At 37.7% G+C, this 112,491-nt stretch overlaps 8 protein-coding genes and 1 long non-coding RNA gene across 13 annotated transcripts; 6 read left to right on the forward strand and 3 right to left on the reverse strand.

The window, feature by feature from the left end:
* Positions 1-1,191: 1,191 nt before the first annotated feature.
* LOC121974452 lies at positions 1,192-4,217 on the forward strand. Of its 3 annotated transcripts, none has more exons than XR_006110010.1 (6): positions 1,192-1,301; positions 1,440-1,489; positions 2,412-2,582; positions 3,572-3,746; positions 3,813-3,920; positions 4,157-4,217. It is a non-coding gene; the product is annotated as an uncharacterized LOC121974452 (long non-coding RNA). The 3 variants fall into 3 exon arrangements; XR_006110008.1 differs by having other exon boundaries at positions 4,003-4,187; XR_006110009.1 differs by having other exon boundaries at positions 1,215-1,339; positions 4,003-4,187.
* An 18,516-nt stretch (positions 4,218-22,733) lies between these two features.
* Positions 22,734-24,839, forward strand: LOC121974449 (flavonoid 3',5'-hydroxylase 1-like). The gene is made up of 3 exons (XM_042525514.1): positions 22,734-23,495; positions 23,574-23,765; positions 24,002-24,839. Exons 1-3 carry the CDS (start codon positions 22,782-22,784, stop codon positions 24,638-24,640), a joined length of 1,545 nt encoding a protein of 514 aa, XP_042381448.1. The 5' UTR covers positions 22,734-22,781; the 3' UTR covers positions 24,641-24,839.
* A 10,909-nt stretch (positions 24,840-35,748) lies between these two features.
* Positions 35,749-38,070, forward strand: LOC121974453 (flavonoid 3',5'-hydroxylase 1-like). The gene is made up of 3 exons (XM_042525516.1): positions 35,749-36,472; positions 36,561-36,749; positions 37,155-38,070. The coding sequence occupies exons 1-3, from the start codon at positions 35,759-35,761 to the stop codon at positions 37,791-37,793; spliced, it is 1,542 nt and encodes a 513-aa protein (XP_042381450.1). The 5' UTR covers positions 35,749-35,758; the 3' UTR covers positions 37,794-38,070.
* Positions 38,071-38,559: 489 nt separating this feature from the next.
* Positions 38,560-39,462, forward strand: LOC121974454 (50S ribosomal protein 5 alpha, chloroplastic-like). Its single transcript, XM_042525517.1, has 2 exons — positions 38,560-38,656; positions 38,992-39,462. Exons 1-2 carry the CDS (start codon positions 38,578-38,580, stop codon positions 39,348-39,350), a joined length of 438 nt encoding a protein of 145 aa, XP_042381451.1. The 5' UTR covers positions 38,560-38,577; the 3' UTR covers positions 39,351-39,462.
* Positions 39,463-41,943: 2,481 nt separating this feature from the next.
* LOC121977324 (calmodulin-binding protein 25-like) lies at positions 41,944-42,550 on the reverse strand. The gene has a single exon (XM_042529907.1). It carries the CDS (start codon positions 42,540-42,542, stop codon positions 42,108-42,110), a length of 435 nt encoding a protein of 144 aa, XP_042385841.1. The 5' UTR covers positions 42,543-42,550; the 3' UTR covers positions 41,944-42,107.
* Positions 42,551-58,016: 15,466 nt separating this feature from the next.
* Positions 58,017-62,455, forward strand: LOC121974456 (SUN domain-containing protein 1-like). Its single transcript, XM_042525518.1, has 3 exons — positions 58,017-58,154; positions 58,571-59,686; positions 61,860-62,455. The coding sequence occupies exons 2-3, from the start codon at positions 58,598-58,600 to the stop codon at positions 62,142-62,144; spliced, it is 1,374 nt and encodes a 457-aa protein (XP_042381452.1). The 5' UTR covers positions 58,017-58,154; positions 58,571-58,597; the 3' UTR covers positions 62,145-62,455.
* A 568-nt stretch (positions 62,456-63,023) lies between these two features.
* On the reverse strand, positions 63,024-91,349 carry LOC121974457 (cleavage stimulation factor subunit 77-like). Of its 3 annotated transcripts, none has more exons than XM_042525519.1 (23): positions 91,166-91,347; positions 90,969-91,040; positions 90,735-90,797; positions 88,874-88,983; positions 87,658-87,758; positions 85,297-85,358; positions 85,070-85,210; positions 84,686-84,814; positions 83,706-83,752; positions 82,522-82,585; positions 81,882-82,002; positions 78,286-78,344; positions 78,146-78,214; positions 77,898-78,038; positions 75,414-75,478; positions 72,650-72,746; positions 71,185-71,244; positions 70,783-70,935; positions 69,667-69,733; positions 69,444-69,560; positions 67,100-67,243; positions 64,330-64,548; positions 63,024-63,416 (listed from the first exon to the last, which is right to left on the reverse strand). In XM_042525519.1, the coding sequence occupies exons 1-23, from the start codon at positions 91,181-91,183 to the stop codon at positions 63,244-63,246; spliced, it is 2,292 nt and encodes a 763-aa protein (XP_042381453.1). In that variant the 5' UTR covers positions 91,184-91,347; the 3' UTR covers positions 63,024-63,243. The 3 variants fall into 3 exon arrangements, with proteins under 3 accessions (XP_042381453.1, XP_042381456.1, XP_042381454.1); XM_042525520.1 differs by lacking the exon at positions 63,024-63,416 and adding an exon at positions 64,619-64,662 and having other exon boundaries at positions 64,329-64,548; positions 91,166-91,349; XM_042525522.1 differs by lacking the exons at positions 88,874-88,983; positions 90,735-90,797; positions 90,969-91,040; positions 91,166-91,347 and having other exon boundaries at positions 87,662-87,725.
* Positions 91,350-92,464: 1,115 nt separating this feature from the next.
* LOC121974459 (ribosomal RNA small subunit methyltransferase nep-1-like) lies at positions 92,465-95,715 on the forward strand. Its single transcript, XM_042525524.1, has 7 exons — positions 92,465-92,822; positions 94,117-94,209; positions 94,532-94,676; positions 94,775-94,885; positions 94,966-95,048; positions 95,129-95,186; positions 95,479-95,715. Exons 1-7 carry the CDS (start codon positions 92,547-92,549, stop codon positions 95,556-95,558), a joined length of 846 nt encoding a protein of 281 aa, XP_042381458.1. The 5' UTR covers positions 92,465-92,546; the 3' UTR covers positions 95,559-95,715.
* A 270-nt stretch (positions 95,716-95,985) lies between these two features.
* LOC121974458 (phospholipid-transporting ATPase 1-like) lies at positions 95,986-108,887 on the reverse strand. The gene is made up of 7 exons (XM_042525523.1): positions 107,227-108,887; positions 106,827-107,136; positions 105,107-105,818; positions 104,900-105,023; positions 104,573-104,792; positions 96,603-97,061; positions 95,986-96,480 (listed from the first exon to the last, which is right to left on the reverse strand). Exons 1-7 carry the CDS (start codon positions 108,746-108,748, stop codon positions 96,267-96,269), a joined length of 3,561 nt encoding a protein of 1,186 aa, XP_042381457.1. The 5' UTR covers positions 108,749-108,887; the 3' UTR covers positions 95,986-96,266.
* Positions 108,888-112,491: the final 3,604 nt, after the last annotated feature.

Raw genomic sequence — 112,491 nt, forward strand, 5'->3', positions numbered from 1 at the left:
GCACATAAGGTTAGGGAATAGATTGGTCAATCGATTCAACCCAAGCCAATCGATTAGGGCAATCGATTGGCCAGTGCCGTGAAGGAACAAAAGCTTAGGGAATCGATTAGGAAAATCGATTAGAAGCTTCTAAGTTAAAAAATAACTATTTTGCCAGTGTTCGAACTATTGGATGACGCGACAATCGATTAAAGGTGAGCCTAATCGAGTGGGAGGCATCAAAGAATCCTAGAAAAGGGGTTTGACTATGTTTTTTTACTGTCGCTTCTTAGACGATTCAGAGTGAAGTGCTACTGCATTTTTGAGTCAACAAGAGGTTAAATCAAAGCAAGAAAAAAGCAAGCAAAGCAAGATTCCTCGCTGTAATCATTTTCAATTTCTTTTGTAATCTAGTTTGTATTTTTATTGTATTTCTTGTATTTGAGCTTATGTGAGGCTTCTCCGCCTCCGAATTATTTCCGAGAAGGAGTGTGTTCATAGTAGAGTTGTGTGTATGGTGTGGCTCCTTAGATTAATCACTTTAAGGAGGTAGAGACCATGTAAAACGAAAATGTTAGTATTGCTTCGAGTTTTCCGCTGTAACATCAACAAGAAGAAGCAAAAGAAACTATTTACCCTCTCTCTCTCTCCCCCCCCCCCCCGGCCTCTAGCTCCCTAAGTATCCTAACATCAATGACATAGAAAAATCTATATAGACAATCTCACCTAGTTAGATAAGACTTAATTATTATTATTATTAGGGTTTAAGGTTTAAGATATAATATTTAGCATTTAGGAAGTGAAAAAAAAATACACTAAATATATGCACGGAATATACAACATAAGGTAAGCAATGTATGATTCCTATAAATATATATGTGAAAATAGACAATAGACTTCGCCACTATTTACTTCGATAATTAGTAATTACGAAGTAAGAAATGATAATCAACTTCGGTAATAAAGTTGATGTAGTAAATACGATTTTAAACTTCATAGGTTTAAAAATGTGAGTCTCACTTCTAATTTTGTTTAACATTTTATTTCATAATATATATTTGATGAAGTAATAAATTATAAAATAAAATTTATATATATAAATACTGAAGTAATAAGTTTAAATGGGTTTAAAATTTTAGTATGACTTGAACCGATTAATTATTCATATAAAATCTTGACTGTGAGTTGTTCTTTACTAAAACCTAAGTTTTGACGCGAAGCAATGGCAGCGGAGATATACGAACCCAGCAATGGCACCATCACCGTCAAAGTATCCAACTTTGGCGCCACCATCACATCGCTCCTCGTCCATGATGCCAACGGTGATTGCTCCGTACCCTAGTTGATTCCCCCTTCCTCTGTAATCGATCTTTTGCCGGTCTTTCGAGTTTTTTTTCTTCTTATGGTTTCACCTAATATTAGGTTTGTTTTCTTTTCCGCTCTGTCGCTATGGGGTTCAGGGAATGTCGCCGATGTAGTACTCGGTTTCGATACCATCGAGCCGTATCAAGTAAGATTCTCTATGGGTTTGATCATTGTTTAAAGTCGTAATTTTTGTTGGGCAATATTAGTAATAACAAAAGATCTGATTTTTTTTTTTTGTTCTACGTGTCTGAATTTTTTCCTTCATGAGTTATAATTTTTTACTTCTAGTTATAAATACTACGAACCTGTTGTTTTTCGCTAGCAAGATACTCTTTGTGGTTAGACTTCTATTTGAGAAGCTAATTTCATAATGAATAGCGTCCTGCTTTCTTGATTTTATAGACTATGCCTAGATGGAAGAAAATTCAGTAAAAAATGTATTTCTTGTTCCCTGACCTTAGTTATTATCACCATTGAATCATTAACAAACATTTGAATCATCAAGTCGGTAATATCACTGAGTACAAATTCAAGCTTGTCTGGTCAGGTGGTTTGTGCTTGAACTGTAGAAATCATTGGCTTGTTTCCATTTGGTACGAGAGTAGTAGTCTCTTTCAGAACCAGATTTTGTCTACCGAATTATGAAGAGGTAAGATCTAGAGAAGACAACAGGTATCCTTGTTTAATTGGTGAACTGTATGCTGTGATGACTGACGATAAATCTAGAATTTTGCTTTTGTTTCTTAAAATTTTATGTTGCTGTCTAATTTTGATATAAAGATGCCCCATGTCCCTCATAAGCATTGACCCAAAATACGTTATATGCATATGTTGCAGAATTGTCGATTAATCTTGATTTTGAATCATAAATATCCATATTGATCTAATCTCTTCTTGTTATCTTGTTTCCTTTTACTATGTTATTGAGTGTTCTGAAATATCCTGGATTGCGAATGAATTTTCATATTTTCATTTGGTGGTGCATTCTTGATAATCTTTTCTTTTCCTTTGCCGGTGCATGCTCTTTATCTATTTTGTGTCTGTTGTTTTCATATGTTCCTAATCAGAAAGGTGCTTCTCCTTACTATGGATGCATTGTTGGGCGGGTAGCAAACAGAATTAAAGAAGGAAAGTTTACTCTCAACGGCGTTGAACATTCCTTGTTTATCTGCAATGGACCGAACAACCTTCATGGTGGGAAATGAAGTCAATTTCAATTTGAATCATCTGGCTACCTTGTAAGAGCTCAGCATTCTAAACTCAACTTAGACACTGATTATTCACTAGATTTCATATCATTGCTCACATTTTTTAATATCCTTGGATGCTTTAACTGATTACCTTTAAATGTGCTTAACAGTAGTTGAATGCCCTTGCTCAATCTAGGTTCTTTATTTTGATGATGAGCTATAAAGTATTTAGCTTTGGTTAATAATGTAAATTGCTTTTTGGTTGAAGTTATGTTATGAAGCAGTAAAGATTGTATACCTCTTTCACTCAAGACTATTATTCTCAAGTTGGAATAAGTTAATTTTGTTAATCTATGTGATGCTTTGAATCTGGTCCTGATGATTGGCATGAGAACATTTGTCTTTTTTTAATTGTGTGTGTAAGTAATTGATTCTTTCTTAATTTTTTTAATCTCTTCTTCTGTCTACTTTTTTATCATGTTTGCATCATCCTATAGCATGTGTCATATTATGTTCACATAAGACATTAACATGGAGAAACAAACATAAATATGTAGTCAAGTTACAAAATTTTCAAACTCAGATGATTGACATGAGAGCCATGCATAGAAGTGTATGGAAATGCTTACCTCTGGGAGATAGATGGTCACTACACCAATCATTATGTATAGGATTTTGAATGTGTATACTGATCATAAGTTTATATTGATCACAAGTTAATTATCGGTATATTTTAAATTTGCATTATTCCTTGCAATTCTATGTCATGTTTACGCTTGTGTTGTTATTTATTTATATGTTTGGACATCCTAAAAGTGTATGATTGCTAAGAGAAGATATCTTATGCATTATGGAGATGAAAAAGATAGGTGTTAGACACATTTTGATTTACATGGGGTATATTATGTGTTAAATACAATATTTGTTCATATGGTTTGCTTTGTTGACAATATTAGTTCAAATGCTTTTGCTTTGGTTTACATGGGGTATATTTATGTTTTTCATTACTTTGTCATTACCATGCAATTACCTTGTAGTTACCTTTACAAATACTTGAAGAAAGAAAAAAGAGCTGAGTATGTGTCATTTGTGGATCCTAGTCACATACCTACATGCAGTGTGGGTGAAGAAGACAGTAAATTGTCACAACATTGCTGCTCAGTTGAGAGCATCGAATAGAGATAGCATCTGCTTCATCCCATATAACGCTGGGTAAGATTTTAATTATTTATCAATTCCTACTACAAGCTAGTCAATGTTATATTTTCATTTGTACAGGTACCATTGGATCTTGACTATAATTAATGAAGATAAGAATATGATATATTTATTGGACTCTTTGAGTAACAGGAACCGAGACTATGCTTGGCAAACTATTGTGACCAAGTAAGTAGTAGATTATACTAATTTTGAATGCATTCAATTCATTATAGGTTGTAAAAATAATTTTCTATTGTTTACAATGTAGTGGGGTCAAGATATACAATGCATCAAGGGGTATTTCAAAAGGACTAGGTTTTAAACAATTGACAATATGTATTATGACTATGTATTGAGACAACAATTAATAATTTTTATTATTTGGATTGTGACTTCTTGTATGACATTTTCAATTTCATTAGGGTATTTTTAAATAAAATGGTGGTGTTGAATGTGGATATTGTATGATGCGGTACATGAAAGAGATAGTCTTGGATGAAGATCTACAATTGGAGAGAAAGGTGAATTTCTTCTTTATGAAATATTTTCTTTATAAAATATTGAGTCATTTTTTATTGATCCTCAAACTTCTGTTAATGTTTCAGTTTATAACATCAAAAAATAAACAGTATTACAATCAATCTCAGTATGATGAAGTCAGAAGTGAATGGAGCGAATTCGTCTACTTCTATGTGGGTGCCTAAGTGTAGGCTATAATATAAATTTTAGACATGTATTTAGAGATTTATGGATACAAAAGTTTTTGAATTATGATTAAACATGTCTTTTATGAATACACTTTTGGATTGTATTTGATACATATTTATGATATATTTGTTTAATTTTGATGGTAAAAAATATTGTGTTGTAGTAAAATATTATAATATAAATTTTGACAATTAAAATTGTATTGCAGTAAAATATGACAATTACTTTGATACTATAAATAAATGATGAAGTAATACAACAAAAAAAGACTTCGCTACATTTAAATAGTGGTTTAGTTAAAGAAACTATTTACTTCACTACTGATCAAATTTATGAAGTAGTTCGTATAAATTACTTCGCTACATTGATTTTTTTGTGTAGTAAAATATACTCTATTGCTTCTATACTACGATGAAATAATACAATAAGAAATACTTCAACCAAAACAAATTATGCAGAAGTAAAATTAAACATTTACTGCACCAAAATTAAAAAATTATGAAGTTGTATACCTATTTTACTTCGTCAAACAACGAAACCTATGAAGTAATATATCATCAACTATTTCGGACATTTTACTAGTCTCGATGAAGTAATAGAGTTTTTTTACTTCGAAAACGGTCCGATTTTGAACCGGTTTTGGACCGATGATAGACTTCGATAAACATGTGGTGAAGTAAAAAATTGACCTTTTTACTTTACGTGTGTCTACTTCAGTAATTATCTACCTATTACTTCGGATAATATCCTAAGACTATTATCGATTTTCACATAGTGTCACCTAGTTAGATAAGACTTAATTATTATTATTATTAGGGTTTAAGGTTTAAGATATAATATTTAGCATTTAGGAAGTGAAAAAAAAATACACTAAATATATGCACGGAATATACAACATAAGGTAAGCAATGTATGATTCCTATAAATATATATATAGGAACTCTCATGGCGGGCTTTGGTTTCAACTCTCTAGGCTACATCAGACGCCAATTGCATAAACAAGACAAATCTACGCACCATTTCTAAGTAGTTCGAAAGCTACACTTCAACCACCGCAAATGCTAGCATTATACATACCCTTCCATCGATTACTAGCATAAATACTTGGCGGTGTGAAAGAGAAAAGGATTAAACTCGATCTTCACTTGAAATAATGGTTTCAATGTATCTCAACAACTTTTATCACCTCCTTTTCTATTGAATTGATCTTAAAAAACTCATTGACTTTAATTTTCTTTGACTTTTGAATCATGAAAGTGCTCTGCCTCTAATCGTACTCTCTCTATCTCTATCTATCACTTAAACTAATTGTTTCAATATATCTCAACGACTTTTATCTCCTCCTTTTCTATCGAATTATCTAAAACACCTCATTCCATATATATATATATATATGCACACACATAAATAACACATACATAGAAATGTTATCTCGCCCAACACCTCTTATGTATCCGTAAGCGAAATCTGACATGATTAAAATCTATTTTTTTTTTATTTCTCTCTATCTACATATAATAATTTTTCTATCTTTCCTCTTGAATTGAAATAAAATTCTCTCTTCTATGATTACATGTAACAATCACTATGGTATTGATTTCTAAAGATGGTGTAGCTACTGCTACCGTGTAGCGGTTATTGTATAACTACTGCTATAACATTGTAGCAGTAGCAATTATTGTGTAGTAGTTATTATAATGTTGTATCAGTTACTATACAATAATTGCGACAACTTTATAACAACTACTGTATAGTTGCAGCAGCTATTGTGTAGTAACAACTACTGTATAATTATAGCAGTTACTACACAATAATAACTACAACTTTATAACTATTATTACGTTGTAATAGTTACTGTGTAATTGTAGCAACTATTATGTAGTTGTAACAATTGTTGTATAATTGTAACAATTACTACACACTAATTGTTACAACGGTGTAGCAGTTACTATACAATAATTATTATAATGTTGTAATAGTTACTTTGTTGTAGTAGCTATACTATTATCAATAAGATTTTATCTTTAAAATTTAGGGGTTGAATTATAATATTAAGTAAAAAAGAAAAATTGTAATTGAAAAAAAATGGATGGGGAAAGGATGTGTGGATCCGATCACCAAATCCTAGTTCTTGAGACGGCTAAATAAAATCTTGATAAATAATTTAAATTTACTGAGTCATGAAAGTTACTCGAATCAATAAAAATTTGGAACCGTGCTGATCGACACAATATAAATCCGCACGATAAGGACAAATAAGACTTTCTTTGCAATTTGTTCTACACGCCGTAAATACGAACTATGAAAATTTAGACTTTCTTTGCAACTATATACAAAGACTTTCTTGCATCTTAATTAAAGTCAATTGTTGTTTATGATACGATCTCTGTTTGATTAATTCCTTAGATATCATTATCTACTTAATATCGTCCATTATGGCTTTGAATTATGAATCATCGTCCCCTCGGATGAATCTAGTGGCTAGTGTATGAGGTGTTATCATCATGAACTATGAGGTTCGAATCTAGACAAAAATCGAGGTAAATGTCTCCTTTATGTGCTAGTCATTATTCTAAAAGTTAATAACCGCTCATGATTTACCTCCTCCGTATTAACTTTGAGACGGATTGACGAACATATTAGGATGAACGTATTCACTTTTTTACCATCGTGGTTACATGGTCATCGAGCAAACGTCTCGTGGCTAGCTCGGCCGCCCAGCCTTCTCGACCGCCTGTTCGAGCAACTGACAATTGTACACGGCGCCACAATTGCACCGATTCAATTACTTCGTTTGTTCTACTGCGACGCCGCCTCTTGCCAAACTGGTTGCCATCGACGCCGCTTCATTTTAAATTTTAAACCTCGAAATATATGTAATCAAGGAATGAATATTCTTCCACTTTTTACCTAATTCCATAGACAAATTTCCAAAATATCTGACTCGTGTATCATTATTTCAAAATTACTAAATTGTATACTCACTTTTTATTTTATTCTTACCCTCAAATGAATTCGATTGGGAATCAGTCGATTGATTTTTTTCAGTCGAAACAATTTCATTCTGTTTAAAAAATTTATCAATTGATTTTGATCAAAATTAGCTGATAGACCTAGAGATCTCGAAATGATATGATATCAGTTCTTATATGCTCTTCTAGTTCTTCTGATTATTAAAATACTATCCAACATTATTTTAACACAATATATTAAGAGTAGTAATTTTTTGAACATGAATTAGACTTTTTGATATATTCATGTTAAAAAATAACTGCTATGAATATATTAAGTCAAATTGATATTTGATAGTATTTTGTAAGTCTTTTGCGACCAACTAAAGGGGATGAATAGCCTGCACAATAAATTCAAACAAAATACCTTCATCGAAACTTATAGCTTGATTAAAATAAATATTTGCATAAAGAATTAAGAATCTAATTAAAAGGAAGAGACACGGAAAGAGTTACTTAGTTTGCAATCAACGAATTGCTAATCCAAAGAAATTAAAGCTCACTAAAAATCTCCTTTATGCAGAGTAACCTCTTACAGCAGTCAAAGCGCACAATTACAAAGCTAAATTCAAATGGAATCGTTTTCAAGTGTTGTATGTGTCGAGGTGCTCCGAGCGCCCGGACCAGATCCGGGCACTCGAAGTTCGGGCGCCTGGAATTGCTTAAGGCACCCGGACCATAGTCAACATCCTGTTGATTCTCGTTCAGGTCTTCCACTCCAGTTTCGCTCGCTTGGGTGATTTCGGTCATCCAAAAAGGGCTCACCCGAATCCATTTTTCGACCTTTTCGAGCAACCTTCCGCTCTGGCTTTTCATCCCTCGGAACCGCCACGCGCTTCCTTCTCGTTAGTCAGCGTATTCTTCCGCAGCACCTTGGTCCTCGGATGCATCGAGCCCAGCGACTCTCTCCCATGTCGTCCTTCTAGCTAGCTGCGTCTTTCGCTCGACCTTTTGTTCTCCTAAGTTCATGCACACTTAGACACAAGGACATCAAAATATAACAGGATCTAACTTGACTTGGTTGATCACATCAAAACTACTACGAGATATTTATAGTCTCCCTCTTTTTTATGTGAACAACCCCAAGTTAAGTTAGGGTGAACCACAAACAAATAACAGTTATAAAATTGCAAGTACATGTTTTAAAAAGTGTACCCTCTCCCTAAACTTAATCTTTAATTCTCCCCTGTGAGAACATTAAAAATAGGGTATTCCATGAAAATAACTTTAAAATAAATATAAATCAGAGTCTAAGAGTAAAAAAAACTAATTATCATCTAGAAAACATCAAGACGTTTAAATTTTAAACATCTGAATAAATTATTTTTTGAAAAAATTAATCAAAAAAATTTAGACTTGGAAAAACTTTGAAAATTTTATAATAGTTGAACAACATATATAAAGCCGATATAAAAATTTTATATTATTGAGTTTTTAATATTAAAAAATTTTATTTGGATAAATAATTTATAAAAAATTCATCGATAGTCAAAAAATTAAAAAAAAATCTCTTAGATAGAGAAAATTATAAAGTTCCACAGAAAAAATAAATTTTACAAAAATAACTCTATGAGATATTTTTAAATAGACAAATATAATTTCTTTTAACAATTCAAAATAATTTAATGGTCATAAAAATTTAAAAATTTTCCTATTGATAAGTAATGAAATTCTCTTTCTCAAAAAAATTAAATTCTAATTAATTTTTAATGGAAATCATGCAAAGTAATTTATTTGTAAGCAAAAAAAAATTTAAAAATAATGCACGCATAACAATTTAACCTAAACATGATCTTGAAATCCAAAATAGATTCCTTCCTATCTGATTAATAAGAAATTTTTTTGAAATATTTTTTTGTGATAGTTTTCTGATTTGGTTCTTATGATATCTATAATATCAATTAAGTCCTGAGTAATTTCGAGCTGATTGAACATGTGAGCATGTAAAATTTTTCAAATTTTTTATTTCTATTTTCAGCTTTTCATTTTCAATTTTTATCTTGTCAAAATCTTCTAATCGACTGAATGCTGCGAAGGTTAGTTTTAATTCATCAATTTCCTTTTTATGTGTTTCTATTTTCAAATTCTAATTTACAGGCATTTTTGATAATATTTTTATGAATTTAAATAACTGGTCAAGAGGTAGAGACCGTACCTGACTTACCTTGCCAGTTTCTGATGCTCCCTCTTAGAACTACTTTCTTCTGATGTTGCTCCCCCTTCATCGATGATCTCGTTGCTTATTGCAGAAGAGCTTGCTTCGTCGTCTTCTTGGTGACTTGCCATCAATGCAAGTCTAGCTTAGACTTCGATCTCCGACTCTAACGACGTTTCGTCCCACGTCGCTTTTAGATTTTTATATTTTGACTGGATCAACTTCTTGTTCTTCTCCTTGTTCTTCAATTTGAGAGCAGTTGTCTTTGACATGCCCTTCTTCATGATAGTGATAACATCTTATCTTTCTTCTTCGTCTTTTATCTTGCACTTGACTAAACTTATTAGTTTTAAACAATTTTTTGAATTTTCTTATCATGAATGTCGTTTCTTCATCGTCGAGGGACGTTTCGGATTCTGGTTCATCCATTTTTACCTTAAGGTAATATTGTGCTTGGGCTCCTTTTTCCATATCTGCACATCTAGTTTCATGAACTTTAAATATAGAAAATAATTCTTCTAAAGTGCTTACCTCTAGATCCTTGGAGATGTAATATGTATCTACTAAGGATATTCATTCAGAAGTCCTAGGAAAGGCGTTAAGCTCATACCTTAGCGATTCTCGGTTGGTTACCTTTTCTCTAAAATTCGTAAGTCCAGTGATGAGTTCCTTGATCCTTGTGTTGAAAATAATCTAAACGCATGATAGACGAATTAATTAAATGCAGTAAAAACTTACAACGATCTCCCACAGATCCGCAATCGGCAGTGGCGAAGACTCGCTGTCGGAAGAGCGATCACAATGTCGGAAAGCCCTCCGCAATTCCACAAACCAAATCCCGCCGCCTTGGATGTTTTCCTTTGACTCTCGTCGCACGCTTGCGATTTCCACACCCTGAGCCTTGGACGTACCCCCTTTATATAGGGAAATCCACTAGGGGTATAATGGTCCTTTTCCATTATGAGTAGTGGGGAACATGGGCCACGTTCCCCACTATCCCCATTTCCAACATCTCCCACTCGTCCAAGGTAAGTCACTAAGACTAGTTCATTCAGGTAAGTCACAAAGACTTAATAAGTCACATAGACTATTAGAGAGTTTGGTCACATAGACCATATGAGAACATCCAATCCATACTTAGAGAAAATGGTTCGTGCGACAGCAAGCACACTGAGCGATAGTTGCTAAGAAGATTGTTACACCTTGACTTAGCCGCTCTTTGAGTAATCAATGCTAATAAAGTTGTTACACTTTACTTAGCTACTCAAATAAATTAGAGACACACTCTTTATGACACTTAGCCACTTTCCTGGTGGCACATAGTCTTCATCCAGGATTCATCCAATCTTCAAATGACACACAGCCATTATCTTGAAGATATCCATGTCTTGCTATTTACCCAGATTAAATAATTTTCATTTACATCGATATGAACATCTCTAATCCCTTATAATGACCATTTTGTCATGAGCATGTTCCATATCCAATATTCACATTCATTTCCGTACATAACAGAAATGGGTCGACCAGTGAATAACAACAAAAGATGTAAATATATTTAATCTTCCTTTTTAGCTAGAATCAATTCATTTTAATCAGTCGCTTTCCTAGTTATGCTCCATAGACCGAATCATCCATAGCCATAGGATACACGCTAAAGTAGCAGACACTGATTAAAACTTCAAGTAGACAGCTAAATAGTCACTAAGGCAAAAATTGAGATTAACATATAATCTCAAAGGTCTCACATAGTAGAGAAACAGGGATTCATTCTCCTACTACCTTTATTGTCGCAATAGCACATGCGGTATGAATCACATGCTACGATGTTATTCTCTTTACTAAAAAGAGCGCATGTTGTCTTCAAATTTAACATCGTACAGATTTCGATCTAGACATACCTAACGTCTAATCCTGAATTCAACATATGAATTCTAATCTGGCTTTCAACAGGTTTAGTAAATGGTGGGTTCATTTACTTCGATCATTATTTACACATAAATGATCTCATCTTGACACAATTATCAAGGCAACCTCAACTTATGAATCTGTCTCTAATTTCATAATTTCAGCTACGTAAGATGTTTCATAAGTAACGGTCTTACCCCTATTTGTACTTAACAAACAGAGATGATTGTCCATGTGAGTGGATCAATCTCCACCTGCCAACATGCTCACCGAGATCTTACATGAATGTAACAAATACAACATATGCACTGAATAAATTATGGCAAATGACATAATCATAACACAAAGTCTGATTGTTATTTCAATATTGTTACATTCTACGAAGTCCCAAAGACTTTACATGTTTTTTAAATGACTCTTTAGTCATTGGCTTAGTAAAAGGATCTGCAAGCATAACACGTGTAGGGACATACTCAAGAATGACTTTTCTTTTAGCCACAATATCCCTTACAAAATTATATTTAATTTCTATATGCTTGCCTTTGTTGTGATATTTGAGATCCTTGGAAAAAAGCTATTGCAGCTTGACTGTCACAGTAGACAGATACTGGACTCCCACTATCCTCAGCAATTTTCGATGCTTCAGAACCTTCTCAACCAGACTGCTTCTTGCACAGCTGAACATGCCACATATTCAGCTTCCATAGTCGACAAAGCTACACAAGCTTGTTTCTTGCTCTTCCATGAGATGGCGCCACCATTCAGCAAGAATGCATAGCCCGATGCGGATTTTCTATCATCCGTTCCCACTCAATCTGCATCTGAATAACCTTTCAGACTCATATCTGATCCTTAAAAGAGACAATAATCATTGTCGCCTTGATATCTCGAATATCCTTTTCGCCTTCCAGTGTCTCGGTCCTGGGTTTGACTGGAAGCGACTGACCAAAACATAGTCGATATCGGGACATGTACACAACATAGTGTACATTAAACTACCAATAACGGCATATGGTTTTTATTCATCTCACTATTTCCTCCGGAGTTTTAGGACACATACTCTTGCTCAACACAGTACCTTTCACAATAGGTGTATGTTCTATGTTGCAATTAGACATGCTGAAATGATGTAACATCTTATTTATATAAGACTCTTGTGACAGACCCAAAAGTCTTTTAGGACGATCTCTTATGATCTTCACCCCTAAAATGTATTCAGCTTCTCCCATATCTGTTGTATCAAATTGTGATGACAGCCACTTCTTGACTTCATTCACATATCCTATGTCATTTCCAGCTATCAGCATATCATCAACATATAATGATAAAATGACATATTTTCCTTTTTCCCTTTTCAGGAAAACACAATGATCCTCATTGATCATCTCGAAACCATAAGATAAAACGGCTTCGTTAAATCTTATGTTCTATTGTCTTGACGCTTGCTTTAGCCCATATATAGACTTTCTAAGTCTACATACTTTTTGCTCTTGGCCTTCAACAATGAAACCTTCTGGTTGAACCATATAGATTTCTTCGTCAAGATCACCGTTAAGGAAAGCGGTTTTTACATCCATTTGATGTAATTCTAAGTCATAATGTGCCACAAAGGCCAAAAATAACTCTTATTGATACAAATTTCACTACGGGAGAAAATGTCTCTTCAAAGTCAATACCCTCCATTTGGGTATATCCTTTTGCAACTAAACTAGCTTTATATCTGTTAATCGATCCATCTGCTTTCCTCTTTATTTTGAGAATCCATTTATTCCCAATAGCCCTTCGGCCCGGAGGAAGATCGACTAAGTCCCAAACACGATTTTGAATCATGGACTCCATCTCTTCAACCATTGCAGCTTTCCATTTTTCTCTAACTCTACATCCCAATGCATCCTCAATGGATTGAGGCTCGTCGTCGTCAATTGGAAGTGTAACCAATGCCTCATTCTCAATATCAAACCTCTTCTTAGGTTTGATCTTACGAACACTTCTCCGTAAGTTGGGCTATTGAGAAGTCAACTCATGACTCGGCATATCACTCCCACTCGGTTGACTAGACTCAGGTATCCCTTTTGACACCTCTCTCGTTGATAATATCTCATCCTCCTCAAATAGAGGAATATATTTATCAACATCACCTCTGATTGGGAACTCTGTTTCGAGAAAAGTCGCATCTCTCGAGTCTATTTCGGAGATAGTTCCATCTAGTTGCTCACCTATGAAAACATAACCTTTGGAGGTCTCATGATATCTTATAAAGATACATTTCTTACCTCTAGGCCCTAGTTTTCCATACTTGTGAGAACTATCATGAACATAAGCAGCTGACCCCCAGGGTCTCAGATTACTCAAATCTGGTTTTCTGCCTGTCCAACGTTCATATGGGGTAGATGGAACTGACTTTGAAGGCACTTTGTTAAGTATATAGGCTGCAGTTAATAATGCATCTCCCCAATAGGAGATTGGCAAATTAGCTTGCGCCATCATAGACCTAACCATTTCAAGAAGAGTCCTGCTACCCCATTTTCTGTGGAGTTCGAGGGATTGTCAACTGTCTAATAATCCCTCTATCATTACATATTGTCTTGAACATATCAGACAAATACTCCCCACCACGGTCAGTGCGTAAAGTCTTAACTTTACATTCCGTTTGATTTTCAACTTCGTTCATATAACGAATGAAGCAATCTAATGCTTCGGATTTGTGAGAAATCAAATACACATGACCGAACCTAGAGAAATCATCAATAAATGTAATGAAATAGGAAGCTCCATGTCTAGCCTTCATATTCATTGGACCACAAATATCCGAATGAATTAACTGCAATGTTGATTCAGATCTAATAGCCTTACCAAATGGTTTCCTAGTTACTTTTCCAGCAAGACAATGCTCACATATAGACAATTGAATCTTAGCTCGAGTGCCCAATAGACCCTCTTTAGCTAATCGATTCATACGTTCTTGTCCTATGTGTCCTAATCTAGCATGTCAAACCTCATCAGTTATATCTGCATCACTAGTTAAAGCAATGTTTGAAAAACAACCATCAATAGCATAATTGACATCTGGTTCTACATCAAGAACCATAAAACCATTTGTTAAATAACCATATCCGATTGACACTGAGTCAATCTTAAGTTCAACAGACCGACTGATAAATTAATACAATACCCTAAATCAAGAAGGCACGTAACGGAAACAAGATTCCGTCGAATTTCAGGAGCATACAGGACATCATGTAGAAATAAAACTCTACCACCACGTAGGTTGAGTTTGCAAGTGCCGACTCCTTTGACTTCAACTCTTGCATTATTTCCCACATAGATCCACTTGTTGCCAGCTGGTACCCGACGGTACTCAACAAATGTAACTCGTTCCCGAGCTACATGGTTGGTTGCTCCCGAATCTATAATCCACAAAGGATAAGAATCAGCTAACAACACTGAACTAGCAACAAAATGCTCTTGAAAAGAAGACACACTTGGATTTACCTTTTTCGGCTTAGTGCACTCCCAAGCAAAGTGGCCCTTTTTGCCACAATTAAAACAAGTCAACTTGTTTTTAGGTTTCTTTCCAGTCTTCTTGACTATCTTCTTGATTGGGCCTTGTCCCACAACAGCAGCTTCCCTCTTCTTTCCCTTCCCTTTCTTGAACCATTTCTTCTTGGATCCATATGATCCTACAGAACCTACAGCCACATAGGCTTGTCCAGAAATCCTTGCGGATTCAACTCTCTCCGCCTCCAATTCTACATGGCGTGAGACATCAGTGAAAGTCTTGATACTCTCACTGTGAGTTAAGGTCTGCTTCATGGTCTCCCAAGAATCTGGAAGTGAACGAATAACTGCTTGAACCTGTTGTTCATCAGTCAACTCATGACCAACAGTTTTAAGCTCCCGAATCATGTTCGACATCTCCCTGAGGTGTTGAACCATTGATATATTCGGACGCTTTTTGTAGCTGTCAAATTTAATTGTCAGCTGTCGAAGCTTGCTCAGACTTACTCCACTGTATTTTTCTTTAAGGGCAACCCAGACTTCATGAGCCGTAAGATATGACTCATATTCGAAAACTAGGTCGTCTACCATTGAACTAATCAATATACCCTTTGCAGTGGAGTCCTTTTTCTTCCATGCCTTATAGGCATCAAGATCTCGTCTGTGTTGTGCAGTGGGACCATCTACAGGTACTTCCATAACCTGATTTACAGCCTCTAGAACTTCTTGTTCCTCAAGTACATATTGTATCTTGAGGTGCCATATCTTGTAATTATCCCCATTAAGTTTCTCACCTTTGTTGAGTTCAGCTATTATGTTTTTGGTTGCCATAATCTATCATAAATAAATAAATTATTTAGTATTCAGTGTATATCATATGTATGCAATTTATGATTGACTTAATATTACTTTGAGTTGGTTTACAAAATCAAGTGACAACTATGTTTTCACTCATCATCCGTATGACCAATCAAATTAATATTAATCAATTCTATTACATACATCCCAACAAATAAACTAATCATTTATAATATCATGATTTCATTAATTAAATGAACTAATCATTTAATATATCATGTTTTTTTTTTAAAATTAAATGAACTAATCATTTAATGCATCATGAACCAATCATGCATCATGTCAAGTAAATAGCATAACTAAATGAACATATCATTAATATAAAATTATGCTGCAAATTGTTAACAAATAACCAACTGACATGAATGAAATGGACTTACTATTGTTCATATAAAACGACAATAAAAATAACAGAACTCTAATAAACTAGATAGGCAACTACCACTCCCACTAGGACAGACACTAGTGCAGTGGCTAATATAATCCCTCTCAGCCTGGACTCATTTGGGATAATCCCAGGCAAGACAGCTTCAAGAGTTTCAATAGAATTCTCAATTGGATCCTCTTCCGGTTCCTCCTCGATCATTTCCGGGTCCTCTTCGAACTCTTCCGGATCCTCTTCAGTCATCTGATAAAGCAGTTCCTCACATAATATAGAATATGTGACGCGTCCTTGATGACGCCCCCAAATATAGTCTGCTATCATCCTAGGATTTGTTGGCAATGAACGCATCAAAGCCCAAATCCTATAACTGTCCAGGACTGGAAACTCTTCTCGCTCAAGTTTCCAAAACAGATCATCAAGCCGTTCAATGTGTCCGTCGATTCCATAAGTAGAGTTATACTCTATCTCCTGAATCTGCTCCCTGAGCTGATTTCGTCACACTTCGCGACGAGTCAATGTGGTAATCGTCCGTGCCATCTGGAAAAATTGAAAATAAATATGTCAGTACAAAACCGACTAACCAGTACAAAACCGGCTTATTTCAATTTATACAGGCATAGTACCAACATAATAAATCAAGAAAAACAAATCTTCTCGATTTTTAGGAGTTAAGTCGACAATTAGAACTAATCTAATTTGTCAGACACATTGGATCGGTTGATTAGGAATCCAGATCCTAAGCTTGGTCCATTGTCCTTAATTAGAACTAATCTAATTGGACAGAGATTTTGTGCCTATGTTCTGTTACTTTTTCTCTAAGTCCATTTCTACCAATTTCAGACTTATTGATCAAACTCAGATCCGTTTGATCAAACCAATGTCTATTGGTTTAAGTTCAACCAATTAGAACAAATCTAATTGTTTTGATCAAATCTAACCCATTAGAACAAATCTGGTCATTTGATCATATTTGGTCCAAGTCCAATTAATTAACCCAAATTAATTTTGGGTTTGGATCAAGTTGGTTTAATTAAACCCAATGGTTTAATCTAAACCGGGTCTAATTAGACCAACCAGTTTAAACCCATCTAATTAATTAAAATTAGACTAACAATCATAATTTTAATTAATTTTAACATGCATAATTTTATTTATTTTTTAAACACATAAGCTTAAAAAAAAAATTACAAGAAGAGTCATTGGAAACCAAAAGTTTCCGTTTTTTTTTTTTTTTTTTTTTTTAATTGCATGCAACACTCTCTTTTATATATATATATATATATATATATATATATAAATTTGATTTATTTAAATCAAACTTTTCCTCATGAAATTTTTTTTTCACGAAGCACGTTCTTCTGTTTTCTTCGCTGCATGTTTTCTCCGCCTCACGCTGCCCACGCTCGCACGCAGCGCATGCCAAGTAACCGCGACAGACACGGTCGCCGGCAGGCCACTGATGCATCGTCGACCGGCCAGAATACCTCCGACGGCTCTAGTGAAAATTACGAAATTGTCGCAATTTTCAATCCTGGGCAACAGCGCTAACATTGGCAAAAACAACTCGATCACCGAACTGCAACCCAGTCGCAAGTCTCTCTGTGACCTTATTGTCGGCAACCATCGGAGACAAACTCCGTTCCCTCAAAGCCTATGGTGTCGGCCATTGGGGAAAATCGCGACATAAATGCGATCTAGCCATGTGTTGGCAGCAAGCAACAAAACTCCATCGGAGCAGCAGCAATGTGTCCTCCGGCGAGCGACTTTGTCGCTGACTACATCCCTTTTTCGAGACGTTGTCACCGGCAAACCTTTGTCGCGACACAGAGTCATCGGCCTTGGCTTTTCTTGTAACACATTGGTCGTGAATTCAACGTAAGGTTTTATCATGCATTTAGAAACAACTACGCGCTCTGATACCATTGTTGAAAATAATCTAAACGCATGATAGACGAATTAATTAAATGCAGTAAAAACTTACAACGATCTCCCACAGATCCGCAATCGGCAGTGGCGAAGACTCGCTGTCGGAAGAGCGATCACAATGTCGGAAAGCCCTCCGCAATTCCACAAACCAAATCCCGCCGCCTTGGATGTTTTCCTTTGACTCTCGTCGCACGCTTGCGATTTCCACACCCTGAGCCTTGGACGTACCCCCTTTATATAGGGAAATCCACTAGGGGTATAATGGTCCTTTTCCATTATGAGTAGTGGGGAACATGGGCCACGTTCCCCACTATCCCCATTTCCAACACCTTGAGTGGAGGTGTGCAACGTTTTCACCTTCTTCTCATTTGTTTGATGTCAGACTTCATTTCATTCTGATTAGCTAGTATTTGCTCAAGAAGTTTCTCAAATCGGCTTTGTAGTGGATTTGACCGTTGTCCCTATTGTTGTCCAAAGTCTTGATTGTTCTTGTATGAGAAGTTGGATTGATTTTTCCACCCTGGGTCATAAGTATTAGAGTAAGGGTCGTTTTGCCTTTGGTTGAAGTTACCGATATCATCACACTGTTCTACTTGAGATAATTGCATACTGATAGCTCCAAGAGGACAAGAATCCTTCAGGTGTTCTAAAGCTCCACATACTTCATATTATAGAGAAATTGCATTTACAGGTATATATTCATATTCTCAAATTGCTTTGAAAGAGAATTAAGCTTTGCAATAATCAAGTAATGGCATCCATATTATATTTTTTTGGGTATTTTTATTGCTCCTGAACTTCTTTCTGAAGCCCATTAATGATGGTTCTGTGCCACACTTTCGATAATATCTTCTGCTTCATCAAGATCCTTGTTCATTAATGCGCCTCCCACAGCAGAATCCAAGGAAACCTTTGTCTTATAATTAATTCCGTTGTAAAAAGTGTGAATCACAAGCCACTTTTCCAATCCATGATGTGGGCAGTCGGTCTCTCAGTATTCCCTTAAATCTATCCCAAGTTTTATAAAGAGATTCAGAGTCTGTTTGCTTAAAGCTTGCAATAATATTGCGGAGGTGTGTTGTCTTACTTGGCGAAAATAACTTATCCAGGAAAACCTGCTCACATTGATACCAGGATGTGATACTATTTGGAGGCAAGGAATTTAACCAAGTTTTTGCTCGGTCTCTCGAAGAAAACTCAAATAATATTAATCTAATGACCTTTGGAGGAACTCTATTGATATGCATCGTGCTACATAATTCATTGAAGTTGTCAAGATGATGATTTGGATCCTCTATCAGACCACCTCCATACTAGTGCTATTGAACCATGGAAATAAAAGTTGGCTTTAATTTAAAGTGATTGGCCTCAATTGTTGGTCTAGAGATGCTTAATCTTGGCCCTTTTTTGTAAGACGCAACATAATCCTTCAGAGGTTTGTTTGTCATGATTCTCTATTCTTGCTCTTGTTGGTTCTTTCACAGATTCAGTCTTCGATGGAATTTCTGGTCGATCTCAAGATCATCGAGTAAAAGTTCTACAGTGTTTCGTCGTATACACAAACAAGAAGCAAACTAGAATTTGTTGTTTTTGAGTTTTTAAGAAAGCAAATTGTAAAATTTAAATTGCAGAATTAAAATGCAGTAATAAAAAGATAAAGAATAAAGGATAAGAATTAAAGAATTAAAGAACTAAAGCATTAAAGAATTGAAGTAATTGTCTAAACAAACTCTAATGCAAACAACTAGATTTAAAATACTTAGTCCCCGGTAATGGAACCAAAACCTGATGTACAAAAACCATAAGTGCACGGTCGTCGTCAAGTAATAAAATTTATAAGTCGATCCCATAAGAACTGAAGATTAAATACTAGTTGGTTTTACATTTCCAATTTAGATAGACAAAATCGATAAGTGTTTGTTTTTGAGATTTTCAACTAACATGTGAAAATAAAAGAAAGTAAATTGAGGTCCTTAGTTCAGTGAATCTTCTAGGCCATTAGTTTCATTGTAATGGTGAATGTTGTGCTATGAATTTGCCCTTCCCTAGTTCTCTACTTATATGATTGCAGGACAATCTAAATTACTATAGAATACCACCCCGCGGCGGTGTATCCGAGTACTTCTCCTACCAATAATCAAGTATGTCATCAAGTGAAAAAGTAACTTAGAGAGTCTGAGTTTATAGTAGAGTACCTCCTATCACAAGGTCTCCCCCGGGTTTACGTCTCTAGATTACGTAGGTCACTTGCTTAGCATATGATTATGGAAAGTCTATGAGGTCTAGTGATAGATTTATCCATACATAGAATTGTTCTCCCTTAGGAGGTTATATTCCATATAGAATGATAGTTGTCTTAGATACTCAACGTTAAACAAGTATCCTAAGGTCATACCGAGCTATATCGGAATGTACACTCAAAAGACGCAACAATTCATGCATCTACTCAATGAAAATTCAGATTCATGTTCAGATTTAGACACACATCAATGTATTTATTACAGAAATGAGATCAACGCATATAGAAATGCAATCTAGTTAGATAAATTCATGTCTATAAAGAAAGTCTTCTAACAAGCATTTCATCAAATAGAACATATGCACACAAGCTTCATCAAACAAGGGAATTGACAATTCAATAGAGTTTACAACATCCACACATTATAATTACTTCCTACGTCCTAGAACAGTTTAAATCTACTCGATAATAACTAGAAATACAATCCGAAGACTCATAATAACAGAAATCCAAGAGAATGAGGAGGGACTCTTATCCTTTGATGTCGAGTGAAACCTTTGGATGCAAATCTTGGCGTGCCGACAAGGATAGAGTAGTAGAATGGCCTCGGATCGCCCAGATGACGTCTCTGAATGTAAGGATTTAACCTAGATGGTCTCCTCCTGTCCACCAAACTTCCCCCCTTTGGAGGAGATGAAGTGCCCCTCTTATAGAAAAAAAAAATGATAATTCCAGTTAGTCTCATTGACTATCTCTGGGGTGACCAACTCGAACCCACGGAAAGATATACGTTAAATGATATAAAATAACATATATAATCTATGCACATCAATCATTGCTCTCAATATATTCGGTCAAATTGATTTTTGATAGTATTTTTACAATCAGGAGAACTAGATGAACATATATGAACTAGTTTCGTGTCATTTCGAGGTCTCTAGGTCGATCAGCAAATTTCAGTCGAAATTGGCTAATGAATTTAGAGATATCGAAATGACATAAAACCAGTTTCTACGTCTAGTTCTTCTGATTGTAAAAATACTATCAAACATCAATTTGATTAAATATATTGAGAGCAATGATTTTTTAAATATAAATTAATTTTTTGAACATATTATGTTTAAAAAAATTCCGTTCTCAAGATATATTGGATTAAATTAATTTTTGATAGTATTTTTACAATCAAGAAAATTAGAAAAACTTATATGATATGGTTTTATGTTATTCCGAACTCTTTAAATTTATCAATCGATTTTATTCGAAATTGATTGATAAATTTTTTTAAATACAGAGAAATAAATTAATTTGATGGAAAAAAAATCAGATTTTTTTTTAATCAATTTGATTTGAGGATGGGAATAAAATTAGAAGTCGGTATATAATTTAATAATTTTAAAATTATATTAGGGGATTTGAATATTTGGAAAACTTATATAACGGGTTAAAGGCTGAACATTCTTTCGTCTATTTCCTTTTCGTGCGAATATTCAACGGCACGGCACTTTGAATTTTCGAAATATCTAACAAACCCGCGAATCTTCTCTTCGTTCGAATTCCAAGTCCCGAGGGAAGAAAATGAGCAGTTTTGTGAAAATGACAATAAGTAGTAATTATAATAATAAATTAAAGATGACTAATTTGAGGATAAGACTACTGCCGATTCTTTGCTAACGTTGACATTTACCCACCTTTTTGTTTTTTTCTCTAGAAAAAGTTTAATGACGAAATCGTGATTTAGAAATTAAACTAACCCAACTCAAAATTCCTTTTTAGATAATATAATGCATTAAAATCATATTAATCTTTATAATAAAATTATATTAATTAAAATATTTTAATATTAAAATAGAGTTATTAGTAGAGTCATTAGGACTTTTAAAAATCTAAATTATTTGAATTTTTAAAAATTCGAATCGAAAAATATATTTTTTAACATGATTAGCGTAAAATATTTATAGAAGCTTCTTTGATTTTAATATTGTCAATTCTAAGATGTGAGACTAGAGAATATGCTGCAGCTGAGTCTTGAACTCTAGATCATTGATTGTTTCGTTTATGAAATTATTAATAAATTTTAGAATTATTTTTAATATGAATAAAAAAAAAGATATTAATATAAATTTATTTTAAAAAGGGAAAATTTTTAATAAAATAATAAGATATATATATATATTTCTCTTCTCGATTACATATTCTATATTATATTATAATTAACATCCGGATGTGAATGCTCTTAACGTCCACTCGCAATTCAATTAGTCAACATTTGCATTAATCGGATTTGTTTTTATTAATTATCTTTATGGGCGTCTATTTATGTGGCTTTAGCTGTTGGCCACACAACGGCACCGATTTAGCAATGGCTGCCGGCCGCATCGACTCTTACCTTTTGGGCGGCGGCGCCCTCTTGCTCGCCCTCCACTTCCTACTCAGCCGGTGGCTCCTCCGCAAGACTCGGTCGCGCCTCCCTCTGCCGCCGGGGCCTCGCGGCGTGCCCGTGCTCGGCGCCCTCCCCCTCGTCGGCGCAAGCGCGCACTCGAACCTCGCCCGGCTCGCCGCCCGCTACGGCCCCATCATGTCGCTCCGCCTCGGCTTCCACCTCTGCGTCGTCGCCTCCGACGCCTCCTCCGCCCGCGCCTTCCTCAAGACCGCCGACGCGCAGTTCGCCCACCGCCCCGACCCCATCAGCGCCCGCGACGTCAGCTACCAGCGCCAGAACCTGGTCATGTCCGACGCCACCCCGACGTGGAAGCACATGCGCAAGCTGTGCAGCCTCCACCTGCTCGGAGGCAAGGCCCTCGCCGACTGGGCCCCCACGCGCCGCGCCGAGTTCCGCCGCCTCGTCGACTCCCTCCGCCGCCTCCACGACGCCGGCCAGCCCGTCCCCATCTTCGACCTGCTCATCTGCACCCTCGCCAACGTGGTGGGGACCATCTCCGTCGGCGGAAGGGTCTTCGACGACCACGGCGACGAGTCCAACAAGTTCAAGGACGTGCTCTCCGACATGCTCACCGGCGGCGCGCAGTTCAACGTCGGCGACTTTTTCCCCTCGATTGCTTGGATGGACCTTCAGGTACCGATCTACCGATCCATAACAATCCGTGGGATCGCACTAAATCAAATCAAAAATCCACTCCACGATCATCCGTAGGGTATTCAAGCGAAGATGCTCAGCGTGCACAAGAGATTTGATGCCCTGGTGACGGGGTTGTTCGAGGAGCACCAAAGAACAAGGGAGAGTCGCCGTGGCGCCCCGGACTTCATCGACAAAGTGATGGCTAACAAGGTGTCGGAGGACGACGGCGCCACCATTTCCGACGTCAACGTCAGAGCCCTCATTTTCGTAAGTTTTCTTCTTGGCGATTTATGAGCCTGTTTAAGATCTCTCGTCATCGTCATTTACTCAGCACAAAATTAAAGATTAAAAAAATATAGATAGATAATGCAGATGAAAATTGACATGACGACGGCCATTTTCATCTATTGACTTTGTTGTTCGATGGGAATCTCACTTGGATCTCCCAATTAATTTAAAAGTAAACGCCGTAATCGAATGAATCTATAAACAAAATGGTGCAGGACCTGTTCACTGCGGGCACTGACACGTCATCGGTCGTTGTGGAATGGACCCTCGCGGAGTTGCTGAGGAACCCGGCGATCCTCCGCCGCCTGCAGGCCGAGACGGAGGCGGTGGTGGGGCGCGACCGCCTGCTCGAGGAGTCCGACATCCCCAATCTGCCGTACCTTCAGGCGGTGTGCAAGGAGGCGCTGCGCCTGCACCCGTCGACGCCGCTGATGCTGCCCCACTTCAGCCACGAGGATTGCGAAGTGGGCGGGTTTTTCATCCCCAAGCACACGCGGCTGCTGGTCAACGTGTGGGCCATCGGCCGCGACCCCGCCGTGTGGGAGAACCCGCTGACCTTCGACCCCGACCGGTTTCTCCCCGGCGGGAAAGGCGCGCGGTACGACCCTCTGGGCAGCGACGGCAACTTCGGGTTCATCCCCTTCGGGGCGGGCAGGCGGTCGTGCGCAGGCAAGCTGGTGGGGATGCTGTTCGTGCAGTACCTGGTGGGCACGCTGGCGCACGCCTTCGACTGGGAGCTGCCGGAGGGGGAGGAGGAGATCGACATGGAGGCAAAGCCGGGGCTGGCGCTCCCCAAGGCCGTGCCCCTCAAGCCCTATGCCCGCCCGCGCTTGTCGCCGGCGGCGTATGTTTGAACACGGAACAGAATTCCGGTGACCGTTAATTCCTCGGCATAATAGCGACAAATAATAAAAAAAAATATTATAATATATCGACAAGTTTGGGATTCGATAGATATTTTTATTGATCCTTTTGTATTAAAATATAATATTAGAAAATTGTGGTCGGTCTGTTAAAAATTATCTTTAAAGAGGGGAATTCTGTTGTTGGATAGACAGTAGATTTGTTATATAAATTTAAAGTCCGCATATCCATCAGATATGATCCGTGTTATATGTGGTTCAACAATATAAATGGATTCGGGTTATATGCAAAGGGCTGCTAGATTAGGATGAATGTCTCCTATAATTTATGTTTTGTTGGAGCCAGACGGCTTGATGTTTTGCTCTAATAATATAAATGGATTCGGGTTATTCGGATGAAAATGTTTTGTAAGCTTTAGTTGTGAAAGTGAAAGATGGATATGTCTATTCTGATAGATTTTTGTAACTTTTTTTATTGATCTCGTCCGGAAGCTGAGTCGGATGAAGGCGGGTCTTGTTATGCGGAAAGTTGACGGAGAATCGTTGAAGTGTTGAATCTGCCTAGTACCCCTTAGAAAGGTTCACACGGGCTGTTGACAGCTAGAGATGATCAGGACGATGACGTTGTTGCCCTGCGTACACTCAGACGAATCCACCGGTCATTAGAGACCAGAAACCAGGGAAAAAGTCCCCCGGTCAGGCCCTCCGATGCTCAAGTCAGGTACTTTTTCCCCAGAAATCGCAGAGAAAAGACGAAAAGTAGAGACTAGTGAGAAATGACGAGTGAGCGTACCTGCATAAGGGACAAGGCATCCCTTTTTATACTGCAACGGAAGTTTCTGGGCCTGACGGGTGTCAGGGAATGTCGGCTGTCAGGCTTTGTTTGACGGTGATTGACACGTGACTTTTCTTGATAGACTGGTGGTAAAACCAAAGGTGTATTGAGCCCCGACTGTTGGCATATTCCTTGACACATTGATTATTCTCTCTGACAAGCAGTTACGATTCCTTGACTGATTTGTCTTGTAATGTCTGACCAACGAGCCTGCGTTCCGAGATCTGGGATCGCCCTGCTTTTATATACTATTACCCTTGACTTCTATGCCCCGATCTGTGTTAAACTTGTGTTCAGATCTGTCTTTGTCATCTACTATCTCTGGTCTACACATCTCGATCTGCACCCTGGGTCTGTATCCAGACTTCTGATCCTTGGCTTGGATGTCTCGACCTGCACGTCAGGTCTGTAAGCAAACCTATGATCCTTGGCTTGGATGTCCCGACCTGCACGTTGAGTCTATGCCAGACCTCTGATCCTTGGCTTGAATGTCTCGACCTGCACGCTGGGTCTGTGTCAAACCTTTGATCCTTGGCTTAGACGTCCCGACCTGCACGCCAGGTCTGTAAGCAGCCTGTGATCCTTGGCTTGGATGTCCCGACCTGCACGACAGGTCTGTAAACAGACCTGTGATCCTTGGCTTGGATGTCCCGACCTGCACGACAGGTCTGTAAACAGACCTATGATCCTTGGCTTGGATGTCTCGACCTGCATGCTGGGTCTGTGCCAGACCTTTGATCCTTGGTTTAGACGTCCCGACCTGCACGCCAGGTCTGTAAGCAGACCTGTGATCCTTGGCTTGGATGTCCCGACCTGTACGACAGGTCTGTACCAGACCTCTGATCCTTGGCTCGGATGTCCCGACTTGCACGTTGGGTCTGTAAGCAGACCTCTAATCTCCGTCCTTAGCTATACCTGGCCTGCGGGCCCGTTTATTACTCACTGTCAGGGTTAGCTATACCTGGCCCACAGGCCCGTTTATTACGCACTGTCAGGGCTGGTCTTATAATCCCCTCCTTTGACCACCCTGTCCGCTGAGACTTTGACTTTGACCACGTAAGCTGGACTTTTGACCTCCCTGCTATCCATGTCAGCCTGACTGCTGACCGACCACGGCGGCCTGACTTCTGACCCTCCTGACCTCCACATCAGCTTGACTGCTGACCGGCCACGGAGGCTTGACTTTTGACCCTCCTGACCTCCATGTCAGCTTGACTTCTGACCCACTTGTGACCTTGACTCATGACAACATCATCCGATTGACCCCACAAAACATGCACCGTATCACCCATGTTTTCTTTTTTAAAAAAAAGATGTTCTTCTGATTCTTGTATAACTTGTATATATCTATACTTTGGTGAAAGATCTGTTTTATTGAAAAAGAATTTATACAAAAGATCTGTTTTAATTGTAGTAACAGGTGATAATCCCGCAGCCAATATCCTTCAATGGAGTAAGAGTCTCCTCAGTCCTCACCTTCTTCTTTGGTGGAGAAGAACACCAAAGAAGAAGGTTTTAATTGTTCGTGCTTCATTGGAGACAGATGAGAATGAGGGTGGTGAATCTGGTACGTGATACTGTTGAATAAGTGAATGGAGAAGAAATGAAATAAAAAAGAGGTTCATTATGAATGAGACTTTAGTTTCACATTGAAAGTTTCAAGATAATTTTGTTGGTTTATATTAATGATCATTAAGATCATTAACTCTGGCCATTGATCTGAGCTCCTATATAAGGAGGCTCCGATTATGGACAGACTCTATTTTTTCTCTCCTCCTCTATCGTGCAACTCCTGTTCGATGGAGTACCCGTGATAGCAATCGGGTGTCACTCAGTTCGCCGTGACCACCAGTGCTTGGTCGGATTCACGGTCAGTCGTTATATGCTGGGAAATAAACGACCCTTGTAAGCCTCGAAGCTTGGTCGGCCGGAGGTGGGCGAATCTGTTTCAAGTAAACTATGACTCGCAGGTCTCGGTCAGCTCGCCCGGTCGGTCTCTTCATCCGATCGTTAGACTTCTCTGCTCGCTCGGGATCTTCGCCCGGTCTGTCAGCTAGCCCGGTCGGCCAATCTCTCTCTGACAGCCCGACTTGTCTGCTCGACTCAGCCGACCTGTTTGCTTCGACCGACCTGTTTGCACTGCTCGGCCAGTCTGCCTTGTCCGACCGACCTCTCCTGCTCGGCTTGTCTGCCTTGTCCGACCGGTCACTCCTGCTCGACCTGTCTGCCTCGTCCGACCGGCCTCTCCTGCTCAGCCTGTTTGTCTTGTCCGACCGGCCTCACTACTCGGACGTTATGCTCACTCAGTCACTCTGAGGTTGGAACCTGTATAAAAATCAACCCATGCTGGCAGCCTGAGATCATCTGCCCAGGTCAACTCAACTGTAAATTAAATTAAAATTCTATGTAATTTTAAATTCAGCTAAGTCCTTAAAATCTCCGACAACAGATTATTTGTGTCCCACGGATACTCCACCAGAACAATCACAAGAGGCTGTGTCGATGGAGAATCTTCCATTGGAGTCGAAGCTGCAACTGAAAACATAAGTTGAAGTTGAAGCTCGCTAAAGGCTTCTAAGGAAGAGGCTTTTGCGGAAGGGAAGAATGAGGAAGAAGGGGCGATGGCCGCCATCGAAGATGAAGAAGCTCACGAATGTATAATCAATGATGATGTAGATTTCAGGTTGGAGTTCTTTAGAAATTCTCCACTTCATTTTCTTTGACTGCTTAATGATATATACGTGCTTCACCTATCTTCATTATCTTTTCTTCCTTCTTTACTTCGCTTGTTTGTTTGTCTTTGCATTTTGCTGACAAAAGTTCCAGCATATCTATGACAAGGAATTGTAGAGCCGAAGCTAAGACAATTTCCAGCATCTCTATGTCAAGGATTTGTAGAGCCAAAACTAAGACAAATTTCCAGCATGTATGTTCACAAATTTGTTGGATAGATGAGGGAGAAGAGGTGGAAGAGACGTGAAATTTCATTATGAATGAGATTTTAGTCTCATATTGGGAGCTTTAAGGTAAATTGATTGGTTTATATTGATTTACATATGTTTTGATAATGTGAATAAGTGCATGGAGAGAGGTTTTCTTACATATGTTCAGGGTCCGGATTACAATTTATGACTTTTATTAATATTGCACGAAGTGCATGAAAAATTAGACAAAATATCCGTAGAAAACGAAAGACCTAAGGATAACAAAAAAATATTGCAAAACATCTAATGACGGATGACCTAAACGACTATGCCATAAGGAAATAGATAATGAGACAGACACAGAAAAGGTGGAAGGAGATGATAGCGGAGACGCAAATTTTGGCCAGTAATAGACATCATCTCTATGGACCCCGCTGACCAGTGTCGCTCCCGTACGATGATCCAACACCTGAAAATAGGAATCAAAGAAAAAAATGTAACAGGATTAATAACATAAAGTGCAGCGACAGAAATCAAACTTTTTGACATAGATGACATAAATTAAACATTAGAGAAAATTAAAGAAAAAGATGGAGTGGAGAAAGAGAAAGAACCAGTGTGTGTAATAGGTAGTCTAGAACTATCACCAATGACGACACTATCATTCCCAGAGTAAGGCTCATACATCGAGAGAGTGGTGAGACGCTCATTCCCAAGAATTAGACAGAGGTGTAAAATGAACAATAGTGTGCGCAAACAGTGCACTATACACTGGACGTGGACCACACGGAGGAGTCGGCAGAAGCAAAGCAAGCATCGAGAACAGTCATATGACCACACTGGCGAGCAAAGTGACCTTGAACACCACAGATCTAACAGTGCCCATGATAACGATTGGGACTGGACATAGCTAGATGTACAGGAGGAGCGCAGACAGGCCAGAAGTAGATAGGCATGGCTAATAGGACATCGATGGAACCTGCTGGTAACCACCATGATAGTTTGAATACCGATTACGAGAATTTCCTACTGGAGCCACAAGATCAGTCATTGGCGTCAAAGATGGAGATGGTGTCAAGACTTTTAATTGCGCTCCATAGCTGATAAGCTGCTTGAATAGCTCATCAAAGGTAATAGGGGCGTCATGAACTTGCAGAGCATGTGAGATATTGCAATAATGTTGGCTAAGATCATTCAGGACACAAATGGAGATCTCATCAAAATCAACTTTGACATTCATAAGCGCAAGAGCGTCAATATTGAAGGCGCTGGAATTCCGTTCTGTTTAAATTTTCCTGTACAAAAATTGTACAAGTACAGAACTTTTCCTAACAACCCGCATGTTCGATCAGACATATGTTTGATCAATCAAGCAAGGTCTTGACGGATCAAAGCACAGCTTGATCGAAGTACAAGATCGCTGGCCTCTTGTGTTGGTATTCAAAATCGATACAAAAAAAACTAAACTAATTACGCAATGGAATTAAAGAACTAGTTGTACCTTTCCTTTGTAGCTAAAGATCACTTGATCTTCTGTTATATTCCTTTGCTCTTCTTGGACGTCGTGTGAGCGACGATCTACCATGACAAAAACCACCCTTCTTCTCTTCTTCCTCTTCTCCAATCCGCTGGCCACCAAGAGATCCTAGCAAGGAGAGGCGCCGACCCTAGCAAGGAGGGGCGGCGGCCCTAGCAAGGAGGAGGGAGCGCCCGCCCTTGGCAATGAGGAGGGGGCCGCCGACCCAAAGCAAGTAGGAGGAGAGAATTATGGTAATTAGGTTTTAGGGGGCACCATCTACTCCCTTTAAATCCTTGTCGGCGGCCCTAGGAAAGTAAGAGAAAAACCAAACCAAAACCCTAGTTGTGGATGAGTGGATGCGAGGCTTTATATAGATGCTACAACAAGGGCCTAGAGGAGGAATTGGTTTAGGCCTCCTGATGGACTTGGGCTCCCTGTGTTCGGCCCGAACACCCAACTCAAGTTCATCAATAATAACTCATACCATTAAAGGGTTATTATTGAACTACCGCACCAATTCCATATTACAATATGGGTTCCTTCTTATCATGAGTGCCTTAATCTCCCTGTGTTTAAGATATCGTATATCAGTTAATTAAATGAGTTACTGACAACTCAATTAATTAACATCTGAATCCAAGAGTAGTATCACTCAACTTTATTATCATGCCAGACTAAGTCCACCTGCATGGTTTACATAATAATCCTTATGAGCTCCTCAAGGGGACATCATCAGCCTAAATAATTAGGACACAGATTCCTTCTATAATCAACAACACACCATATAAACAGTATTATTTCTCAACTCATCGGGCCTATTGATTTAACGAATAAATCTCACCCATTGATAAGTTAAAGAAATAAATACTAAGTATACGTGTTTGTTATTATATAGGGATTAAGAGAACACACATCCATAATAACAGAGGTTCTATTCTTTTATGTAGTCAGTACAAATCAAACAACCTCAAAATAGCACCACGCATAGCAAAGATATAAGCCGCAAGAAAAAGAAATAAAATTTATAAATATCGATCCTATATTCCACAAAGGAATTTACATGTAATCTAGATCGAAAAAAATGTAAAAATAATAATAATACAGTGACCGGCTGCATTTAATTATTACAATCATGCACACAAAACAACCTCGACATGCCTGAGGGTTCAAATCATGCACAAACACAAAAGCCATAATAGTTGGATCTAGGATTCCTGCAACCATAGAGTTAATTTTTCTTGCACATCCTACTATTATCCTGCCTAAACTTATATGCGAGCAGTGCATAATTTAACCTAAAACCAATCACACAGAACCAGAAAACTTGCTTTGATATCACTTGAAGGCGCTGGAGTTCCGTTATGTTTAAATTTCCCTGTACAAAAATTGTACAAGTACAGAACTTTTCCTAGCAACCCGCATGTTCGATCAAACATGTGTTTGATCAATCAAGCAAGTTCTTAATGGATCAAAACACACCTTGATCGAAGTACAAGATCGCTAGCCTCTTGTGTTGGTATTCAAAATCGATACAAATAAAACTAAACTAATTACGCAACGGAATTAAAGAACTAGTTGTACCTTTCCTTTGTAGCTAAAGACCTCTTGATCTTTTGCTGTATTCCTCTCCTCTTCTTGGACGTCATGTGGGCGACGATCTACCAAGACAAAACCACCCTTCTTCTCTTCTTCCTCTTCTCCAATCCGCCGGCCACCAAGAGATCCTAGCAAGGAGGGGCGCCGACCCTAGCAAGGAGGAGGGGGTGCCGACCCTTGGCAATGAGGAGGGGGGTGTCTACCTAAGTAAGGAGGAGGGAAGAATTATGGAAATTAAGTTTTAGGGGGCATCATCTACTCCCTTTAAATCCTTGCCGCTGGCCCTAGGAAGGTAAGAGAAAAAATAAACCAGAATCCTAGTTGTGGATGGGTGGATGTAAGACTTTATATAAAGGCTACAACAGGGACCTAGAGGAGGAATTGGTTTAGGCCTCTTGATGGGCTTGGGCTTCCTGTGTTCGGCCCGAACACTCAACTCAAGTCCATCAATAATAACTCATACCATTAAAGGGTTATTATTGAACTACCGCACCAATCCCATATTACAATATGAGCTTCTTCTTATCATGAGTGTGTTAATCTCCCTGTGCTTAAGATATCGTATGCCCATTAATTAAATGAGTTACTGACAACTCACTTAATTCACATCTGATTCCAAGAGTAGTACCACTTAACTTTATTATCATGTCGGACTAAGTCCACCTGCATAGTTTACATAATAATCCTTATGAGCTTCTCAAGGGGACATCATCAGCCTAAATAATTAGAACACAGATTCCTTCTATAATCAATAACATACTATATAAACAGTATTATTTTCCAACTTATCGAACCTATTGATTTAACGAATAAATCTCACTCATTGATAAGTTAAAGAAATAAATACTAAGCATACGTGCTTGTTATTATATAGGGATTAAGAGAACGCACATCCATAATAACAGAGGTTCTATTCTTTTATGTAGTCAGTACAAATCAAACAACCTCAAACGGTCCTGGTCAATACACACATAGTGTACTAGTGTAATTTTATAGTCAAGACAGACTAATATCAAATTACACTACAACCGTTCCAATGGTTTATCCCAATCCATCTTGGTTGTGAGCTACAATTTATAATTTATAAGGAACCGATAACATGATCTTTTGTATGACACCACACACTATGTTATCTACAATATAAATTAAATAGATAACTGCATTGACATATATATAAATATAAAATGTAAACATTTGACCAAACTGATTTTCCTTTCAAAATATTTCAAAACATATGTTCATACAGAAAACTAGGCTTATAGTATACATTCTAATAAATTTTTTTTTTTGATGTCCTGTATATAATCAGTGATAGATCTGTTACCCTGTTGACGGCTGACAAGATTTTGACGATGAGTCATAATCCTGCTACGTGAGGGAGCAACGTAGGTTCTCTCCAGCGTCTGTCATGCGTCTCTAGATGAAGTTGATGAAAAAATAAACTGCACAAGAGTAAGAGACATCGAACCTATAATAGCGTTGAGGAGAAGTTGATCCTGATGGAGCCAGAGAATATGATCAGGATTTGCTTGAGGGAGCGTGGCGTCTGTAGGCGTTATCTGCGCAGGGGGTAGTGACGTGAGCCATCAACAAAACCTAGTAAATTATATCCGAATAGAAGAGATGTGAACTGCAAGCGCTAGACAGAGTAATTGGAGGTGGTGAGTTTCAACGGTGCTTGAGCATTGACATTGAGAACCACAAGGGCGGAAGGTGAATCAGGAGTATTTGTGAGAGATAGCCGACGAGTGATGTCGTCGGCGACAACCATTGTAGAAGACGGTTGGTGGATATTGTGGAAAAAAGAAAAAAAAATTCTGTTAAGCTTAGCGCTCTGATACCATGTTTATGATAGAATTCATACACTTTATTAATGATAATATGTGGTATATAAATATCATTACAAAATGAAAAATAGGAAAACACATAAAATAGGAAAATATATAAAATACTATAAAATAAATAAGTATTTCCTAATAATAATTATTTTCTAATTAGGAAGCAAATAAGTATTTTCTAATAATAATTATTTCCTAATAACTAGGAAACAAATAATTAATAATAATTATTTCCTAATAAAAACTTGGGATGGATATAGAGGTAATGTAATCGTCTTATTAATGCATCCATTTTACCCAGAAGATCAATGACCACATGCATCCTGAGAGATGCAGACGACGAAAGTAAATATTTCGGAACATGTGGAAATGGAAGTGCATATCTCGGGAAATGGGTACATTTATAGCACTTTAAAAGGTCGCCCCCTCTCACAGGTGCAGGTATGCACACACAAAATTCAACTTTTCCTTACACCTTTCTTTTATTTCAAACAAACTCTAACTTAAGGGTCAAAGTGACTTACCGTGACTCCTCTCTAGTGTCGTTCTAACCTTCTTTTGGAGTGCTCTCCAGGTCCTTTCATCCTCCTCATCGGCGATCTCAAGAGAATGTGCATATTAGGTTGTTTGTTGACTAATGACTTAATTATTCACGGTATTTAACTACAACACCAAGTAACTAGGGTTCAATTTTCATGTAGGACACATTACTACTAATGAAGCTGAAACGCCACTTCAAAAGTTATCCTATTTTTTGAATTTACTTGGTGTATATAATGTGGGACCGGTTATTATTTATATATATATATATATTCTCGATCTACTGTTCGTAATTTATTGAACCGGCATCATCCACGTCGAGGTCGATCTTCATCCAAAAAATTTATATAAAATTCATCCAAACAAGTAATCCAAATACTTGTCAATTGTCTGACTTATTACTTGATTAATTAAAAATATCTTAAGAACAAGTAGTGTGGTCATATAGTTTTTATACCTACCTAACCTCCTAAATTAAATAATTTTGTTTTTTAGTACAATTAGAGGGAGAACCCTTTCGTGTTTCCAAAGTCAAGGCGAAAAAAAAGGAAAAAAAAATCAAAGTAAATGAGTTTTAGATCAATCCTATAGAAAAGGACGACATAAATTATTTCAAGTCAAAAGGTTCTTGTAGATCGAGTTTAATTCTTTTTTTCTCACACCGAGAAGTATTTATGCTAATCGAAAGCTATGAATAATGCTAGCTAGCTAGCACGAGAGTGTTATTTTAAGAAAAGTGCTTGGGGTCATTAATTATAGAATAAAAGCACTTTAAATTTTAATTCATACTGAATTTACTAATTAAAACGAGAATTTTAACACAACGATAAATTTATCATTGCATGACTTTGAGATCACGAATTTAAATCACGGAAACAACCTCTTGTAAAATATAAAATTCAATAATTCCAAATCTCGAATTGACAGGAGTTTTCTGCACCGAATTATTCTTTTTTTATCATTGAATTTACTAATAAATCATGGTGAGACCATCAATTGACTGGCTCAGTTACAATTTAACGATAAGTGGCCTTGCTATGAACTATGAAACCGCGGTTACATGGTTGTCGGGCAAACGTCCCGTGGCCAGCTTGGCCGGCTGCCACCTCGATCGCCTGTTCGAGCAACCGACAACCAGACACATGGGGGTCGTAAAACCGATTTGTGGTCCAGTACTTGAAGGCTTCATTTGTCTTCCCATAAGTTCTCTACTATGGCGATGCCAGGACTTTGTATCCTTGTCTTTCTTCATACTCCTCCAAAACGGATGGCCGACGCTGCTTCATTTTACATTTTAAACCTTAAAATATATGTAATCAGGAAAGCAGGCTATTGTAGAATGAAGCACGCAAATTAAAAGATGTTACTTTCAATTTCACAAACCCGCAAATCGTCTCTTCATTCAAATTCCCAGTGGAAGAAAACGAGGAGGTTTTTGCAAAAGAAGACGATGAATAGTATGAATAATAATTGTTTTCTTAATACATATTTGAGGATAAACGTGAAAGATGATTAATAATTTGACGATAATTAAGACACTAAACTTACATGTCACTCATCTACCTTTTTTTACTATAGAAAAAGTTCGATGACGATACCATGATTTAGAAATTAAACTAACCCAACTCAAAAAACCATTTTCATATATTTTATTTTATTTAGAATATTAGAAGGAGCTATTCCATTAACGTCCACTCAAATTCGACTAGTCAATGTTTGCATTAATTGATGAATTGGTAAAGGGTCAATTTGCAACGGACTATTGTCTGTGATGAATTAATTTTTTTTTTAATTATCATTTTGGGCGTCTATTTATGCGGCTTTAGCTGATGCCTTAACAACGGCAGTGATTGAGTAATGGCTGCCGCCCGCATGGACTCCTACCTTTTGGGCGGCGCCGCCCTCTTGCTCGCCCTCCACCTCCTCCTCAGCCGGTGGCTTCTCAGCAAGCCCCGGTCGCGCCTCCCGCTGCCGCCGGGGCCTCGGGGCGTGCCCGTGCTCGGGGCCCTCCCCCTCGTCGGCGCAAGCGCGCACTCGAACCTCGCCCGGCTCGCCGACCGCTACGGCCCCATCATGTCGCTCCGCCTCGGCTCCCACCTCTGCGTCGTCGCCTCCGACGCCTCCTCTGCCCGCGCCTTCCTCAAGACCGCCGACGCGCAGTTCGCCCACCGCCCCGACCCCATCAGCGCCCGCGACACCAGCTACCAGCGCCAGAACCTGGTCATGTCCGACGCCACCCCGACGTGGAAGCACATGCGCAAGCTGTGCAGCCTCCACCTGCTCGGAGGCAAGGCCCTCGCCGACTGGGCCCCCACGCGCCGCGCCGAGTTCCGCCGCCTCGTCGACGCCCTCCGCCGCCTCCACGACGCCGGCCAGCCCGTCCCCATCTTCGACCTGCTCATCTGCACCCTCGCCAACGTGGTGGGGACCATCGCCGTCGGCGGAAGGGTCTTCGACGACCACGGCGACGAGTCCAACAAGTTCAAGGACGTGCTCTCCGACATGCTCACCGGCGGCGCGCAGTTCAACGTCGGCGACTTTTTCCCCTCCATTGCGTGGATGGACCTTCAGGTACCGATCGATAACAATCCGTGGGATCGCACTAAATATCATTGAAATTGTATTCCCGATCAAAAATCCACTCCACGATCATCCGTAGGGTATTCAAGCGAAGATGCTCAGCGTGCACAAGAGATTTGACGCCCTGGTGTCGAGGTTGTTCGAGGAGCACCAAAGAACAAGGGAGAGTCGCCGTGGCGCCCCCGACTTCGTCGACAAAGTGATGGCCAACAAGGTGTCGGAGGACGGCGCCACCATCTCCAAGGTCAACGTCAGAGCCCTCATTTTCGTAAGTCTTCTTTGCACGAACGTCAGAGCCCTCAAGGAAAAAAAATTTAAGAAAAAATTAAAAGATAGATATATAAAATCATAATCCATCATTTTATTTTTTTTCCATTACAAATGTTTATTTTTAAATTTTTTTTTCAATTTTTTTCTTGGATATATCATTTTTCTCATTTTATTATCCTGTTTAATATCTCTCGTCATCGTTATGTCATCGCCATGTCATCTCCGTCGTTTTCTTTACTCAGCATAAAATATTGTTAAAGATTAAAAATTAGGAAGAGAGATAATTGACATGCCGACGGCCATTTTCATCTATTGACTCTGTTGTCCGATGGGAATCTCAGTTGGATCTCCCAATTAAAAGTAAACGCCGTAATCGAATGAATCTATAAACAAAATGGTGCAGGACCTGCTCACTGCTGGCACTGACACGTCATCGGTCGTTGTGGAATGGACCCTCGCGGAGTTGCTGAGGAACCCGGCGATCCTCCGCCGCCTGCAGGCCGAGACGGAGGCGGTGGTGGGGCGCGACCGCCTGCTCGAGGAGTCCGACATCCCCAATCTGCCGTACCTTCAGGCGGTGTGCAAGGAGGCGCTGCGCCTGCACCCGTCGACGCCGCTGATGCTGCCCCACTTCAGCCACGAGGACTGCGAGGTGGCCGGCTTCTTCATCCCCAAGCACACGCGGCTGCTGGTCAACGTGTGGGCCATCGGCCGCGACCCCGCCGTGTGGGAGAACCCGCTGGCCTTCGACCCCGACCGATTCCTCCCCGGCGGGAAGGGAGAGCGGTACGACCCTCTGGGCAGCGACGGCAACTTCGCGTTCATCCCCTTCGGGGCGGGCCGGCGGTCGTGCGCAGGCAAGCTGGTGGGGATGCTGTTCGTGCAGTACCTGGTGGGCACGCTGGCGCACGCCTTCGACTGGGAGCTGCCGGAGGGGGAGGAGGAGATCGACATGGAGGCAAAGCCGGGGCTGGCGCTCCCCAAGGCCGTGCCGCTCAAGGCCTTCGCCCGCCCGCGCTTGTCGCCGGCGGCGTATGTTTGAACACGGAACAGAATTCCGGCGAACGTTAATTCCTCGATCGGCATAATGTGTTATAGCGAATAATAGTAAAAAATATAATAATAGATCAGCCGATCATTTAGATTCAAGAAAAAGAAGTTTGTGATTCTATAGATATTTTTATTGTTCCCTAAGTTTTAAGATATGTACCGTGTTATATTGTTGCCACAACAATATAAACGGATTCGGGTGATTTGGAAGAAAAAAATTTGTAAACTTTAGTTGTGAAAATGAAAGATGGATATGCCTAATTCTGCTATTCTATTAGACTTTTGTAGCTTTCCCATGTTTTTCATTTTCATAAAAGGTGCTCTTCTGAATTCTGATTCTTAAAGATCTGTTTTACGTTCTTTCAAGATGATCTAATAACTAGTACATAAGATATTGATATCATTAGATCCAGGTTTGAATCTCGATATAGTTAAGATAAATGTTTCCCTTATATGCTAGTCACTATTCTCAAGATTAATAATCGTTTGTGATTTATTTCTTTCGTATTGGTCCTGAGACGAATTAGTACTTTCTTCCATATTGATCCTGAGACGGATTAACAGGGATACTGAAGATGAACATATTATCTTTTGTCACCTTGATTCAAGATCTGTTTTATTGAATAAACGGACCACTAAGCTACGATTTCATTTTAAGCAAATGGATCCGGATCGCACTGCTAAATGGACCCGGATGAAGCCCTTTAGCCCGATAAAGACTCCTTAAATATCGGTCTTATCCTCGCGGGTGCGGCCCATCCACTTGGGAGGCGGATATGGCTCGTCTTCTCCCTTGCCTCTCCTTCGGTCCTTCGTCTCCCTCTGCTTCAACGCATTCCATTTCGCCAGTTCCAAGTAAGTAATCTCTCGGCGCCTTTCTTCGATCTATCAGCCGCATGGTTTCTCTGGTGAAATCTTGAATCGATCTGTTTCTTTGGCTGCTGGAACTTATTCTTATTTGGGGAATTTCTGCAAACATTTGGTGCGTCTTTTTTTTTTTTTTCTCTGGTTCCTTGTTTTCGCACCAGATCTTCTGTTCTTTCTTCTCGGTTACTTCATATTTGATTAGGTATAAATTTCGGCCGATGATTTTTTCCATTTGCTTAAATCTCTCCGTGTTCTAGTTCTTGTTATTGGAATGTTCGGATCTTTTCTTTTTCTGATTTGATTTACACAATTTTTGGCTGCAGTTTTAGTTCTGAGGTTGCAAAGGCACATCATCCCGCAGCCAAGATCCTTCAATGGAGTAAGAGTCTCCTCGCCTTCTTCTTTGGTGGATAGGAGGGTTTTAATTGCTCGCGCTTCATCGGAGACGGATGGGAATGAGGGTGGTGAACCTGGTGATACTCCACCAGAGCAATCCCAAGAGGCTGTGTCGGTGGAGAATCTTCCATTGGAGTCGAAGCTGCAACTGAAACTCGAACAGAAGTTGAAGATGAAGCTCGCTAAAAAGATTAGGCTTCGAAGGAAGAGGCTTTTGCGGAAGCGAAGAATGAGGAAGAAGGGGCGATGGCCGCCGTCGAAGATGAAGAAGCTCAAGAATGTATAATCAGTGATGGTGTAGATTTCAGGTTGGAGTTCTTTAGCAGTTCTCCACTTCATTTTCTTGTATTTTGTAATGGTAAAAGTTTGCCTGAATCTTATTGCGTTTTGTTTCTCAACTTTCTTTGACTGCTTAATCATATAGCATTTTATTGATGAAATAGCCATAAACCATAAGTAGAATCTTAATGATTGTATAACAAAAGAGTCACAGTGACTGAAATTCTTTGTGATTGTAGAATGTATATATAACTGGCTTTAACCTCTCTTATTAGGAAACTGAATACATTGTTCTATTAGATTCATAATCACGAAGAGGTACCGACAATTCATGTTGTATATTCATTAGGAACTATATGTGGAACTATATGTTGAGAAGTGAAGATCTTTCATATTTATAGATTTTGGTGACAAAAGTTCCAGCATGTTTATGTCAAGGATTTGCAAAGCCAAAGTTTAGACAAAAGAAATACATATAGGAATGAGGAGTCTGTATTGTTAGCAAATTTTCATTTTAGATTTCTCTAATAGTTCTACAAGACATTGAGACAGAGAGTAATAACATTTGAACTACAAAATAGTAAGTTTAGCAGAGATATAACCTCATCATGAATGATCTACTAAAGAACAAACTGTTTATCTTTATTTCACAAGTAAATTCTGCCTTTTGCTGCTATCAAACTGTTGTTTGTCCCTTATTTGATTGCCTGGAGTCACCATTTGTATCTTATGAGCATAAAGCAAAAGGATTGCCGTTCATTAGATCTTAATACAACTTCGAAGCAGGATATATTGCTTGTTTTCTCATGATGTCAGTCATTGAACAATTTACCATGATTAGATCTTTGTTTCCCATTTTTCACATATTAGCATCCTGTCTGAAATTAATAGAGATGGTACAGTGAGTAGATGGATTTAGTGTTGACTGTGCGAAGACTCTAAGTTAGAAAAGATGATTCTGAATGGTTCTATGTGTCCAAAGGAGTGTTAGCAATCGGGCCGGGGAGAAGGTCTCTGATATAAGCACTCCTACATTCAAGTCAGTGATCCAGTTGAAGGCGATGAACAGTAAATGAACAATAGGATGAACAATAGCTACAAGTATGTAAAATTATATAGTGTCGCATAGCGTACCTGTGTTTATAGATGAAGAACTCTTTTATTGTGTTACTGTTTGTCTATGCTTGAATCTCAAAATATTTTTAAAAAAGGGCAAACTATAAAGATGCTTTGACACCTTTCCTAAAATGGATCAACAATCCCTATGTTTGGCAGGGTGGAAGTTTCTAATGTTCAACTTGTATATAGAATATTCTCTTTCATACGTAGCACAAAACGCAAAAAAAGAATGTGAGGTCGTTGGGTTAAGAGGGCCTTAATATGCGTAACTAGCCAACTGACCAAGCCTCTCATGTACTCTGATCAACTGTCGCTTACAAGAGTGACCCGGTCGGATTTGAGGAGTGTTGTTGGAGACTCGTCCTTCGCTCGGCCTCTCCGTTTTGCATTAGAGTTTGGTCGGACCAAGTGTCCAATTTGTCCAATCAGATCATAGGTCCGGTCTACTAGATCACCCGATCAAAATAGTTAACTGTGCTAGCCCCGAGTGATCAAGTGGACATTGCTCTGGATGGCGCTGACTCGGCTTAGAGTCTTATCAATACTGAAGGGCTCGGCATCCGATCGGACCAAGAGACCAATCGAGTGATCTCTTTGTCGGTACGATCGTCTGAGTTGTCCCCAAATGGACTCACAAAAAAGGGTAAACTATAAATATGTTGTGACACCTTTTCTAAAATGAACTCACAATCTCAATGTGAGGTCGTTGGGTTGAGGGGCCTTAATATGTGTAACTGGCCAACCTACTAAGCCTCTCATGTAGTCCGATCGGCTGTTGCTTACAAGAGCGACCCGATTGGATTTGAGCAATGTTGCCAAGGACCGTCCTTCACTCGGCCTCTCTGTTTGGCATTAGAGTTTGGTCGGACCAAGTGTCCAATTTGTCCGATCAAATCATTGGTCTGGTTTGCTAGATTACTTAGCCAAAATAGTTAACCGTGTTAGCCCAAGTAATGAAGTGGACATTACTCTGGATGGCGCTGACTCGATTTAAGAGTCTTATCAATACTGAAAGGTTTGGCATTCAACCGGACCAAGAGACCAATCGGATTACCTCTCTGTCGGTACGATCATCTGAGCTATCCCCGAATGTTAATCCTTTTTTATTTTTGACGGTCATATCAGTCGACCTTCTAAATTTTAACCCGTAGTCACCACATCATACTACTGCATGCATTTATACACAATATCGTTTCCCTGGTTTTTTCACATACTACATTTGTATGCATTTATACACAATGTTATTTCCCTGGTTAGTTCCACTGTTCTAAGACTTCTGTGGTTAAAGGTCTCGTTGAGGACTTAATAGTTCAGAGGAAGCTTAAAAAGAGAATTACAGGACATTCTTCCGTGGGGGTACCTTAAATCAATACAATCCGGTTTAAACAGTGGCAGTGCGTCAGAATCAAATTCGACCAGGTTGCTTTCTCGCCTCTTTAACTCGAGTATAACAATTATGGGAGGAGTCACCGATCACCGAGTAAAGCAAAGAGAAACTGTTACATACCATGATAACGGAACGAGAAAAAAAAACACGTGATAAAGGAAGAAGACGGATTTAACACGTCCGATCCCCATCGGACGCCTTGGAAAGGTGCCCTAATGAAACAGCCGTAATCTGTTTTATTATACAAGCCGTTACGTATCACATAACGTCCTCGAGCGATGGGAAAATCGTCGGCAGCGGGACGAAGTCCGTCACCGGCTGCCGTCCAGCGATTTGGTCCAGGAACAGCGCCGACGTGTCGAGGGTTGGCAGGCGTATCTGCTGCGGCGCCGCCATGGGCGGCGGCGACGGCGGCGAGTCTGATGGCTCGAGCCCCGCCACGCCGGTAGCCTGCTGCACCATCTCCCGGAAGTTTGCGGGGTCGGCGCTGATGTAGGTGATCGGAGACCGGTTCGCCACGGCGCCTCCGCGCGGCTTCCGCTTGGGCTTGAAGATTTTCCCGGAGGTCGGCGCGCGGGGGTTCCGCCGGAGGGTGGCCGCAGGGGGAGGGGAGGAATCAGAGGAGAGGGAGACGCGGAGCGCGTGGGTGATCGCCTCGGCGTCGCCGGCGTAGGCGTCGGTGACCCACGCCATGGCGGGGGGCGGCAGCAACACTGGCGATTGAGTTGACTGTGAGGTTGATTAAATAGGCAAATGAGGGGGTGACGATGGGAGGCAGGGCCATCGGGTTCAACGGGCCACGTGGCGCCACTCTAGTGGAAATTGATAACCGGGGTTTATGTCGCTGGGTTTGGTTTAAATTAATTATTTTTAAGTAGATTTAAATATGTAAAATGTTATTTAATATTATTAATTAATTAGGAGGATCAATCAGTGGTGCCGCATTTGGTGAAGGTATGAAGATTTTTGTTGCCAATTAATTAGTTAACACAAGCAAGTATATTATTTTATCTCATTCTTCATTTTTAAAATTATACATATTGACTTCTGAATGTAACGATAAAGAAGGACATCACAGATTTCTAGAATATGTGCATGCCCATTAATATGCTTATTTATTAGCAACAACGTGACAATATTTCAGGTATACTGACTTCAATTGTTTCAACCCTTTGAATTCTATTGTCGGCTTATTTAACTGCAAGTGGGCAGAGAAGGGGGTGGAGAGGGAGCAGAGACTCTTTGCGGTGGAAAGAAAATATCCATACTGCCCCTAGAGATAGAGACACCGCCCCTTCCCCTCACTTCAACCCGGATTATATTTTTAGGATTTGAGATTTAGAGTTTTAGAATTTAAGGTTTGGATTTTTTTTACATTAATTATCAATTTTTTACACCCTCTTGGTATTAAAAAATATCTATATATACTAAATTTTAAACTCTAGACCCTAAAAATATAATCAGAGTCGTTGAAGTGAGAGGAGAGAGTAGTGCTTGTAGGGGCAAGGAAAAAAAAAATCAAAATTTTGATATATTATAAATATCGTATCAAATTATATCGAATCATATCGATTTAATGGTATATCAATAATTTTAATATGATATTATATCATACTAAATTTTTAAATATCAATATCTATATGAGATTTATATTAAAAATCTTAATAATATACCGATACTAAAATTTTACTATAAATAAATTTATATAATATAAAAAATTTGGTATATCAAAATTTTAGTATGATATACGATATGCAATTTAGAATTCGGTATACCGTATTAAATTACCTTTAGAGATTATAGTATCTCACAAGTCTAGATTTCGATCTCTCCCTGTGTTTCTATTGTGGTAAATAAACAAAAGTTTTTCCAAAATCCAAGCTTTACTTGATGAGGAATTATTTTTCTAACCTTATGAATTCTAAAATATAAAAACTAAAGTAAAAGACCTAATAACAACGATAATGATATAGAAAATAAATGCATGAAATAGAGATGAAAAATTGGAATACAATGGAATTATCATTGTGCTCCTACTAATCCAATGATCTTGAGAAGAAGAAGAGAAGATTGATCTTTCAAAGGAATTAGGTTAACAATGCAGTAATCTTTACACTAATGAGAACGTAAAAATTTGCTAAATACTTAATCTAACGGAGATCAAATCAAATATGTGGTGGATTTGCATCCGTTATTAGCACATCAGTAATAATCATGTGAGTTAATTAATAAGTTTTACACGTGTTATAATTTAAACCCTCAATAAATTTAAATTAGATCTACATGACATAATTTCAAATGTCACAAATCGCATATGAAACAGAATAAAATTCAACATTCCTCTCTCTCCCTGAGAATTCCCGGATGGTAAACAAGGCCAAGGGTGAAGACCTCCACTTTGTCTCATATAGGCAAAAAGGTGGAATCGTCATCCTAGCGGTCTCCTGACCCCGGTCCCACAAAATCCCAGAGGAAGTAAATCATAATTAATACTGGGCAGAATAGATGACTTGCAGTGATTGTCCCCTATAGATATTTGCAGTGGTTGTGTTGATTTGGGTGCACGTCAACTTTAATTATGATGAATAATTTCACTGCGTTGCCCATCAGCATTGACTTTTGCATATAATCATAAAAATATTTTTGATAATTTACTCAACTGCTTAGTCAAATTTTCATAATTAAAATACTGTCCAACTTTCATATTTATCAAGATATGACTTATTAATCGACTAATATGGGCCAATTAACTATTTAATTTTCTATGCTCTCTTACTTAACAATCTAATGAATTCGTGATAAAATAATTTAAGGTTATGTCAATTTTAGAAATTCATAATTCTGTATTTATACTATGAAATTTATACATGCTTGAGAGCATGATTACACTTAGGAATCTACAAGTAATACAATGAGTTAATTTGAAATGTCTAAAATGCCTAAGGTTATTAATGTGTTAGTACAACATAAGTGATGTCAAATCTAGTAATGTTGATATATACTAGACTGTCAATTAGAGTGCGATATAAAGATTGATCTGGAAAGGGAACACCATCAATAGAAGAGTACCGAGCATTAATCTCAAGAGGAGTATCAACAGTGCGAGTATCAGATAGATGAACTTGCTCTATAACGTCATCAATATATTTGAATTGCGACAAAAGATAACCACGAGGAGAATAAGCTACTTCAAGTCCCAAAAAATAACATAGAGGATCCAAATCTTTCATATCAAACTCATGAGCCAAATGCAATTTCAACTCTTCTATTCCACTTAAATCATCCCCTGTAATAATCATGTCATCAACATAAAGAGAGTAATGTGTGAAGTACAACGAACAAAAAGAACAGAGTCATACTGGCTAGGAAGAAAGCCAAGAGATCCAATCACAATGGAGAACTTGTCAAACCAAGCTTGAGGAGCTTTGTTTAAGGCCATAAAAGACCTTTAATCTGTAAACTTCACTAGGGTTGTGAGTGACACCTAGTGAACTTCTTCTTGAAGATTTCCATTTAAAAGAGTATTTTTAACATCTACCTGAAAAATAAACCAATGATGAATTAATGCAACTGCAATAAGAGTATAAATAGTAACAAGCTTGGAAACTGGAGCAAAGGTTTCCTCATAATCCATATCATACTGTTGAGAAAATCCTTGAGCAACTAAACGAGCTTTATGTTGCTCAACTGACCCATCAAATTTAATTTTGATCTTATACACCTATCAAAAACCAATCGCACACTTCCCGAAAGGAAGAGGAACAAGATCCCAGGTACCTGTTTGATACAAAGCAGAAAGTTCTTCTGTCATAACCTACTGCCAAAGAGGATCAAGAACAACCTCTCTATAAGAGGAGGGCTCAAACAATTGGTGAATAAAAAGGAAGAAAAAGAACCATAATAAGTAGAATACACAAAATTAGGTAATTGAGTAGACTTACGAGATCATTGAAGGTAACGAGGAGGATTCACTATTACAGGAGCATAATGGGAAGCAATAAGAGCAAAGGAATCATCGGGGAGCTGATGACCATAATCTGTATGAGTGTCAATCCTGCAAGTAGCATCATTAGAAGAAGAGATACTAGGATGATCTAACTGTGGGGAAACATGAGATGACATATCATCACAATCAGAGCAAAAAGGATCAATATGGGTGAGATCATATTTTTGAAGATTAGGAGTCTCAAAAGGAATGGAATAGAATGGGATGTGTTCAAGAAAAATAACAAGACGTGAGACATAGAGTTTTTGACTAACTGGACCATAACATCTACATCCCTTTGACTCTCGCCGTAGCCAAGAAAAACACAAAGAGCAGACCAAGAACTAAGCTTACTACGTTCAACATGAGGACGGAGGACAAAACATGTGGAACCAAAAACTCTAAAGATAGAATAATCAAGTACATAACCATATAGTTTCTCAAAAGGAGACAAATTGGATGTAATAGAAGATGGAATTCTATTGATAGAATAGACTACAGTAAAAATAGTTTTGCCCCAGAACTCACTAGGAATATAAGCAGATAACAAGAGAGAACGTGCAATTTCAATAATATATCTATGTTTTCTTTCAGTAACATCATTTTGTTCAATAGTGTCAGTATAAGAACTTTGACGAAGTGTACCATTTGAGATATGTAGTTCAGAAAAAAGATTGGATGTATATTCACCATCCAAATCACATCAAAAGCATTTAATAACAACATTATGTTGAGTTTTTACCATGATACAAAACATTTGATAGATACCAAGGAAATCAGAATAATGTTTCATAAGATAAACTCAAGTGTAACGAGTGCAATCATCAATAAAAGAAACATAGTAACGAGATCTACCAGGTGTACGAATAGGAGATGAACCCCATACATCAGAATGAACTAACTCAAATGGTGCAAGAGAAATAGAGATACTTCTATAGAAAGGTAAATCAGAGAATTTTATCAATTTGCAGCCACAACAATCTGAAATATCATGAGTTTACAATTTTCCTAAATGTCCTTGTAACGCCCGAAAATTCTCAAAACTGTTTTAGAAATATAATATGATTTTTCTGGAATTTTTAGATATTTTTCCGAAATTTTCCGAGTAGCGGAAGTAGTAAAAATAAATATAAACGAAAACGGCCTAAGCGGGAATCGAACCCGAGACCTATGATTTAAGGGATAATGTTAGTAACCAGTGAACCCAGCAGGGCCGTGCTGAGAGAAAGGAGAAACATCTCCCGACCGATCAGGGCCTGGTTGTGTCACTGGATCGGTCAGCCGACCGATCCAGCCAGATACAGTATGCTACTGTATCCTCCTGGATCGGTCAGCCGACCGATCCAGTGCAATACAGTAGCGAGTCCCCGGATTTCCAGGTACCTGGATCGGTCAGCCGACCGATCCAGTACAACACAGTAGCGAGTCCCCGATTTCCAGGTGCCTGGATCGGTCAGCCGACCGATCCAGACAAACCTGGATCGGTCGTGCCGACCGATCAGGACACTCCTGGATCGGTCGGTAGACCGATCCAGCTGGGGACAGAAGCGATGTAGCTTCGGGATCGGACAGCCGACCGACCCAAGGTCTTGTGACCGTACCAGTATCAGTAGACCGGTCTGTGGATCGATCCGGAGGGTGTTACCAGTTGTAAATACCTCCCCTAGCACGTGTACAACTTCAAGGTACACCCGGAATGTTAGTGTCAGAGTTAACATTAATCAGATAATTAGCAAAAACTCAAATTAGATCAGTTTTCCGCGCAGCTTAGCACAGTAAAACCGTAGCGATTCGCCTTACAGCCTAGTAGTAGAAGGAGGGTCGTTACAGAGTGGTATCAGAGCGAAGCGCCCAGTGAACCAGATGACATGGGCTGACTTTGAGAAGGAATTCTTTGAGGAGTTCTTTCATATGCGGGTTACCAACCGCCACTATGACGAGTTCACTGAGTTTCGTCAGGGCAACCTCTCAGTTGAGGAAGCCGTGAAGAAATTCAACAGGTTGGCTCGTCTATGCCCAGAGCTAGTCAGCACGTTAAAGGAACGGATCAGGTTGATGCTCAAGATGCTGAGGCCAGAGATAGCAGTGAACGTGGCTGGTGGCATACATAGGCCACAAACCACAGAGGAGTTAGTGAGCAGTGCCTTGACCACAGAGCATTACTAGAATAGCATGAAGCAGCAGAAGCAAGTCTCCTCAGAGTCCAAGGGCCAAGGAAACTCTCACACTCAAAAACAGCAAGGTCACAGCTCTAACTAGAAAGGGAACTCCAACAGCAAGCGCAAATCAGGGAGTGACTCAAAAGGAGGACCATCTAGCAAGCGACCAAGTTATCCAAAGTGTGCCACTTGTGGGAAATTCCACCCAGGGGTTTGTCGCAAGGGCACACGAGGGTGCTTTGAATGTGGACAAGAATGGCACATGGCCAAGCAGTGCCCGAACAAGACCGGTCTTCCTCAGCCACAGCAGATCCAGTATGCAGGCCAGCCAGCTCAGTTACATCATATGCAGGCCGCTCTAGAAGGTCCACTTATCAGCCAGGGCCGATTAGAAGCCCCTCCAGCTATGGCGAACGCGAGGATCTACTCACTCACCAGAGAGGACGTAGCAAATGCCTCGACAGTAGTCACAGGTCAGATTAGCATTTTTCAGTATAGTGCTACTGTTCTATTTGATACTGGGGCAACCCATTCATATATAGCCAGGGTGTTCTCCGAGAAATTAGAAATACCCCGGAGGTACTCAGTGGTCGGTTTTGACTACCTTCAGGAGAGGTCATGGCATCCACGCCGGCTCGAGCGGTGCGGTCCATTATAGCACAGGAACTCTTCATTATCGATCCGCCGAATGATCGACTACGTCATCCTTGGGATGGACTTTCGATCAAATACGGTGCTTCCATAGAGTGCCGTAAACAGAAAGTCCAACCGAACCAGAAGCATAATTCGAGTACATCGGAGAACCAAAGAGAAAAGCCGAAAATTTCTCTCGGCTATGAAGGCACGAAGTTGATGGATTGGGATGTACGGGGTACCTAGCACATGTAGTCAATACCACCCATGACGAGGAGCAACAGCTAGCAGAGGTCCGAGTTGTATGTGACTACCAGTAGTCCTGAAGAGTTACCAGCCTAGCACCACCGGGAGATTGAATTTGAGATAGAGCTCTTCCGGACCAATCCTATTTCCAAAGCGCCCTACCGCATGGCTCCAGCAGAACTGAAGGAACTTCATGACTCCAGGAGCTACTTGACAAGGGCTTCATCGCCCTAGTCACTCACCATGGGAGCGCCTGTGCTATTCGTGAAGAAGAAGGATGGAAGCATGCGGCTATGTATAGACTACGAGACTGAATCAGTCACGATCAAGAACAGTATCCTCTCCCGAATAGATGACTGCTCGACCGCTTAAAGGGAGCGGTGTTCTCAAAATTGACCTCGATCGGGATATCACCAACTCGAGTCAAGGAGGGTGATATACCGAAGACAGTTCAGGACCGGATACGGACATTACGAGTTCGTAGTCATGCCTTTGGCGTGACAAATGCTCCACTACATTCATGGATCTCATGAGCAGGTATTCAGGAGTATTTAGATAAGTTTGTTATTGTGTTTATCGATGACATTCTTATCTACTCAGAACTCAGGAAGAACACGAGCACCGAAACTAGTATTACAGACCCTTCAGCAATCAACTATACGCCAAGTTCACGAAATGTGAGTTTTGGCTAAATCATGTCCTTCCTGGGTCACGTCATCTCAAAGGATGGTATTATGGTAGATCCCAACAAGAGAGAAGTAGTAACTGGAGGAGACCTAAGAACGCCAGTGAGATCGGGAGCTTTCTGGAGGAAGTTTGTAGAGGACTTCTCCAGGATAGCCTCCCCACCGACAGCTCTCACCAGGAAGAACAAGAAATTTCAGTGGACAGAGGACTGCGAGAACAGCTTCAGCGAACTCAAGAGGAGATTGACTAGTGCACCTATTCTAACTTTGCCGAAAATACAGACAGCTCGATATATATAGTGACGCCTCTAAATTGGGATTAGGAGCAGTCTGATGCAAGATGGCAAGGTAATCGCCTATGCCTCCAGACAACTCAAGGATTATGAGAAGAACTACCCTACTCATGATCTTGAGCTTGCAGCAGTGGTGTTCGCTCTCAAAATTTGGAGACATTACTTGTATGGAGCTCAGTCAGAGTGTATACAGATCATGAGTCTGAAGTACTTCTTCACTCAGAAGGATATGCGACAGCGCAGTGGCTAGAGCTAGTCAAAGATTATGACATAGACATCCTCTACCACCCAGGGAAAGCCAATAGGGTAGCAGATGCACTTAGCAGAAAATCCAGACCTTATTATCTCTACAACCATGTCACCGCCCCTACTGAAGGAGATCAGATTTCGGTCTCGAGCTCATCGTGGGACAGCCTCTACTATGACCTTAGAGTCCACCTTGCTTGGTGATATTCAGTCGGCTCAGGAGGACCCTGAAATTCGAAAATCAAGCAAGGGCTAGCGGAATCAGGAAGTGGAGAATTCAGAGTGTCAGATGGCGGGGTCTTATATTTTGGTGACAGACTGTGTTTTCCAGGAGGAGCTACGGAGATTTTAGATGAGGCTCACAGGACTCCTTATGCGATGCATCCAGGTTCCACCAAAATGTATCAAGACCTGAAAAACCATTTTTGGTGGCCCGGGATGAAGCGAGACATCGCCAGATATGTTAGCATCTGCCTCACCTGTCAGAGGGTCAAGGCAGAACATCAGCGACCAGGAGGAGTTCTGCAGCCTATACAGATCCCAGAATGGAAGTGGGAGGATATCTCTATGGACTTCATAGTGGGACTACCCAGAACCACGAATGGTTTTGATGCCATCTGGGTAATAGTCGACAGGTTGACTAAATCAGCCCACTTCTTAGCTATTAGAATATCCTACTCCATGGAGCAGCTAGCTCAGTTGTATCTCAAGGAGATTGTCAGGCTGCATGGAGTCCCACGGACCATTATATCAGACAGAGACAGCAAATTTACATCACACTTCTGGAAGTGTGTGCAGTCAGCTATGGGCACCCAGTTAAAATTCAGCACAACCTTCCATCCTCAGACAGATGGTCAGACGGAGCGAGTAAACCAGGTACTCGAAGATATGCTCTGAGCTTGTGCCCTAGATTTCAAGGGGAGTTGGTGCAAATATCTGAGTCTAGCAGAATTTGCATACAACAACAGTTATCAGGCCACTATCGGCATGGCTCCTTATGAGGCACTCTATGGGCGGAGGTGCAGATCACCAATCTGCTGGTATGAGAGTGGTGAACATAAGGAACTAGAGCTTCAGACAGATCTAGTAGCAGATACCACAGCAGTCATACAGCAGATTCGCCAGAGGATAGAGCCGTCAGAAGAGCTATGCCGATACACGACGCAGACCCCTAGAGTTTTCAGTTGGGGATACAGTTTTCCTCAGAGTAGCTCCCATGAAGGGAGTCATGCGTTTTGGGAAGAAAGGCAAGCTAGCTCCCAGATATGTGGGACCCTACCTTATCACGAAGAGAGTGGGCAAGGTAGCATATGAGCTAGAGCTACCTCAGGAGATGTCAGCTGTCCACAACGTATTTCATGTCTCCATGCTGAAGAAGCATATTCCAGACGCCACCCAGGTGATTGAGCCCCAGTTGGTACAGGTCCGTGATGATCTCAGCTATGACAGTCGGCCTATTCAGATAATAGACCGAGCAGTAAAGAAATTACGGAACAAGGAGGTACCACTAGTCAAAGTCAGCTGACAAAATCACACAGCAGCAGAGGCGACTTGGGAGACAGAGGCCAGCATGAGACAGAAGTATCCAGAATTGTTCTAAGTTCGAGGACGAACTTTTTATAAGGTATGGGGGATTGTAACGCCCGAAAATTCTCAAAACTGTTTTAGAAATATAGTATGATTTTTCTGGAATTTTTAGATATTTTTCCGGAATTTTCCGAGTAGCGGAAGTAGCAAAAATAAATATAAACGAAAACGGCCTAAGCGGGAATCGAACCCGAGACCTATGGTTTAAGGGATAATGTTAGTAACCAGTGAACCCAGCAGGGCCGTGCTGAGAGAAAGGAGAAACATCTATATTTATATTAGAGTTGACCGGAATTACCACTTAATATAAGTAGAAGGGTTAAGTGGGTTTGGTTTATTTTGCTTGGTTCGGCAAACTCCTCCCTCTCCAAACCCTCAACGCCGACGCCACCTCCTCCTCCTCCTCTCTCGGCGCCCAAACCCAAGGACTCTCGGCTCATCTTCCGGCAATGACTCCAACACGAAAGAGGTTCTTCTCCGCGAGAGGAACGCGAAGACGTGAGCGGGTCGTCGAGAAGGTCTTCTCCACCGGAATTCTAGCGAATAGAATTGTAAGGAATTTAGCGTACGAGGTAAGAAACCCCTCACCTGCGGTATAATAGCTCCGTTTGGTTTCCTACGCATTAGTTTTAGCTATATGCAATTTTTTTCGGCACATAGGGTGTGTTTAAACCCTCCTCGAGGATTAGGGATCTAGTTGAGCACCTCTAGACGGGCCGGACACGTTGTTCTCCTTTAGTTAGAGATTCTAGACGTTGTCGGGTGCCTAGAGGTGATCTCCCTATTAGAGGAGAGAGTTGGAGCACACCAAGTGTTCGGTAAAATGTTAGTGTAGCTAAATACCACCTCAGTTATGTATAAAAGCTCAGTTAAATGCATTAGAAGTATTTAAAACAGCACATTAGTTTAGTTCAGTTTTATGGGACTACGGTCCAATGGGTGGGCTCCCACAGTCGCCTCTAGGTTCAGATAACCTAGCTCTAGGTTCAGATAACCTAGAAACAGCAAGTTAAGAAAAATTTAAGTGGCACTGTACTGGATCAGATATCCATTGGGTTGGACTCCCACAGTCATCCCTAGGTTTAGATAACCTAGTTAACCCTACTAAATTCGGGACTTGCAAACCCGGGTCTAGTTAGGGATGCGCGCACAGCAAGTACAGCTGCCGGGCCCAAACAGCATGATTATGTATTTTCACTTACTATGTATTAGTTTTCAAAACTAAAAAAAAAAAAAAAAAATCAGTTATGTTAGTTGAGTTTGAATTAAGTACCAGTTTAGCTTCAGTTTAGCTCTTCCTTGCTTATACATTATGATAGCTCATGTTCAGTTCTTGATTTCTATGCTTGTATGATCATATGCCATGTTTATATCTTTAGCCTAGTCAGTTTATTTCAAATAGCATGCTTTAAAAATCATATTACATCGTCGCATGTTTTTGTGAGGTAGATGGTTTCTTACTAAGCTTGTTAGCTTACAGATACTACTTTTCTTATACTGCAGATAAAGGTAAAGGAAAAGTGGACTAGCAGTGGAGGCTGGAGGTCAATGCAGATGAGGAAGTGTGTGTATGGAACTGGAATCAAAGGTCCTTAGGGGACGTAGCAAATTGAGCATTAGACTCTTTAGCATTTACTTTAGCATTTTATTTATTGGTTTTGGTTTTCATGTTCTAGGCACTTTTAGTTGTGTGTTGCCATGAATTCCTAAACTATGCCCTATGTTAAGTTAGATTACTAGTTTATGTCGTTAAAATGTTATTACATGTTGTTAGAATGGTTTAAGATGCATTAGTTAGATGTTATGTGGGGTTTTGGCACGCCAAAGTGTTGGAAATCGAGTTCCCGGGTGAAATCAGACTCGATCGGTCTCCCGACCGATCGGGGTCATCGATCGGCCACCGACCGATCCACCAGATCTGATATGCTATCAGATCCTCTGGATCGGCCACCGACCGATCCAAAGGCAATGAGCGAGTCCCGGTTTAGTACGGATCGGTCACCGACCGATCCAAAGACCGATCAGGACCTATTTCACTGGATCGGTCACCGACCGATCCAGACATACCTGGATCGGTCGTGCCGACCGATCAGGACACTCCTGGATCGGTCGGTAGACCGATCCAGCTGGGGACAGAAGCGATGTAGCTTCGGAATCGGACAGCCGACCGACCCAGGGTCTTGTGACCGTACCAGTATCAGCAGACCGGTCTGTGGATCGATCCGGAGGGTGTTACCAGTTGTAAATACCTCCCCTAGCACGTGTACAACTTCAAGGTACACCCGGAATGTTAGTGTCAGAGTTAACATTAATCAGATAATTAGCAAAAACTCAAATTAGATCAGTTTTCCGCGCAGCTTAGCACAGCAAAACCGTAGTGATTCGCCTTACAGCCTAGTAGTAGAAGGAGGGTCGTTACAGTCCTTTAGAAGCTAATTATTTCAAACAAGAAGAAAAAACATGTCCAAGACGAGAATGTCACAAATAAAAAATAGAAGAAGTAGAGCTTAACCGAAAGGATGATAAATCAACACTGGAAGCTACAACATCTAGAACTTTCAGCTCTTTTAATACATATAGTACCCCCTGCCTACGGTCTATCCCAATCAGCTTCTGAGATCGCAGATTCTGCACATAACAAGAAGATGAAGTAAAAGAAACTGAGAAACCAGAATCACATAATTGACCGACTGAGACAAGATTCAAAGTAAGATTAAGAGGGGTGTATTCAATGTTGGACTTTTAATTACTTTGAATGACTTTTGTGGATTTTAAAAGTTTAGGTGTATTCAATTTAGACTTTTATAAACTTTATAGGAATCTAGTGGTATCCAAATTAGATTTTTATAGAGTTTTAAAAAGTCATGTGGTATTCAAACTTAACTTTTTAAAACTCTATGAAAATCTGTTGGTATCCAAAGTTTCAATAGATTTTCATGGATTCTTTTAGAAATCCTTGGATAAAAATTTTAACCAATAAGAGCTCTCCAAAACACTTGGTATAATTTTAAAAATAAAATAAAAAGTCTTCTCCTCATCCTTGAGATTTCTATAGACTTCAAATCACTTTAATTTTTTACAAATAAGTTCTTTCTCTTTCCGCTACTCGATTTTGATTATTTCTTTGATCTTAAAGGCTATGTCCTTGTTCAACCTCTCGGCGGTCTGCATCAAACTCTCAACATACATTTCATGCGAAGCTGAGAGTCCTTTGAAATGTCGTTCTCTAACATTATAACGGCAAAAGAATGGATCGGAACAGTTGGAACGGAACAACAACAGCTTGCAACCTTTTCTCTGACGGCGACTCACGACGGCGAGTTGTAGGCAGAGATTTTTCTTTGGTTGCTCGTGATGGGAGACAATGAGTGTCATCCGATGAAGCATGCGATGTGCCGGAATGGAGGAAACAAATAGAAAAATTATTTAAGACGACCGGTGATGCTTCCGTCGACTACTTGCGAGCAGGTCAAAGTCGAAGTCGATTTGGACGACGGCACTATACGTAGAGGGAAGAGAAATTTGAGACAATAGATTTTAATATAAAATACATATTAATAAATCAAATTAATTCTCAACTTAATTAATAGATAATTTAATAAAGTCTAATAAAATTCTACCTAAAAATATTCTATAAAATTTATTAAATTTTAAAAATTCCTAAATAAATTTTATATATTTATATTTATTTATTTTAATAATATTATTACTAATCAAATTAATAATAATAATATTAATTTTATTACTAATCAAATTTATCAATTTAACATTTTATTAAAAGTTTGACCAAATTAAAGGGTTGACCAACATTTCAGGTTAATTTAGATCAAAATTAAAAATAAAAATATTGAAAATTATTATAATATTGTTGAATTTTAAATTATATTATTAAAGTTTTTTTTTAAGTGAGACGTTATCTTATCTTTATTTTTAGCCAAAACAAGATAAAAGTATAAAAAGTTGAAAAAGTTTTTTATGGACGAGTTTGCTATTTATTATTTGTTTGAAAATAAATATCGTGCGAGACCATGACCACCTAAGCTTTTCCAAGATTGAATGCACCTCCTTAAATCACAAGTTTTCGTGAAATTTACAAATATCTAAAAAAGTCTTGCAAAAAAATCTATATAACTCCATGGAATTTTTTTCACAACTATATAAGATTCTATAAAAGTCAATAAAAATCTATCAACTCCACAAAATCTATCATTAAAAAAAAAGTCAATGAAAGTCATTCAATCTCTTGATTGAATACACCCCGTAAGAATATGATATATATTAGACAAAGATATAAATTACATGTACAAATAGAGTCAATACCGGCTAATGACATGGGAGAACAATCAGCGGTCATGATCGACAAAGAAGGTGATGAATTTATAGATATAAAAGAATTACATTAGGCGACATATAATGCTAAGCTCCAGAATCAATGATCCGAATATAGGAATGCATACCTGAGATACTACTAGAGGACAAACCTATGTGAGAAGAGGTAAACATGACATGTGGTTGAGATGCAAGAAACTTTTGAAACTGTTCGGTAAGAACAGCGATTATGGCATTGGATGATTGAGTCACTCCAGAGTCTGTAAGAGAAAATGCTGCTGTCATGTTGGGTTCTCCGTATTTAAGGAATCGTTGTTATGGTTGACTACCGAATTTCCATGGAGATGGCAAAATCAATTGTCATGTTTTTTAGTCGTCAGGTGAACTTAAAAAACTCAAAATCTGATCTCCACAATTCAAATGTAGCTCTAGATATGAGGAAAGTTCTCTCAAAGTTTCAAGATGATCCAACGGTTGAAACTCAAGAAAATACAATTCTTCTATAGTCACATCAAGAATTTCAAAAATAAAATTATTTTTACGGTTCACCAAAAGAGGAGATGAGGAGATGGATTGAGTCTAATACCATGTGAGCAAAACAAATAATGCAAATAGAGTGTGAAAAACAACACAAAGTTAAGGAGAGAAAGAGATAACTGCAAAAGGAGGCTAGGAAATTGTATTACCAAGAAACTTAAGTTTACAAAAGAAAAGGAAATATAAATAGACAATAAAATAATAATAAAAGACTAATCTACCCTTATATAATAATAATTTATCATATATTAACAAATTTGTCATTGTTACTCACCAACACTATTAATATTTAAAAATTTTAGATATTGCAGGCTCATAAGCAAAACTCACTAATAACCTTAAACTTGAGTTTTACTTCAAATTAGAATCATTATACTTCTATGAGATTGTAACAACGCTTGCAGACTTGGATTTCACATTCTAATTTTGTGAAATGCAAGTTTAAAATTTTTTACAACCTTGAGACAATCTCATTAAAAGGTTTAGACCTATTATACTTACTCATCAACATCACCAAAAGATTCCTAGAACTCCTCTAGTTTAGAACATGTCAATATTAAAATTCTGAACATTATAGTGTCATCAATGACTTTTGGTCATAAATTTGTTGATGGCTTTAGAAAGCTCAGAATGATCATCAGACTCCTAATAACCTTCTGAATGTAATTATGCCCTTAGATTTGAATTCTAAGCTTAGATTAAGAGTTGTGGGGTTTAGAAATTTTAACAACATTAAGACAATTTGACACAAGCTAATTAAAGAGCCTAGAACTATCATACTCACTTATCAACATCATTAAAAATTTCTTAGGACTCTCTAGTTTAGACCATATCAAAAATTTAACATTCTAGACATTATAGGATTATAATAAAGTTTGGTCAAAATTCACGAATTACCTTAGGGTTCTCAGAAACATTTCAAATCAAGTTCTTGAAATATGAATTTCACAAATTAAATAGAAAGATATAAGTTTGGTCAGTGGATGCTCGTGTCTTTGAATATTGCACTGGATCCTAAACAGGTCAACGGAGAATCTTGATGTTGCATGGATCAAACTGCTTTTAGAGATTTAACTAGTTCACTCGGACGCTTACATGAAGTTTTAGGTCGAAATTTAAAATGTTGAGTATATCTTTCCTCATATTTTGACCATTTATATTAATAATTGATAATCTATTTATCTCATTCATATCATACTAAACAATATCAATTTTCTTACTTATTTTTCTTTTTAATGCGATAAACATTTTCTGTAAAATTGTTTCGTGGGCAACTATTCCTCTTCTTAATGACTCGCATTAGGTCCACTGGTCGTCCAACCAAAAGACGGGTTACTTCAGGGTCAATTCCTGTGCCCAGCGATAAAGCAGTTATTTTTTTCTTGGACTGTAGCGAACCCATTATGTGGGACACATCGCCGTATCGAACCACGAAACGGGTAATTATAGGGTATGGGAATAAATATGCGATTTTTTTTTTTAAAATCGACGTTGCTCTCTGACTTTTGTCGCTCCGCCGCTGGACCACGAACCGCCTAGTTGCTGCGGAAGACGGCGGCCGCCGATTGCCTGAGCGGGCGTCTCGGTAATCTCTGATACCCTAGGTAATCCCTGTTACTGATCATGTTCTTGCCGCTCTTTCCTCGATTTTGCTCCGCTAGATCTGCGGAAAAGCATATTTCTTTCGTTAGGTTTTCGGGTTGCGGAAGATTAGATTTTGGAACTGGTGCTTTTCGTGACAACTTTTGTTTGATTTGCTAGTATATTTGATTTCTGTTAAAGATCGCGTTTTGATGTGGGTTTTTATCGATTTCAGGCTGAACTATATCTTTACCCCTGAATTTTGCGTCATTGGTTATCGGTGCTTGTGTGAGATTCTTAGCTTTTGTATATCATCTTCTCATCTTTCTTGCTAACTTCCCGGGGATTACAAGCCCAATGGGGTTTTGTCGATGGATTCTCTTGTATTGAATTTTTGGGTTGTGCTTCTGAGATTCTGTTTGTTTGTTTCTTTTTTGAGTGATTGAACGAGTACCAAAAAGAAGCCATGTCTGCTTCCACTGCCGGAGCGGCTGCAGCATCGCCAGTTTCTAACGACAGTACCTCTCTGAGTTTAGACACAAATAGCAAACCAAATACACGGAGGAGAACAATGGCAGTTGTGGAGAAGAGATTAACCACTGATGGTCTTACCGAAGGAGTAAATAGAGCTTTGAGTGGGAAGGATTTGAGCCATACAATAAAAGGAGAATCTGTGATTGAGAGAACGAAAGACTATTCCAAGTTGAAGAAAGGGCTGATTGCTTCAGCCACAATTTCTCCACGACACAGAAGAGTTGTACAGAAGCCTGAAAAGGCCAAGTGGCAGACTGTTCTGAGTGTTCTTACCAAGAATTGTTTGCTTCTTGCTTCACTTTTGTGGTTGGGACAGACTATTTGGAGATGGGCTTACAACACTAGCGATAATGCTAACTCTCCTTTTGTTGCTTTGGAGTTTGAAAGAAAAATTTCAGAAGTGGAGACATCTTTAAAGAAGACTGCCAAGATGTTACAAGTCCAGTTAGATGTAGTCGACAAGAAAATTGGGAGTGAGATTGGCATGGTGACCAAAGAACTTGTTAAGCAAATTGAAATCAAAGGAGCATTCCTTGGTGAGGAACTCAAAAAGTTGGAATCTAAAACTGATTCTTTGGACAAGTCTTTGGGTGAGTTGAAAGAAATGGGTCTCATTTCAAGAGAAGAATTCGAGAAACTCATCAATGATTTAAAGAACAGTGAGAATGTAGATGATGGAAGTAAAATCCTTGATTTGGATCAAATTAGGGCTATCGCAAGGGACATTGTTCAGAAAGAGATAGAAAAGCATGCAGCTGATGGGCTCGGAAGAGTTGATTATGCTTTGGCGTCTGGTGGGGCTAAGGTGGTTAGGCACTCAACACCCTACAGTAAAGGTACCAATTGGCGTTCTAGTGTTATGGGGCATAATGGAGATCATGCTAATTCACATAAGATGTTGGCTCCAAGCTTTGGAGAACCTGGACAGTGTTTTTCTTTGCTAGGAAGCAGTGGATTTGTTGAGATTAAGCTAAGAACAGAGATAATTCCTGAGGCAGTCACTTTGGAGCATGTTGCAAAGGTGTTTTCTCTGTTTCTTTTATTTGCTCCTGCTTCAATCTTTTGTCTTTATGCTCATGGTGGCTTTTCTATTCCCACAACTAGTCAACATGATGCTCCTATATCTCTCTCCAAGTTTTGTATGCCACTAGGTTTTAATTTTGTGCTATTATTAAGATTGACATGATAAGATCACATTGATAAGATTGATGTAGGTGTAAACGATTGATATGCTATCCTACATATTTTAGAACTTTATGAAATTAAGACACATCTGCATTCATTTATCAATGCTGACATTGTTCAATTTTCACAAATTAAACATTTTTCAACAATTTCCGGGTACAATTGGCTCTCATACACACTTGAGATTCTACTATGTTATTTTATGACAATGACACTACGTCAGGCTTTCCAAAGAGAGTAGGCAGCTTCCCAGTCAATTATTAAATTTTCTTGGCATTCCAAGGCTCCAAGTTCCACAGTGGATGAGACATCAGGTCATCATCTGACAGTAGCAAGGCAGTCTATATTTACAATTAAATATTCTCAATAAACAGAAAATGTTAAATAACACTAGCAATAGATAGAAAATTGATTACAGTAACACAATTCTAGATTTACTAGCAGAGAAACTTAACTTCCTATCAATTTACTATATATTATTATATTATTAGACCTAGTAATGATGAAGTTAGCTAGCCTACCAAGTGTGCTCACAATTTTTAGAGTCAAAGCTTATTGATTGAAGAACTAGTTGTATGTCCTTCAACAAGCAGGAGATGCTGTGTTTATAGGTGAAGACTGTTGGGGAAGTTGGAACCTAATTGATACGCTAAGCAAATTTGAGAGAAGAAATGTGGGTGCATTTTCTTAGACTCCTTTTGCTATGGAAAAGGGTAATTTTTGAGAACTAGGCAAAATGGTTGGCAAATTTAGGGCCTACTCAATCCACACCTCAACCCATGCAATTTGGCATTCTTTGAATAAGCAGTGCCTACGCAAAGGTAGCTGAGCTTGGTCTTTGCCTCATTTCACCTGGACCAAGCAGGTGAATAATTGCTCAAGTACCTTTAATCTCATTGTATGTGTTATCTTGCATGCTTCACACCTTTTTTTTTTTTTTGGCTAAATTGAGCAAAAGCATATGCTAGATTGAATTATATGAAAATCTTCTGTCATCTGTTTGCCCAACTTAATAAATTGAAATAACTTAAGATAATATATGTATCATGATTTTATTTTAATTTTCCTTTTTTTATGCAATATCCAAGTCCAGTATTTGCTCTTGCTGATCAGAAATATAATATCAAGCCTTTCTGTTAAATTGAAAAAGCTACAATGTCTGAAACAATTTCTTATTGTCAACAACTCTCTTTCTCCAACAAAATTGTTACTAGGGTATTTGACTAGGGCCTGTTTAGGAATTTCTTATAAGGTGAGGAAATAAGAAGGGAAGAACAGGTGGGGGAGAGGTGGGGAAATCAGGGAATGGATGGGGAAGGAAAGAAATTTTCTTGATGCAAGGGATGCATAACAGGGCAAGCAGATGGATAAATTGCTGATAAATTTCAGTTTACATTTATAATGAGCTTTCTAATTAAAAGAAAGAAGGTTTCTTGATATTCTCATTTTCCTCTTTTTGAAAAATGTCTTACCTGTATTTGAATTCAAATGAGACATTAGGTCGGAGAGTATGCTCATAAAACGTGCAATTAGCTTTGATAGTTATGTCAAGATTACTAGTAACCACAAATACTTAGCCGACTTCTTGATCTTTTTTCTAATGTGGTACCAATTTTTTTCTCTTGAGTTTGACTTTTGATCTTGACAGGAAAATGATTGGACTGCATGTTTTCATATTGACTATTCTCGTACCTTGTTAAGGGTGTTTTTTTTTTAGTTGTCAGTTCAAATGTTCACCTTTATAATAAATTATTGTTGAGCATTTAGCTCTCATGTTTTCCTAGAATTATTAGGGGGAAATTTTCTGCTTTTATTTGGTAAATTATTCAAATGTTCACCTTTTATTCTTCTCAAATAAATTAGAAAATACTAGGATTTTTCTTGGCCTCTGAAGATTGTAAATTCCATTATTCATCATACAATTCTTTTGTTCATTTAAACTCATTGATGTGTGCAGCGATTTTTTTCACTGAGACATTGACATATCTCCTTAAATGTATGATATGCAGAGTGTGGCCTACGACAGGTCAAGTGCCCCAAAAGATTGTCGAATATCTACCTGGTTTGAATCGTCCGATGTTGGACTATCTAGTAACGCCAGGCACGTTGTCACCTTAACTGAGTTCTCCTATGACCTAGAGAAGAGCAATGCACAAACCTTCAACATCGAGGCAACCAACTCGGGCGTGATTAACATGGTTCGATTTGACTTCACCTCCAACCATGGGAACACGAGTCATACATGCATCTACCGGTTGAGAGTGCACGGTCATGAGCCCATCTTCACCTCTTAGCTTCTTCCAGAGGTGGATGCAGTCACCCTGAACGATGTCATACACAATCGATGGAATTGTTGCAGTGGCATTTAGAGAGGGTGAGCTTTTTGCCCTTTTGTCATTTAAGTCTGGTCTTTGGTTTTGCCAGACTGACTAACTGTAGTTTATCTGTACATCTTGGTGCACATTGTGTGCGATAACAAATTGTTTTATTTTGCATTTAGGTTATCTACTGTTTTGATTGTCCAATTTGGATAGAAATTGAGTGCACCAAAATTTGAACCTAATATTTCTAATGATTTGTCGTTATAAAAGCTGTTCCTTATTTATGCTTGTTGGTACGATATATTGTTTTCTTTTTATATGTCAAAATCAAGGATATGTTCTTAGACAACTATTGAAATAAATTGATCAAGAGATTAGAACAATTCCATGCACATTCAATACAAACAAGTACAACGTATTAAATGGAAAGAGTTTTGGAAACAAACAATAGGTCCAAAGAACATGTTTTGAAGTAAAATCTTTCCCTGTTTTGTGTTCTTATAAAATCTACCTCAGTTGAAAATTAAATCTTATAAATCAATTCTGCAAAAAAAAAAAAATGAGTTAATACATTTATGGAAATTAAAAATTCCACGAACTGTTGATGCAAAATCCATCATAACTATTTTTTCATAAAGCAGTGTACCAACCAATTTTAGAAACACTGCACTAGCCAATCTAAAATTTATGGAATTTGATTAGCCAACCATGCCGAAGCAGTGCAAGATACATACCACAAAAACTCATGCAAGGAGGATTCAAATTTCTCGTAGAACCCAACCCCTCTAGGATTAGTCGGGTCGAAAAGTCAAATAGGATTTAAAAAAAAGAAGAAATTTTACAATTTCTAGGTGAGAGTAAAAACAAAATTATATTTAAATATGTTGATTTACAACAACCATCTTTGGTTTTCCATCCAAAGTGACCTTTAGAATCATCCGGCCACCCGTACATTAGAAAGATAAATAGACAGATATACAACATCAATGCGAGTCATACATCATCTTATACTGCCTTTAAGTTATCTAGTGGAGTGCAAGTATGACAATGTTTAGTAAGGGACTGAAAATGATCAATCATTACTAATGCTAACAGATGGCTCGCCGGAGAACGCGCTACCACCAGAAGCTGCCGATCCTGTCTGCGAAGTGCTCAGACCTCGACTTCGATGCATTTGCCGCAGTCTAAACACATCCTTTGGAAGTGGACGGCTCTGTTCAGTTGTGCTCTCATCATCTTCTTGCCCTAGAGAAATAGCATGTCAATAGGTATTATAAAAGAGTGGTAAAAAAAACTTAAGCAGACTTTGTTCAAAATACACAGGATTTGTTCGCCAAATAAGATTTTTCAACACCAACATAAAGCTTAGTCCAAGTTGAAGCATTGAGGATGAATGTGTTGGATGGATGACTAAAATAACCAATATGCCTTTTTTTTTACATGCCACCCCACTCTATTGATTTAGTTACAATTACAGCAAAGATATGCCTTTAAATCAACAAGAAGCTAGTTTTGAAACTGTACAAGCAGCTTTCTCAACAGTTTAGATCCTCTGTCCCCATTTCTCTCTGTCCCCGTGTCCTATTGTCGATCAGACGGATCAAATTAAATCTCAAGGATGCTTTGCACTTCACGAGGATACTGCACATATTTTAAAAATGTCATGATGCCTTGAGATTTAATCTGATCCGTCCGATCGGTAATAGGACACCGGGATAGAGAGAAATGGGGACAGAGGATCTGAACTACTTTCTCAGTGCACTTCCTGCACCAGAAAAATAGCTTTGGAAAGACGTGCAATGGAAGGGAACAAAGTATGCCACAACATATCTTAAAAAAACATAATTTGAATCCCAGAGTGCTTCGGCCTTAAAGAACTCTGGGAAATCCCTCACATAATTTTTAAAATTTTATTTATTTAAATATAAAAAACAATAATGAAAATAGATTTACATTGATAAATTTTTTCCAGTGCATGTAGAGGATATCTGGGAAAAAAATCCTGTCATTTCCTTTACTCTATTTTTGACAAAATAAACTAAGAAAAAATACCCATGAAAAAATTTACCTTGTTTCCTCCTCATAGGAAAAGCACCACCCTATATTAAACTATGAAACAAAAGGAAAAAATATCTAGGGCAAGGTCAAAAAGACGTACTATCAAGATATTTTCGTTTGCCTGACTGTTCATCTCTGGGAAGCTTGTGGGATGGCCCATTGTTCATCCGTGTCTTGGTGGAGCCTGAAAGATCACTTGTGCTAGGACCTGGACCTGCCTGCATTTGCTGAAGAGAAACTGCTGGTTTTCCAATCCGTGTTGTTGGTGTAGGACTTTGTAGTAAAATAGATAAAACAACGTCTATATCTGGAAGTGGGCCTGCCAATAGTTGAAGTCCCATATAAAATAGTTATAATTAGGAAATATGGAAGTTTATTTAGAGTATTACCCTGACAAATGCAGTTTTAAGCTGGGATGAAACAGGCAGCACTTCTATAACCAACAAAAGGACACAAATCACTATCCCTAAACAAAGTTTCCATTGTCCTAAGAAATAAAATTTCGTAGGATAGCAGCATAAAATCAAAATATAAGGAAACTCGAGAACGGATGCTGTGACATGAGTCCAAGGTGAGGAGGATATCCAACACTTGTGAAATTAAACTTATAAATATTGATCTGTAAGTTGCTAATTTGCAAACTTAAGCAGATATTGCATTTCTTTGTTGATGACCAGACTGCGACACACACCAGCAAGTATGAAGAAATGATTGATTGCAGATTGACTCAATAAGAGCTACGATGAACAAATTCACAAACAATGAGGTTCAGTAAAATGATTATTTTAAAGTGAATTGCTAAAAAGTGAGATGTTTCTATATGCAAAATTGATTGCGGTTCAGTTTAGTCTTGCAGGTTTATTTGGTTGATGTTGGTTTTTGATTAGGTGATGCAAGAGTTATAACAGGTTCAATTGATGTTTGGTTGTTTATAGTATCACAGATGGCTACAGATGATCTGGTAGCAGCTAAACCAACAGAAGACACATTACAACTAGATTCTTTACAATTAGATTCCAAAACAGAAAACTGAGACATCCCTTGATGAGGAATATTCTATAAAAAAAATTGTTTGCATTGAAGACATAGCTGGTCATGCCACCAAACTGACAAATTCAAATCCATGAAATACCTGAACAGAACAGATGTTGGAAGCCAGAAGAAACCGAGATGCTTTTAATTGAATTGACACAAAGATCTTCCAGAATTTTCCACCAGAGTTATTTGTTCTTGAAAGATCTTTATCCCGTCTCTCACACAATGGCAAGAAAAATAAAGGATGATTTTATTGATGCATGAATACACAAGGAAGAAACAGCAGAGCTGGGAGGAGATCAAAAGAATCAAATTTTGGAAAAGCTCTGTGCTTCAATTGAGTTGGCAAAAGGCCCCCGCCAACCTGTGCCATGGCCAACACGGAGGTAAATCACAGGTGACTACTAGCCTTTGGAATAGTGGCTGGCGCATGTGGATCCATAGAGGGCTGTCCAGAAAATTCTTAGGTTTGTGTCATGGGTTGTGATGTATAGGTTTAATAAATTATCTGATAATTAAACTAGTGACGCAGACTTATAACCGGATGTTTATATCTTATTGAGTTGATTCATTCTGTTTTTGGTTTCCTGATAATTTCCTTAATCAATGATATATCATGTATAATTTAGTTGCAATCCCAGAGAATGTGTTGATTATTCAAGAATATATTTTTACATGCTTTTTTTTAAGTTGTTATGTTTACTAATTGATACTGAAAATTTTACCCTCTTCAACAAAATACATGATAGTTTTGTTAAGCATTAATGATGTTGATATAGTAGGCCATGTTAGTAGGGCTTATATACTAATTTGATTGCGGAGTGTTGGATATGCTATTTCAGCCCTAGTTTGATTGTCATAGAAGTTTATGACAAACAATTAGCTTGGAAATTCAATAAATGGCATCAAACAAAAAATAATCTAAACAGGCCTATGAGGTTTAGGATAAAGGCAAGTGATGAGAATTAGGCGATAATTCAGATTTTAGAACTCCAGATTTGGTTGATGAGCTAGGGATGGATGGCAATAGTGGAGGTTAAGAAAGAATGGCAAACCATTAGCTAGACTGCTAGAAGATAGTTCTCTCTCTTACATCTCCTAATATGTCAGAACTTTCTTTCTCTCTTTGCTTATATATTTTTCATCTTTTTCTTTCTTTTCTCTGATAAATGTAGGTGTTGAATCTCCAATGTCTTTCATCTGCAGTTTATTATTTCTTTTTTTTTTTCTTTCTTTTAAAAATTTAAATTTTCATAGTATCTCTGGTATGAGGTGGGAGTTTTTTTAGGAATGCATCCTTTTCTAAAAATAATAATAAAGTACCCAAATACAATTATTTTCTCAAATTGTTCCAAAGTGTTTTGGGCCACCAATCAGATATTGTATGACAACAATCCCGTTTTACAAGTACATGTGCAACAAAAGCACAAAGATTGTGAGCATGGGTACCCCCTGACATATAAATGGTATATATTTCAAGATCATGTGCAACGAAAGCAGAAAGTATGTTGACAGCATCTCAAGTCTGAAAAAAAAAAAGAGAGGAGGTTGAATTGTCGAGAAACATTTGCACGCACGCACGCGCACGCGCGCGCGCACACACACATGTTTCAATTGGACATCAAGATAAATTAAATTTTCTGCATTGACTATTTTTCAATTTTGATCCAGAACTTGCGTCTAAAAGAAATTTTTATATACCTATTGCAATAAGCACTGTTACATGACAAACATGGACAAGCAAGCACACATCAACCAAGGAGGAAACATGTAACAAACAAAAGTTGAGAATGTCACGATATGCTAGTTAAATGACAAACAAAAGACTAAGGTACCTTCAACAACAGGCAAATTTGTGATAAAAGTGGCCAGCACTGGTGAGATTAGTTTAAGAATGTCACTGACTGCAGTTGTACTATTACCAGCAGGAGGTAAACCAGAGGTATGTGTTGAATTGGAAGATGCAGGAACCTCAGATCCTGTAACAATTGAAAGAGTCAGGAAAGTTTTTTTTTAAAAAAAAAAATGACAGCCATCCAAGAATTCCCAGGTTTCTATCTTGTAAATCAAGTAAATTTAATGTGCAGTTATGAATTTAGGATAGGCAATTCTGAAGTTCATAATAAACAAAACCAGGAAATTAATTGTTTATTGCATGCCAAGTGCAATCAGCTTCTATATGGTCCAAGGGATATCTGAATATCAGAAAGGTTCCAGAAGTAGTCTCATCCGTAGTCAATTGAATGCCCTTACAAACTTCAAGTTCCTCAGGTATCCGAGTTTAAGAGGAGATAAGGAAGAACATTTTACTCTTCTTAAGAGACAAATCAAGCCATCAGCTTTAATCTAGTGTGTCACACAACTTAAGTCTCTTAACAGCTGCATTAATGTTGTCCCTTCTTCAAGCTTGGCTCGAATGATTTCTTCATTAAATATCTCTATTCTATTTTGTGCAACAAGATGTACGTGACATATAACTATGTTCCAGCTTGAGAATGTTATAATAATAATTAAGTCACACATCGTTTAGTCATTAATTATTATATTGGGACATTATATACATACACACTTGCACGAGAGTAATAGCATTCTTTTCTAATCATAATTTAAAGTTTTCATGTCATCTCACCCATGCCGTGCAATATGGTACCTTTCATTTCCCACGCCAAGATGTAGCAGAATGTGACACCACTGCAGAGCCTTTCTTTAGGTTAGCAGTGGCTACCTGATGATGAAATTAACAGGAGAGGGAAGAAAATAAAAAGGATGGTGACCTTCTAAAACAAGAAATTCACTCCTCTTATACCACATCTTCCTTTCTGTAAATGGTGCCAGTTGGACGCAGACATGTGCAGCGCCTGTACCATGTGTTAACACAACTCAACAAAGGAAAGTGACAGCTCAGATCTAGGACCAAACTGGTTCAAGCACTAACACTTGAGGACCCAAATTACTGTATACCTCATTCCTTCAAAGCTTAGAATATGCTCAAGCAAGAGTGTATAACTCACAAAGAAATGATGCAATCAATGCAGATACGACAATTAGTGAAACTAACAGTGACGGAGTTCCAACTCAATAGAAATGCTAAATTGAGAGTTAGTGTTTGATTTAATTCCATCAGAAATAGACCTAGCATCCCCATCCTAGCCTCGAGGATGGTTTGATGCTTCTTTGATTCCACTCTGATCAAAGCAAATGAAGACATCCCACACCAATTTAGTTGGCACAACCCATACCATGTGACAACAGAATCACTAGGATAATCATGTTATGCTGGTGTAGAATTATGCCAAAATTTTGATCTTGAAGGGGGCAGCAGCCCTCAAAATTTTCAAGATCAAGATCAAACCTAGAAACAACAAGAGGTCCACAAATTTGGATCCTAACACTGTAACACACAACCCAATGAAACATAGGTTTTGATAAGTTATTAACTAGAGAAAAGTAGGATTTCTAGCCTCTGCTCTTTAAATTAAACATATTGCTAAATTGACAATTTAAAAGGATTAATATGTGTTTGTACTACCACTAAGATTTTATTAAAAGACAAAGAAATTATGCTTCGACTGGAATAACATAGGAACTAGATTTATTCACAGCCAAATCAGATTAGAAATCCTAACTTAGCTCAAATGCAATAATCAGGATAGATCTTCTCTAAATAAATTAATTAAACAAAGTTATAATAGAAAACATGCAGAATTGCAAGGTTAAGTCTCATTCCAGGTAGGGGTTTCAATGCCTAGACTAGACAAGATGGATATGGTGCCAACTGATTTACTATGTTGGTATGAGATGGTATAGGGGCATCACTTGGGAGGAGGAACCAAGGAGGAAGGAACCTGAAATAGAAGAGTCAAAGAGTGCCGTATTTTTCCAGAATGCTTAATGTCACTCAAATTTCTAAAATCATGCTCAATTACATTAAAATCATTGTAAAGTAATATCATATCAAGTGAAATATGTTGGTTCTATGGTGAATGAAATTGTTATTTATGAGGTGAGATTAGACTGTTAAATTGTAATCAATGCTCCATTCTAACGAATATCTCGACTGATCTGACCCAAGGTGTAGCAGAAACCACTGATCCTACCCGAGGTGTAGGAAACCATGAAGCCCAATTCAGTTATATGGAAATGTTTTTGTCCAAAATACAGTACATCGACAACTTTTACCTAGAGTTTGTCTTGGATCATATATAACCATTCGAGAGGTATCTGGATAAACAACCTTTGAAGACGGTGGCAGCGACTTCGAATTTGTTGTCAGTCCAGCAGAAACCTTGTCTCCACCTATGACATACAGTGACAATGACTTCCACTTCATCCAAATGTTATGAATATAAAGCTTCCTAAGGCAAATTATAAGTGCTAATGTTTAGAGCAAAAAAATGTGTACCAGTGATATTAACACAATTAAGTAAACTTGACTTGTCAACTCTCTTGTTGATGTTTTTCATGAGCCACTGGAAATATCATAAGAATTTCCATGAAATATCATTCTCTTTTTTTATATAAAAAAGGACAAATAGAGGAAAACATTAATTGAAGAAGACATAATTTCACAGGAAACAGCAAACAAACATATACATAAAATTAAAGAAATTAATAAACTCACAGTGATTGTTCTAACTCAAGGATAAAATAAGCAATAAGATTAAAAAGACTCCATCGAAAATCTAACCAAGGTCTAGGATCCTTAGATATTGTTCTTTCAAGCAGCCATATATACTAATCATCGTGGATGAATATCACTTTTGTTTTCTTCGAAGTAAGCATCAAGTTTTAGTTTTTTTTTTCAGACAGGCAAGCTCCTAATCTCACCAAAAATATTGATCTGTAAAGCAAAACCCAAGACTCGCAGACCGATACCAATAGAGATGATGTTCATTCCAATGATGCTTGAACTAATATGTCAGACCTGGGGGACAATCATGCTCGGACCAATTTTGTCGGACCTGAGGAACGACCATTAATGTCAGATTTAATTCCACTACCACATTACGGTCTTGCTTCATCTGAAAACAAGCATCACTTTTGCATCATTTCAGTATGAATTTGTTGGATGTCGAATAAATCATAATTAGGGGCAGATTTGTTGCACAAAAATCACATTCAACTCCTACTTCAACCAATGCTCTTGAACTTGCAGTAAGGGTGATCAACCCTTGAGGTTTGTATTATGACATGTTAAATGTGAAAGGGAACAATTAACATGCATCTAGACATGTAACCCTCATTGTGAAATTGGTTGGACACCTAGACCTAACCCTTCTATAATACCTCATGTTCATTAGGAGTAAAGGACTTCAACAGGCACAATTCTGGTGTCCTTTTCTGTATCTTCTCTACAGATTCCCCTTTTCCTTGAGCGTCTGTGACTTTAACGGGCATGATTCTGGTTTCCTTTTGTCTCTCTCTAAAGATTCAAGGATTCTAGCATCTTTTCTTTAATGAGTAGAACCAGACAACCCTCGATTCTACAATTGAAGGAAACTCAATGAAAATCATTTACCTCTTGTCTTGATAGATGATCAAGATCTTTTGATGAGCAGGGCCATAGATCCATAAAACTGTAACGTGAAATGACATCATACAGAGTGTTCTCCAGTGCTGGCGAACCTTCTTCAACCATTTGTGATAAGGCTTCCTTCCTTCTTTGTTCAACCTGTATTCATGGAGTCCAAACCCTTATTATACTTAAAAATACAAAATCTAATACAACACAAACAAAAAGTAGATATAATGTTGACCAGATTGCTTTGTTAGTATAAACTGATTTATGTAAAAGCTGCAGATGCTCAGATGGATCAAGTTTACAGGGGAAAAAGAACCCAGGTTACAACAACCAAACAAAAAGTATTTCTGAAGCCCTGAATACATCAACACCTTATAAAAATAATGAATCAGCTCATACCTTCAACATGCTCACCAAATCTCCATATGTCTGCTCAAACTTGGAAAATCCTTTCCAGACCTGAATATCAGTGTCCATGAGAGATATAGTCTAGCACAGGCATAACTAATTTAACACAAACTATATTAAATGAACGATGGAGAAGGCAACCAATGAAACAAAGTCAACTAAAGGTCAGTAGATAGGAAATATATCAGACAAGTCACATGAACAGTAACCTTATTTAGGAATTATCTTATTGGTCAGTGTTATGATGTTCTACAACTAAATAATAATTTAGTGAAATATTTGTTATTCAACTTTATTTCACCTATTGTGCTATCAATCAAGGTTCGAAATCTCGAGCCATGCCGATATTTCAGTCTTTGATTGGAATGATACTATTTTGGAATCGTGTCGACATTTCAATGTATGGTGCTAGTGATAAATTGGAGATGAAAAGAGAAACATCCACTTGAGAACCCAAGAAATGGATGGAGGATCAAGAACAATACTTGGCATTGTTGCAACACTTCCAATGCTAAGTAGGATGTAGATCATACAACACATCTAAGCACATATCAAAAGACCAAAAGTAGAAAGTGGGGATGGGGGAGGCTCACTGCATATCAACTTAGCTAGAAACTCATCATGATTATAACTGGAGTAAGACTACAGTCCTGAAGCGAGATCCTGAAAGTTGGTGATCAGTAACATAGAGGCCATATAGCATCAATTCAGCCAATGCATATCCATTTTCACAGTCTGTGGCATAATCAATAGAGATAAATAGTATTGATCTAAGCCATAAAATGGTATAATGATGTCTGATTCATTAAATGGGAATATTTTAGGAAATGGATATAGATATAGCATCAAGGGTTCAACTAAAATTTTACAACATGAAGACTTTGATTATGATACATGAGCCTTCTAATAAAGAAACAGTGGCAAGGCTCCTAACAAGGTAACCTCTATGTCAACTTGGTTACAATAAATTTGGTATGAATTATCCATAGGCTAACATATCTCAGACATTCTATGAAACATGTATTATCAGAAAAGGCAAAGGTGATTGAGGTAGATCCAGAATGGATCTGAACCTGTATTGGCGGTGCTACATTTTAGCGTTCAAACTTTAACTCACATATGATAAAGTTAGTTTTAACAAGTTGATGTGCCCCATTCCCCACAGGCATGTGTAAAGAAATATGTGCAATCACAATCAATTAATCGGAAGGCTGGAAGTATGACTAAACAAATATATAAAAATGCAGTTGGGAAAACATAACCAATTATACTGTTAATGCCTAGATGCGCAATAATAGCAAAACATAACCACATTATACTGTTAATGCCTAGGTGCAAAATAGTGGCATCCTCATATTTCTTACAGTTTGTTCCTCAGCTAGTCATTATCAGCAAATGCAACGAGTCATAAAACTTTTCATGGAATTAACAAATTGCAAAACGATGATCTCAATACCTCCACAGATTTTTCAGGGGGAAGTGAACTCAAAGCACGCTCAAACAAAGCCCGAACATTTCTATCATCATTTAAGCGACACAAAAAATCTGCATATCTGTAATAAAATACCAAATAAGGATAATTTTTCAAAATATACAATTTCAACAGAAGTATAATTTAACAGCGGTAGTGTACCATTGCATGCAAACAGTGGAGGTATTTTGGTCTATAAAAAGTGAAATGCACCAGATTTGGGCATTTTGGAACTCAGAAGGCCAATTGGGCATATTTGCCAATATCAAGAGCTTTATATGGGTAATTTCTCATTTTTAAATCCACATTATTCAAACAATCAGCAAGCCAGTGAGGTACTACTACACCTAGCAGAGTATTAAGTTGGTTGGTGTCTCTAAATTTCAACATCAACAAGCCTTGGGTCTTAGGTGTTTATGTTTAACTACACGAATAGTACTTTGCCATTATACCCCAAGTAAAGCTATGTTGCTAAAATCCAGGTCACACCTAAGCTCATGGTTGTTAATACTGATGTGAATTGCTCAAGTTGGATCAGTGTCAACGGAGGCTGACCCCTTTGTGACAAATCATACAAGCCCCAATCTAAGGTGCTTAGGTTTCGCCATAATGGTATTATTCTATCATTGGATTCCTTGTAAAGCTATGTTGCTAATATTCAGATCATTTAGCCCACCTTTAATCATGGTTACCAAAAATCATTGAAGTTTGATTGATGTCCAAAAAGGTTGATTAGATCCTTCCTAAGAAATTGGACATCTCATGAATTCAAAGAAGTTCAGAAATATAGAGTTCTAAGATAACAGCTAGAAATGAATTAGACTGCACCAGAAAATAGATAGCATGAATTGATGTTGGTCAAATTGGGAGTAAAAATAGATGAAATAGGTTGAAATTTGGCAAATGTTTCATCAATTTCGATTTAAAATTTATTGTGTGCTTGAATATAATCCAATTTGGATGTAATTGAGGACCCAATTGAACACCAAACATGGTTTATTTAATAATAATATGATTTTATTATAAAACTTATTAATAGCAATATCATGATCATCGATTTTTATTGATATCTTTCCGCCTTATGGATAATCTATACACAAACATGAAGTGACACTCGCATGACCTGGAACCATGAGTATCTTTACCAAGGTCCGTCACCAGAATGAAATGTACAGAACGTGCCAGATGCCAGTGGTGTGCTAAGCCACAAAAGAGGAGAAACGGAGACAGCGGAAGAGAAGGGGGCAAGAGGTCAAATGTGCACAAAGGGGGTGGGGGGACAGCGTGTGACATAGATGCTAGAAGATGGCATGAAGACTGAAATCGAAGCTAGAAATAAGATGCAATCACATGTGGAGATGGTGTAGGAGACAAAGTGCAACGTTAATGCTAGAAGATGATGCGGAAGAGTACTAGAATTGATGTTGGAAGACAGCGGAAAGACAACAGAAGCTCGCCTCATGTTTGATTCGACATTGGAAATTTTCATTGCATTCAATTGAACACTGGAGAGTTGCCTATCTTTGTTGATAGTTTGACTCATTTTTGATTTGATGTTGGAAGCTTGCTGCATGTTAAATTCAATGTAGGAAAAGGAAAGCAAGTGTGATTCCACAGAGGGAAGGCTTGCCTTGCATTCGATTCGATGCTAGAGAATGTTTTCATTGCATCAGGTTGTTTTGTGCGTCAATTAGCCGATAGAATAAAAAAAATTCTCCTGTGCCAACAGGCATGGAATAAGATTTCAATCCATGGTCTTTACCAATAGTGTCGCCTCATATTGACCACATCAATGAGTGTGAGGTGTGCAATGTAGCATGATGAAGCCACCATTGGTAGTTGTTACCATATTAGAGAACACGAAATACCATTCTACTGCAAATTTGTGAGTACTCAAGCCCACAGTTGTGCTCATGAATTGTTGTCTATAAAAGATAGTTCTATGATGCTTTTGTAGTACACTAACAGTACCAACAATCCAACATGGACATTGATAATCACATAGTAGGTTTGTGGCAGAGTAACTAGTAGTATCCCTAAACCCTAAAGTTAAAACCCTAAATGGCTAAACCCTAAGATTAAAAAAAAAATGCTGCACACTGCACGGTGCGCAGCAGAACAATAGTGTGTGTGTGTGTGTATATATATTTGATAATCCACATGCTCAGGCTTCGCCTGACTAATCCTAGAAGTAACGGCCTTCCCCCTGTTCGCCTACCGGGTAAATCCGGAGCACAACCTATGCACACTTGGAGGCCGATCTCCAAAATATTCATCCCTACTAGAATTTGAACTTTGATTCTCTTATATTGATGTGTTGTATTGTTGTTGTTTTGCCAATGATTTATCTATGCATTTCAACTAATGATAGAGTCACACTTCATTTAGCTTTATATATTTATGTCCACTTGTTCACCTTTATATACATTTATGCTCACTGCTTGATGTTATCCTACCTGGAAAATTTCTGATAATTCGATGGCCCTGATTTTCATTTCTCTGACACAAGTACGTCATACTGTGTTTACTAAGATCGCACACATTGAAACAATTCCTCAATGTACCAGATAATTCAAGATTAGTTAATTGTGACAGGATTGTGAGAATGAGGAGTTTCTGCAATGTTCATTATAACAAACAGATCCAAAATCCAACTAACAACCATGCTAGTCATGCAACGACAGCTATTGATATGTGCACAAAAATCCAAAGTGAGAAGAATTCATAATAAATAAATAAAAAAACTTACTCAAGAATGTAACCGGGCTCATTCATGAATCTCTTTAGTCCAGCTTCAAATATATTGTGGGCGACCTGCAAGAACAAAGACAAAAATATTGACAATGTAGTTTTATCTTACAAAGACTGCAATCATATGCTACCTTGTTTTTGGACAAATCAAAGGAAACTAAGTGATAATGAAAACAATTGGCATGGTTTGATTTCATATATAATTTGTTCCAGCTAAATGACAGGGACACACAGCAGTGAAGGTACATTTTCTCATCTAATAAAAAAAAAAAAAAGGCAATGATCAATTCTTTGCTTGCACTGACAAGACAATAGAATGGAAAAACACTTGTGATATGTATTTCAGTGCATCAGATGTTCAAAAGTAAAATACAGCAAAAGGATGGATATGAAACAGCATAAATATGGTGTAAGATAAATAGACTTAAGTATCAGACTAATTGGTATCCCAAGGAGAAACTTTTAGCATAGTAAACCTAAAGTATACAACAACAACAACCAAGCCTTTTCCCACTAGATGGGGTCGGCTGTATGAATCATTTTACGCCATTGAGCAGTAAACCTAAAGTATGAAGAAAATAATAAGAATTTATGCCAAAGAAAGAAAGATCAATACGTATGCTAAGTATGTGTCAAGTCCACATCGTATTTAGTGATATATCCTTCTTGATGATTGGTAAAAAAAATGAAAGACAAAAGTACACTTCGGAAGTATCCTTAATCCTATCTATCCTTGTGATTATGCAAAGATACGATCATGCATGTCAGACAAACATATCTCAGAGCACACATTTGATAACATCAAAATAAAACACAAAAGGAAAGGCGAAGTTCAGATGTTTCATATATTTCACTAATTCTTCTTCCTCATCTTTATTTCTGATCCCTGTAAATGATTCATTTACATTTTCTAGACCTGACACAAATTTTGTTTTCTTGTCATGCCCTTGATAATATTTTTAGCATACTGACTAAATTGAACTTCAGGCAAGTTTTAGATCATGATTGAACACTAAGTTTGAGAAGTTACCAAAGTCTATGATGATACAATGATAATAAACAATCTCAGACATTTAGCCAAGGATACCTTTGGAAAGAAAAAATAAAATAAAAATAAACATGGCTTCAAGTATCAATTGGTTTTGGTCTACACTGCCAACATTATCATTCTGATCTAATACTTTTTTGGCATAGGTTAATGTCATTGTGTCATTTGTACTGACATGGTTTAGATGGTACCAATCAAGGCATGGCCAATCTTGACCGCTGCCACTTGAAACTAACTGAGACACCTCTCTTCTCATGGCGCATCCTTTGTTCTGTCTATTAATGACAACGAGGAGATGAAACACTTAAGAGAGAAGATAAGAGAAGAGAAACACCAACATCCTGCCAAACAACAAGATTCTATTCGCATAACTCATATTCAATTCCATCTCTAGATCACAGAGAGGAGACAAAACACTACAAAAAAAAGGGATGGGATTGAGAAAACACACCAACCGAAGCATTAGGAAGAGTGATACTAGGGCTAGAGAAGCTGAGATATATCCCTATCTTATATTTATAACTATTCCAATTTCATCTGTGTCAATCCAAGTCATGATAGAGAAATCCATTGTAATATCAAGTGTTATCATGATATTATTTGATATCGTCTTGGAAAGTTATAAATTGGTCTCAGCACAATACTCTTTTTGATATTATGAAGGTGCAATCATTATTCAAGATATCTGTTATATTTTTGTAATTTGTTATTTTCATATTTTTAATTCAATTGACTTTCTAATTACTATAGGTTTATAGGTTTTATTGACTTTCTAAGTACTATAGGTTTATATTTAGAGGTAACTAATTGCTATATGTTTATGCTTTCGGTGGCAAAAAAGTTAAGTGGAAGGGAATTATAGGATTAAAACTATTTAAGTTGATCTCCAAACCCTTCTAAGTATTGAAGTGTGCTAAGTGTCGGCACTATGCAGTAACAAAATGGAGATCTGAGGTTCCAACACAAAATGAAACTCTAAACCTTGGAAGTAACATTAAGAAACAAAGCATAGGTGCTAATTTGATTGCCAAATTAGTAATCTAGGTTGTTCAAAATACAAGTTTGATGCCCATCTCAATTATTTATCAAATATTACATATCTGATTAATATACCGTACCTACTGTACCAACAAAAGAAACCAAAAACACACAAAAAAAAAAAAAAACAATTTCATTGACCTACAAGATGTATAATTCAACCACACCATACAGACACTAAAATAACTGACCAGCATGAAACACCTTTAAAAACTTAATATAAGTCTCACATAATATCAAAGTACTGGGTCATATTTTGCAATCTATGTTTATCAATGAACAAAGAAAATCACAGTTTTGTCTTAATAATTCTGTGTTTTAACATGATCTAAAGCATGTGTGTTCCACCCCTTCATAAACTGATATAAACAGAAGAGTTGAACATTCTCTTGTAACCTTTGAGTCCTTGTCAACACAAAAGACTACTGTGGCATATGCAACAAAAACATGATATGTGCAGCTTGGTGATTTTCTAGCATCCAAAAAGTATTTCCGAGCTGCTTCTATGCCTTCACTTCTCCTTAGAAATCTAATATACTGCAAAAAAAAAGTGGCATTCAGGCTGACAAACAAGAATCACCATTGACACAATAAGTGGGTTACTATACTTCAAGAAAAAACAAGGTTAAATGAAGATAGACTACCTGAATCTGAGCTAGAGATGTTGCACCAGAATTGCTGACAAGAAAACTTTCATATATTTTCTTAGCAGACTGCATGAGTGAGGAATCTTCAATAACCCATAAATATTGTAAATAACACAAAAAATAAATTATATATAGACCTGAATTGCACCTCGAGACTCTTCTAGTTCCGCATATGCATATTTCAGTAACTCAGAATCTAGAAAGAAAGTTCAAACTTTGATGTATGTTATGTCCTCAGAATAATCAAGAATTTACATTTTCAAGCCAATAGGTTTTGTTATAAACTACAGTAAATAAAGGAATTTATAAAGCTTTTCCAAATACTAAGTTCCTCAAAGAAACTAAGTTACATTGTCAATGTGCGTTATAATTGAATATACAGCATAAAATTGTTTCTATTCGAAATAATAAAACCAATTTAATACGCATCAGCTAGCTCTAGAGTTTCCCAACTAATATATGAATTTAGGATATTAATAATACTACAGTCTTGAAGTGAGTTTCACAAAGTTATAAGAATCAGGTAGCAACCCCAAAATAATTGAGACAAACACGGATTTTTTATATGGATTGTCATTATTGTTGTTGTTAGTTCAAAAAAAAAAAAATCCTTACCATTGTAACTATTCATGCAGTCTCAGACAAAATGTTAGATCTCTTCAGGGTAATCAAGGAAATCCTTGTTGGATTATGGCATTTACAATATGTTTACTTGGAGGCAGGGACTGAGGTTGGAGGGAAAGGATAGCAAAGAAAGAAGGGAGGGGTTTTCCATTTTATTTGGAAAGGTAACAACAGTGATCAACATAGTGGTTGTCCAACCATGTTCAAGTGATGTTTAGCAGTGGTTCAATGACCACATCCAATGTGATTTGGCCATGATCTGATGATGATTCATGGTGGCCCTATGGTCAAAATTTATGGTCAGGGATAGTTTGGATAGATTCTAGTTTGATAGTTGAATCTGGTGGCTGAAGATAGTCCATCGACAATCAAGGATGGCTGTCAATAATGTGACGAAAGCTGGTCATGGTCAATAGTGATAAAGGTGATAGCTCGGAGGCAACCAGTTATGGTCTAGCAGTCCCTTGATGTACAATGAAATGGTGATTGACAGTTTGTGATGAAAAAGGAAAACAAAGGTCAAGAATCCTTCTTCTTTACATAATTCTATCCAAGACAGGTGATCCTCATCCTTTCCCTCTCCCACACCCTTCATTTTGATTCCCTTCCTTCTAAATAGCATTGCCTTAATTTAAGTTGCTAGGGAATGTGATATAATTTTTTTAAAAAAAAAAAACAATAGAATCTACGATTGGTACCTTTCAAAATTATGACTTTAGAATTTGGATGATAAAATTAATGAAGAAAAATCCAAGAATTTCCCCAAAACTATGACCCAGTAATCAAAAGCCAAATTGTTCTAGTCTAGGAATGAGGTCTAAAGTGCCTACTCAACAAAGAAAGAACACTGCAGAATTCAAGGATGGAAATGTATCTCCTCTCAGGTTCATACTTGAGGTGCTAAGTATCTTGGAGTTCTGAGAATGTTAACAAGCATACTGTCAATGAAGGTTAGGTAAATTAAGGACTCTAGGTGATTGAAATTTGATGGTGAACTGAGGGGGCGTTTGGTTTAGGGTAATAGGAGTGGGGAATGGGAATGGGAATCATTAATTCTCATTGTTAATGTTTGGATTATAGGAATAGGAATGCAAATAAGGGAATGAATCCTTGAAATTGGGTAATAACTCATTCCCATGTACCCCCCTTCAATGAGTCATTATCCTATTTTCATCAATCAAAATATTTCCTTATTCCAAAAATACCCTTGACTTAAAACTAAAATTTTCTCTATTAATATCAAATATCAAAATATATTTATTTATTTTTTCTTTCATATCACTTATCTCTCCTTATTCTCTCTCATTATATTTTCTCTCTCATCATTTTATCACACACTTTCTCTCTCCTTAATCTCTCCTATCACACTCTCTTTCCTCTTTTTTTCTCATTACACTTTCTCTCTCATCATACTTTCTCTCTCCTCAATCTCTTCCATCGCATTCTCTTCCTTCTTTTTTTCCTCATCACACTTTCTCTCTCATCATGCTTTCTCTCTCCTCAATCTCTCCTATCACACTCTTTTTTCTCATCACACTTTCTCTCTCATCATACTTTCTCTCTCCTCAATCTCTCTTATCACACTTCCTCCTTTTTTCCTCAACACACTGTCTCTCTCATTATACTTTCTCTCTCATTATACTTTCTCTCTCATCATACTTTCTCTCTCCTCAATCTCTCCCATCATATTCACTGTTCTCTTTTTCTCTCACCATACTTTCTCTCTCCTCAATCTCTCTCATGACACACTCTCTCCTCATTTTTTCTCACTATATTTTCTCTCTCTTCATCCTCTCCTATCATACTTTCTCTCACATCATATTTTCTCTCATCATGCTCTCTCCAATCACACTCTCTTTTTTCATTTTCTCTCATCACACTTTCTCTCTCTTCATTCTTTCTTATCACACTTTCTCTCTCATAATACCTTCTCTCTCATCATTCTCTTTCATCATATTTTTCTCTCACATTCATCTTTCTCTCACATCTAATTTTTTCTCTTATTTTCCTTTAAGGGTAAAAAAAGAAACTTTGATTTATTCCGATAGAAGATATACAACTAACCAAACATTGCTTTTAAGAGTGATATCCATGCTCATACCCATTCCCATTCCACAATACAATGATTCCCATTCCGATTCCTATTCCTAGGAAAGAACCAAACGCCCCCTGAGACTTAATACCTTCTTCCCACATAATAAGATATATCGTATCTTGCATGCTCTGAGAGATACGCGTCACTAAGAAAAGATGAGAACAAGAAGAAACTCAACAGCCTTTAACTTTGGAATTAAATATGGCCAACAGTTTAATTTTTTATGAACTTGCCTATTGAAAGCTTGTATTTGAACAATGTATACAAAAATATCTAGGTTACATGTAAATTGTAAAGTTCTAAAAAATTCTTATGGCCCTTGTGTAACTTTGTAAAGTTTTTAACTGGAACAAAAATAATAGACCTGTTATACATACTACACATGGATGCTTAATAAGGCATCATTGCCTAAGATTGATATAAATTTCTAATTAAAGATATATAAGCACTACTAAGAACATGCCAACTGAACAAATGTTTTCAAATAAAAGAAACCAAGACACTGTTACCAAAAGAATATGTCCAAATGAAACAAAACCAAGAAATTGTGACAAAGAATGTGTTAGAAACCCAAAATTCAGAATGGAAGAACACACAAAACACATAATTGTATTAAGGTTAACACGAATAATTTGGTAAAGAAAATTCTCTCCACCAACCCAAAGCCAATGCTTTCTTCTCACAATAATTATTAGATCCCCTCCCCTCTAACTTCCCCCAAACTTATAATCACACATACTCTAAAACACCCTAACATAACTGCCACAAAGATATAACTAACTCTAAAACATAAACTACCACTATATATTAATTCTATTCGGGCCCCTTTTTAGTTTATCCCTCATGGAATAGACAAGCCATGTTTTGGATCCAACATGTTTCACCCATGATCCAGCACTTGGTCCACATCTGGAACTTGGTTCTTATCAGAATGTGTGTATAAAACTTTCATAGGTGACACGAACATATAATATGGCCAGAGCAGCAACTATCACAATAAAAATAGTAGATTACCAGGAAGAGCCTTCAAAGCCCGCTGAAATACTTTAGCTGCTGAATCCACAGAACCACTACTGGCATGCCATGTGGCATAATCATACCATATATCAGGATAATGATACAAATACATGAGGCACTGGTGATAGTAAGCAATATAGAAATTAGTTATTCATCACAAGATTAATTTGCCTACATAAACATACTAAGAACTATTTTGAAGAGAATTCAGAAGTAGCAAACAGGAAAGAAAAATGTGATTGATTAAGAAATAGAACAAATTCATAAAGATTAAGGAACTATTGATAGGTTAAGAGCACGACGAAATGTCAATTAACTTATCCTCATAAATGATGCATGAGTTAAGAGTAAGCATAAATTAACAAAGATGACAAGCAGGCTAACAACATGTCAATAGCTTTATGCCACCAAAGGCAGTGGTCTGTGATGGGCAATGGGTACCCAATAATTTGGTAAACAACAGTACTCGACCTGAGAATTTGTAATAGGAACATAATAACCAGGTATCTGTGGTACCTGAATACCAATACCCAACCAATTGTGATCCCATGTTGCAAGTATTTCTTTTTAAAAAATAACAGCAGCTCTGAATCCATCAGTTCAGTAACATATAATGAAATGCATTTGTCTTGCATACCTGCTCAAAACAGAATGTAATGCGTCTGTTAGCAGATGCACTGTCAACTCTTTGGGGATTCCCTCTGGATAACAGACAATCAAAAGTTTGTCAAAGAAATGTTCCATACCAAATTCAATCATAACAAGTGCATTTTCTCTTTCAATGAAACAAACTTGCTACTGTTGGATCCAACTTGACAAAGAGATAATTTTTAAAAAATCAATGATAAATTCTTTAAGTATGAAAAAGTTCAAACTCCAGGAGCATTAAAGGTTGAATATTGAAGTGGAATAGGCAAGCAACTAAACATCAGTAATTGCTTCATATTAATTTCCCTTCATGCAGGCATACTCAACATGGTTGAAGGTCTTAATTTATAATATACTCATTTCAATTAAGGTATCTGACATGGATATTAGATGTGATCACAACAACAATAGGATTTAATGGCTCTAAACAATGTGATGCCATAATTCATGTAACAGGCATTACTTTGCTTGGCATGGACTAGTAGTGTAACAAAGCACCAGTGTGCAAATGACAACAATGCTGATGACAGAATACTTCAACAGTCCAGACCTAAACCTAAAATACTCGTGGTTTTGCAGGCACAGATTGTGCTATTTAAAACAACAATTTTGATAAATGATAAGCCAATGTTCAATTTGGTTATCAAGCTTGCAGATCAAGAGAACAACCTACACAATAATCTCCAAGAAAAAATAGACTAAAACCAAAAAGCCCATAAATCCACAATATAGACAGTGGAATATTGAAGAGTTCTTCCTCCGTGTTAGAGAGATTTGTGCGATAAAAATTTACTGCATGTCCCAGTGCATGTCATTCCAACCAGCCAAACAGCAGTTCAACCAATTGGTCCAACTCCAAGACCAGCATATCAGCATCACACAAAAGAAGCAAGGCAGTTCCAAAAATTTAAAAGAATCCCAAACCAACACAACTGGATCCAGTCCCACAAATAGGCAGGTGAACTCCACAGGGAATCTAAGAATCATGTGACTTTATTCCTAGTAAAAGGACTCCAGCTCTATTACCTGTTTCCTTTTGCTAAGATGACTATAAATAATGAAATCAAAGAATATACAATCTACATAATAGAAATGAACTTCATATATGGTTTTGGTTTAGGATTATATCAGGGATCGAGTATAAAAGAAATAACACATTAAAAATTGGTTTACCTCTCAAAGACTAGAAGCCTTTTCCAAGCCATGCATTGTTGCTCTTCCTGCACGTTTATGGTTTAATAAGTCAAGAATTTAAAAAACCATTGCTGAAATTTGTTCCACAGCATAAAGCATATACAGAAATTCACCAGTGTATACAAATACATGGATGTGCAGACATAATTATTCTCCAACAAAAAACTCTAACCTAAACACATCATTCAATTCACAATCATGTTGAGTTGTATTCCTTTTACATAATCTGTCTGCTCAATAATGTAGCACCATGCCCTTCCTAATTAGTCCGAGAACAAGGTTTAAAAAGGACTTAGCAAATGATATGCAGTTGGTTCACCTCATAACATAAAAATGAAATTGGGTGGATATAGGGATGCATATCTGTAACTTAAATTAACTAGATATATATAATTATAATATATTATTAAGAAATTTCTCAACACAAAAGTCCATGAAAAAGAAAATTACACTGGTCACTACAAAGTATAAAATCCAACTGACCACTATGTTATAGAAATTACAAATAATATCTGATTTTCTTTACCAATAAACACATAAATAAATAGCATTCTATTACACTATCACTTTTTTCAGTCAACGAAGCTCATCCTTATTTTTTGATGTTTAATACTTTTTCTTTCCCAAAAGACATTGAGGTGGACTAAATTAATAATTTAGGTTGTTATAAATAAGTTGATTATGCAGGCATATATAAGCGATGAAGTACAGCTTGTGGAACTTAGGTTCAGTGTAGTACACTAACCATGTAGAGCCCTTTTCAAGGGAGGGAAGTTCATATGGTGGGTCTGAGCTTGAGGCATGATAAATATTATAAATAAATATAAATTACTCAAAAATGGTAATTATTAACTGGTACATGGTTCCCAAGCATGAATAACAAAAAAAAAATTAGCATTACATTATATGAATTTGGTGTGTCTAGAAAATAAATTCACAACTGAGAAACTACAGCAAACCTTGTATGATCCATTTGGAGGAATGGCAAGCATATTCCAGTCAATTTCATCTAGGTATTTCTTTCGTTCTTTGTAGACGGCTCGGGCACTATTGAACTTTGGTTGATATTCAGATACAAGCCCTTTTGCCTAGAAAATTGGAGGAAGGCAAAAAATTGTTGAGGTGAACATCCTTCTAATTTATGCTAAGAGAATGAGGAACCCAAAAGTGATAACTGATCTAAAATAAAATTCCACATGTGACCATTCATAAAATCAAGTGATCAACTTTCCCAATTCCTAACCATAGAGTATGTTCATTGTAACTTTTCTGTATCTAGTATCATATAGCATTCAATCTTATATTACAAGAGATACCCAAATAATTCATCATGGAATTCTTACAGCTGTGCGATTAACAGAGTTCTCAAAATTTTCATAGTCTTTCCAAAGCTGTTCAACATGATGAGTTGGAGTTACAATTGCTCTTTGATATACTTTCCTTAAATTTGCCATGCGGTGAGATTCTTCCTGAGCTGTTGTAACCTAGTCAGCAAAAGGTTAATAGTCATCTCGACGATCAAGTATGAGACTTGGAATCAAAGTTAATAAATAGAATAGACTGCACCGACTGGTAATGACTTCAAGAAAGCAATGTATTCCAGCCATACAGGTCCAGAAGAGATATCATATCCTGTTCAATATCAAATTATTAGAAAACTACATAGTATATGGAAGATCAAAAATTTCTTGGCAGTGCCCAACATGAGAATTGGACAACATAAAAGGAATGTAAGAAATTATAAACCACAATAAATCAAGAAAGGGCAAAAATCTAATGCTTTGTTGAGGATACAACATACACGTATTGGTTTTATACTTAATTTGCCTCAATGGATAGGCAGTGATGGTGTTAAATTGATGGTTCTGGATCATGTTGAAACTAGATGAAAGAAAATAAAATAGTTTTGAGTTTTCTAAAGCTGTTATATTTATTAGGGCACTCATTATTTAGAAGAACTAATTTATAAAATCAGGCACTTCAAGAAACCACTTTAATAACCTGAAGCAGAGACCAAATAGCAATTCCATCCAATAACAGCCCTTTATTTGTGACTGTAATCACCGCATCACTGACTAGGAGAAAATTCTCCTTGTTCCCTTCCAATGACATCAAAGACCAACTCTCTCCAGCAAATTAAGGCTACACCCACCCATGTCAATGCCAAATCCAATCAGCCAGCACCTCATAACCATGCTCACCCCCCAGCTCGCAGAACCATCCAACAGGATTTAGAAAGCCCGCCTATCCACGTCCTCTTCTGCTTTGCATTAGGCAGACTGAGTGATCCCTCAATCTCCTTCCTTGACAATTTGTTACAGTGTCACTCATGATCCCTCAATGGTGATTTTACCTCCTCCTTTACAGTGCAAAGCTAGAGAAGACCATAGAGTAGTCCTTATCCATTAAACAAGACCTACCATAATGCCATGAAGACTGAGCAAATCCGAAAGGTTTCAGCATTCAAATGAACCCCTTCGACTGAAAATGCACCACTTCATATGAGATCACCAATAAAAACCCCACTAGCTTGACTTGTTTTGCGTTGTCATCCACTGAGTAAAAGGTAGCCTGCATACTTTTAAATGACCATAGAAACATAATCCTAACTTTATCCCTAACATACAAAGTTATATATATCATGGTAGGGACCACTTGGTGTCAAAATGTCCCCATTTACTCATAAAACCCGAACATGAGAGTGAAAATAAAAAAGCATAACTTTTAACTCAAAGATTTTATGATAAGTTTGAGACCATAGAAATACCCTAAAAAGGTTCAAAATTTTGAGTCGTGCTAGAGTTTCGAACTTTCATGCAAACAATAGTGTTTCAACAAACCGATGCTAGTGTTTTGACATATAGTGAAGTGAAAAGTTGTAAGGGGAAGAGAAAGGAGAAAGGAGAAAGGAGATGGAAAGGAAGAAAAACAAAAGAAAAATATAATTACATATCAAAAGTCAACCTTCATGTCCCATTAAAATGATACAATTTTGACATTGTATTGTACGAACATAAGCTGAAAAAATAACAATTATTATTTCAATTCATTTTGACACGTGTAGCATGTCAAAGTGTCAAATGCTAATAAGATACACTATTCATTGACATGATAGACAAAAGATAAATTTCCTGTGCTGAATAGTACCGAGTTTTGGTAATTTGTTAGAACGATACATTTTGACTATACTAGAATGACACAAGAGTTCAAAGTATGACCTAAATTATCAAGATGAGGAAAATAATAGGCAGGAGCTCTACGTGGTGTGTTGCCTTCAGTCCGTGCCTATATTTAATAAATCATAAAAGCATATTAGTATTTTCCCACTTCGACAAATTGTGAGAACAAATCATATAAAATTGTCCTATGTCATAGATAGTGAGTTAATGTAAAATAATCATAGATAGTTACGTGAATATTATTTCCCCAAAGAGCCTTTGCCCGTCCACTTCACACTTATATTAGGTGTCAACAAGTTTGATCTTCTAGCTTCTAGCAAGGTCAAATTATTCTTGGTGTGGTAGAATAATATAAAAGACAAGTTTAAAATTTAGTTTTTGGGTGGGGGGATTTAAATTCAATGCTTTAAGTTTTAAAATATGTTATAATTAATCATAAAGGTTTGTTATATTCACAAGGGCAAATAAGATAGATAAATCCCTTGTAGATAATCAATCGATTTAACAAAAGCTCTCTCCATGAATTTTGTCTCCATATGAGATTTTGCAGGTCATCTTGCTGCATCACTTACTCTTCTTGTGGTGCATGTTGAAATTTATGAAGCTTACAAAGCATGCAAGTGCAACAAGACAATAAGGGTTTATGTATTATAAACTCAGCAATTGATATAAAAAAAATCATATGAATTGAAATGCAAAACTTTACAGAATTAGAACTTAAAATGAACTCCAAACAAAGTACTTGAATGTACCAACATAATTCAGCATGAAATCAAATGCTTTCCTGGTCTCCTCAAGACCCTCAGTTCCCTTCTTTTCATTTACTTTCCTGATAAAATTGATGTAGCAGCGCCTATGTGTTGAAAATAAAGCAAAAGAAACAGAAACATAATGTCAATAAAAATCCAGAAGAATAGTCTTTACAAAGCTAGATTTAGAGTCCAGTTATGCAAAAAAGGGAAGAAAATAACATTTACAACGTGACCCCTACCAAATACGATTGCCATGTTTAGAGCATGCAAATTTTGACAGAATTAAACATTGTTAAGTGAAATTAAGTCTGCATTGAGTGATCTTAAACATGCAAATGTTTAACCAGCAAGCAAAAATCTCTAGGGAAACAATGAACCCAAGCTCGAACAATGGTGAACAGGAACATGTATATTTCTCCTACTAAGGCTTCTTCTTCCTCTTCCATCCCCTACCAGTCGGTGTTAAATAAGTGTTGGAGCAATGATTCATCCCAATATAGCGTTTTCATGTTTTGGCAATGCAATTCAAGTTAGATATTTATATTTGATCTTTTACGTCAAGTGTATGGAACTTATTATGAACTTGATGATTGAAGTGGTCAAAGCTTGGATTAAGAGTTTATGGTGTAGAGAGCTTCAAACTTTTAAAGGTCTATTTTAGATAGATGGTGTGTTAATCTTTTGATCACCTAGATAGAGACTAAAACTACTTAGAGTTTATCATTTGAAACTTTGCAAGGTGCTCAAGAGTCTGTAACACACTTAAATTGCAAACATATTGTAAGAACTTATCTAAATAGATAGAATCATTAAGACTATGTATTATCACTAATATTACATAACAAATATTATTACAAAATAACAGAAAATGATCTAATTCAATAAAAGAAATGATATTTTATCATAAACAAACAGGACATCAAAGGATTTTGTGCTTGTTATAAGGTAGCAAAGTTCTATTAGTAACTCTCAGAGACTCGTTAAGTAAATTTAAAAAGAAAAAGAAATACTGTAAACGAGAGAAACAGGATGGCAATACATGGCTATAGCAGAATCATCCTTCATTATTGACTTTCATCAGTCATTGTGGGAAAATCATTAGCAATTAACATGACACCGAGTTTCATTTCTCAAGAAAAATTGGAAGCAATAATCACACATTGAATAGTTTTTTTTAATAGTAAAAAACATATACTTAGAATAGAATAATCATTACCATAGTGAAATTTGAAGGCAGTTCAACAAACACCGACTGAATATCTGTTTTGTAACCTCATCGTTGTGAGTGGTTATGTATGCCTCCACATATTGCTTCCAGTATTTGGCCTGCATATTCAAGAGGAATAATCAAATTTAATCCAAGTAAAAAGGGGAAATATGAGGTGGTAATTCAAACGACCAGTGTGTTCTGCCAAAAAAGAACAAACTATAAACAAGCTTCAACAACAGTGTTTTGGAGAAGTTAAAAGGGCATCCGTTAATACAAGTGGTATTCCACCATAAGATCTATACTTGTGTATAATCCACTTACAGCTTCAAGTGGAAAAACAAGGTCCATTTGCAGCTCCGATACTTTTCAAAATGAATTATTCAACTTGAGAACTTTAACCGGATGGTTAATTCACTTTCTTTTTCATTGCATCAGTATCACTTTTGTCCTTGTGATTTGATAAATATCCTTTATTTTCAAATTACACTCTGATGAGAGAACTATCTTGTTATCTTGTTAGGTCCGACCCCTAGTTAAAATGCTTAAACAAGAATTAATAGCAACTCACTCATCTAAGTTCAGTAGTTATAAGCTAAACTAAAGCCCTTGCCTTAGTCCTTAACCCTTCATGTTGGACTAAACTAGAATGTCACAGTCCCTTCCATTAAGACTTGATGTCCTTGTCAAAACCGAAAGTTAAGCTCCTAGCATAAAATCATGCTTAATTAGAAATACGTGAGGCCCAATAGTAGCTCTTCAGCCTCTTCCACAACTCTCCACCTAAGGAGTTGTGAACCAGTGAAAAGTATTATGAGTTCCAATAAGTGAACCACTATCATCTAGACATAAGAATTGGCAGGTAATTAATTTTAACAATTCTCTCATCAAAATGAACTGAGCTCTGAAATCAAAGCAAATCTAATCCTAGGCATAGCAAAATGTTTGGGAAGATATATTTGTGTGATATCAATTCTCTCATCTAGTGGGATGCTACAAATTGTATGAAATCAACATAATCCTAGGCATTGTGGCACCATTGAAAATTGTTACTTGTGTGATGAGGAAGCCATCATTAGGCCTCACATGATGTCCACTGGGAATGGTTCTAGGGAATGAGTAATGAAGCTACAGCTTATGACACTTTATTTTAGTTCGAAATGGAGTGTTATGGATTAATGAAAAGATTAAATTAAGTTTCAACATTTCAGGACAATCAGCCTTTGAAAGTTAATGGACTGATTTTCTAATATGGATTATTTTTCTGCTCCATGAGACTTCAAAATCAATATTAAACTACTGCTATCAATTTGACAAATTGACAAGTTGTGGGTCTTAAGTTGAATTTGATCTCAATTATGATGGGTTCAAGCTTCAATCAGTTTCCAACTTGGATTATGTTAATTCATATATAAGCTTATTGAAAGTAGCACTTTAGTTAAATACCAACTCAGACCAAGTTTAAGCATTGGAAAGCTTCTTAGCTAGGATTTGTTGTCATGATCCTGGGTTAAGCTTTATAACTACATAAACAAGTACAATAAAGTTCAGTGTTATCGAAACGTGCTGAGTTCAAACAAGAATTTTGCTGTTGAATCAAATTTGAGCTAGATAAAACTTTGTCAAGCCAATCCTAAGATAAAGATAGATTTCCTTCAGCTCATTGGCAACCAACTTAGTTTTACCTACATGAAAGTTATTACATCCCATATAGACCCATTATTGCTTTTTAATAACAGGATCTTTGTCGTGTACTTTTATGCAATTTCTTTGGCAATACCATGTCAATTTCAACTAGCCATTGCCAATTCCAACAATTTCTTGTGAAATGAAATTAAAATAAACAGAATAATTCAAGACAAACACTTACAGCTGTAGGAAACGTAGAAAGAAGTTGCTCGTAGATTGGAGTTGCCTCAGCGATAGAGAGAAGCTACAAAAACCAAAAAGAACAGTTGAGAAACATTCAAACCCTCATCAAGCATGTTGCAACTCCGTCTGAATTGATAATACTAGTGACAAAATCACGATATCTTGATTTCACTGAGAGTCTTCTGTCATCATTATTAACAAAAATACAACTTTGATGCGAATTGACTCTCACCTGAGCCTCGTTCGCAAGGATCTCGGCAGCTTCAACGTTGTATATGTCGGTAGTTGTGCCATCATCACCTTTCTTCCGAAAATGAGAATCGCAGTAAGAAACCCAGGGAAAAAGCCGAGAAGACAAAACGCTTCCCAGTCACTAAAACCGGACGGCAGAGCACAGAGCATAATACACCTACAAAATCATGAACTTGCCTTGGGTTCCTCGGACATCCTCCTTCGCTCCTATCGACTACAGCTGACTCCACCAAGCCCTAAATTCAAAGAGGGCAGGAGAAGGTAGCGTGAGAAAGTTAGATTTCCGTGCAAAGATCAAACGATCGAAACCTAATGGGCGCAGCCGATGAAAAGGGCGGAGAAGAAATCATGCAAGTGACCTAAGTGTGTTTGTGGGCTTATTTTTATCAAATTCAAATAATTGATTAATAATTTTTATAACATATATTAATATAAATCGATTATATCTTACTATTTTATTAAAAATTTCTCCCCTTTATTAATTAACTTTGGTAGAGCCTAAAATAAATTTACGTTAATATTCTTTTTTCTATTCACATTAAAAATAATTCCAAGATTTATTAATAATTTTACAAGTGAAACAATCAGTGATCTAAAGTTTGAGACTCGCCTGTGGCATATTATTATGAATTTTTCTCATCATTAATTTTCTCTGGTTGTTTTATATAAAAAAATATAGTTCTTTTTAGTTTCATATCTTAGAATTTATAACACTATCATCAAAGAAGTCTCTATGAATATTTTAGACCGACAATATTAAAAAATATACTTTTTTAATTTTTTTACTAAGATAAATATAATATTAAATTAAATTAATTTTTTTTATAGGGAAACCGTAAGGGTGACATTCGAAAATCCAAATAATTCAGATTTTTAAATACCCAAATAATTCAGATTTTTAAAAATACCTATTATATTACACACGTGACGCGTGTGCTCATCACGAGTATTAAATTAAAAAAATAAACTTTAACTTCAGGAATTGTTGAGCTGTTTGTGGTGATCAAATTCCTTCTCTTTTTTTTTTTTGTTTATTTTGATTAATATATTTTTACATTTATTTTACACACTAGTAAATTTAAAATAACCATGGGTGTTTACATACTAATCCAAGTAATATAATTGAGAAATGATTAAATTTTAAATAGAAATTATTTTAAAAAGCTTGATTTAATTTTCTTTTTAATAAAAACATTATTTGCTTATTAAATCAAATAGATATAAGTAAATTATTTAACTTCATTAATTTGTTTGCTAATTCTTTGATCGTTTAGATATTTGGTGAAACGCTTTGTCAAATAAAATAATTTAATTGTTTTTTCACAAATTATTTTTTTTAGAAAGTTATTTGTGAATTTAAAAAGTTGGAGGAGTATTTTGAAAATTCGAACATATAAGGGTGCGATTTAACGAATTTTATGATTTTTATTTCTCTTTTTTTTTTTAAGATTAAAATAAATAACAATGTTCGCCCTAGTTAGACAATTTCCCTACTTGGTTTCGAATCCTTTATCGGTTTCTCTTCTTCCAGACTGCACCCACCCGCCGCCGAGCAGAGATGGTTCGGCCCTACGCAGTGAAGGGGAGGAAACTCAAGAGAAGGAGAGTCGAAGAACCATCGCCGACCGAGGAGGAGATGGTAGAAGACGTCTCCGACGAGGGAGAAAGGGAGACTGGAGTCGAGGTAGAGGAGGACGAGGACGAGAGGCGGGCGGAGGAGGCTTTGGACAAGACTCCTGTCCTCCCTATCACTGGGCCTGTCGACAGAGCCAAGCGGCCGGGGGTCATATTCGTTCTCGAAAAGGCTTGTCTGGAGGTCGGAAAAGTCGGAAAGGTACCCCCGTTAATTTTTTTTTTCGTACTTCGTATCGACACCGCTACGTCATCAGCGTGTAGAGATTTGAGACGGATTGTCATGTACATGCTGAATAATGAATAGGCGTTTGCAAATTTTTTCACTGAAAATTTGTATATTATAGCTTATTCTTGTTGGATTCGAGCAGATTAATGAGTTTGTTATTGTGAAAGAGGAACTGATCGTCTTCCACCTACACATATGTTTACACAAACTGATTACAAGAGACCGTGATCACCCAGGCTCACATGCTGTCTTCTCTCCCACTTAGGCATGTCTTTGCACAATTTTTTTGCAAGAGTTTGTATGGAAGATCACATGTCTTTACACAAACTGATTACATGTATGCTAGGACTCTCTAGAATTACATGTTTACACTTAGGCTGCAGATTATATTGCATGGATGTTCATTGATCACTCCGGGTTTGTGCTACACAGAGATATGTGCTCTTAAATGAGATTAGTTTGGTAGGTACCCCATCCGGCTTATTACAGGAAAGAATTACTCTCCCTGTAAGTAGTTGAGACTTAGTAAATACTAGATCCCAAGGAAAATAATAAAATCCACATTAATGTTATCTAATAAGGCAACAAGTGATTATGGAAGATAACTAGAAGGAATCTACTTTAGCATGTACTGATTTACCAGGGAACGTGGGCTCAAAGTTCACTGTGTGTGCGAGAGAGAAAGCAAAATTGTTGAGCAAAAGCAATTTGTTTGATTTAAATTTATTCTAGATTTATCATCTTTGAATTTCAATCCAAATACTAATGCTTTAACTGATAACAAGAAGAAAATTATATTCAGAACGTGTCATTATGAAAGAAAAAAAAATAAGGAAGCTGCCAAAACATGATGAAGGATATGAATAAAGTAATGCAGATATAAATAAAATTAATTATGAAAACTAGGAATCATTGAATATGCTGATTCTTTTTAGGTGTGGCCTCATGCCACCCATGTATAATTTTAAGTTCCACGTCATTACATCATTTAGGTTCTCTTTCTATCTCCAGCTTCATGTGGCGTGGGAATTTACTCTCTGTTTTTCACTGAAACAACCAGGGGTGAATTAGCATACTTTAATTGATGACAAACAATTTTCTTACACACTAATTAGATTGGTTTACCTCTTTTCCCCTTCCACAAAAAGTTGGTATGATTTTTTTATACAAAGTTATGAAATAAAAGAATTGCATAACAGATGTCTTCTATTAAGCAGCCATTGTATCTCTTACTCCGTTTGCTTAAGAAACTTTTGCTTGTATACAGAATTTTCAAATTCTGAACTCAGATGACCATACAAATTATTTGAAGAAACAGAATCGCAACCCTGCTGATTATAGACCAGACATCATTCACCAGGTTAGTTGATTTGATTGTTAGATGTTTCTGCATTTCTTTTCCTGTTTCGATTTCTCCTTCATATTTTGCCATGAATATTATTGTCTTATTGACTCCTATATCATCGTTTGACTTTGTTTCCCATATGAATGTGCTTAAAACTATGTCAAATTATATTGGCGTCTTGTGGTTCATGAAATCTTTCAGAATTTGTGAACTCATACAATCCTAAATCAAAAACTCTAGCCATCTAGCAGTCATGAAATGCCTATACATTAAAAGTTCTCCTTGAAGAGTTTCTGGTTGTACTTGAAAATTGACATGCAGACATACTCTTATTCAGGCCCTTCTTGCAATATTTGATAGTCCCTTAGCCAAGGCCGGTAGGTTGCAAGCTATTTATGTGAAAACAGAGAAAGGAGTTCTTTTTGAAATTAAACCACATGTTCGTATACCGAGGACGTTCAAGCGCTTTTGTGGTCTTATGTGTAAGTACATAGATCTTCCTTTGTGTTGCTTCCAATTTTTGTATATTTGATTCCATTAGTATAATTGTGGAAGTACTTGCATCGTGTGACTGCTGCAGCACAATTGTTACAAAAGTTAAGCATAACAGCTGTTGGGAAGCGGGAGAAACTTCTTAACGTTATAAAAAACCCAGTGACTCGTCACTTGCCTGTCAATTCCAAGAAAATAGGTGATAAATTTTTCTTATTTTTTTCCTTTTAAATTCCTTATGTAAACTGCTTCTTGATTGCTAATTTTTCGATTTTGCAGGTCTCTCTTATAGTTCAGACAAGTTGGTTAACTTATCCAATTATGTTGCTACTGCTAGTGATGATGCTCCGCTTGTTTTTGTGGTATTTATAAAAACACGAGATTTTCTTAATTCTATGGTTGAGCCTTTTATCATCGAATGACTGACAATATAACTTTCCAGGTTGGTGCAATGGCTCATGGAGCAATCAGTAAGGAATACATTGATGATTTTGTATCCAGTAAGCCTCTGGTCAATCGACTATATTGTTTGCAACATTATATGATTTATTTCAATTTTCTTGTCAGTCTAAAATATTGATGCACTATTACTTTAATATGTCAACTCGTTGCATCAAGGGTAAATATTAAACGATTGTTCCAGTTGGTTGCCGCATGTTGTACTAAGTTTAGCCCTTTGTTCCTTCTGAACAATTAATTTTGAATTGTAACTTAATATGTTTTTAGGTCATTAACCTTCATTGCACCATTGGCTCTGGTTGCTAAAGACTATTGTTGCTTTGTGTTTTTCAGTATCAGAGTACCCCTTGAGCGCGGCGTGCTGTTTGAACAGGATATGCAGTGCATTTGAGCAAAAATGGAAGATCACATAAACGTTACGTGACTGTTTTATTCTAGTTAGCCATCGTAGGCGACATGTTCTGTAATTTCAATTAGCAAGTTTGCAATTGCTGAAGTATTCACCACTGTTTGTACGATAAGAGCTTATTGTTATTCTTAATTTTTGCTGTCCGATGCTTGTTCCTTCAACTCTTCTATCAACAATTTTGATACATTTACTTTTAGTTCGCTATTGCATGATGCATTGTACGATTTCTTGATAACAAAAATATTTATCAAAATTATTCATCGAACAAAAATCACAAGTCGTGTTGAATCCTGAGGTTGGGTGAGGACGGCAACAGAAATGCTATTATTTCAACCAGTTAAATTGTAGAGTTTTGCAGGATACCAGCAGTGGTGAACAATATTTTCAGTCTACTTAATCTTTGCAAAGAACAATAGATACGCAGGTAGTCATATGATGAAAAAGTACACAATAGTAAAAAATGCTCTATTTTTACACTTAACATAAGAAGTCACAAGAAAGGGAAAACCCCCTCTTAGGGTGTATTCATACACTACACGTATTCTGCAATGCCATTTAATTTAAACTCTTTGTGAAAAAAAAAAAAAAAAGTTACTTTGGCTAAATGATGAGCAAATCGTCGGCGAGAAAGCCTGACTGTTAGCTGAAAGAATAGACTAATATACATAATAAACAAAAGAAAACTAAACAAGAAGAAAAATTGTTGAGCACGTCATAACTGAAGCATTGAGAATCTGTTCATTTGAATTTCCATAGTCGCTGCATTGATTCTCCGAAACTTGTCCATCTCTCTAGCAATTTGAATGTCGCTCGGCATTAAGTACTCTTTCAATGCCTTTACTGAAAAATGGGGAAGCATCCCTGCTACTATTACGCCGAGTAAGCACAACCAAAATAATCCTGTCCCCATTATCTTGAAGATGGCCCTGCCATGGAAATTAAGCCAAAGTTAAGCATTCTGCATTCCTAAAAGAAACTACTGCCTTCTATCAATTTTCTTATAGTGCACTAGAAGTTTGTGTAATTGTATCAAAATGCAAAGGCATACCAGTAACCAGGAAGCGTCCAAATGCAGTCAATTATGATGACACATATAAGTGTTGCACCAATGCAGCCCCATACAGCTACATGAGTGATCCAGTACCATCGAAACACATCGGTGGCCAAGTGAATGTTTACGAGAATAACCACAGCAAGGATCCACAAGTCTCCGAGGCTGGATACATCAACGGTACTTTGCCTGTATGCAAGATATGGGATGTAGAATGTGGCAACACTTTGCCAAACTGCATCCATCATAGTGAGGGTAAATAACTTCAGATTGTATCTTTCATCCCTCTGGCCTGACCTATAGAGTTGGGGATATTTCATCAATGTCTTCCTGCTAAGATCTTTGTCGAGCACTCCGACGACTATTGTGGGAAGAGCGGTGTAAACTATGGAATATAAGACGGTGCTCCACTCTGTTATTGCAGTTGTCAAGGTATAAGCAGTGTATAGCACATACCTGTATCCAGAAGCCATCTGTTAGGTATAGTATATGAAATGATGTAGAACAATATATTATGGTGAGGAGACAGCACAATGATAGCTAGTATAAAAAACATGATGTTGTTTCATTCCACACCTAGAAATAAAATGACTATTAGTGTAATAACTGTAATAGAACTAATTATGCTAAAAAATTGCACTACTAAACGACGAGCATGCAATAAACTTTAATAACAGCAAAGGGTTAAGAAATTGTGTATCTCCGGTCGAAGCGTCGGACGTGCCGACTGTCTTTAGAGAATTGATTGCCGCCCACGGTGCAAAGGCTCTCCGGCAAAATCCGACAACCGCTCGCGTCGCTCGTAGGTGCACTCCAAAACGAGCACCGCACTCGGACTCAACCTCAAATCGCAAACCAAGCCTCAGAACTCGGAACAAGGGGAGAGAAGAAGAAGCAGAAGGCAGAAGAAATGCTTTGCTTCGGTGTGTTTTTAGAAGGAACGGAGGAAGTGTATTTATACACTTCGAAACAGTGCAGAGGAAGGGACGCACTTCCTCTTCTCACGCGCGGATGAGTTGTATCGCATCCTCATACGACGCGGAGCGCGCGCGGATGCGTTGTATCGACGCGGAGCGCTGCTTCGCTTCCTCACGCGGACCAGAAACGAGACCAAACTGGTTTGGTTCAGACTGAACCAAACCAGCAAAAACAGACCGGGCCGCCCGTGAGCGCAAGGCCCACGGGCTGGGGATTTGCACCCCCCCTGCGCGCGTTAATCGCGCACGTGACGCCCGGTTTATGGATTTCCGGCTCGAACCCCCCAAATCCACTCGATTTGGGCTTGGCCCGCGCATGCGTGTAGGTCTTCTTATTATTGCTAAGCAAGGATGGAAGGGCTTCATATATAAGCCCTTCCAAGCTTCTCCACTTAGCAATGTGGGACTAAAAACCACTACAAAAATTACTTTGAATTTAAAACAAAACTCAACAATCCCCCACAAATTCAAAGCAATTTTTTAGTCAAAAACAAAGATATGTTCTGAGGCTTGGTTGCAATGAGCTTTCAGTGAAAATACCTTCCGGTTTGAATTTTCACCTAAGTACACCAATCTTATTCACATAGGTTTGAAGAGAACAGAGTCTTGATCTTAAACCTTTTATATGTGAAGATCAATTGGTAACAACTCATCACTGGCGACGGTTGAATCCTTCTGGGTTGGTGCATTACGGCCATGCCACCGAATCTTGTTTCATAAGTGCTAAGGAGAGTTGCCTAGACCCCCCACACTGCGGCCTCACAGTTACACTTACATAGGTGAGTTCTCCAAGGATGTACTGCAAGCATCCTGTCATTAAGACCTTGAACTCATTAAGAGCTCCTAAGCTCATCCTTACTAGCAGTCAAGCATCTATCCAGGGAAGAGACTATGAGATTACATCTCAATCAATTTGATGCTTACGTTTCACCCTTATAGCTTGTTTGTACCACATTGAACCTACTTTTTGGGATCTCCAATCAGATAGGTTGGGTTGCCGCTATAGATGAAACCAGGACAGGCCTCAGTCTCATTCCCTTACTGGATCTCTTGATTTTCTCAGAATCAAGTCCTTTAGTGAGTGGGTCAGCAATATTGTCTTTTGAACTTACAAAGTCCAATGACACCACTCCAAGAGACACTAGCTCACGAATAGACTTTAATCTTATTCGTACATGTCTCTTCTTTTTCTGGTTATACTTGGAGCTTCTAATCTGAGCTATTGTTGTTTGATTATCACAGTGTACTGAAATAGAAGGTATTGGCTTCATCATCAAGGGAATTTCAGAAAGAAGACCCTTAAGCCAATCAGCTTCAGTTACTGTGGTATCCAAAGCACACAATTCTGCCTCAGATGTAGACCGGGTTATAATCGTCTGTTTAACAGACCTCCAAGCAACTGCACCGCCTCCAAGTGTAAAGACATAACCAGTAACGCCTTTACACTCAGCAGTGTCAGCTATCCAACTAGCATCACTATATCCCTCCAGGACTGCAGGGAATCTCCCATACCACAAGCCCAAGGATATAGTGCCTTTCAGATATCTGAGTACTCTGTCTAAGGCATCCCAATGCGTTCTGTCCGGACAGCTGGTAAACCTGCTCAATTTCGTTATAGCAAAAGAAATATCATATCTAGAATAATTTGCTAAATACATTAGACTACCTATTATTTGTGAGTATCTTAATTGAGACACCGTCACACCACTCTTATTCTTGTGGAGAGTTTTTTGAAGGATAATAGGGTGTGACGACAGATTTAACTTGGCTATAACCATATTTCTCTAATACTCTCTCAACATAGAGTGACTGAGAAATTGCTATTCCATCAGTTGAACGAGTCAACTTCAACCCTAAAATCATGTCAGCACGACCCATATCCTTCATATCAAACTTACCACTTAAGAGGGTCTTAGTCTCATTAATAATTGAAAGATTAGTTCCAAATAGTAGAATATCATCTACATATAAACATAGGATAATACAATTATCACCTTTCATTTTAGCATACACACATTTATCAGAGTCATTTACTTCAAAGCCAAACGATAGCATAGCTCTATCAAATTTTTCGTACCACTGCTTTGGGGCTTGCTTCAAACCATAAAGAGATTTGACTAACCTACAGACTTTATTCTCATTTCCAGAGACTACATATCCCTCAGGCTGATCCATATATATCTCTTCTTCTAGATCTCCATTTAGGAATGCCGTTTTGACATCCATTTGATGGACCTCAAGATGATATATGGATGCTAATGCGATTAACACTCGGATTGTAGTAATTCTAGTAACAGGAGAATAAGTATCAAAATAGTCAATCCCTTCTTTTTGTTTGAATCCCTTAGCAACTAGGCGGGCTTTGAATTTATCTACTGACCCATCAGGCTTTAGTTTTCTCTTAAACACCCATTTACATCCTATAGTGGTACACCCAGGAGGTAAATCTACCAACTCCCAAGTGGCATTAGAGATAATAGAGTCCATTTCACTTTTAATGGCCTCTTTCCAGTGCTTAGCTTCAGGAGAAGCCATAGCATCTCTATATGTCACAGGGTCACCTTCTATATTATAGGTGATAAAGTCCTGGCCTAAATCCGTAGACACATGTTGCCTCTTGCTCCTTCTCGGTTCTGTACGCTCACTAGATTCATCTAGTCTAGAGTGACTTGAGGAAGGTGTACCCACTACGGATAATGGGACCTCTACAGAAGAGGGCTCATTTCTAGTAGGAATACTAGATTGAGGTGTTCTCGTCTTCATAGGAAATATATCCTCAAAAAATGTAGCATCGCGAAGTTCTACAATAGTATTTGCATCTATTCCAGGAATTTCTGATTTAATAATCAGGAACCTATATGCAATACTATTTTGAGCATAACCCAAGAAGATACCATCTACAGTCTTTGGACCAAGTTTTTTCCTTCTGTGTTCAGGTACTAGTACCTTTGCCAGGCACCCCCACACTTTAAGGTATTTCAAACTTGTCCTTCGACCTTTCCAAAGCTCATATGGGGTTTTATCTCTTGACTTCATTGGGACTCTATTTAGCACATGGCATGCAGTGTATAGAGCCTCCCCCCACATAAAGTTGGGTAACCCAGAACTACCTAACATGGAATTAATCATATCTTCAAGGGTTCGATTTTTTCGTTCTGCTATACCGTTGGATTGAGTACTATATGGAGCAGTTACCTCATGGATTATACCTGTATCTTGACAAAAATTTTGAAACAGGTTCGAGGTAAATTCTCCACCCCTATCAGACCTTAACCTCTTAATAGTTTTATCGATTTGATTCTCAGCTTCAGATTTAAAAATCATAAATTTATCTAAAGCTTCATCCTTGGTTTTTAGCAAATAAACGTAACAATAACGAGAGTGGTCATCAATGAAGGTAATGAAATACCTTTTATGGTCTCTCGTTATTACACCGTTAAACTCACAACAGTCAGTATGAATCAATTCTAAAATATCAGAATTTCTATCAACTGATTTGAAGGGTTTACGGGGTTGTTTATATTGCACACAAATTTCACATTTTTTCTTATCATTTATAGCATGCTTAGGGATCATGTCAAGATTCATCATCCTTTTTACGGTATTAAAATTGACATGTCCTAATCTGTCATGCCACATATCATAAGACTCAATGTTATATGAACAACCAATATTAGAAATTTTATTTAAAGTAGCATTTTCTACATTGAGTTTAAATAAACCTTCATTAAGGTAACCTTTTCCAATAAAGGTTCCTAAATGTAATATTACAACTTTATTACATTTGAAGTTCAACTCATAACCAGCACGAACTAACTTTGATCCGCTAATCAAATTCCGACGGACCGCTGGAACATGATGCACCTCATGCAGTGACAGGACTTTTCCAGAGGTGAACCTCAGGTCAACTTGTCCTATCCCAAACACCCTGGCTGCAGAATGGTTCCCATGGTCACGGAAGTGCCTTCAATTACCTGATAAGTAAGGAAGGCAGAGCGATCAGCACAACAGTGTACATTAGCACCTGTATCAACTAACCATTCATTGGGTTGATAGATCAAGTTTAGTTCGGGTTTGAAGGTAACAAACCTATCGCTGGTGTCGTCACTAGCAGTCACGACATTTACTTGTGCCTTGGTGTTGGACGTATTGCTTTGGTTCTTGTCCTTTCGCTTAGGGCAGAATTTGGCATAATGTCCAACCTGTCCACATGCCCAGCAAGGCTTAGGTTTAGTTCCAGTTTTCTTTTGAACCTTTGGGTTGGGTTTCATCTTGTTCTTCATTTTCTGATTTTTGAATTTCTTCTTGTCAGATGAGACTACTACATTTGCCTTTGGAATAAAATCCATAGGCATTCTTGTATCATCATTTTTATGTTGCTTCCGATGTTCTTCTTCGATATTTAAGGCAATCATCAAATCTTCGAGAGAGATTTTACCTCTCCGATGTTTAAGAGTCATGCCAAAATCTTCCCAACTCGGAGGCAATTTTTCGATGATAGACAAGACCTGAAATTTTTCAGGTAATGACATATCTCCTTCAGCAAGACCATGAATTTGAACTTGGAACAGATTTACCTTCAACCATTTTGAAGTTCAGGAATTTTGCCACAGTATACTTTTCTAAACCAGAATCTTCGGAGTTGTATTTTTTATCCAAAGATTTCCACAGCTCTTTAGCTGAAGAGGTTGAGCAGTATACATCAAATAGTGCGTCTGAGAGGGCAGACAGGATTCTCCCATGGCAGAGATAATCCCTTTGCTTAAACCTCTCTAAGGTAGCACTACGGGCAGGTTCCTCTTCATTAGGTGAAGGAGGGTTTGTTTCTATAACGGAGAATAGCCCTAGCGTAGGAAGCCAAAATTTCATTCGTTGTTGCCAACGTATGAAGTTTTGCCCGTAAAATTTTTCGGGTCGGGCACTAGCCTCATCAGACCCCGTTACCCTATCGTTCATCATGTTTATTGATGCTACAATCAATTCTCTAAAATTGTAATAACTGTAATAGAACTAATTATGCTAAAAAATTACACTACTAAAACGACGAGCATGCAATAAACTTTAATAGCAGCAAAGGGTTAAGAAATTGTGTATCTCCGGTCGAAGCGTCGGACGTGCCGACTGTCTTTAGAGAATTGATTGTCGCCCACGGTGCAAAGGCTCTCCGGCAAAATCCTCCAAAGATCCGACAACCGCTCGTAGGTGCACTCCAAAACGAGCACCGCACTCGGACTCAACCTCAAATCGCAAACCAAGCCTCAGAACTCGGAACAAGGGGAGAGAAGAAGAAGCAGAAGGCAGAAGAAATGCTTTGCTTCGGTGTGTTTTTAGAAGGAACGGAGGAAGTGTATTTATACACTTCGAAACAGTGCAGAGGAAGGGACGCACTTCCTCTTCTCACGCGCGGATGAGTTGTATCGCATCCTCATACGACGCGGAGCGCGCGCGGATGCGTTGTATCGACGCGGAGCGCTGCTTCGCTTCCTCACGCGGACCAGAAACGAGACCAAACTGGTTTGGTTCAGACTGAACCAAACCAGCAAAAACAGACCGGGCCGCCCGTGAGCGCAAGGCCCACGGGCTGGGGATTTGCACCCGCGCACGTGACGCCCGGTTTATGGATTTCCGGCTCGAACCCCCCAAATCCACTTGATTTGGGCTTGGCCCGCGCATGCGTGTAGGTCTTCTTATTATTGCTAAGCAAGGATGGAAGGGCTTCATATATAAGCCCTTCCAAGCTTCTCCACTTAGCAATGTGGGACTAAAAAACACTACAAAAATTGCTTTGAATTTAAAACAAAACTCAACAATTAGGTCATTAAACTGATATTTTGTTATTTTTTTCAACTAGCAATTTTTCATTTCGTCCTATATTATTATTATTATTATTATTATTATTATTATTATTATTATTATTATTATTATTATTATTTTGGGATCATTGACTTTTCCACCTTTGGCAGTTATTTTACTGAAAGAAGTTATGTATATTGTCCACATTTCTAAGGGTGTCAATAATTAACCTGATCCGACGACCCAACCCGAGTTAACCAAAAAAAAATCAGGTTTGGATTGAGTATTTTCGGATCAGGTTCGGATTTCAGGTTGAAAATTTTTGGATCGGGTTCGGGTCAGATTCGAGTTGACTCAAATTTAGAATTTAGTGGATTTTTTGGGGTTAAATCAAATTTTATTTTGAAAATTAAGATATTTTTATGTATATTAATATCAATGTTTGTATGATAAGAGCATCCACATCAATTACCTTATTCAAAAATTTTATCCTAAATTTTGGATAGGATAGCTAAAAAACCTTTTATCAGCTACCCTATCTTTTCCCTAAATTTAGCATTTATGAACAGTACTTCTCAAAATTTAAGGAATATATTTCATTTCCTAAACATTATAGAGGAGAGAGGAAAAATAGAGAAGCTAATATATTATGTAGTGAAAAGTGGATATCCAAATTTAATAAAAATAACTTTTTTACCCTAAATTATACATTTTGGATAAGGAAACTAATGTAGATGCTCTAATGATGGAGTATTGATATAAAAGTAAAGAATTATAGAGAAAATAGTAAAAAGAAGTCATTTTGAATTAAGTTTTTTGGGTTATTAAGGTCAGATTCGGGTTGGTTGTGTTGGTGAAATTCAGGTTCGGATTCGAGTTTTGGGTTAAATTCGGGTTCAGGTTGGGTTCGGGTTGAGATTTTTGAAAAAAAAAATTGACCCACCCGAACCCAACCCGACCCAACCGAATTGGCACCCTTACACATTTGTTGCTTGGCAGGGGTGGAACAACATGGTTCACGGGTAAGAAATCTATCAAAGTTTGAAAACTCTTTGAAGGATACTCTTTGAATTTCTTTTATATGGATATGATCGAACTTGCTAGTTGCATCATTTTGCTAAAATATCAAGTCAAAAGGTACAATTTCAATGAGAAAAACTCTATATCCGATGAGTGGAAGTGCGGAGAAATATTTACCAGAATAAGATGAAGACAAATACAGCATTTCTGTAGAAGTTGTACAAGATCATGTAGGCCATTCTCTGGTAATTCCAATGTCCATGGACCAACAAAAGAGGCACTAAGAATCTAAACTGACCCATGGCAAAATCTGATGCCATAACAGCTTGTCTTCCCTCTTGGCCACTTATTCCAATGCCAACATCAGCCGTTTGGATCATAGAGACATCATTTGCACCTGATATCATACAATTGTAAGTTTGCCAATGAGTCGATATTAAATTTTCTTAATCTTGTTATCCAAATTATAGACAAGAAGAAACAGATATCTATGAGAAACTTTACCATCTCCTATTGCAAGGGTCATGTCATCTGTCCGACTCTTTATGAGAGAAACAATTCCAGCCTTCTGCAATGGAGCCACACGGCAGCACAACACCACATCACATGCTGTGGCCACCTTAAACAGCTGCACCAGTGAGAATAAACAACATGAATCACACAAAAGCTTTGGAAAGAACTTTGATTAGTCGAGAGAATCTGTGGTTTTACCTCTTCTTCTAATTTTGTCTTCAAAATGTAGACAAGGCTAATACCATCAATGATCAAAGCCATTGAAACTTTAGTAGATCCTGTGCCTGTTAACGCATTTTCAAAAGGGTCAGGTGATATTACTGCAAATTTTCTGTACATGGCAACTGCATCTTGTAGCTTGTTTCTACAAGATTCTTCAGAATTGCAGTTTATCACAATCTGAGTCATTGCCTCTGTTAGAAGTTTGCAAGAAAATCCAATAGAAATGGCAGTTTCTTGCTTATCCCCGGTCAAGACCCAGACTTTGATGCCTGCTTGTCTCATAGATTCTATGGCTTCTGGTACACCCTCTTGCAGCTTATCCTCAATTCCAGAAGCTCCTAAAATGTGGAGCTCTCTTTCAACATTAGAAGCAACAGCTCGTAGTAATTTTCCTCTACCCATCAATGATGTATTTGCATTCTCATAGGCAGACTGCCACTCTTCAAACTCTTTCCTACTTAATTCACGCATGCCCACGACAAGTGTCCTCAGCCCCAAAGATGAATATGCATGAAGGTTTGCCTTAGTTGCATCAATCATGCTCAAATCCACCTTATTCTGGATAATACCAAACATAGAATTGTCTGCACCTTTCACAAACAGATTTATTGTCTTATCAGGGCCACATACTATAACCGACATCCTCTTCCTATCACTATCAAACTCGTGAAGGCCCAGAACATCGTATCTGCATTCAAATTATCAGCAATTAAAGTATTTTCAGAAAGATAACGAGTATTTGAAATGTCATCAGCATACAACTAATGCAAGAAACGGTTTAGTCTTGCAAGTCAAACTCTTCACCTTCCATACTTTAAGATCAGTTTGATAAGAAGTTTTCAAACCTGCTTTCAAGTTTTGTGATGCATAGATTGATACTCAGAAGACTTAAATCCATGTTCCAGTGAGCAAAAAGGATTAAAAATCATGTCACTGACATTAGATTTTAGCATTTTTTTAATCTCTGCCAATAGGAATTTTGTGGCGCAGAATGGAAGGTCGTGAGACTCCTAAGTTAAAATACAACTAGATTTCTCTTTAGAGGTTTGGTGTACTATGGAAAACTGCTCCTGGTTTCTTTTACTTAATTGTGTATTATGATATTTTCTGTCCCTGGAACATTAGCTAAATTCAGTATTTTTCACTATAATGAATTTTATTTGTAGTAATTCCAGACAACCAAACAAACATAAACAAATTAAATGATTAGAAGATAACTAGTATGTTGATACAATAGTAGTTCCATAAGAAGAAAATTAGCTGAGCCAAAAAAGAGATACTTGAAATGGTAGAACCCCATTACAACTGCAGCATGTAACATTAAAAGCCCTTGAAGATATTAAACTAATTTGAAATAATAATTCTATCATCAGTTCTTTTAAGTAGGCAAGAATCAAGATTGTTGTTTTATCAGCCGTTGTAGTAGGCAACAGATATGATCCCACTACATGTCTTGCTGTTTTATCAGCCGGTGCAGTAGGCAAGATTGCATCTTTTTAGGACAACAAGAACCAGAACAACAGAGAAAAAAAAAAGTTCAGCATAGTTACAACTTAAGGCATATGCTAATATTTTTAAATTTCACCATGCTAAGTGAACAAGGGATAGTGTTATTCTCAGCTAATGCTGTAGATGTGTACTCATCCAAGTTTGCAAAGATTAGCAATTCATTCACACAAAAATGGTAGAAGAGTACCTTTGTCTATTTCCAAGGACATCAATAATTATGTGGCCAGAAGTGCGCTCAATAAGCACAAACCCATATGAAGCAGCCGCATAAGCAAGTGCCTGTTCATCAGGAGATTCACCTTGATAATCTATCAACTTCTGTTTAGGGTCCGATGTATCCACAACCAATGGGACAATAGTATTGCAGCATGCCAAAGCGAGGAAGAACTCTCGAGCTCGCTTTCCTTGCTCAGTATCTCCTTTGTTTTTCAGTAATCTAACTAATTCAGGATCTGTCTTAACTGACATCTTTGGCTTCAAAATCTGTTTGCCAGCGGCTTCAAAAAAAGACAAAGAGAATTAGATTATATCAATCACACGGTAGTACAAAATCACAAATTCACAAGTTATGAAAATAGATATCCTACCTAAGATATAATGTGCTTCACCATTATCACGAGAAGATACTCTCCCTCCACTGTAATCTACCCCTCGAATGCTAGCGCATTGAAACTCCATCTTGTTCTCTGTCAAAGTTCCCGTCTTGTCTGAGAACACATACTTGATCTGCCCAAGGTCCTCATTGATGTTCAGAGCCCTACACTGAAATCTAGAGTTTGAGCTCTCATCGTACAAATTGGCATCGCGGACCATGAAATAGGCCTGCCCAAGCCTGACCAATTCCATTGATATGTAGAGCGAAATTGGAATCATGATCTGGAATACAATCACCGACATCAGGAACGCAAAGAAGACCTGCGTGCCAATCCCAGAGTAGTTGTACTTCTTGTCATCCCCATCAGAATAATCCCTCTTCCTAAAGAATTGCGCCAACTCCAAATCATCAGAATGGTTTCCCAACCAAATCCCGTTGCAGATTGCCACCACCGAGCACAGAGCAATCAAGATGGCAGAGAGCAGCAGAGTCTCCCTGTTCATTCGGGTCTCCAGTCTGCTACGCTTCGAAGGCGCCCCTGAGCTATTGAGCATGACCTTGGTCTCGCTTCCGGTGTACACCGCGACCCCGATCACCCACGCCGTGTTCTTGAGCTCGCATCCGCGGAGGATAATGTTAGCCGGACCAAGCGATACCCGCTTGCCGTCGACTTCCATATTGCCGAGAAACCCGTAGATGTTACGGTTGGGCTGCTCGCAGCGGATGACGCCTGCGGAGTCGACCGGGTGGTCTTCGCCGGGAGGGCGGGACATGGTCTCCTGCTTGGCGTAGCGCGTTTTGAGGTTGGACTCGCCGTCGAGGTTGATGGTCTGGATGTAGGCAACCCCGGTGGGATCGCTGGTGGCGAGGAGGACCATGTCACAGGGGATGCTCTCGTTGGCGAGTACCTTGAGGACTTCGCCGACGCGGACCTCCTTCCATCTCTTGGAGAGGAATCGGCCGGATTGAGGGTCGAGCACCGAGGCAGCGCGGTTGTTCTCGATGCGGTCAGATCGGTGGCGGCGCCAGTCCTCGTACGCGTCCTTGACGGCGGTGACGAGTAGAACGAAAGCGAGGGGGAGAGCGGAGGCTCCGCGGCCGAAGACAGCGAGCTGGGGGAGCTGGTTGAGGATGACAATGGCGAGGAAGTAGATGTAGGACAGGCGGCGGAACTGCTCGAAGAGGTTGCGTGGGAGGAAGGTAATGGGGGAGTACTTGGCGGTGCGGATGGAGTTCCTCGGGGTCTCGAATCGGGGGTCGGACCCCCCGGGGTCGCCGATGAAGACGATGCGGGAGTTGGAGTCCGCAAGCTCGCGCTGCGAGGAGGCGAGGCGCTCCGTCTCGGTGCGGGAGAGGTGCCGGACGTGAGCAGGGTTTGGGAATCCATCGCGAGAAGCCGCGGAGGCCGAGGATTTTCGCCGGTGGTGGCGGCCGGAGGAAGGGAGAGGAGCTAGAGACCGTTCCTCTTCCTCCTCCTCCTCCTCCCGTGAAATGGTTAAGCCATCGCCGGCCATTCTCGCTCCTCTTCCTTCTCGATTCAACTTTTTAGGGCGAGATCGGAATCGCGAAAAGTATTTAACACTCGGATCGATCGAGGAGGAACAAGAAGAAGCAGACTTCGTCTTCGGCGAAGGAGCTACAATTCTACAAAGTCAATGCCGATGGCTGAAGAAAAATAAAAACGGAGTTTCTCTTTTCTATAAAAGTTTTAAATCTTTTGTTATTTCGTTAAAAAGACAAAAAGATTAAATGTGGTGCTAAATGATTAAATTACGGTTCGTTAATGATCGTTTCATTCATTAATATAAGGGCGGAGAAGGCAAAGTTTTGGTGAGGTGAAAGTAAAAACTAAGAGAATAATAATAATAATTAGGTTGGGTAACGTCGAGTCTAGGATGATCAATTTGATCCCATAAAATTTTTTTATCGATCATCAGAATAAATAAAAATTAAATTGAGAAGCACTTATAGGACAATGAAAGTAACAAGTTCCAGTGGGGAAAAGTAATTAAGAGAGATAATTAATTAACGGTTTCTAGAGGGTAATTAATGTTAGTAACGAATAATTTTTCTAATTTTAGGGTTTACGGGTAGAAAAAAAGAAGAACAAGTGGATAGGGCGTGGCGTGCAGTTTCTGGAAGGATTCTGTGACAGTTGAGGACAGTAAGGAAGGGAAATGATTAAAGAGAGATGTGATCTAGTTGATGAATTTGAAATTAATTTTAAACTAATGCATTTATAGTTAAGAGTAAATGAGTTATGAATACTCTAAAATTTAGCTCAACTTGATTTATTTATGGCTTTATTTCTCGGTCTATTTTCACTTTTAAAATATTTTTATTTAATTTATTAATAAATATAAAGGGTATTCTTTTGACCATCTCAATAAAAAAACATAAATTTAAATTTTTGTTCAATAAAAAACTACATATTCTTAATATAAATTATTAATTTTTTATAGCTTAGATATGCATTATTATTTTTTAGAATTTTGCATATATTTTAAAAAAAATAGATTAAGTCAATGTTATCTTTTGGGATTAGTAGAGTTATTAGGTTAATAGATATAAAGCTCATGCCTTAATAAAAAAAATTATGAAAAACCCGTTCTGCTTTTTATCATCGCACGGCCACCAATGAAAGGCGTGAGCAAGTGCAAGGAATAAATGATGCAGGGCATTAAAAAGTTGGAAGATTTGTTGGCACGATGCCAAGAGAGTGGGGACGGATTGTTTGGGACGATTCAAAAGTTTGACACGTTCCAACTCTCAACCCCCTCAATTACTTTATTTATCTTTCAAGACATGAACATTTGTCCCCAATTGATTTTAAGGAAAGATGAGTATGCTCATAGTGCCATTTTTATATTTTTCTTTTTATGAAAAAAGTGGATGATGAATAGAAAAGATAAATCTAGGGGTATTAAAAAGAGAAAAGTGGATGATGAATAGATAAGATAAATCTAGGGGTATAAAAAGAGAATGCTAAGAAAAAAAATCTTTTTTTACATAATTATTTATCTTGATTAAGGAATATAGATATATGTGATGTAATTTTTTAATTGAAAAAGAATATATGTGATTTTTTTGGTATATGATATAATTTAGTGAATTAAAAAAGGCATATACATTTTATATATATATATATATATATATATATATATATATATATATGGTGTAATTTTGTGAATGAAAAAAAAATACATGTATCATTCTTTTATCCGTTATTTTTCGCCTGACTTTGAGATGATCGATTTTGGTTCTAAAATCATCTACTGATAGATTGTGTTTCTCTTCCTTTTTAAAATTTTAATGAAATATACGACGAAAATTTATTCGCTATAGAAACTTTTTTTAATTTTATTTTTCACTCTCCCAAGTAAACATGGCATTAAAGTTCATCCCCGAATTAATCCAAAGCACTTCTACATATACTTCTAAAATATTAGTTATTTCAATTTTCTTAGTAATTAGGGTATCTCTAATGCAAGCTTTGTAAGAGGTTTATAAAATCAAAAAACCTCAATAAAAAGAGATTTATAGTTCAGGAGCAATATTAAAATTTCTAATACATTTTTTTTTTATGATGGAGCTTGTAATTAATAATAAAGTAGTGTTACATTGTGATTTGTAATGTATGACCTAAAAAAAAGATTGTAGGGGAAATTTTTCAACATAGAAAGGATAATAGATTTTTCATTTTTGATATCACATTAACCTCGTTTAGAGATTTAATCATTGAACATGTCTAGTAAAAAATGATCACATAAATGGCAGCTCCACACACTCAAAAATAATAAATTATAGAGTTTTATTCAGTTATAATTGAACGGTTATTTTAGAGTACAGTCTAAAATAGTTAGAATCTGACCGCTAAAATAGACTCTTTTTTTTTCTAATTTTTAGAATCATTAGTAAGGTATCGAAATAATATCATACTTTACGAGCCATTATATCCTTTCCTATACATTTTCATATTTAATTTAAAAAACTATCCCTCCGTATGTCAATGATTAATTACATTTTTAAAATGACATGCATTTATTTTTTTAACAGGTCATATTCTAACCATCTAAATTTACCACTTTTTAAATAGGAACGTGAGATAATTCAAAATAGTATTTATATCTATCGAGAATCTAATCCTACCTAATTAAAACTGAATACCAATTTGACTGCACCCACATGGGCTAGTTATCGATAGACTTATGAAATATTAAAGTTGCTATAGCTCTTTGTTGTAGTAAAGATAACTCTAAGACAAATGAGACACTGTATAAATTTAGATTGCGTTTGGTTTTATGAGTTTGGGAATGAAGGAATGGATTCATTCTCAAACCTTGTGTTTAGTTGATGGAAATAAAATCAAGATTTTAGAATGAAACCCAAAAACTTAGGTATGGATAAAACTCACCTCCTCCCTTGGGTTTTGATAGAATAGGAATGTGAATTAAGTTTTAGACAAAAATACCCTTAGTATATTTGTTTAATTTTTTTAAAATTTCACACTCTATCTCCTTGTTCTCTCTCATAATATTTTCTCTCTCCTTATTTTATCATCACACTTTCTCTCTCAACCCACTTTCTCTCTCATCACACATTCTCTACCATTTTCTCTCTATATTCTCTTCCATCATATACTCTCTCCTCATTTTCTCTCTCTTCATTCTCTTCCATCACACTTTCTCTCCCATTACACACTTTCTCCTTGTTTTTTCATCATACTTTCTCTCTCATCGTATTTTCTCTCTCCTCAATCTCTCTTATCATACTCTCTCTCCTTATTTGTTCTCATCACAGTTTTTCTCTCTTCATTCTCTCTCATCACATTTTCTCTAATCACACTTTCTCTCTCATCATACTTTCTCTCTCCCTAGTCTTTCATTTTCTCTCATCACACTTTTTCTCTCCTCACTTTTTTCAGTTTCTCTCATAATACTTTCTCTCTCTTTATTTTTTCCCATCGCTCTTTCTCTATCCTCAGTCTCTCATTTTCTCTCATCATACTTTCTCTCTCTTCATTTTTCCCATCATTCTTTCTCTCTCATCATACTTTTCTCTCCTCACTCTTTCATTTTCTCTCATAATACTTTCTCTCTCTTCATTTTTCTCATCACTTTTTCTCTCTCATCATATTTTTTTCTCTTCTCAATCTCTCCTATCATGCACTCTCTCATCATTTTCTCTCAACATACTTTCTCTTTTTTTATTTTTTACCAATACACTTTCTCTCTCATCATATGTTTCTCTCATATTC

This window comes from Zingiber officinale, chromosome 4B, assembly GCF_018446385.1.
Source record: "Zingiber officinale cultivar Zhangliang chromosome 4B, Zo_v1.1, whole genome shotgun sequence".
NCBI classification, from domain to species: domain Eukaryota; kingdom Viridiplantae; phylum Streptophyta; class Magnoliopsida; order Zingiberales; family Zingiberaceae; genus Zingiber; species Zingiber officinale.

Excerpts from the sequence above, each read along its gene's own strand:
- LOC121974449 (XM_042525514.1), top strand. The coding sequence starts at position 22,782 with ATGGCTGCCGGCCGCATCGACTCTTACCTTTTGGGCGGCGGCGCCCTC. Across the intron at positions 23,496-23,573 it reads TTGCTTGGATGGACCTTCAG|GGTATTCAAGCGAAGATGCT; the intron begins GTACCGATCTAC and ends GATCATCCGTAG. Across the intron at positions 23,766-24,001 it reads ACGTCAGAGCCCTCATTTTC|GACCTGTTCACTGCGGGCAC; the intron begins GTAAGTTTTCTT and ends AAAATGGTGCAG.
- LOC121974453 (XM_042525516.1), top strand. The coding sequence starts at position 35,759 with ATGGCTGCCGCCCGCATGGACTCCTACCTTTTGGGCGGCGCCGCCCTC. Across the intron at positions 36,473-36,560 it reads TTGCGTGGATGGACCTTCAG|GGTATTCAAGCGAAGATGCT; the intron begins GTACCGATCGAT and ends GATCATCCGTAG. Across the intron at positions 36,750-37,154 it reads ACGTCAGAGCCCTCATTTTC|GACCTGCTCACTGCTGGCAC; the intron begins GTAAGTCTTCTT and ends AAAATGGTGCAG.
- LOC121974454 (XM_042525517.1), top strand. The coding sequence starts at position 38,578 with ATGGCTCGTCTTCTCCCTTGCCTCTCCTTCGGTCCTTCGTCTCCCTCT. Across the intron at positions 38,657-38,991 it reads TTCCATTTCGCCAGTTCCAA|TTTTAGTTCTGAGGTTGCAA; the intron begins GTAAGTAATCTC and ends TTTTGGCTGCAG.
- LOC121977324 (XM_042529907.1), bottom strand. The coding sequence starts at position 42,542 with ATGGCGTGGGTCACCGACGCCTACGCCGGCGACGCCGAGGCGATCACC.
- LOC121974456 (XM_042525518.1), top strand. The coding sequence starts at position 58,598 with ATGTCTGCTTCCACTGCCGGAGCGGCTGCAGCATCGCCAGTTTCTAAC. Across the intron at positions 59,687-61,859 it reads CTTTGGAGCATGTTGCAAAG|AGTGTGGCCTACGACAGGTC; the intron begins GTGTTTTCTCTG and ends TATGATATGCAG.
- LOC121974457 (XM_042525519.1), bottom strand. Across the intron at positions 87,759-88,873 it reads TGCCTTCAAATTTCACTATG|GCGCTGCTACATCAATTTTA; the intron begins GTAATGATTATT and ends TTCAACACATAG. Across the intron at positions 78,345-81,881 it reads GGCTTTGAAGGCTCTTCCTG|ATTCTGAGTTACTGAAATAT; the intron begins GTAATCTACTAT and ends CTTTCTTTCTAG.
- LOC121974459 (XM_042525524.1), top strand. The coding sequence starts at position 92,547 with ATGGTTCGGCCCTACGCAGTGAAGGGGAGGAAACTCAAGAGAAGGAGA. Across the intron at positions 94,886-94,965 it reads TGTCAATTCCAAGAAAATAG|GTCTCTCTTATAGTTCAGAC; the intron begins GTGATAAATTTT and ends TCGATTTTGCAG. Across the intron at positions 95,187-95,478 it reads CATTGATGATTTTGTATCCA|TATCAGAGTACCCCTTGAGC; the intron begins GTAAGCCTCTGG and ends TGTGTTTTTCAG.
- LOC121974458 (XM_042525523.1), bottom strand. The coding sequence starts at position 108,748 with ATGGCCGGCGATGGCTTAACCATTTCACGGGAGGAGGAGGAGGAGGAA. Across the intron at positions 105,024-105,106 it reads AGACAAAATTAGAAGAAGAG|CTGTTTAAGGTGGCCACAGC; the intron begins GTAAAACCACAG and ends TCACTGGTGCAG. Across the intron at positions 104,793-104,899 it reads GACCCTTGCAATAGGAGATG|GTGCAAATGATGTCTCTATG; the intron begins GTAAAGTTTCTC and ends GTATGATATCAG.